Genomic DNA, 123,578 nt, shown 5'->3' with positions numbered 1-123,578 from the left:
CGGATTTCAGGGTGAGCTAATGCTTCTAGCTTGGACTGGATCTTCTTCCTCATGTCTTGATGCCTTGAAGTTCCGGCATGGACTAACTTTTGTTTATTTTAGCTTCTTAGAATACTCTTAGTTTAGTAATTTGATCATAGATGTTCTTGTGGTGATGACTTCCAGATTTTGGGGAATAATAGATGTTGAATTTTAGAAGTTATTGAATTGGTTTTTACTAATGAGTTTAAGTCTTCCGCATTACTTTCTGTTGATATTAAATTGAAATGTTAGGGTTTAGATTGGTTGGTTCGCTCACATAGGAGGGTAAGTGTGGGTGCCAGTCGCGGCTCGGTTTTGGGTCGTGACAGAATTTGACGACTTCAAAGTTTTCTTTTTTCCTTAGTAATTGAGAAATATCTCAGTTTTGTCGATATAGTATCTCAGTTTGTCTATATATTTATCATTATTTAACTGTTACAAACGCTCATTTCCCTTTCATTACAATGTTTTTCCTTTTTTTAATCATTTTAAAATTATTCTACTTTTAGCACGATAAAAGTGTTCGATTATAGGCGGCTATAGCATGATTTTTGATGTTTCAATGACTTAATTAATATGAATGACTCATAGAACTTTGGTTTTTCCAAGTCTTATTCAAATGTTATTGTTCAACTTCAAAAATAAAATTAGTACAGAAAACTCGAAGAAACCTTTTTGTTCCAATAAAAAGTAGAGTTTACAAATTATAGAACAAACTTGTATATATAACATCTGAAATGGGAGACAATTATAGGCAGACACAGATCCCTAGAACAACAAATCTTCTAAAAGTAATATATACCCAAAATTAAGGCTGTTTATGTGACAAGACAACTTAAAATATAGTATCCTCAATATTAACTAGAAAATGACCAACATTATAATTAGGATACGTAAAATAATATATCCAATGAAATTTCACTTAATGAAGTTTGAAGAGAATAGAGTGTACAAAGACTTTATCATTAACTCGTGGATATAGAGATATTATTTTCAAAAGACCATCAACTCAAGTCACAAGTACGTAGATCATCATCATCTCGTGAAGGTATAAGTCTATAGAAATAACAATAACATCTGATAATCGAAATACATAATGAACATATAGTTTGAACTATCAAGGATACAATTAGTACTACACACCAACTTTTGTAAGGTATAAGACAACATGTTTACCCTCCTAACTTTCTATCCTTATACGTGATTTTACTTTATATTTTTTGTATGAAATATACAATAGATTTTATTTTATTTTTGATAAAAGAGTCTTTGATTCAGTTGAAACCCCTTCGATAATTCCATTCCCTCTCTGCCAAAATATTTTCAGCAAATATTTACATTAATGTTGATAAGGGTCAAAGTAGCATGTGCACAAGGAAACAAGCAATCACATCAATATAATGCTTGTGATAGTAGCAAAGCAATTTGGGCATTCAAAAATATATAAAAATCACACCCTAACAAAGTGATTATATACCTAACAAAGATTATAGCTTTTTAATTAAGAATAAATGAACATTTGTACTTTATTATAATCTTGGTAAACTCGATTTTAATGTTAAGTTGAGGATAAATTCATGAACTTTAAATTCCGAGTCTGATTGTACCCAAGCTGCCTCATGATAGATAACTTGATCATTAATTGGGATTTCAATAATTGGACAAAGACAGTATATAGTTGGATTGGTCTTTCCATAGTCATAGTGGCTAAAATATAAAAATTGCATCAGTTGAATTAGACACTTCAAATCAATGAATGACCAAACAATATATAATTTCTCATCTTTGGTCCCTCTAACAGCCTAATATATGTAACTGACAAGTTTGTATCAGAAAGAAATGCTAAATAAGGAGGGGAATGAGCACTCAGCTAACCTTTCTTGCCACCCTTTCTAAACCTATTGAATTTGCATTTACTGACTTAAGGGTTTGGGGGTTAGGTAGAAAGAAAAATGTTTTTTTTATAAAAAAATAAATATTTTCTTTTGTGTTTGGTACGTAAGTAAAAATAAACAAATAGTAATACTTTTAAGATATTCATATGTAATCTGGATAAATATTATGGTAGTTGTGGTTATAGGGTGGTATGGATGAGTGCAATGGTTGTGTACCCAGAATTTTTACGCAAGATTTTTCGTCAGTGATGTCACCTTTTAACCGTCAAGAGTGATAGTAAAAATAGTGTGTTGGAGGGTGGTGAACAAGGACATGAACATGATCAATATAAAATGTCATTTGTGAAACTTATTTTCCTTGTTTTCACCCCAAAAAGTCATTTTCAAAAAATTTATTTTACTAAAATTTTCAAAATTTTTTGAACATGAAACAATGAGCAAGGACAAATATTTTCCTCCATACCAATCATACCCTTGATCATTTCATCAATTATATATATTAAAGGTTCGAATAAATTACATTGAGTTCATATAAAGTCTAAAAGTCATAAGCAACATTCTAAATTCACCCTTATAACCATATTTAATTGATTAAAATATTTTTAAAAACAAATTTCTTAAAAACGAAGAATATGACTTATCTGTTAAAAAAGGAAAAATAAATTTCTTAAATAAACTTCAGCTTATTTGTTGGACATCTTTCAGAAACGTCTACATCACGAATAAATGTTACTGATACAATATTTTTAAATGCATCCAAACTTATTTATCAATCTGGCGTTATGATAAAGAACAAGCAGATTGTATCCATTTAACTCTTGTATATAAAAATAATAAATGTATATTGAACTTCAAAATTGATTTCACAGGTTACCTTGACTATCAAAAGAATACATTACACAACATGCTTTCATCTCCACTTTCCCCAAGTGACAACAAAGAAAAACCTAACACTGCAGATGGACTTGAATCGCCCCGCTAAATTTCCCTAGTAAAATGAAACAAAAACCACCTGGCACGATACAAGTTATGTCCCGAAAATATGTCTGTGAACAGGTGTAGTATCAAAACTTTTAACAACTTGAATCCAAGGTTTGTCTATGATTAAGGTGGACGTTTTTGAAAGATGTCCAACAAATAAGACGGGGTCTCTGAAGGCATGAAACTCGAAATTCTTTCTACCATTGAGTTTCGTCTCCAGGTCACTTCCCTTTAACTTACGCTTCAAACTTTCATTCACAAGAGTGCTATATAGCTTCTTTGAAGCCAAATCTTGACCATTGGCTAATTCAGCCTCATCATCACCATCTACTGGCTTCCCAAAGTCAATCAAGCACATTGCCCTGTTGGTTAGATTATTAGCAGATATCATTATTGCAGTGATCGAACACGGAGACATAATAGAAGATTTAACACTTTATTTCCTTGTTATTTGACGTGACATAAAACATTACATCTCAACTGAGACCAAAGGGAACAGACTATTGATATGTTTTCATTTGTCAGAGCAAAATACCAAGTGTTGTTGCATGCAGTATAATACTGAGAAACACAGAACCACCAATAATCTTTTTATCATCATTAAATACGAAATAATCAGTAGAATAAAGCTAGAGACCAAGATGGTACTTGGCTGGAACAAAAGTGAGTCCCCTGCACAAAATAAAAGGGGATAATAACATAGAGCTACTAATAATTGCTGGTGAAACTTAGAGCCATATACAGTTGCTAAATACTATGTTTTCCGGGTCATTCAATAAGCTTCTAAGATAAACTTGAACATGTAATTAAAGGTCACATGGTCATGTCAATATACTCAAATAGAGCTAAAAAGGAAAGAAAATGTTCATCATTATAAATGCTTTTGGACTACTCAGAAACGAGGTAGCTGCCAAATGAACCATGTCATGCAAGGTAAAAGATTGCATCTCAACTCTGAGTATTTTTAGTTTTAGCCTAAAAGAAAAGAGTCTTATCCACCTTTGGGCTTACTTTTCTCTCAAAGAAGTGTAAACTCCATAATGAGACCTCTATAGGAATTACTAAGTGACTTTGATTTTCATTATGACCAAAGTGACTTTGATTTTTAAAAAGCAAGTAATAATAGTAACCACAATTATAAATACAAAAGACAAACGATCAGATCTGTCAAAAAAAAAGTAAAACCAACCTTGGACTATAGGCAATGACAGATGAAGAAGCGGAAGACGGTGGGAATGAAATCCCAATCACTTCTCCGGGAAATTCTTGATATCTTCTTGGCAGTGCAAATGTATTATGATTCGACCATTCCCCTAACTGCTTAGCTTCAACATCTAAGGCATATACCTGGTTCGAAGAAGTTGATACTATAAGCACATTGCTATTTTGAGGACTAAAACCACCAGCTGTGACCGAATGACCACCCAATCTTGATATAAACCAATGTTGCCTGCTCCATGAAAAAATTCATTCAGACCCAAAAGAAACGAGAATACAAAATGATCGTTCAAAGGATCGTAAATGATCTCTTAGATAGTTGAGGAGTCCCAAGGAAATGGAGAAGACGTCTTAAAAAAATAAAAAGCATGTTAGTACCTCTGTGTCTCTAAATTAAATATATACACATCTCCAAAGCAGTTTATAGTAGCTAGCCATTGCCCGTCGATGCTGATGAACATTCTAGTTATGGGAGGTTCAGCAGGTAATAGTTCTTCAACATGCTCTTCACGACGAGGTGTAAAAACATGAACTAGTTCTGAGCTTCCTGCCTCCACCACCTAGAGACAAAGCTAAAACTTCAGAAAATGGCTCAGATTAAATTCATAGTCTAAATAAAAATAGCGAGTTTAATGTTTTTCAGATTTATCCGTAGCTTAAATATCAAACAATTCTTGCAAGCTATGGTCATAAGATTCACTCCCAAAGATGTCGGTCTTCAGAACTGCTGACTATGACCCCTCTCCCTTATCCTCACAACTCACACCTGCTCCCCCTTCTTTTGTCTGTTTACCCACTCCCTCAGCCTCTTTCCACTGCCTATCAACAGGCTATCAATGTCATACCATCAACAGTCCCACTTCCTGCTTCTAGATCTCCTCCATCACATCCTATGATGCAGTTTGGTGGTAGGATTGCAACACCAGGGAGAACCATGACAAGTTAGGTGGTCAGAGTTCAGGAAGGCGGGATTCAACGGCCACAAAGGTGGTTAGTTCTATAGTCATGATCCTTAACCATGAGAACCTTACTTCCTACAGCTTTTGTTTATCGATCCCTACTGTCCTAAAACTTTTGTTTATCGATCCCTACTGTCCAAAAACTTTTGTTTATTGATCCCCACTGTCCTAAAACCTTTGTTTATCGATCCTTATGCTAAAACTTGCTACTATGAATTTCTTAGTAAAGCCAAAGAGAAGATGGCAAGCTAACTCCCTGCAACTTAGTGTGCAGTAAGACTCAAAATGTCCATTTACTTCTATTTAAAAGTACAGTAGAAAATAAAAGAGAAGAAGGTAAACTGGACAAAGTACTGACATAGACCCTTCTGTCACACCCTGCTATCATCAACCGTGAAGAATCAGCACTGAAAACCATTGAATGGGCAAATGGCAGATCCAAAGGAAGACGACTTTTGTTGACTGCCCATGGACTCTTACTGGAAGCAATTCTCTTAAGCTCAAAAAGGCAGCATTTTACATGATCAGAAAAAGCAAAAAGGGCGCCAGAAGGAGAAACTGCACTACATGTTATTTTCCTTGGAGCTTTACACTTAACTCGGGCCACCAGATCTGTCTTAGCAGCTCCACCAGACACAGCTCGAACTAACAAAACATCAATCCAGTAGGAAGCTTGGATTAAGAGTAACGCAGCCTGATTAAATATTGTATTTACTGCAAGTTGTATATGTGGTCTCTGGGGTACAGGACAAATATCATGTGGAGAAAACTTGGTAAACTCCCTCGCAGAGTATGCAAAAAGTTTAGTGTCATCACCACCCGAAATAAGCATCGGAACACCTAAATGTGCCCATTTATGGTAACTGGAATCAAGGAGCTTTGACCTAGATCGAGGTCTCTTTAAGTCCCGTTCAACTATGGTATCTGAAAGGAAAATGAAGACGATTAACAATAGAACAGAATAACAAAACCCAACAGACTGTACGAAGACAACTCTGCGAGAATTAAAAATTCAGTTAGAAAAAGGGGCAAAGGATCAATTTTACTATCAGAGGATACAAATGAACTGACCTTCGCGACTGATGGGTACAGCAATAGTCAAGGCCTTCACATCATGTGTGTGGGCCCTCACATGACTAATATAAACCCATTTCTTCATGACTCCGGAGGTTACATTTCCTTCGTTAGCCCCAGCAAAATCCAAAGAGAGCTTATAAAGTACAACCTAAAAATCAGCAGCGTACTGTCAGCAGCTATGGGAGAGGATGTTTGCCAGTCATCTCTGAACAGTTATAAACTGCTGCACTTTTACTTGTCCACTATCCAAATAGATTTTTACTTTTCCTCGTCACTTTTAACGTATCAAGAAAAAAAAAATTATTTTTCCATGTTTTACCTTGGCATTAATTACTTATTCCCCAAACCACTTGCCCACACCTAATACTAAACATTAATTTATAGGGGTAGTGTGGTAAATAACCAACGTCAATCATTATTTTCTTCATGCCTTGCCAATTCCAAATGTGACAAGTAAAAGTAAATGGAGGGAGAATACAATACTCCTCAGTAAAATATTTAGTTGAAAAGATCATATACTGGAGAAAAAAAGGTAACTACAGATTACTGCATAGTTATTGAAGCATGGTAACACCAGTGTTTCAAAAGGCATTCCTGGACATGCCTCAGGGTGGAGCGTAGCACAAAACGCACTAGGGAGATTTGTGCGGAGTTGGAAGTATAATGAGGCATAAGCTCCATCAATCTGAGCATACGCTTAGGCATTGGGTGAGTTTTTCTTTTGGGGCGTAAGCCCAAAAAATCTCTCCTAATTAAAATTGTTGAACAAGTTAAAAATTAATACCAAAACACGTGAAATTTCAACTTGTTATTAAATTTTTTGAAGTTACAAGAAAAAATAAATCTAAATATTTTTTATTGTTAGACCTAATTTGTATTCTCTCTTCATCTCTAAAGGGGTAAAGGGAAAATGCATAAATATAAACCAAAATCACATTATCCTTCGAAACTTTAAATAGGAAGTTATGGAGGACACGAGTTAGGGTGAAATGGTAGTAGGTAGAAGTGCGTCCACACAAGTAGGTAAGATGGTATTGTCTTGTTGTCAATACTAGTAGTTATAGTACTGCTCTTGTAGTTTCTTGTTCTTTGATTCCTGTTACCATCTGTTTCGTGTAGTTTGATTATATATAGCATTATTCTGTTGTAGTATTATTCTGCAAATATCTGTTGCTTTGGTAACTGTTGGTTGTTACTTGTACCTCCCTTCTTTTCATAGATTGTTTTAGTCTAGAGTCAAGCTTATATAGAAAAAAGCTTCTCTACCTCTGAGGTCAGAGGTATGGTCTGCGTACACCCTCCCCAAATCCCACCTTGTGAAACTACATTTGGTATGTTGTGTAGGGAGAAGAGATTAAACTTAAGCCTGAAAACATTCTTAGAAGCTCTTTACATATGTGAAATTAACAAGATAAAACCAACAAAATATCACCAAAGATACTCCAAATAAGAATATTTTGTTGAAGGTGAATCTTTTCGTCGAAAAAGTGCATGTTAACAAAAGCTGCAAATGTATGCTACGATGGAGGGTGGGATCACTTTTCCCATACAAAGCACACACCAGTAAACAGTACTGGCAGTGCTCGTTTCAAAAAAGAACCAGTCATTTTCCGGAACAAACACCAACCCAAGAAGCTCGGACTAGCCATTTAGACCATCCAATTGGCTAAAATAAAAGGATGCACTGCATCATTATCTTAGTTACAACTTCTAAAATAGCAGGTGGACAAGCCCCTACAACTCCAACCGAAAGTTTTCTTTTTCTAGGGGTTGACATTTATATACCTGACCATCAGAGCCAGCAGAAAACACCCTAGTATGGCTGGGAGATGCTGCTAAGGCATTTACGTCGCCTTTATGATTGGAAAGTGCATTCACAAGAGTCCCATGTTGGGTGTCCCAGAACTGAACACTCCCGGTACTATCGGCGCTGACGAGGGTACCACATCTGGAAACAATATGAAATTAAGGAAAAATTGGAACATCATATGGAACATTCTTAAAGAAGGGGAGAAATGAACTTCTTTTCTTCACATATATTTAATGCAAGCATTTCCAATTTAATTTTCACCTCAATGCAAGTAGCGACCATATGCATAATTCAGATCCACTACCCAGCCCTCCAAGACCAACTGATATCCTGTAGATTTCATGAGTTACTTCAGCATTCCAGCATCTTATAACCCTGCAAAGAAACAACTTCCATCAGAAAATTCACCGTGGACATAATATAAAAAAGTAATTTCATGCCTCAACCTTTATGTCTTTTTGAGTTTTCATTAGAAATCAACTGGTAGGTTATATCAAAAATGAAACATACCCGTCACTACTCCCAGAAAATATCCTATTTGCATCAGAACTCCAAGTGACACTCAATGTACGTCCTACAAAAAAAAAATACAACTCTATAATACCAAGTGACATTCACATATGTGCTGTGACTCTTAAGGGTAGCTGTCTCACCCTTGACACTTGGTGATGATCTTTTGAAAGTTAAATTTTTATCATCATCGACTACATAGATTCTTACACGGCCATCGTCACAAGCAAATGCTATTCGGCTATTATCACTAGCATGATCCTCGTGAAGCTCTACAGAGTCATCACCATCTTCGCTTTCACTGCTGTCACTATCGCTGCTCTCACTATTTCTATGATTATCGTGCCCATTCTCACAATGCTTGGGAAACTGCTTTTGATTAAGCTGTGAATTACTGCATGGCTCGACAGCCATCTGCCATATAGCAACATCAATAGAATCTAACGCAATCTGCAAACAACCATAGAAACAACAACATTACTTGATTTAGATCAAACAAACCATAAAGTGATTAAATAACAACAACAGCACAACAAAATGCAAAAAATGTCTCGTCTTTCGCGGGTAGTCAACTTTCACTAGGCCTACATTTCTATGTTAATTAGATAGGTTAAAAGGTACATTCTTTTCATCCGACCTCCTACACCAGAGCTAATAATCAATTCTGCCCCATTCCCTTATAATGGTCTCTTAAGATTTCTGGTAAGCATTGAAAATGCAACTCTATCCAAGCATAAGCTACTTACTGGTAATAAAAATAGATTAGAATAGTAGGAAATCTCCAAAGTACAGCAATAAACAGCTCAACATTTAAAATGCCAATCAACAAAAACAATAAAAGCAAAGATTATTTTTTTCACACACCTGTCTTAAATAAAAAAGGTCCCATTCAGAAACTGATCCATCAATACTGGAAGACAACAACCTTCCAGCAGGCGCACCACCGGAGCCCGACCGACACCAAACCAACGAAGAAACCCTAGAATTTGGATTCCCGTGTATTGTCTAACCACAAAAACAAATCCAAAACTTCAATTCCCATGATAACCCGAAGAAGTATACAAATATAAGCAAAATAGAAGTACGTACAAGCTGACAGTGCCAGCCGACTGATCCAGGAGAAACAAGCCAAATCTCAAGAGAACCGTCCTCACGTGCGGCGGCGACTTGAGAATCGTCGACGCTGGTAGCTAAGGCTACCACCGGTGATGGCTTCCACTCAACTGAGCTGCTCCGATGAACTTCGAGCATCTCCGGAGCTAAAGATTACAGCTTTTTGTGAAGAGTTTTTTCGACTGATTGGTGAAGGGGCAATGAAGAAGATGAGAAGTGAAAGAAGAAAAGAGAAGACAATAGGTCATTAGCGCCCACCGTACACACTAGGTTTTCTCCGAGGGTTTAAGCGCCAACGGGTCGGCCGGGTATCATAGGATCCGCTTGGAAGAAACGGGTCAGTCAAAGTACTAATTTGATTTGACACGAAGTTTCAAAAATTAACATTTAAAAAATAAAATAATTAAATAAATAAATATTAATTTATGATTTTAAATTTAAAATATTTATTATGTAAGCAATTTTCTCATCTTTGTCTAAGTACTTACTTTAGTTCATATTAAGTAAATTTTAGATTTTTTTTATAATTTAAAATAAATGAATTATTCAAAATGTATAAGAAAATTATTGAGATTTTTTTCCTCATTTGTTTTTCATTTGGTGAATGTTTTACTACTTTACATCTTCTAAGAGATTAATTTGAATATTAAAAAATTGTGAAAAATAGCCTTTAATTTAAAATTTATGTCCTTAATATTTTTCTTAAAGAGCCTCCAATAGTAATGAACTAGACGATGTATTGACTTGGTGCATTATTTAAGGAATGATTAATAAAATAAAAATTTTACTAAATCACGTTATTAATACAATTTAATCAATGCTTCTAAAATAACTAATAATAAGGAAAATTAATCTAACGGATTGAGATATCTTATGGATGAATTATGATTAAGTTGATGTTATCCAATGGAATAATGTTGGGTTTTTATTTATTATTAAATATAAAGGACTAACATTAATTTAATATTTGAATCATTTTATGAATCAGCATTATTTGACAATAGTTAGGCTCGCTGAAACTCTTTTTAAAAACCTATAGTGGGAGATTCAATATATTAATTTTAAAATTTTCAACAAAGTAATTTTTTTAATTTTTCATAATCAAACGTCCACTTAATTGTTTGTTAATGCAATGCACAATATTAGGAAAAGGAGAGGTAATAATTATGTCTCAATAATAGTAAAACAACGTGTAATTAAGAGTTGAAAAGAATAATGTTTTCGTAGACCTTATTCCTATCATACGAAAATTAAATAACTATTTCTAATAAAATCTCGACTCCATTTAAAAGCAGATACCGACGTCAATTATTGGCTCATAGCATCAATAATAATCTCTATAAAGGATTATGAGATATCCATCTTTTGAACATATTAAAGCACTCTTCCCTTTTGTACTCAGGAGCTACATGTCCAGCTCCCTGTTTAAAATAAATAAATAACAAAAAACATAAACTTAATTAAAGACGGAGAAAATAAAAATCAAATGTACAATAAAACAAACCAATGTGAAGGAAAATAATAATGTTAAACAAATAAAGTACTTGCCTTTACAGTTGCATATGTCATCTTATTGGCATATGATCTTGTGTATCTACAAAAATGAATAAATAAATAAACAAAAATCATATTTAGTATCTATAATGATAAAGAAAAAGTTAATCTAATAGTTCTTTTATTTGAATTTTTTAAAATCTACTCACGAAAAACATTTTTTATCAAAAGCTTTTCGTGGAAAAACACTTTTGATAAATAAAAAGTTATGAATTTGAAAAAAAATATAATACGAAAATAGCAATTTACGCTCGAAGAAAATACCCGGCAACTTGACCATTAACGATCCATTGACGCCAATTATCAACAATTGAATAATTTAATGATTTAATCCATGCTTCTGTAGATTGGAATGGTACACCCATGTCATGATCACCACTGTTTCAACAAATAAAAAAATATAAAATTATTTAATCACAATTTTTTTAATTTATTTGGAGTTCATTTCGAATTTAATAATATAAAAAAACAAAAATTTTAAAGAAGAAAAATAAATGAATTACCTGTATATAAGTGATCGATAACCTTTAGCGCTGTGATTTCTATGATATGAAATACTGTCCATAGAGGTAAATGTATAGTATTTTTTAATACCATTTTGCTTGCATCTTGCCCAGTGATCTATAGTTCCCTGGTAAGAAATTGGGAAAAAAAATTAAAGGAAAAATAATACCTCAATATCTATTATTTCCAAAAAAAAAATTAATCTATTATTTCCAAAAAAAAAAAATTAATCTATATATAGTACCAATGATTACTCTCATGATGATCAAAAAGTTAGAATCGAAACATACTATAACAAGTTAAATAACATTAATAATATTAGGATAGTTAGTTTCTTTTCAATTCATAAAGCTTAAATTTTGATTTATAAAGCTTAAATTCATGACATATATTCTATTTGATCAATCTTTTAAAGTACTTTTTTTAAGAAAATAATAATTCATTTAGAATTTTTTTATATAGAATAAAATTATTAATATGAAAATATCACAATTTGATACTTAAAAGTGTTTATTTAAAATAGTTATTCAAATTACTAATATAATATATACATAAAGAATAATTTAGTCAAACACAAATTGATGCATTCAAACCTTTCGAACATGGAGAGCTTTCTGGACTCGAGGGTCATTTGCCCAATAATTTGAAAGTTCGTGTCTATCAACCTGCAACCATGATATCAATATATTTATTCGATGTTTTTACCAAATCAACGATAACTTTTTATTTATTTGAAAACACTCTTCTATGATCTAGTTATGGTCCATTAGTGTATTTTAGAAAGCTCTAACTTCTAAGTGCATGTCTTATCTCATTTATTTGTTTTCGAAGTTTCACATCCAAAATATTAGATATTATCAGAGCCCCTTGAACTATCATAAACTCATATCAAAAATAACCTCACAAGAATATGACATGATCCAAAAAGTTTCAACTGGTAGTACACGTAAACTCCCCCACCCCCACCCCCACCCCACCACACCACACACACCTCCTCCACGAGAATACTAAACTACTTGATTAATTGATTTTGATATAAACACGGAATGAATTCGAATAAATTTTTACCCTAGATATACTTACAAGCTTTCCATAACAGCTGGGTGAGATGGCATTCTCTTGAATAGATCTTCTACTCCCTCTAAATTTAGATGGAAATGGGCTTTTCAATTCAGTTTCTGATCCACACAGGGGATCTAAAACATGTTGATCATTAATATTGTTCGACAGCTACAAAATTTGCAAATTCAACAAATTAATTAGTACCAACCAATTAATTAAGGAAATCTTAATAAATAATCGTATATATTTAAGAAATTATTAACCTCATCCACAATATTTAGATCTTGGGTGCATTGAGCATTAGTGGGAGCAAACTCCTTTCTGTATTCTCCTTTGCAATTTTGCATCATTGACTGTTGTGAAAAAATATTAGTATTGTAATATACGTGTATAACCAAACTTTCAAAATTATTGAAAATATAATTATATAACAAAAGTGTGTCCTCTCTAATAGTTTGAGTTTTTAGATGAGATGATCGCACACTTCATTATGATATCAAACAGGCAGAGATATTGAGATCGAATTTCACTGCCACCAAAATCAAAAAAGAATTTTCATATGCTTAGCCTATGAAAGAAGAAACCAGACCCGCATATAATCAAATTATTAGCAAGTGTTCGCATGAGAAACTATCTTTTTCACCTTCTCATAAAATGATATATTTAAATAAAAAATTGGGGGTATATAAAGAAAGAAAAATGTCTGAGAGGATTATAAGTTAGAAAATAAATGAAAGTTCATGTTGCCAATGAATTGAGGTACTAAGATTTCTCGTAGAAAAAATAATAATTAAAAACAATTTTATTAATTACTACTCAAAATAACTTATTTTTTTCGAAAAAACTTTGACTAACCGCCCTCTATATTACCTGATAAAGTTCAATAGGAATGATTGCCATGCCAACAAGAAATGGAATCACAAAATTTTCTTCTTCAGGAAATGTTAAAGGGTTTCCAAGTAAATAACCCTGAAATTAACCAAAACAACTGAGATTAGATTAAGTTGTTAATTACACTACTACTCATAATTTTTCTTTAAAAAAAGATTAAGAATAGGAAGAGCATAATTAGAAACCTTAAGGTTAACCAAAGGCTTGTTGCCTGCTTCAATTCCTACAATTAACATCATGCAACTCTTTAGTAATTAGACAAACAATGCTTACTAATAAACAGTAAAATAACTTCAAAACTCTTGTAATTAGATACATAAAATTATGATTAATTATATGAAGTTAATTAGTAATATATTATAATTACCATCTGATATTAGTTGCACAACACGTGGAACAACGATACCAGAATATGAATCTCCACCCAAATAAAAATTATTTGAACTAAATTCTGGATGATCAACGAGCCACTGCAATTAATGATTAGAAACAATTAGAATGAGCTCACTCACATACTAAATGAGTGGCTCGGAATTATAGTATTAGTTGATTCGTTCTCTTAAGATAACACGGATTAATAAATAACGAGCAAAAGCCGAGAGGAGAGAAAGTTGTATTTGATATACATACCTTAAGTAAAAATTGATAGACGTGGGTACATGCATCAACATCAATAACATGCATTGCTTCTGGTGTTGTTGCATATGAAAATCCAGTATTTACAGGTTGCTCTAAAAAAATTATATTTGCAACCTAACAATTTAGAAAATATTACAACGATTAAATATAATTCAAATTCACCTTAAACTAATAAAGATGTACAAGAATCATAGGCAATGTAATTAATTACCTTGGTCCATGAGTTTGGAGTCGCTCCAAGTGTTGGTAGACTTCCATTATACTTTTTTTGTTTGTAATATAATGGTCCTGAATTATTAGGATTTAGGCACAAAAGTTCATGCAACATTACTCAACAACCTTAAGTAAAATTACTACCAATAATTATAAAAGGTATAATACATAAATATAACTCTTAATTTGGTTTCAATGGATTACTACGCTCTACAACTTTGAGTGTGCACAAGTGGACATTCAAATTTATATAAAATTGAACAAGTAGACACACGTGTCTCACATGGCAAAACACATGTAGGATGCCACGTAGGACATAAAATTGCAATGTAGGACGAATGAGTCCATTTATTCAATTTTATACGAGTTTAAGTGTCTACTTGTGCACACTCAAAGTTAAGAGTCATAGTTGTCAGCTAACGCTAAATTAAGAGTCATGTTTATGTATTATTGTCATTACAAATATTGCATCAAAGGGAAATGCTTGTATCAAACATTAATAGATGTCAAAAGAATTTAGTCGAGTAGTTTTAAGCATTGGCAACGTAAATAATTTTTATGATAAAGAAAAGATTACGGATATAGAGTACCAATATCAGATTCATTTCAATCAATTATTTTAATGCAAAATAAAAATTCATATATAAATTCATGAAAATTGTAAAAAACAGTAAATATGAACTCATAATTGCTAAGAATCTTAAACAATTTTTTTTTGAACGGTAACATGCTAAAAATGTTAAAAATTGAACTCGTAAAATTTAAAATCTCCTTTACCAATTTCATAGACAACTCCATTGAAAGAAGAGCAACCAGGTCCTCCAGTGAGCCACAATATAAGAGGATCATTTCCAGGGTCTGATTCTGATTTAATAAAATAATAAAATAGCTGGTGTTTCTCTTCTTTACCCACACCTACATACCTGAATCAGATAAATATTTAGAACCTGCTTTGATTATTTTTAGAAAAATATTCCTTTTAAATTAAAAATAAAAAAAATTAAATCTAAATGATTATTAAATCAAGAATAAAGTCAAGAAGATTTACTTTTTATTTTTAATTTCGCTAAACACCTTCTAAGTCATTTTTTGATTTATTTTAAGTTATTTTATATTTGTCAAACACTTTGGAAAAAAAAAAAAGACTTCAAAAAGGTTTGATTAAAATTTATGCCGATCCAAATACCCTTTTAGTTCTAATTATTTCAACTTAACATTTTTAAAAGTTTTAATTAGTAAGACATTTTAATTTAAATTGGCAGAAAGTTTTAAAAAAATAGAAGATTTTTAAGATTTGGAATGGAATTTTAAATATAATTTGATATTTTTATAACTGGTAAAAATAATACTAACAATTATGAATATTGAAATCTAGTACACCAACTAAAGATAGCCTAAAGATATAACTATTATTTTATACCGACAATCTAGATTACTTGTACTGTTTTAGATATTATTGCAAATTAATAGTCAAAGTGCATTATTTAGCCTTACGATAAAATAAGTGTCCATAATATTATATCAATTTTAAAAAAATATATTTATATCTAATTTTACATAGACCACATATCCACGTGCTCTTAAGGTCCACAATTAATTATAATTAACTGTTTCTCTTGATTAGCTAAGCTAGATGCCATTATTTTGCAATCAGTAAACTGTGGAAGAAATTGTTAGATCTATCGTCTTTGCTAGTAATGTGAGAGCTAAAGTTAGGATTCAAACTACACGCTCTAGTAGACCGTTACCCGTTTTGATACGAGTAAATCAAAACTGGATTGAGTTTTGATCCGTCCAAATTTGAATTTGTTCTAAGCTATACAATTGTTAAATTAGTAAAAGAAAGAAAGAAAAAAAACTAACCCAGTTTCGAGATGAAAAGGAAGAGGACCGTCAAATCCAGGAAGAAATTTGACAGTTGCAGCAGCTTGTACTTGCAGGGGGCTAATTTGTATCACTAATGGTAGAGCAAGAAGAAGAAGATGAAGAAACATACTGGAGCTAATTAGGGAATAATTCGATTTCGGCATTGATGCTTTGATTTTTTAAGGAATTTAAAATAATGAATGGCATCTTATACTGTTATTTCTTGAATGACGTAAAATAGCTGAACATGGTGCCCACCATAATGTTGTCTCATTGTAAGATGATTGGTGAAAAATTGAAAATAAAATAACATCAAAATATATTTAAATCTATCTCGCCTACCTACCCCTTGCAACAAGATCTGTGCTCTGCAATGAGCATCAAATTCGACTGTTGGGTAAGAATCTCATTTTCTGATAGCACGAACAAAAATTGAATGGGCCAAAGACGCCGATGGGCATCAATGGCTGACTCGAGTGCCTCCCAGAATGCGACATGATCACCTATTATACGACTCACTAACTTTTGACCACTTCTGTAGTAGAGTTTACTTTACTTGCTATTCAGTTGTAGATTTCTAAATTTAGGTTGTTAGCATTGCCTCAAGTGAGAACTATTTTTGGCTTCTTATTAAATTTAGTATATATTTTTCTTGCAACTAAAATCATCCCAGTATTAGTAGATGCAACACAATAAGCAAAGCCAGCAGAAATGCAGGGGAATATCTCAAATTTAATAGGGACAACTTGAAAAAAAAAAAATTCTAACATACATCCAAATGAAATATACAATCAGAGGGTGCCAAATTTTTACATTTAAAATAGAACTGAAAACCAGCTATTTCCAGAGGTACAACTGTGGTTCCTTCAATGGAAGGCCTTTCTCTATTACCTTGTCTATACATGCTCGCGTTAACAACATACCCAATATATTCCCAAAACAAGTGAGATCTAGAAAGGGTACGGGGTAAGTGGAGTAAAGAGGTTGTTTCCTGTAGACTCCTGGATCAAGACTCTGTCAGCTTTAGAAAATATGTATACAAGTACGATTCTTAATCTAGATTCAACTTCCAATCAAATGTCAGTGCATGTTGATTTCACCAACATTTTCTTCATTCTTGCTCTCCGTTTCCTCAACTTTTAATTTCTGCCAAATTGGAACAAAGTTGGGACATAATTAGCCTGTATATAACATGTATATTTTCTCAATTGATTCTAGAATCTAGAATCCAATTTCCTCGAAGTAATGGATTAAAGAAACTTTATTTGCGAAGAAATGAACCAAAATCATACAAGAAGAGAACGAATAATTAAGCATTCTAAAACTTCTGCTCTTCTTCAGTTTCTTGCATATATCCTCCTCTCACATCTTGTTCTCAAATTACGAATAGTTAGAAATCATGAAACAAACCTTTGCTGCAGAAGAGTTCTCATTTGACAAGCGTGCAAACATTGTTGTATAGAGCTTTGCGTCTCTCTTGTTGCTCTCTGATTGGAGTTGTTTTAGTGTCTTCTGTATCAGTTTCACCTCCCTGAACCGCAGAAACTCTTTGATTCATAATGGTCAAAAGAATTCTCCACCAATATTAAAGTCATGAGTTGCATTACCTGTTTTGTGGCTCTATTGCTAGTGCCTTCTTGATATCCAATTCCGCCAAGTGCAGATCAGCTGTTTCCATAAATGCTTGTGCTCTCCTATATAATGCTTTCACATTGCAGGATTCAACTTCTAAGACCTATGACCGATGGGAAAGGATAAGGATGAAATTAGGCCGTGCTTGGTTTTGAAAGACAGTTAGCAATTCATTCACAAGAAAAGGAAGCATGCTTTTAATCAGCTGATACAGTATGTACTGATAATTCTTTTTTTTTTGTCACTATAAAACATGCCTATCCAACCAAATTACATTAAAATAGTACTTCCTCATACCCTAATTACTTGTCAACTTTTCCTTTTTCAGTTGTCCCTAATTACTTGACCATGTTAACAAATCAAGAAATGACAAAATATTTTTACCTATTATACCCACAATTAATTACTTTGAAAAAGGTAGAACTTTCTGAAAATCTAAAATTTTTAATTCACCCACTTCATAATTAATATGGATAAAATGGTCAATCATTGTTTTCTTAATAAGAGTGCCAATTAAAAAGTGGACAAGTAATTAGAGGCAGAGGGAGTATTGTTCAATTGATTATCTTGTTATGCATGTACTTTACCTTGCAACATTGCTTGATTGCTTCATGGAAATAATTCTGTTTGAGACAAGCAGCAGCACCATTCAACCAGCATGACACTCTCAATGATTTAACTATCTTTTGATCATCATCTTCAAAATGTTCATCTTCATTAATACAATCAGTAGCCTGAACCAAAAAAGAAAAAAAACGAGAAAAAACATAAAAATTATAGAGCATCTAACAAAAGTTGCACATTCTTAACAGTGATGACCAATTCACTGAGATACCTTCTCATATTTCTTCATTGCTCTTTGATACTTTCCGTTTTTGAAGAGCAAGTTGCCTTCTTCTTTCTTCCTCTGGGCCATTTGGATTCTCTCATGCTTATTCATTTCCCTAGGAACTTTTTCCTAGTTCCCAGAAGGAGAAAGTTAGAATTTTGAGAAATTTGTATGTACCAACCCAAAATAAATAAGAGAAAAATTCAGTAAATTGGTCTTGTGCAGCATCAAAAATTTTCCTATAAAGAGATTATCAACTTCACCATAATAAGCACTCCATCCAGCCCAACTAAGGTGTCTATTTCATTACAATAAGCAGTTAAGCACCCCCATCCATCCCAATTAAAGTGTCCTACTTTCACTTGATAATCCAAATCACTAAACACTAGAGTGAAGATTACCGTATTCAGAGTTTTAGTTAAGAAAGGCTACAAATTAAAATAACTTGTTAAATTTGACCTGAAATTCAAACTAGAGCAGTTAATAGGAGGATTAGTCGCTAGGGATTGAGACTTGAAAATCCGAACACCAGTTATTATGTAAATCAAAATACTGGAACTTTTTCTTTTGGTTCGGTGAAATCAAATTACTGAAACTTGAAGAGAAGGCATGGACACTACATCTAAAAACATAATTCCAAACTAGAAAATCTTTACTACAGAAAAACATAACCACTCAAATCAATTTGATTTACACAAGATATAACAAACAAGAGAGGACTTCTCTATGAAGAGAGGAGACTTTATAGATATTCCGGAGAAGTATTGTTAGTGTAGATTTAGTTTCATAGTACATGCCAGTAAATTCTCACAAGTCTCAAAAATCTTAGGGGCTACTAATAAGAAAGGTATAGTAACTAAATCTTGTCCAAAAAATAAGCACAGCAACATATTTACAAACTTAATCAGTCAGTCCAAGCAATTACATCCATTAACCTATTGGGTAGTGTTCAGGTTTCTTCGTATGTTCAATCCTAGAAAATCAACTACGTTTTCCAGTCAGAACTTTGGGCCACTTGTTTGGGTCATTTACACATCTCATATGAGTTCTAACCCTACATTCGCTGAACCATATGTAATAAGAGGCTAAACCAAATATGTCTTAGCAGATTACAGACTTCCACCAGAAATTACCTTTGTGAACTCCAACATCTCAACTTCAAAAATTATGGTTGAGCATGGAGGAACCATAGCAAGATCCCGCTTCACTTCAGTATTTCCAAGCCCATAGTCAGGTTTAACTGTCACTATTGCGTGTTCTCCCTTCTTCATTGTAGTAACAGCTTGGTCCAGTCCAGCAACTACTTGTTCTGGATGCAAAATAGTACAACAGAATCATAGCAAGACAAGGTTCGTAGGCATAAAGTTCAACAAGTACAGAAGCATCACTGAAGATTTCGCATATATGCAGGGTTTCTTTCATATTGTTAATTCACATTACACAAAATCTAAGGAGTTAAATCTTTCAGAAGAAAGCCATGCAAGAAATGCACCTGATGTAACTCTTAATTCAAGACAAAAGGTCAAGGACGTACCACAAAAACCTCAATTTAACATAACAAACCTTATTACCTTGTGATCTCAGGGAGGATAATGGGAATAAATATATCAGATGCTTATTTATCAGCCATAAGTAAATTTTAAATTTGTTCTAATGTACCGACCTTCATCAGTTATAAACTTCAGCGCGTTCTCTCCATCAAAGCCTCTTCTCTCAAGCAAAGTGCCGTCCACAAGCTTAGCTGTATACCTAACTGGAGATTTGAAACAAAAACCAAGTAGTTAGTAAATTCCCCATACTCAAGCTGAATGCTTCCCAAAATAGAGCACACATGTGTGCCTTTCACTGAGCAAGAGTACGGTAACATTTCCTTATTTGCAGTCCCCTTTCCTCAGATGATGAAAGATGCAATATGACGTTTGATGAAAAGCGAAAAGAGTAGTATTAGGAGTACCGCTAACATCCATCTATAATCTATTTAGTCTTCTTCATGACACATTAATCCACTTTCATTTCAACTAGGTTAAGCTATTTTGTCTTTGTCGCTATTTAGGAACTGTTGCTGGCTTGCTGCCGTTACATAATTACCAGTTAACTAGGATTCGGCCTCCAAACATTAACTAATTTTTAGAATATTGTCTTCACTTTATTAATTTTTTAGGTCAGACCATTGGATCCCTCAATTTTCAGCGTTTTTTCTAACTTCTATAGAAGTTTAACTAATTATTAATTTAGTAGGAGATCTTTCTATTTTTTTAACATCAATATGAGGTTTCCCTGCAACATATTTGTGTACAGTCTCTGTTTTACATTAAAGCAACGTCTAGTTCGCGGACGAGTTATGGAGATATTATAATTATTGGCTAGCAAGCCGATGAACATTAATACTTTGATTGTTAGGCAGGGATTATGATACCAAAGTGAAGGATTACCTTTACCGATTAGTATACATGCATAAGTTATAGTTTAAAAAACAATAAAGCAAAATTATTTATATTTCTTACTAATATGCTACTATCACAATTTTTATCAATATAAGGCTTTTAGTTGTGTTCACAAAAGTAATACAGCTTGTTTGAACATAAGGGTATTTTTGTTAATTTTGGTTCTCTTATATGCCTAATACATACATTGTTATTCATACTCCATCCCGCAAAAAAAATATATGATTAAGTAACATAATATCAACTATCTGTATTTAATTTCCTCAACGGCAAGAAGGTAACATGCACAAACTTCTCAATACTTACTAGTCACAGCAGCACCTTCATCTGCAGTAAGAGTGCCTTCTCCCTCTTTTAGAATCTTCTTTAAAACTCCCAAATCACCAGTCACATTTATTACCGGCTTGAAAGAAACTAGTTCAAGATCAATACTCAGAATAGAACTCGGAGGAATGGAAGGGACGCTACTTTCAGAGTCCTTATCCCTGTCAACAGAGGCATCTGCAAAGATGATGGGGTAAAGAAAATTTTAAGAGTGAAAAGAACTGTTGGAGTTTTTCAGGATGATAAGGTAGGATGGCAACCATTCCTGAAGCATATCTTTCTATCATAAAAGTGAGGAAGATGCAAACCAACTTAAAATGATTGCATGAGCTCTTCAGCATAATTTCCCTCGCTTTTTCTTGCAAACATGGCACTTGCAGAGGAACAACATGAAAATTCCATATGTTGAAGAAGCAAACTATGTTTATATTGGCTTTTCCAGATCCTCTATACCAGCATAAGTCTTTGTCACATGGGACAAGATACATACATACATAATACGTATATTTTAATTGTTTAAGGCATAATTAAACAAGTAAAAGTTTAAGCTTTTAGATAAAATTGTCACAAACTTCACCATGATATCAGAGCAGAAAAGATCATTCAAGTCTCTTGTACCCATTATACAAAATAATTTCCACCTGTTTCGCCCATAAAACGAATATCATGCCCGCACGTGAGAGGAGCTTGTTGAAGACATAAAAGTATGTTTTCCCACACAGTAGTACCCACAGAAAAGCTTAACGTTGTGCAAACTTTAAGCCACATAAGTCACTAAAAGATAATATGCCTTAGGAGTTAGGATGGCAACATCTAGTAAGAATAGATACAGAGCCACAGTGTAGTTTAATGTGCTTCTACTTTAGTTGAAGAGCATGACTGGTATAAAATCTTTATACAGTCTACTCCACCCATGTAATGTGGTCAGCAGACCTTTTGTCGACGTGAGCACACACATTATGAATGTTCGAACAAAGTCAACAAACAAAAGGTATGTCATATAGGACTAAAACATTAAATTTGTGAATGTGAACTAATTTTTCTCATGAATTAAATGTCTAAAATTCTCAGAGTTATTTCATACTGTACTATCTGAAACTCTGACCATCTGACAGATTTATGATAAGAAATATTGATAATAAAAGTCAGCACCTTTGAATACATTAAATAGAACATTTCCAAACCTACTAACTAAGACTCCATTAAAATGGAAAGAAGGAATTATCTTTTTTGCTCATCACCAACAAGGTGACTAGACAGTACTGTACTAGAAATCCACCTTTGACCTTAAAACAACTAAATTAGCAATTAGACAAAAACAAAACCGAAAGCCTAAGAGAGGTAAAATATGACCAAATCCCCAGTTTCTAGTTGCACTCCACTTCTAAGACCTCACAGCCAGCTCTTACCTAATAGAGGTAAAATTTAACCAGATCCCAGATTCTAGTTGCATTTCACAAAATTCGAAATGAATCAGAATGTACAACTATCTACTACCATTTTCTTCTGTAGGAACACATGTCATATGTCATTAGGGAAATAAGGAATTCCTCTCATTTGATGCACTCAATTCGCTTTTGTACAACATATTGTTGTGAAAAATAGCAATAAGTGGCAATAACTCCCAATTCATCTTCCTTACACAGATATCGTGATAATTTTTCATGCCATTCAAGAACTAACATTATGATAAAACTATCCAAACAGAGCTATCTTTCCATCTGAACAGCACAGTAGGCGACAGCTGTCAGGTCCACTATTCACAAATAATCTACTTTCTTTATCTAGACTACTATATTATCTACGAATTATACTCCTGATACCCACTCCTTCCCCCAAAAGGAACCCCAGCTATCAACCCATATAAATTATAATGCTAGCGAAGAATGAGTTGGGAAGACGTACACCGAGGCTGAATAAGTAAATTCACTTTCTCCCCCTTTCTCATCGTTTTGATCGCTTTTGGTAATGCTTGACAAAAATGGCCTAAAAGAAAACAGAGTTGGTTAGTCAAATACACGGAATATAGTATCAGTTGATACTTGATAGCACAAGTTTGTCGATCCTCAAGCACAAAAACAAAGATACCAAGGTACCATCTTTGACATAAAACTCCACTCCATGTTCAGGTGTTTTTGCAACAGTGATGCCGTCAAGCAGCCTCACCACATACCTCACTGCAAAATCAAATTGGAAAATCAAGGACAACTCATCTATAAACAACTGACAAATGCAATATCACGAGTAAGACCACATAAAATGCAGATACTGGCACTAGCAATATTTCTTTTTCTTTTGGTTTCCTGACAGTGAATTCTTTTTGGGTAAAAACTAAACACACAACATATTCAAGTACCTAGAACTTCATCCAAGTCACCAGGAGGTCCTATCATCTCCCCCTTCTCCAAAATTTTCTTGATAATACCACCATCCTTGCAGACATCCACCACTGTGATCCATGATACGAGTTCAACTTCAAACTGAAAGACACTATTCGAAGAAACTGCATCCGAGTCTGACGATCCAAAAGCAGTTTCCAAAGGCAAAGTGAACAATGCTCCTTCACCTTTCCTCATCGTGACAATGCCACGGTCTAAGCCAGCAGAAACTTTTTCTAACCATGAAAGCAAACTTATTAAGCTTAATAAATACAAACCAAATAATGGATGCAGAAACAACTTTTTCCTACAATCTCTTAAGCAAATTATAAGTTAAAATGGTAAGAGAAATGGCCATTATAGCAAATTAAACATTTTTTGCAACTTTAAACATTATAATTAATTACAAACTGCACACCAATATAGGAGTACTAAGTTAACTAGATCGAAGGGGAAGTTGTAGAAACAACTTTTTCCTACAATCTCTTAAGCAAATTATAAGGAAAAATGTTAAGAGAAATGACCAATTATAGCAAATTAAACATGTTTTGCAACTTTAAATATTATATTAATCACCAACTGCACACCAATAGAGGAGTAATAAGGTAACTAGATCGAAGGGGAAGTTGTATGGGGTAAATTATTGTGAACATGTGGTCAAACAGGATGAAGATGTAAGATATTAGGATAATGATAAAAGCAGAGCTGAGTAAGACTCCAACGGCAAGCGATCTTCAAAGAATCACAAGCAAGAGTAATCGGGGTCGTTATCGATAACGGTCACTTTTACCAAAACCATTGGAGTTGTGCCCGAAGACACGTTAGAAGATATAAAAGACTGTGTCCAGACGCACGTTAGAAGAAATAAAGAACTTATGGCCCGAAGTAATGAGAGGAGAAAGAAAGGACAGATGCATCAACTAATCCCGTAACAGGATCCCGCGAATCACGACAGATTTACAGTTATGCACATAATGATATCCCAGGTGAAGATTTTCTATTGGACGATATACAATAGGGTCCAAGCAGAGCAATTTCATATGTTGATGTATTCTACATTTCTATTTGTTGTCTATAAATAGCTGAGTTATTCATTTGCAAAAGGTTGGATTTTCAACAATACAAAGGATTACATTGATATTCTTGCATTCAGAGCTCTCTCTTATTACATTACCAACTAAGGTAATACTCATAAGATCATACATATAAAGACCTTTTATACCGGAACCAACACTGTCACCGGAATCAGGATTGAAGCGATGATATTTTGACTTCACTGTTCCATTTGCTAATTTATCCAAATTATTATTCTTAATACATTTATTCAATAATAATTTTTGCTTAATCTAAATCTTATAAGTCGAATCAATCCGCCTGTCCTTAACCTCGTAACAAATTCATTTTTCAAGTGTACATAAGTAAAAGAGTAACCAAGAACTCACCTTGGCCAAGCTTGAATGTAAAAGGTTCACCTTTGTCCCTGGTGGAAACAGATTTGGTTCCATCACGTAGGATACCAACATAATGAACTGCAAGTCAATAAATAAAGTAGAAACATTTCAATCTAAAACAAATAAACACAAAAACAATTATTCCTTCATGGTGTTTGAGTGGATATGGAATTCAATAACATAGAATTTCACCCAAATATTAAATTGCTGATATGTGTGGATAGAAAAGTTAATTTTGATTAAATAAACTAATCAATTTATCTAGAAACTGTTCAGTCGACTAAATTTCAGAATTACCGGTGACTTCATCACCAAATTCAGGGGTCTCCCAACCATGACCATGCTTCAGAAGCTTCTTCTTAAGTCCATTTGAGTTAATTTCCCTTTCTTCACCAACATTGAGCGGTGGTGCTGAGTCTATCTCTTCACCTGGCTCTTCATCCAGTTCATCATCTTCATCTATAAATGCTTGGGCATTGGCCCTGGAAAATTCCACCATTTTTTTCACTTCTAATTACTGGTTACTAAGAATTTACTACTTAACTGGAATTCTATGAAGTGATTTGTACGGTGGTCGGAGGTCGGAGATCGTACGCCGATGGAAACCAACGGAGGAGCAAGTATAGCAGACTGTTCGCGTGCAGTGACAGTAGCTTCCAGTAACTACGAAGTCATTCGAAGTGGGCTGGGCTTTGTATAGACTAAAATATTGGATCAGCCCAATACACTCTTCCTTACAAGTGAAAAGTTTTGTTGCTGTTCAACTATGTTCCGCTAGTTCGGATGTTTTGTTTTTTTAGATTTTGAATATTTTAGTGAAACTTTTAGAAATGATAAATCGAGTCAAACAGAAGAAAAAATTTGATTAGTGATTTGGTTTAAAGTTAAGTACTGAAAAGGTTGATTACTGGGCCTGGCCACGAATTGTATTGAATCGCCCTTCTATATTGGCTCTTATTTTTTTAGTTTGGCAAAATGTAATTTTTCCTTCAACCTCTAACCGAGTTTCTATAAAAAGATAATACCAAAATAATTAAAAAGTTGAGAGGCAAATTTAAACTTTTTTTATTATTTAAGAATCTGAAAACGTGAAATTTACTCATTTCACGCTAAAATTTTACTAACTACATTAAATATGAGATGATATATTAACAACAGGGTATGAATGAACTCAAGAGTAATTCCGGAGTTCCAATATAGGAGTAACATTAAAGAAAAATTATGATTGAAAAGTTTAAGAGGGAAATAAATAAAATCTGAACATATAGAGTTCACTCATTTCACACCTAAAATTATACGTATTAACGAGCAAAAATAAATATGAGATGATTTATTAACAATAGAGTGCGAATGTGTTTTACATCGTCAACATATAAATTACAAATAATGATATAATTTTTCAATTACAAGGGCTGATAAGACATCCACCTTGTGAGCATGGCCAGACATTCACGAGGCTTATATTCTGGTGCTGTATGCCCTGCTCCCTGTTTAAATTATTAAAATAAACAAAGCAATTTTAACCCCATTTTTTTTTAACTAGATAAGAAAAGAAAAAAAAATAGATTGAGAGAATAGTTTCTTTGCCTTCACTGTTGCAAATGTCATCTGATTTGAGTAACTTCTTGTGTAACTGAAATCGTACAATCGAAAAAACAAAAAGAGTTTAACATCTATATATACTAACAAATTTTCTAACTAATGTAGTCACGTGAATTTCAATGTACGTCTTTCATCAAGAACTAACCCGGCAACTTGATTGTCAACAGTCCAAGCTCGCCAATCATCGACAATTGAATAGTTAAGAGATTTTATCCATGCTTGAGTTGATCGAAAGGTAACAATCATGTCATGATCTCCACTATTCAATTCAATAAAACATTAGAGAAGTTGTTAGTTTCACATAGTTATTTCAATATGGTTGTAAACACAATTGATATTTCAATTCAACCTGTATATAAGAGATCTGTAACCTTTGCTACTGAGGTTTTCATGATATGGTATGCTATTAGTGACTATCTTTTGGAATTTCAAAGTTGCACATCTCTCCCATTTTCCGATAGTCCCCTTTTATCGAATGGATATGTTAGTCTGAGTTTAAGTTCTACGCATTGACATTAAGTAAATAACTAGTGAATTTATACCTTCCGGATGTTGAGGGCGTCTCTAACTTGATCATCATCAGCCCAATGATAAGAATGTTTGTACCAATTATTCTATAAAGCAATTGCACATTGCAAATTCTTGTTATCAATTTAGCAGATACAAAAATCAATAGCCTAAAGTATGCAATATTGTATAGATAATAACTGAAGATGGGAAGACAAATACTCACGCGACATTTTATAAGTCCAGGAAGATTGTTAAGTTGATGTAACTTCTCATCAAGAGATCTTCTTTCGCCAAACAATTGGTGTGGCCTTGGCGAAAAACGCTTACATTTGGGCTCCAAAATATGGGGTTTATTAATTCCTTTAAGAAGCTGCATATAATAAGATGAGTGTATTTTGATACCACATAAAACAAGTAGTAGATCATATTTGATTTTACTTCAAATAGAATCCAACCTCTTTAAAAGTTTGAACATCTTGTAAACACAGTTTATTGCTTGGATTTATATTCAGGTATTCTCCTTTACAATTGGTTTTCAGAGACTGTTTCAGAAAAAGTAAGTCAATAAGTGTAAGTAATGTTAATGAAAACACATAAATAAAGAAAAGCCAACCTCATAGAGTTCATCAGAAATAAGTCCCATTCCATAAGCAAATGGAATCTCATAACTGTTTTCACCTTCAAATGTCGATGGATTTCCGAGTAAATATCCCTGAAAGAAAATGTTCTTTTAATTGTGATATTGTTCTACATTGACCTGTAGGAAATCTTCCGCAAAAACTAATAGGATAGGAGGGCAAAGGATGTTCATTACAGAATAAACATTTGTAATAAAATTTCATTACGAGTTGCCATTTATAAATGACAAACCTTGAGATTGATAAATGGTTTGATTTCCATTTCATCATCTGCAATATCAAGGGCAAAATGTTATAGGACTAAACCAGCAAAGCATGATCCAAGGAAGTAAATATAGTCTTACTACTGGCAATAATTTGACTAATAATGGGAACAACCATCCCCGAGTACGAGTCTCCACCAATGTATAATGGATTCTTTAGAAATGTTGGATGATCTACAAACCACTGCGAAAACATTTTGAGGTTCAGCAAAAAGTTCAGACACCTAAAAAGCGGAGAAACTAAGTGAAATGTGATCCTCACTTTACACTGATCCAACATCGGTAATGAGTTGCAATGGATATACAAAAGTTGTTCAATACTAACAGAGGCCTTAGACCTCCTATATATCCTGACTGCGAAATCACAAGTAACGATAAATGTAATTACCTTGCGAAGGAACTGATATGCATGATCACTTGCTTGTAAATCAGATGTTTGTAGAGCTGCTGGAGTTGTCGCGTAGGAAAAACCAGTTCCCACCGGTAAGTCTAAGAAAATAATACTTGACACCTAAAAATTCCATCATACATTTTAACATTCTTGAATTGTGCACAAACTTTATGTACATTACAAAGTACAATTTCAGTATCAAATACTCTCACCTTTGTCCATGAGTAAGGATTCAGTATCATTGTAGGCAAACTTCCATTGTATTCCACTGCCTCAAATGTTATTGGTCCTTCATATTCATTGTTCCAAATGTTTAGAAAGTATAACTTAATAGCTTGTTAAAAGCCAGAAACTTTTAGGATTCAAATCAACTAATTATACTTTTATTTGTGGTATTTTAATCCAAGTTGTCAATGATCTGAACCAAAATATTTTTCTTATTTAGCTTGATGAAGCATGATCAACAACATACCTATCGTTTATTCCACAAGTGGGGTCTAAACATAATAAAATGTATGCAGACCTTACTCCTATATCGTGAAGGTAAAGAGATAATGTTGTACTATATATATACTAATTCTTCTACCTAATCCGCGACTTCTATAGCTTCCTCTCTCGGGTCATGTCGTCGGTAAGTTGAAGATGAGACATGGCATGTGTAATCAACTCTCCTTAGTACTTCTTCGGCCTACTTCTACCTCTCATCATATCCATTATTTCCAACCCCTCACAATTCCTCATTAAAGCATCTCCTCTTCGCATATCTAAACCATCTCAGCCTTGCTTCCTTTATCTTGTCTGCCATATTAAGAATTTTCACATCGGTAAAGGGATGAAAATTTGATCTCCTTCTATGGACTTGGACAACCTCATGAGCTAGCTTTTTAGATTGAGTTAGGCCCAGTATCAGCGGCGTGTTGAAGGAGAAGGAAACTGACGATTGGAACATGTAAAGGAACAGGTCCAACGCAGTTGACTGACTTATCTACAGCAAGTGTGATGAAGAAGGAAGTTGAGGATAGGAACATGTCGAAGGAACAAGTCCAACGAACCTGATTGGCGAGTTACAACACTGCTGGATAATTGGAGTCGCACTAGCATGAGACTACCTATGTTAAATAGGATTATATTTCGTCTATAATTATATTATTATTAGGATTACATTACGACTAGGATTACTATTAGAATTATAGTACAATTAGGATTTATATTATTTATAATTGCAATATTAGTATTATAGTAGTAATATGTATTGTAGTATGACTCTAAGTATAGTTAATTTAGGAATCTACTCTCCCATATAAGTAGTATGTACTTAACATTATTATTTATCGGTACTATCATGATTGATCAATAACATCATTATTGATCAATACGATCAATTCATCAATAACTGATCACATATCAATATATCAATACAATTCTTGATTTTTCTACATGAATTTCTTCAGGGCGGAGCTATGACATGGCAAGGTTGTTTAGATGAACAATCTTCGTCGGAAATTTTTTTTTGAATATATATACTAAATATCGATTTTTTAGATATATACTAACTGTTGAACAACCTTGACACAATAAAGGTTGAACAACCTTGACACAATAAAGGTTGAACAACCTTGACACAATAAAAGTTGACAGTCCAGTGGTTAAGGCTATGCAAAAATACCTTTGCATTTCAGGTTTAGGCCCAAGTGTGGCGATTCCTTTAATTTTTTAAATTATTCTGTTTTATCCTAAAGTATGAATATCCTTGGCAAAAATCCTGGCTCTGTCACCGCCCAATATCCATCTTTATACATCACAGAGATCACACCTATCTTGTCCCACATATTTTTATTCCTAATCTTATTTTATATACCTACACATCACACATCCATCTCACCGTCCTTATCTTTTTAAGTTTTGGTGATACGTTCTTATTAAACAACTTGAAGCATGATCAAGAGGTGTAAATCAAAGGTTAATTACATTTTTTTACACTATCAATTGAAATTTTTACTAGATTACCTATACATACCAATCTCATAGATAAGGCCAGATAGAGCAGAGCAACCAGGTCCTCCAGTGATCCAAAGCATTAGAGGGTCGGAGTCTGGATATCCAGACTCCGACTCTATAAAATAATAGAATAATTGCACATCTTCTGAATCACCAACTCCTACATACCTGGAAACACCATTCAATTATATGAGTTTTTAAGTTAATCACTTGAAAAAATATAACTCTAATAATATGTAAACTTATTTCCAAATTATATTCCTCACCCAGTTTCAAGTTGAAAAGGAAGGGGTCCTTTAAAACCTGGAAGAAACTTCACTGGTGAACCAGCTATTGCAGGCTCTGCAACAACAAGAACCAAAAATAAATAACATAGCTCTGTTTTTGTCATATTTCTTCTACAACAGAGTTGTCTTGAACCTTACTTTGTCATATATATAATAATTAATATAAATATATTACTTCTCCGTTTAAAAAAGAATAATCTCCTTTTATTTTTTAAAAAAATAATAATTTCTTTTTTGTATTTGCACGTGCATATTTAAGGCAACAAGATTAAAAGACTATTTTACACATTAATTTAGGATTACATAATTAATTTTTTTTTTATTTTATTAAATTAAGTTAAACTAGACAATTCTTTGTGAAAGTGAAAGAGTATATATATATATGAAAATAGATAAGTATTACTTCCTCTATCATAATTTATTAATAGTCTACCCTGTCGACTAAGAATTTAAAGAATTGATGAAATAATTTGTATACCCCCTTCCTCCCTTGATAAAAAGTCAATAAATAAATAAAATAAATAAATAAATTAAACCTAATTTGGGGAGTAGAGAAAACAAGATAGATCAATTCTTATATATCTTGATTTAGTTTTTGAAAAAAAAATGAAATAACAATCACAACATTTCGATTTTTAACAAAATATTATTTAAAAAATAATCTATATTTTCAGAGAATATATATGTTTTGGGATATAATTTTTTTGTAATGGAAACTTAAAAAATATTATCTAGATAAATAAGCAGGTAATCTACATATTTTCTTGTGTCCCATCAAGAAATTTATTTTCAAAAAAAAAAAGTAAAAACTTTTTTTTGATTAGAACACGAAATGATTAAAAAGATATGTTTCTTAATATCAAGCACATCTTAAGTATAAATTATAAAAACATAAAGTTAAATTACTACTCAATAATAAATTTTTTGACGTGTATTATATTTTTTAAAACGAATTAAAAAGAAAAAGCATTACCTAAATTTGAGAGAAAAAACACTTTTTGATTTAACGTTAATTGTTACTTTAATCTTTTAACTACTAACAATTTTAAAACACTCATTTTTTATGTCACATCTTATCCACCCAAACATATATGCGGTATTTTCTATTGATACGACATGCACATAAATATATATAATAAAATAAATATTTAAAAAACACTTAATAGTTAAATTCTATGAATTTAATAATTTAAGAAGACCTTTTTTTTCTTTTAAAAGAATAATTTCTAATTATTTTATCCCACCCTACTCAGTACCCAACCCCACACCTCACTACCCACTCATCCCCCCCAAAAAAATCATTGGTAAGAAGTAAGAACAAAATATTATTCTCCTTCAGTTTTATACAGAAATGGTGTAGTTTAACTTAATACGAAGTTTAAGAAAATAAATAAAAATTTTAATCATGTGGTTCTAAATTAAAATTATGTCAAATATACAAAATTATCCTTTAATCTTGTGGTCTTAAACATATCACATAAAAAGTTATTATAAAAAAAAAGTCATTCTTTTTTAAAAGATTAAAAAAAATATCATTTTTTTAACGGAAGAGATTATATTTTAAAAGTAATTTTAATTTTAGTACCATTAAAACATTTGGAAGGTGAGGGCTTGAAGGGTGGGTTGGGGGTACTGGTAGGGGAATGGGGATGTGGTAGGGTAGTTTTCTTTTACTTATTAAAGTTCTTCTCTTCTTTAATTTTTAAATTTTAGTGTATAATTGTTTAAATGTTTTTTCTATTTTATTTTACTATATATATATATATATATTATATTATATTATATTAGAGGGTGTTTTAAAATTATTTAATCAAATAAAAGAGTATTTTAAGATTATCAATAATCAAGAGATTAAAGTAAAACTTTACAATATAAGAATGCTTTATATATTTATCTTACTAGACGAAAGAGACATTACATGTTCAAGATGAATTGCAAGTACCAATTTGTAATCCTCTTGAATTTTCATCTTTGAGAATTTTGTTATAATCAGGAGATTAAAGTAAAATTTCACAGTTTAAGAGTGCTTTTTATATTTATCTTACGAGACAAAAGGAACATTACGTGTTCAAGATGAATTGCAAATACCAATTAGTAATCATCTTGAATTTTTGTCCTTAGAGATTTTTGTTTCCTCTCTTACAATGAAAATGTATCATTGCTTCTCTTCTTCTAGTGGATACACGATCCCGTGCTAGATATCTTAAATTTTAGCTATAGTGATTTATAATATTCTTTTTACATAATTTTAAAAATAATATTTATTATTCTCTTTGTTTTGATTTATGTGGCACATGTAGGATCTCAAAAGTTAACCATTTTTTATGTCTCTTAAATATATTAAGTTGTTAATTATTGTATTTTATAGTACATTTTTAACTTAATTTTTAAATAATATATATTACTTCCCATGTCCAATTTATGTGACATTAATTGATAGATTTTTTGGAGTCGAGCGAATATTTTTATAAATAATTATATTCTTCAATTTCAAACAATATATGTTTATCATATAATTCATTTTATGTAGCACCAGTAGAATTTAAAGAGACAATCAAACTTTTTATATAATGTTTAAACATTTAAGTTGTTAATCATCGTAATTTATAGTTATTTTTATAAATAATTATATTCGTCAACTTCAAGCAATATATGTTTATCATCTAATTCATTTTATGTAGTACCGGTAGAATTTAAAGAGACAATCAAACTTTTTATATAATGTTTAAGTATTTAAGTTATTAATTATCGTAATTTATAGTTTTATTTATATTATTTAAAATATATTTAAATATTATATGTTTCTCTTTTTATCCTAATTTATATGATACTGATAGAATTTGAAGAGTCAAATAATTGTTAATTATTGTGATATATATATTATTATTATTATTATTATTATTAAGTACACTAAATTGTTAATTATTTTAATATCAACTTATTTTTATTTTTTAAATATGTAATACATAAAAATGTGAGACATGATAATTAAAATAAAAAAAAATACACAAGTCAGCCACATGACAAAGTTGGTGGGGGCCACTTATATGTGTCATTGTGGAGATGTTGATTGATAGTAGTATTTTTTTTGTGAAGAAAAGGTACCATTAGAAAAGATAACAAATACAGTAATTCTAAACATTAATTGCGAGGGGCAATGACCAAATTGCAGATGAACTTTTCTAATATTACGAAAAAACAGCCATGTGAAAGATTGAATCTCTCCCTACCATATAATAGATAAAAAATAAAAGAACAGTAAAAATCAAATTGAGAAAATAATCTCTCTCCGTTTCAAAAAGAATGTTTCTATTTTTTTTTTAGTTTGTTTAAAAAAGAATGACTCCTTTTTTTTTGACAACGTTTTAACTTTAATTTTTCATGTGGCGTGTGTAACACCACAAGATTTAAAAGTCTTTTTTATTTTTAAACTCCGCTCCAAGTCAAACTAGATGATTCTTTTTAAAACGGAGAGAAGATGATAATATTCATACAATTGACTCATCAATCATTTCGAGGTGACTGGACATTGACGTGAATTAATAAAAAATAATTAATAAATATAAACGTAGAAAAAACAATAAATTCTGTTTAATTTCGCATTTGGAAGGATAAGATGTACTAAGCAGTCTTATCCCAACCTTTATAAGTTACAGAAAATTGTTTTCTATTAACTCTTAACAGTCTTCTTTTTATTTATTCGGACTTGAGACCAATAATGTGAGTGAGCGAGCTCACGATTAAACAATTGTAATAAATTTGTTGATTACAAAGGCTGATAAGACATCCATCTTGTGAGCATGGCTAGACATTCACGAGGCTTATACTCTGGTGCAGTATGCCCTGCTCCCTGTTAAATTATTAAAATTAACAAAGCAATTTTAACACAATTTTTTTTAACTAAGAAAGAAAATTGAAAAAAAAGAGTAGATTGAGAGAATAGTTTCCTTGCCTTCACTGTGGCAAATGTCATCTGATTTGAGTAACTTCTTGTGTAGCTGAAATCGTATAATCGAAAAAATAAAAAGAGTTTAACATCTATACACAGACTAATATAAACACGCGAATTTCAAGGTGTCCACAACATACGTCTTTCATAAAAAACTAACCCGGCAACTTCATTGTCAACAGTCCAAGCTCGCCAATCATCGACAACAGAGTAGTTAAGAGATTTGATCCATGCTTGAGTTGATTGGAAAGTAACAAGCTTGTCATGATCTCCACTGCTCAATTCAATAAAAACATCAGAGAAGTTGTTAGTTTCAAATAGTTATTCCAACATTATTGTAAATAATATTAGTATTTCAACTCAACCTGTATATAAGAGATCTGTAACCTTTGTTACTGAGGTTCTTATGATAAGGTAAGCTATTAGTGATCATCATTTGGTATTGCAAATTACTTGCACATCTCTCCCATTTTCCAATAGTCCCCTGTTATCGAACGGATATGTTAGTCTGACTTTAAGTTCTACGCATTGACATTAAGGAAATAACTAGTGAATCTATACTTTCCGGATGTTGAGGGCGTCTCTAACTTGATCATCATCAGCCCAATGATAAGAAAGTTTGTACCAATTTTCCTAAAGCAATTGCACATTGTAAATTCTTGTAATCAATTTAGCAGATACAAAAATCAATAGCCTAAAGAATGCAGCATTGTGTAGATGATAACTGAAGATGGAAAGACAAATACTCACGCGACATTTTATAAGTCCAGGAAGATTGTTAAGTTGATGTAACTTCTCATCAAGAGATCTTCTTTCGCCAAACAATTGGTATGGCCTTGGCGAAAAACGCTTACATTTGGGCTCCAAAATATGGGGATTATTAATTCCTTTAAGAAGCTGCATTCATATAAGATCAGTATATTTTAATACCAAATAAAACAAGTTGATCATATTTGATTTTACTTCAACATAGATCAATCCAACCTCGTTAAAAGTTTGAACATCTTGCAAACACGGCGCATTGCTTGCATTAATATTGAAATACTCTCCTTTACAATTCGATTTCAATGACTGTTTCAGAAAAGTAAGACAATGAATGTAAGTAAAGTTAATCAGAGTGTACAAATATAACACCTAAAGAAAAGCCAACCTCATAGAGTTCTTCAGATATAAGTCCCATTCCATAAGCAAATGGAATTCTATAATTGGTTTCACCTTCAAAAGTCGTTGGATTTCCAAGTAAATATCCCTGAAATTTATTTGAAGTTGTGTTATAATAGGCATTCATTCACCATGAGTTGGTAAGAAAAATGACGAACCTTAAGATTAATAAATAGTTCGACTTCCATTATTTCATTCTCTGCATAATCACAAGAGGCCAACAAAATGTGAAAGCATAGTACTAAACCAGCAAAGCATGATACAAAACAAGTAACTGTAATTGTTAGAGGGCAAATATGTATAGTCTTACTAATTGCTACGATTTGAGTAATGACGGGAACAATCATGCCAGAACATGAATCTCCACCAACATAAAATGGATTCTCTAAGAATTCTTGGTGATCAACAAACCACTGCAAAATTATATTAGCTGAATACTAGTTATTTCCTTTTGAAGTTCAAACACGTAACTAAAACTAAGTGATAATTACCTTGCGAAGGAACTGATATGCATGCTCGCTCGCTTGTAAATCAGATGATTGTAAAGCTGCTGGAGTTGTCGCGTAGGAAAATCCAGTTCCCACCGGTAAGTCTAAGAAAATAATACTTGACACCTAAAATTCCATGATACATTTTCACATTTTTGAATGGTCACATTACATAGTACAATCAGAGGCAAACCAGGATTAAGAGTTGGAGGTTCTAGATTTTAGAACAAATAGTGTGGTTCAAACCCCACTACTCTAGTGTGGAAAGCGTTCACTGTCCATTTCATACCACTGAACTGACTATCAATTTTGTTAGGAGTTCACAAGTTAATATACATATATATTTATTTAACTTTCTAATACAAATACAAGATTTACGGAGAAGTTTCTTGGTTTGTCCGAACAATTTCATAATCAAATACTCTCACCTTTGTCCATGAGTAGGGATTTAGTATCATTGTAGGCAAACTCCCATTGTATTCAACTGCCTCAAATGTTATTGGTCCTTCATATTCATAGTTCAAAAAGTTGAAAAAGCAACTTATAAGTTACACAATTTTTACAAGCTAAGTTAATACTTAATAAACATTTGTTCATAATTATCTTGTAAGTGATCTGAGCGCATTAAAAATTAAACTTATATAACGTACCCATCTCATAGACAAGGCCAGATAAGGCAGAGCAACCAGGGCCTCCAGTGATCCAAAGCATAAGAGGGTCGGAGTCTGGCTCAGACTCCGACTCTATGAAATAATAGAATAATTGCACATTTTCTGAATCACCAACTCCAACATACCTGGAAACATCAGTCGATTAATTTCCGAAAAATTATAACAATTCAAAGTCCTTACAATACAAATTTTCGAGAAAAATATCGGTGTTCATTTCTCACCCAGTTTCGAGTTCAAAAGGAAGTTGTCTCTGAAAACCAGGAAGAAACTTCACTGTTGAACCAGTTGCTGCTGCGTGCTCTGCTACAACAAGAAATAAAAATAAGCAGTAGCACAGCTCTGTTTTTGCCATATTTATCATTTAACAGGGTTTTCTAAAAGTTAATCCTCATGTTGTAGAGAATAGCAGAGGAAAAATATAATCGGATAATTTTCTGCTAATCCAAAATCGTTATATCAAAAGATTCAACTTAACATAAATAAGAATTTGGATAGAAGAACTTTGTTACAAAGGAAGACTCTATAATTGTCTTTCTTTTTTTTATTTTATGTTGTTTATAAATATTTAATGTCACTCCTGTTTATATTTGAAATGCTAGTAGAAATGATTCTAGATACATCTATAAGAAATATCTAGTTATTTATATACTTTATCATAAATATCTAATTATCTAGAATATTCCAATTTTTATAAGTATAAATTCCAAAAGATATATACTTTACAAAATTCAAAAAATCAACTTTAATTTTTCACACATATCATATATAATTAAAATTGATGTAAACTAGTGAAGGACCCGACAAATTTTACAATTTTAGAGGCACAATCGATAATAGTTGTGTGACCCTCCATTGATTAGTTGACACTTGAATAATCAGTTCACTTTTTTAGTTGTTTTACCATCTCTCCCCTACTCAACTCTCTTTACTTTCATTTTCGTATTCTTTTACTCCTAATAAATATTTAATTCTCAAAACATAATTAAATAATTAATACATTTGATTTTTTAAAAAAATGTAGATTTAAATTAAGTTCCCCATTTCCTTTTTGAATAGTTGTTTACTTAAAGGGATAACAAATATATTTCAAATACATATATAGTTGAAAGGAGAGGAGAGAGAGGAGAAAAGTGAGAGAGCGAATACATGTATCGGTCTATCCTATATCCATGTATCTAGAGATCGAAATCTGATACAAATATTAATTTTGAAAACTCATGAAAATGCACATAATTAGACGCTAAATTGGTAAGACTTGTGTTGTTTACCCTTTTTTATATTAATTATTACCATATTAAGTAGACTTACAAAAATAAATAAATTTTCATTACAAGATTGATATGATAATATAAAAAATATAGTATTAATCTATCATTAAATTGATTAAATTACATTGATAACATATAAACCGATAAAAAATTAAAAAATAAAAACTTAAATTCATTTGGTAAAATAGTATTGCGTACACATAACACAGAAATTATCAATTTGAATTCAATACAATTGACTCTATCAAACATTTGGAGGTGATTGGGGAGAACAAGATCTACGCAGCCTATTCCTCATTTTTATGAGGTAGAGAAATTATTTCGAATTGATTCTTGACAACCCTCTTTATTTATCCGACTTGAGACGAACAACGTGATCGAGCCCACACATCAAACAACAATACGTTTGTTGATTACAAAGGCTGGTAAGACATCCACCTTGTGAGCATGGCTAGACATTCACGAGGCTTATATTCTGGTGCAGTATGCCCTGCTCCCTGTTAAATTATTAAAATAAACAAAGCAATTTTAACCCAATTTTTTTTAACTAGATAAGAAAAGAAAAAAAAAATAGATTGAGAGAATAGTTTCTTTGCCTTCACTGTTGCAAATGTCATCTGATTTGAGTAACTTCTTGTGTAACTGAAATCGTACAATCAAAAAAATAAAAAGAGTTTAACATCTATATACTGACAAATTTTCTAGCTTATCTAGGCACGCGAATTTCAATGTACGTCTTTCATCAAAAACTAACCCAGCAACTTGATTGTCAACAGTCCAAGCTCGCCAAATCATCGACAATTGAATAGTTAAGAGATTTTATCCATGCTTGAGTTGATGGGAAAGTGACAATCATGTCATGATCTCCACTGCTCAATTCAATTGAACATTAGAGAACTTGATAGTTTCACACATAAAAACTTTTAACTACTTGTATTTGTAGTTGTAGTTATTCTAATGTTGTATTTTAACACAATTAATATTTATCGCGAACCTGTATATAAGAGATCTGTAACCTTTACTACTGAGGTTTTATGATATGGTATGCTACTCATGACCATCCTATTGTATTGCAAATTACTTGCACATCTCTCCCATTTTCCAATACTCCCCTGTTACCGAATGAATATTTAGTCTGAGTTTAAGTTCTACACATTGACATTAAAAAAATAACTAGTGAATCTATACCTTCCGGATGTTGAGGGCATCTCTAACTTGATCATCATCAGCCCAAAGATAAGAAAGTTTGTACCAATTTTCCTAAAGCAATTGCACATTGTAAATTCTTGTAATCAATGTAGCAGATACAAAAATCAATAGCCTAAAGAATGCAGCATTGTGTAGATGATAACTGAAGATGGAAAGACAAATACTCACGCGACATTTTATAAGTCCAGGAAGATTGTTAAGTTGATGTAACTTCTCATCAAGAGATCTTCTTTCGCCAAACATTTGGTGTGGCCTAGGCGAAAAACGCTTACATTTGGGCTCCAAAATATGGGGTTTATAAATTCCTTTAAGAAGCTGCATATAATAAGATGAGTGTATTTTGATACCAAATAAAACAAGTAGTCGATCATATTTTATTTTACTTCAAATAGATCAATCCAACCTCGTTAAAAGTTTGAACATCTTGCAAACACGGTGCATTGCTTGGATTTATATTGAAATACTCTCCTTTACAACTAGATTTCAACTACTGTTTCAGAAAAGTAAGACAATAAGTGTAAGTAAAGTTAATGAAAACATATGATTAAAGAAAAGCCAACCTATAGAGTTCTTCAGATATAAGTCCCATTCCATAAGCAAATGGAATTTTATAATCGTCTTCATGATCTTTAAAAGTCACTGGATTTCCGAGTAAATATCCCTGAAGATATATAATAGCGTCATCCATTTTGTGTTTCCTTAACAACTTCGTTATGAGTTGGTAAGAAAAAGGACAAACCTTAAGATTAATAAATAGTTCGACTTCCATTTCATTCTCTGCATTATCACAAGGCCAACAAACTATGAGAGCATAGTACTAAAACATCAAAGCATAATTTGCAATTGTTGAAGTCTTACTAATTGCTATAATTTGAGTAATGATGGGAACAACAATGCCTGAATATGAATCTCCACCAACATAAAATGGATTCTTTAAGAATTCTGGATGATCGACAAACCACTGTAAAAATCATATTAGCAGGGTAGGTACGTAGTTATTTCCTTCTGAAGTACAAACACCAAATAATTACCTTGCGAAGGAACTGATATGCATGATCACTCGCTTGTAAATCAGATGATTGTCGAGCTGCTAGAGTCGTTGCATAGGAAAATCCAGTTCCCACCGGTAAGTCTAAGAAAATAATACTTGACACCTAAAAATTCCATCATACTTTTTACTACTAACATTTTTAAATTTTGTGCTTCATTACAAAGTACAATTTCATAATCAAATGCTTTCACCTTTGTCCATGAGTAGGGATTTAGTATCATTTTAGGAAAACTCCCATTGTATTCTACTGGTTCAAATGTTATTGGTCCTTCGTATTCATAGTTCAAAAGGTTAACAAAGTGTTACAATTTGTAATTACCTTATAAGTGACCTGAGCGCGTTAATATGACATACCTATCTCATAGATAAGGCCAGATAAAGCAGAGCAACCAGGGCCTCCAGTGATACTCCGACTCTATAAAATAATAGAATAATTGCACAATTTCTGAATCACCAACTCCAACATACCCAAAAACACCAGTCTATTACATTTTAAAAAAAATTGTAACAATTCAACGTCTAAACAGTTTATAATATTTATCCACAGCCAATTTCTCACCCAGTTTTGAGTTGAAAAGGAAGTGGTCCTTCAAAACCTGGAAGAAACTTCACTTGTGTACTAGCTGCTGCATGGTCTGCTACAACAACAAGTAAAAACAAATAATAGTATAGTTGTATCTTTGCCATGTTTTTCATCCAACATACTATACTATAGTTTTTTTTATCTCTTAAAGTTATATTAAATCATCATCTCATATCATTATCATATATAATAAAATTGATAAACTAGTAGGGGGAAAACTGTTCCAATACTATATATAGGTGCACGTGATGATTTGTCCAATAAATTGGTTTCCCAAAACCTTAATATTGATAAAATACGTAAACAAGGAGAATAGTTTTTGGTTAATTTTCTTTGTATTGCTTTTGTGAAATAACTATTACATTTATACAGGTAAGATGGAAAGAGATACGGAACCAGATAAGGAAAAAGATTATACAGAATATATTACTAACATAATTAGTCTATTCTGTTCCTATAATTATTTTGCTAAGTATGGGTATTTTCTACACTCCCCCTCAAGTTGTGCACTCGGATTTCCAATGCTCAACTTGCGCAAGACATTGCTGAAAGCTTCAGTACTAACAGCCTTGGTTAGGATGTCTGCCAGTTGATCTTTTGATCGAACAAATGGAAGTTTGATAACCTTGTCTTCTAACTTGTCTTTGATGAAGTGTCGATCAACCTCAACATGTTTTGTTCTGTCATGTTGGACAGGATTTCCAGAAATACTTATTGCTGCTTTGTTGTCGCAAAATAACTTGCAGGCTGTTTTCTGAGGAAAACCGAGTTCATTTAGCAGTTTCCTAATCCATAGGATTTCAGTTATTCCTTTCACAATTCCTCTGAATTCAGCTTCCGCACTTGACAGGGCTACAACCTTTTGCTTCTTGCTTCTCCAAGTGACCAGATTCCCTCCTACCAAGGTGAAGTATCCAGAAGTGGATTTCCTTTCATCTCGGTCTCCGGCCCAATCTGCATCGGTGTAGGCAGTTATATCGAGGCTATCATTTTTCCCGAAGTAGATCCCGGTGCTGCTTGTACCCTTTAGATATCTCAGAATCCTCATTACTGCTGTCATGTGATGTATTTGGGGTAGATGCATGAATCTACTCACTATCCCCACTGCATATGCAATATCTGGTCTTGTGTGGGCTAGATAAATGAGTTTCCCAACAATCTTCTGATATTGTTCTTTGTCAGTTGCCTTTGCCCCTTCTATGACCTGAAGACCATGATTTGCTATAATTGGAGTGTCAGCCGGTTTACTCCCTAACATTCCTGTTTCAGTTAAAAGATCAAGAATATACTTTCGTTGGTGAATAAAGATCCCTTGCGTGGATCTTAAGACTTCTATACCAAGAAAGTACTTTAAGTTTCCTAGATCTTTCATCTCAAATTCCTGAAACAACTTCCCCTTTAAGGTAACAATTTCTTCTTCATCATTTCCGGTGATGATCATATCATCTACATATATAATTAGACAGGTGATTTTCTGATTTGCCCCTTTTATGAATAAAGTATGATCAGAATTACTCTGTCTGTACCCAAATTTCTTCATAGCCTTAGTGAACCTTCCAAACCAAGCTCTTGGAGACTGCTTTAAGCCATACAGGGCTTTCTTCAATTTACATCCTTCTCCATCTTTAAAGTCATGAGAATATCCTGGAGGGGGTTCCATATAGACTTCTTCTTCAATGCTTCCATGGAGGAAGGCATTTTTAACATCGAACTGATACAAGGGCCAATCTTTGTTTGCTGCTACAGAGAACAATACCCGTATTGTGTCTATCTTGGCTACTGGGGAAAAAGTCTCTGAATAGTCGATCCCAAAGGTCTGAGTGTAACCCTTGGCCACCAATCTTGCCTTGTACCTTTCAATGGTTCCATCTGCCCGGTGCTTAATGGAGAATACCCATCTACACCCTACCTTCTTCTTCCCTTTGGGTAGAATACATTTTTCCCATGTGTGATTCTTTTCCAAGGCAACATATTCATTTTCCATGGCTTGTCTCCACTTCTCATCTTCAAAAGCTTCTTCCACGGTTCTGGGAATGTTTGTTGAGTACAGGGAGGTAGTGAAGGCAACAGCTGTGTTGGACAAGTTTTCATTGCTGATTCTTTCTATGGGGTATCTGGACCGTTGATCTTCATATTCCGGGTCATACCTTTTGGGAGGAACACCTCTCGTGCTTCTGTGAGGAAGCTCATATCTGTTTTGACAATTATCACTAGACACAGAGTCAGTAGGAACAGTACACAATTCAGAATTTACCTCAACTGATGTTGACTCAGGGTGCTCAGTGGTTGTCATTGGAGTGGTTTGAGGAGAGGGAGCTGATACAGATGTTTCAGAGTTGACGTCGGTGGTATTGCTTACTTGCGTTGGAGGATCAAGGTCCATCATTTCTGGATATATTAACCAGCTAAGGTCATCATTCGTAGTCTCCCCCTGAGGACCAGGCTGGGTATAGTAATAGGAGTGTTCAAAAAACTCGCAGTCAAGGCTGGTGTAGATTTTGTTTTGAATGGGATCATAGCATCGGTACCCTTTTTGAGTAACCCCATACCCAATAAAAACACATTTGATGGCTCGTGGTTCAAGTTTATTTCTGATTCTTTTTGGGAGATGAACATAGACAACACATCCGAACACCCGTGGAGGTAGAGAATGATAGGAAGGGATGGACACATGGGAAGAAAGAGTGTCAAGAGGAGTTTGGTATGCAAGAGGTTTGGTAGGTAGTCGGTTGGTTAGATATGTGGCTGTGGCAATGGCCTCTGGCCAAAAATGGACAGGGACATGGGATTCTAACATAATGGCTCTAGTAATCTCAAGAAGGGTTCGGTTTTTCCGTTCAGCTATCCCGTTTTGTTGAGGAGTGTCCGGACAGGTAGTCTGGTGAATGAGGCCATGATCAGAAATGAACTGTTTCATATCTAAGTTTATGTATTCTCCTCCGTTATCAGATCGAAGAATTTGAGGTTGGGCAGCAAATTGGGTACAGATCATGTTGTAGAAATTTATAAACACATCATATACTTCAGATTTATTTTTTAGAAAATAAACCCAACTCATACGGGTGCAATCATCCACAAACAAAACAAAATAGGAATATTTATAAAAGGCAAATTCAGGTGCAGGACCCCAGACATCAGAATGAATTAGGGTAAATGGCTTAGAAACATGAGTTGAACTGGGAGAATAAGAATGTTTATGACTTTTTGCAAGTACACATGCTTCACAGTCCAAAACAAAATCAATGTCCTTAAAAGAGGGAAATAATCGTTTAAGATAACTTAAAGACGGATGACCTAGCCGTCGGTGCCACATCCAGATCTGATATTCCGGCGACCCTTGAGCAAGCAAAGCGTTACCCTGTTGAGTCACCTCGTTCACATAGTATAGACCTCCTCTTTCAATACCACGACCAATGATCCGCCCCGTCTGAGCATCCTGTACAATACAATCAGAGGAAGTCATTAGAATTGTACAGTTTAGTTCCTTGGTTAATTGACTGACAGATAAAAGTTTGTGGGTAAGACTTGGAATTAAAAGACAATTTTTTAAATGGATTTCTGATGTAATATCCACATCTCCGGCTTGAGTAATTGGAATAAACTCCCCATTTGCAGTTTGAATCTTAGTACGGGTAGTTGATGTGGAGGAGAGAAAATCGGTTGGATCGTATGACATAGTGTCCGTGGCCCCACAGTCAAAAATCCAATTGGACTTATTGCACATGAGACCCACACTTTGTTTTTCCTTGGGTTTTTTATATAATTGGGCTTCTGATTTTTTGGGCTCAAGGGCTAAAGGGTCAGATTTTTTTAGGGCCTCTTGTTTTCCCTCACTTTCATTTCTAGAGGACGGCTCCTCTAGAATTTTCTCTCTTCTCCTTCCCGTCGCTTCCTCTGTCTCCATCCATGGTTCACCGGAAATTTTGGTGAACCCATCTTTGCCACTCATACCTGTTCTCCTGTCGGTAACGCTGGTCGACGAAGCCTCGCCGGTACCCGCTCGCCTGTTGGTGACAGTGGTTGACGAAGCCTCGCTGGTCGGTTCTCCTTCTCCGATGGCGGCGTTAGCCTTGCCGCCGGTCTTTGTTACCTTGGTGGCGGCTTTACGCTGTCTCAGATCTTCCCACCATTCTGGGTAGCCGATGAGCTTAAAGCATCCTTCCTTGGTGTGTTTGGTTCCTCCGCAGTGGCTGCATTTGAGGTGAGTTTTGTCCTCTCGCCGGAATGATGAATCTGACCGGCTAAATGAAGAATCTGACCGGCGTTGAGTGACAAGACCACTTCCGATCTCTGAGGGACCTCGTTCCAGTGATGAGTTGCCGGTCATTATGCCACGACGAGCAATTTCTCGTCTGATGGTGGCATATGCGGCATCAATGGTTGGAAGGGGATCTAGATTTAGGATGTCTCGCTTTTCTTTGTCAAGTGAATCATTTACACCGGCCAAAAACTGGTACAGCCTTTGTCGTTGTATAAATGAGTTGAACAGTGTGATGTCTTCTGCGCATTTCATTGGGTTCGGCATTCGTCTATCGATTTCTTTCCATAGGGTATTCAATTTACTGAAATAGACCTCTATCGTGTCTATCCCTTGTTTCATAGATGTTGCCTTTGTGTTCAGATCATAGATCTGCAGTTCATCTCTGCCGCTACTGAGTAGAGTTTCGATGCCTTTCCATAAATCTCGGGCAGTTTTGTAGTCCAAGAATTGATTCACGAGGTCTCCGTCAATATTCTCGATGATCCATGAAATGACCATCGAATCTTTTTGAGCCCATTGCTGGTATTCTGGATCGTCTGGTGAAATGGGATTGACGATGATGTGATTGAGTCTTCCCCGACCACCAATTGCTATCTGCATCAGTTTACACCATTTGGTGTAGTTGGTGAAGTTCAATTTTTCCGCGACTCGCACTGTTTGTGAAGTCACTGGTTCGATGTTGGTTGAGCTTTTGTTGAGTGTTTGGAACATTTGAAACAGTTGTTGCATATGTTCCATAGAAATAAGCTGGTTTGGATTTTCTGGTGGGTTTTCCGATGGGTCTTCCATTTCGGTAGATCCCGGTAGATGATGAGTACGAACAACCGTCGAAGATCGACCTTATGGCTCTGATACCATGATAAAATACGTAAACAAGGAGAATAGTTTTTGGTTAATTTTCTTTGTATTGCTTTTGTGAAATAACTATTACATTTATACAGGTAAGATGGAAAGAGATACGGAACCAGATAAGGAAAAAGATTATACAGAATATATTACTAACATAATTAGTCTATTCTGTTCCTATAATTATTTTGCTAAGTATGGGTATTTTCTACAAATATTGCCATAGTTTTGCCCATGTCTATTCAACCTAGTTCGAAAAGTTAATTCATATGGAGAAAATTGGTCTAGACCATATAAAGATATCAAATTACACCTCCAGCTGCAATGTGTTTCGAATTATGTTAAATTCATAAATATATAAATGAAAATAAATACTATGAATTAATATAATTAGTCAATTATTTAAGTCCAATAAATATAGATTTGATTAAATTTCAAATTTCTTAATTAATTTCGGCTGCAAATTGATGAGCCCAATTTTCTAAGTCCAGTGTCATCTTATACTAGAGCCCATTTTGGTGCAGCATAACAAATGACGTAGCATGTCCAGAGAAATTAAGAAGTCAATAGGGTCATGACATGTGTCGCCCCGTAAATTTGATTGGCCAAAGGGAATTCAGGTTTAATCACTACTCATTTACTATTCAAAAACTATAAATAAGAGTTTTCATAATTGAGAAAAGGGATGAAAATCCTAAACAAGAAGCTAGAGAAAGTTTGTCCTTCAAACGCCATAAAATTTTCTATAAGCTACAAATTTAAGAATTCAAGCGATCATGAATGATCAAGATCAAGACTAACGGATTTAAGAATAAGCTCGAAATCCTTGAAATCAAGTAAAAGTCAAAATAAAGTTAAAATTCATCAAAGATGTAAGAATCAACTAACTTTAAAGCCCTTGAATCCAACATCAAATTGAAGACAAATTCAAGATCAAACTAAAGATAAAATATATTTTCATACCTATCTTGGAAAAAAGATACTTTGCATAATTACTATTTCGAGATGTAATTTTTCATTGTAAATTCAGATATCAAAACTCTAAGTTTTTCCAGATAAAATAATCTAACAACTTGAAATATTCAAAATATAAATTTGAATCAATTGAAAGATTCACTGTCGAAATTCCAATTATGCTACATAAATTACGATCAAAAGACATGAACATTACTAGTCTTTGAAACAGCATGACTTCTACTCCTAGGATACCTCAAATCATTTTTCATTAACATAATCGAAACATCATCTTCTTGACCTCCTAAAACAAATGGCTTATCTTCATCGATTCTTCCCATACCAACACTAACACTCCTCGGTACTGTTCTCCTTGATGGCATTTGTTGCTGTAATTGCTGTCGAATTTGTTGCTGTATTAATAAATTCAGCTCAAAATTCTCTCCCATGCTCCTCGCGGACGCTGCTCTAACAAGTTCTCTAAAATCTTCGCTGTTATCAGACCTCGTAGATGATGTTACACTGTAACTCTTAGGTAAACTCCGAGGATTTACAACTGCGTAATTCGTCATTGTACCTACGTAACAATCTCGCGCTTTGATTAATGCCTTCCATGGTAATGCGAGAATTCGAATAAATCTGTTTTGGCCATGACTCCCTTTGTTCTTCATTCTTGCTCTGTTTTACTCTGTTTTGCTCTGTTTTGAGATATAAATGGTGAGTTAGTTATATTTAAAAAAGTTTTTGTAGGAAAAGTATTTAAATATGACAAATTAAGTCTTGGTTTAGACTTTGGACTTATTCTATAGCCCACCGAATAAGAATTATATAATAATGTACGTTACACGTATAAATAATTATAAAGGTGTATTAGTGAAATATATTTATTTATATTATAATAATTAATAAAGGATAAGAATTGACGCGTCCAGAATAAATTTGGTTGCACTTTGTTGACAGGACTGTAGCATTGAATTGTTCTCTTTTTTGTTTCTTCGTATTCGGCGTTCGATATTTATATTACGGATAAAATATTTGTTAATAAAGTTGGTTTCATACGCATGAAATTGTAAACCTAAGACCTCTTAGTTGATGATAAGGAGTACGTATCACTCTATCATAACTCTTGTTGGTTGAATTGTTCTTTGTTTTTTTTAATTCATATCTAATTTTCGATATTTATATTAGAGTTTGATTAAATCCGGATATACGTTGGAAAGTTTCATAGTAGAGCTATACTCTCCGTAACAAAGGCTATTTCGTACACATGAAAACTCAAATTTGAAATCACTAGTTAAGAATGGAGGTGTACTTAACCGTTCGTGAGAAGTTTCATATTGAAGGTAAAACATTCTATAACAAAGAAAATTTAAGACACATGAAAACTGAAACTCGAATTTTATAATTATAAATGAAGGAATAGTTACTGCTCTGCCGTTTGTTGGTTGAATTGTTCTCGTTGTGTCCAATTAAGTCTACCTAATGATTCAGCGTTCTCATCAATTTTAGCTCAATTTTCAGCTGTTCCTATTGAGTAGTTTGAAATTATGGAATACGTAGTTCACATGATTGAATTGGTTGGTGTCTTAAATTGTTGAATTAGGTAAGGGAAAATGGTATCTTAAGTCAAAATTACATATTTTGTGAAATGAAATAAAAATAAATATGCTAAAGTTTGTTGGGAAATTTTTGTTGACTACATTTGCAACTTGTATCTTTTTATCCTTTCTTTTATTTAACGATTTATTATTGTTTGACTATTTTTCATATTGTTAAAGTATTATGATATTTTTGCAATAAAAATATAAATGGAAACGAAAATAATGAAAAGAAAAATATTGTTTAAAGTCCACAAAAGAATGTATTTTCTTTTAAAAAAAACTTGCTCAAAATTTGGATAAATTCCTATTTCCTTCTAGAATAAAACAAAATAATATTCATCAATAGTGACAATTAAAATTGCAGAACTTTAACGAACTCAATAAACATAACAAATTACACGACACTTGTTGTTTTGCTTGAAAAACGTATGCAAAAGAAAAGAAGAAGAAAAATAACATATTTTTTCTATTGTTAGTAAAAATAAGATTTCGTTTTCAGTATCTTAAATGATACGAAGCCTTAGAAAAATACGAAGGGAGGTGTTTTTTAGGTGAAAAAGAAGTGACTTTATTTGAAAATTAAATTTTAAGAATTTAATTAATTAATTTCAGAAAAGGAAATGAAATAATGAAAATTAAAAAGAAAAAATTTTCTAAACACAAATACTGTGGTCCGTAGTTGTGAATTTCCTCAGCGCCAAACAGTTCCAAAGTGACAAACGATGGGCGCCCACCAACTACGCTATAAGTTTTAATTAATGGGACCAACCTACCAACGTCAACGTTTAGGTAAATTATGCTTTCGTCGTATAATTTTAATTTGATATAAAAAATTTTTAAAAAAATATTTAAATATTTTGAGCTAAATTAAAAATATATAAAATATATTAAATATTATATATATCTAATTATTTAATTATTTTATTCGATATGAGTAAAACTTTTGATATTATTTAACTAAATACTTTATTCGGTCATTTGTGATTTCAATTTCAACACTTTGGATTAAAAACCTGTGAATACAAGTTTTCCCATGTTTTTAATACAAACTATATAACATGCCTAAAAATAGACCTCGAAAAATTTATTAATGTTAATGGTAGTAATAAACAATAATTTCAAACAGGACTTAAATGTTTGAATAATTTATTTTTGATTTACCGTCCAAGTGTGCGGCTGTATGGCGTTTTAGATAATTCGATTAGTCAAAATTAAATAATTACACCCGCCTAATTAATTACTCCATTAAGTCACAAAAATTCATAAAATAAAGTTTCCAATATTCAATGAAAAAGTCAATTGTTCCTTTAACTATTGCGAATAATATAAATTCAAAGATGATTGGGTTCTATGAATGGTATTTTGAGATAATGTGAAGAATAGATAAAGCAGAAAAATAATAAAAAACATACCATCCTGAAAGGAGTTGGCCTACAATTTACAAATTTTATAGAATTCAGTAACTTTAGTTCAAACATTGTAACTTAAATTAAAAATTTATTTTATATATTTTAGTAATAATCTATTCAAAATCTAATTAGCAAAAGAAAATTTTTAAATTTTAAAATTAAAATCATAATTCTACTTCTAAATACAACAATATACGAATGAAAATGGAGAGAGAGATAAAAAGGGGTAAAATTTCACGTGATAAATTAGTTATGACTATCATAATAGTTATATTTAGTAATGGGCTTAAGTCATAGACGACATCTTGAAGTTGTCCACATATTTCACTTAAACACTTTAACTAGGGCTTATACATATTGAACACCTGAACTGTTCTGAATTTGAACCATTTAAACACGTTGTGCACATGCGGCAAAAAAGTGAGATTCACGCCTTAATGAGCGCGTGAATCATTTAATCAACAATTTTCAAACTTTTTTTCTCATTATTTTATTTAAAAAAATAACAATCTTTTCAAATCCTCCTTTTCAAAGTTGCACCACCCCTGCTGCTCCTATTTCTTCATAACAATCCACCATTAACATTTTTTACAAATTTATTTCTTCTAGATTTATACTTAAATTTGCTAAGAATTCCAAGGCAATAATAAATCCAAACATCACTTTATTCCTTACATTCCAAGCCTTAATATGTTGTTTTATCATATTTTTATTTTGTTAATAGTAATTTTCAATTGGAGCAGATAAAACCCAGCATTATCATACACAAGGACACCTCTTCATTTGTTTTCTTCTTGTCATTGTTCTAATTTTTCAGATTTAAAATTATATCTTGACATCTTTTTTGCCGAAAAAAATGGATACCACCATCCATATTTTTTTGCTGGAAAAAACGAAGGCTATCATCCACATCACCTTACCAAAAAAATGGAGACGCATACACAACCCCTTCTTCTTCCACAACAAAGTAGAAACAAAATTCGAAATCAAAATTAATAAGGAAGAACGTATTTTTTGTAAAAAAATAACAACATCAATTTCAAATAGGAACAAAAAGACGGGATAAAGAGAAACAAAAATGAAAAATTCTTAGTTAGTATATGTTAAAATCTCCACTTTTTTTAGATGAACAACAACAATGGTGGAAAGGGTTATCTTTAAGGGAAAGAAAGAAGGGGAGGTTTCGGGTGGGTGGGGTGAGGTGGATTTTTCATCTTTTTTTTTTCTGGTAGAAACTCTTTTATTTTTTAGATTTAGATTTTTTGGTATTTTAATTTCATTAATTTAAGATAATTAAACTAAATGCCACATGTCCTAGTTTAATTTGTTATTTTGCCACATCAACTGCGTGTGTGTTGCACGCACTTTATTTTTTAACTAGGTGTCAGAAAAATGTTTGATAGATATTTTGTTTTTTAAGGTTGAAGTGTCTAATAGAAAAATGAACATGTTAAGGTGTTTAAGTGAAATATGTGAACATCTTTAAGTGGCCGTAGATGACTTAAGCCTTTAATAACGTGTAATGTTCCAAAATGTAAGCCGCCATGTAGAAGATTTGAAAATTCTTATAAATGAGACTGATGGAAGCTTTGACTAGTCAAGTGACAATTTTTGCACTAATAATATTTGGAATAAAGAAGAAAAATATTAAATTTAAAAGCATAGACAAAAGACAAATATTTTGTTGTAAACTTCTAGAGAGAAAATGAAGAACTAGTTTCCCTTAAATATACATATTACTTAGCAATTTTGGTTTTTGAGTAGCAACGAATATGAGGTGTGTTGGAATATGAAGATGACACAATCGGTACGGACCGAAGGATGTGGTCTAGTTATCGATGAAATTATTTGAACACTCTGAGGTCTTATTTTTTAATTTTAGTAGAGATAAAAACACTAGACGATTTTTTATCATTTATTTATAACCTTGGCGAAAGGTAATAGATATCCGGCGGAAAAAATTGAAAAACATTTTCCAGATCCTTTACTTTGTGACTTGTGTTAATGTCCTCCTCCACATAGCTGGGTTTGGGCCTAAAAGTATATTTGAGCAACTGGACTCAAGTTGGGTTGATGACTCCATTACTAGCCTCATTTTACTTGGACCAAGGCCCAATAGATGAACAAACATTTGAAAAACTATTTTTTAAATTTTTCTTTTTTTAAAAAGAAATAACATTTTTGTTAGAACAAAATCCACCTTCGTTCTTTATTTTTAATAAGATATAATTATGTTTTTTTGAGTTTTTATATAAACATTGTTTGCTTTTGTATTCTAAATGGACTAATCACTCTATGGTAAACTAGACCTAGTAAATAATGCATTCTTAATAATTATTGTTTAGTGGCTTTAGATGTAATTTTGGCTTGAAGGCTTTGCAAACAACAAAAAATATACTTCTGTCTAAATTGTAAATGATCCATATTAATAGTCAACGTAGAATCATATTTTACAGTATTTTTTGTCACTGACATGAGAAATCATTCGATACGCTAAAAGATTAAGTAAAAATTATCGAATTAATTGATTCAATGGACAATAAATCTCAATTTCTCTAGTAAAACTAAGCAATATTTAATTTTCGCCTTGTTGAATTTTTTTGACACTTGAAATGCTTATTATTACCTCAAATATCACATATTCTACTAGCTCGAAACTCATAAAATTTTAATTGCGTATCTCATTGAGTTTACTCAGGATCTGTTGTTGCCTCGTAAATCGTGCATTTTACCCTTGGGTGAAAATTGAACTGCTAGAGTTAGTATCATTGGCAGGGGCATCTGGATTTGGTTAAGTGCCCAAAGTCAGAATGACAATTGACACATGTAGAAGTGAACTACCACATAGTAATAATAATAATAAAATTCAGTATGTTAATTAATATGAGACGATACACTTCACTTGAACTTTGAGTCTAATGTCAAATTTAAATGAAGTGCATCGTCTCATAATTTGATTTTACGTGTATATGGGATGCTATAACTCAATTTTGTTCCTCTTTATCTCTTTGTTTTAAATTCTGAACACAAAAGTCAATAAATTTGTGCATATGTTGCCGTAACGACAACTTCAGAGAGCATGTCGTTACTGTTTATTTCATTAAATGTATTATATTTTAATTCTTCTCTTTCCCTTACTAGACGTATTCTTAGTCAAATTTGGACTACGAAAAATAGGATATAGAGAATAAAATTACGTAGCTTTTGACATACCATAATTACGTTATATTGACAACTTAAATGTTCACTACTTGACTATATTTTTGTAAATGAATAGACATATTTTATTTAAGGGTATTTTATATTCTAATATATTTACATCATAATTAATGTATCTATGTAAGAAAATTGTGCCATTCTTCTTCCTTCTTCATTTTCTTTTTTTATTTGGTGAATGTAGGAGGGTGAATAGACTTCATTATTATGTGACAATTAATTAGTGAATTATGAAGAATTTGTAATGTAATCTAAGGGTCGTTGGTAACCGAGATAAGCTGGGATGTTTGAGATTTAAATTATATTTTGTCTGTTTGAAAGTATAAATTTAATCGGAGATAAATTATATAATTAACCGTACATAGTATATATTTAATATCAAATATCCACCATATCGATTTATCTCATCCACCTTGGATTATATTATCCTACGTGCCTTCTTCGACGTAGAATAAATTAGTTCAGAACTACAATTCGACGACTTCAATTCCACAATAACTAACTTTCTTTGAATCAAACAAATCGTATAATTTTAATCTTGAGATAAACTATACCATCAATTAAACAGAGTATAAATGAACTGATGTCAACCTTCATCAATCTACCATATCGACTTATCTCATTCAACTTGATATTATTTTATCTGATAAATTAGTCTAACATTATAATTCAAACAACTACCACTCCGCAATAATTAACTTTGTCCGAAACCAAACAAATCATATAAATTTCTACTAATCTAACTAATTATGAAAATAAATTGGTGTTGAATTAATTTATAAGACCTTTTGTTGTGTTCCAATAATTAAAGAAATGAAGGTGTAAGAGGGAATTGGGGCCTTTGGTGGACACAAAAACTTATGTGAAAAAAACAGTCAATTGTGGGACAATGTAGTCTTAAAAATGGTGGGACTTAAGAAAGGGAGCATGCATGTGTGTTGATGAGAAGTTGAAAAGGCAAAAAAGGCTTACTTCCAAAATTAATGTTTCTTTGTCTAATAATACTACTAACTATTTTTGTGATTGTTTCTCATTAATTAATTTGGACATGTTATCATGTTGGATTATGAAGAAAAAAATAGTAAACAAGTCTTAGAATAAAGTCTATGGGAATTGAATTGTTTAGAGACTTTTAGTTGGCGTAGTTGTAACAACCTATCATCATCAACGGCCAATCAATTAACTTCCTTTTAGAAAGAAAGAAAGAGATAAAACACTTGGTCCTACACTAGGATGAATGAGATTTATTCGTTATTAATCAGAAGTTTCAAATTTTAATAATATGATAATGTAGAGAAATTCCTAATAAAGAGTAATAGACAAATAAGCTCACGCACATGAGAAATGAACACGAAAGTAGGTTACAAATACATGAGAAATGAACACGAAAGTAGGTTACAAATTTAATTATAATAAAAAAGCTTGTTAATATATGAATGTAGCTAAGATGGACCAAATATATATATATCCTCAAAGAAGCTTTCACGAATGCCCTAGTGAAATAAAATTAGTTGATTCATTTGGTTTTGGATACTAATGGTTAGAAAAAATGAATTGAATTAAATATTCGTATGACGAAACAAATTTATCGATCATTACCAGTCAGGAATTCAGAGGTTGAATTCGATATGTTAACTTGAAGTTATCTAGAAATTCATAACTCTATTAAGTCTAAACTATAACTCATGTGAACTAAGCAACCAAATTACAACTCACTCTTATACTGTACTTTTAGTTGGCAAATAATTAAATAAACACTTCCACATGAGCTAATAGCAAGAAAAGAAAACCGTATTAACCAAAATGACAAGAACATATGTCATTATAGTGATAATTTAGTTTGACATGTCAACTTTTCCTAATTAATTATGCATGAAATTATTTCAAGTATTATTTGGTTTTAATTAAATCACACAAGCCACAATTTTAAAATTTAGGTGTTTAGTATCATAGCTTCAAAATGAGTGTATTACTAATTTAATATTCAAAAGCATTTTCTATTAATATTTTTCAAATAAAATTTATTTATCAAATATCAAGGAAAAATTTTCCCAAATAAATTAGTCAAATATAAATTATTTTTTTTCTATTAATATTTTTCAAATAAAATTTATTTATCATATATCAAGGGAAAAATTTCCCAAATAAATTAGTCAAATTTAAATTATTTTTTCCTCAAACGGAACAGGACTAAGACAATGTAAATGACAAAAAGAGTTTGAGCAGAACGGGGTTACACTGCGACAAGAGGAGATTTCACTTGTCTGTCATTTTTATTATAACTGAGAATCATTTATTTGATATTAATTTTATCTGAATTTAATATTTTTAAAATAAAAAATAAATTTATGTATAATTTTCAAAATTATGATAAATAATAAAATTCAAACACATAAGTTTAAAAATATAATAAGTAAATAGTATAAATTTTAAAAGTTAAATTTACAAAATTTAAATTCTAAATCGGTTCTGTTTGCTGCTTCTACTCCTAACATAACTGCTCAGAGAAAGATGAAGAGAATATAAACATTTGTAGGTGAAATTAAACTATATAATATATCCTCCTTGAGTTTCATAAAATAGTATTATTTGGAGTTGAGCAACTTTCTCTTAGGCTATTCATTTAATATAATTCATTTAATATAAGATCATGCCCATTTTTAGAAAAATGTCTTTTATGTTTACTTTAAACGCCTAATGGAGCGTCAATCTAAGAATATAATTCTAAATCATATAATATAGTCCAAATTAAAATCATTATATTCCCATTATAAATAAATAAATAACGAAAGCTTCACTTTTTCATAATTATAATTTGTATTTTATATTTTCAACCAATGGAGAAAAATAATTTTTTTAATTTTTTCATTCGTTGTCTGATATGTATTAAGGTCAAATTAAATTTGAATTCATACCTTACATGATCCTTTTCACGCGCTTCTCTCCTAACATAATTTATTTCTTATTAAAAAATTTAAACTCGAAATTATAATTAAAAAGGCTGATACTATTAATTTTTTTTTAAAAAAATTAAATCTGAAATCTCTTATTAGAGATTTGAACTATCCTTGATTGTATCGAGATGCTATCGGATTAGAAAATACTGAAGTGGTGTATGGTAGAGTGAGTAGAGTCCAATCCCCTCTAAATTATATATTTCAATTTTCAATATAAATATAATCCTTTTATCTTTTTGGTATCTGATAGAAGTATATTCCTTGAGGTTGTACTATTACTATGCTATATTAATATTATATTTTTGTTTAGGCATTTTCATATTAAAAGATTGACTATCAAATCTCATGTTAGTGGTTGTTATAGTGAGATTAGAAACTTTAAAAAGTTGTTTAATTAACCAACTAACTCATAATTCTTAGAAAATAATTTTTGTGGAATACTCTCTATGCCTGTAAATAAGAGTTATTATTGTCATAAAAATAAATTCGTAGTCACAATATGAAAAAATAATCATATGATGTGAAGGATAAAAAAGAAAATTTGAAGTACTCTTTGACATTAAACTGATATGAAAAATTATGATAGAAATATATATATATATATATATATATATATATATATATATATATATTATTTCGATCAATTGGTCAATATATAACTTGTCCTTTTGAATGGGGTATCTCTTAGGTGACTGAGCTAGTAGGGATAATTAATTAATTAATGTAACAAAATTTAGTATATTTATTAACTAATTAAGGATAATGCACAAGTACTTCCTCCTATGCCCGAAATTCCAGAGACACACTTATACTATACTAAGGTCCTATTACCCCCTGAACTTATTTTATAAGTAATTTTCTATCCCTTTTTAGCCTACGTGGCACTAGTTTGAAAAAAAAAGTCAACAATCGTTGGGCCCACAAGATAGTGCCACGTAGATCGAAAAAGAATAAAAATTATTAATAAAATAAGTTCAGGAGGATAATAGAACCTTAGTATAGTATAAGTGTGTCTCTGAGATTTCGGACATAGGCTGAAGGGGTACTTGAACATTATCCCATTAATTAATTAAGTAAGTAAAGATATAGTCCATCTGTGACAAAAGAATATTAGTCAAATCTTAGCTTCCCAGTTCCCCACTTAATTAATTTTTCAAAAAATAAAAAAAGTTGTTGAATGATGCAACAAACAGAACTAAATAATTTAAAACAAAAAGCTTCTACCATTAGACTGTTTGTTTTTTTATAGTGTTAATTAATTTACTCATATAATATATACTACTGCTACTAAGTACTAAAAAAAAAAAAAGCTACTAAGTACTTGACTAAAGTTACAATCTAATACCAATTTGACCCCTTAACTTTCAAGATAATCCAGTTTGGCCCCTGAACTTTCCTGACTACTATTTATCCCCCTGTCGCATGCATTCTTGCTGATGTTTATTCCACCATCATATTAAATCATCATATTAAATAGGGGTGGAGGCAGCATATACTTAGAGATTCATTCGAAATTCAAATTTTTTTGGCGAAAAATATTATTCTCACATGGTTAAAATTTCTTTTAGGTATGTATAATAGATGTTAAATTCCCTTTTAATAGTTCGCGTGTTACTTTTTAAATTTTTAATCTCCTTATTAAAAGTCCTGATTTCGCCATTCATATTAAAAGATAACTCGACTTCGAATCAGCTTCTTTGGATGACGTAAAGGCTTTGAACATCATAATTTTGTCTCGAATTTTAAGTGTTTGAATTCTGTACTCAAATTTATATGATCTCTTATTTTCAATATGAAATTTACGTAAGAGAAACTTTACAATAAAACCCTTGCGAATTAATAATTTATAATTGATGGGTTATTGCATTTCATTTAAATTTTTAAAAGGAGTATGACAATTTCTTATAAAAATAAATCAAATTAGAAAAAAAAAATTAAAGGAAAAAGTGGATTTCATGAAATATAATTAGATAAAAATTGATTAGTGCTCCTATATAATTGAACCTAATAACAAAAGATTCATCATAAAGTAAAATCCATTCATGTCATATTTTGTCCCAATTGGTACTTTTTTGGCTGATAGAATAATCAAAAGTTATTTACTTCATCAATTCATATGTTGATAAGCTTTGAGGATTCATCTTTTTTACTTTTCAAAATTGCATAGAATTTTTGTCACCATCATGAACGAATTATTAATTAAAAAACGTTCTAAAAAGTGCAATGTTTCAAATTTCTTTTGCTATTTTACTTCTCATTCTTCTCCTAATATTTAATGTTCTTGAAATGCTATTAATTTAATCTTATTAATCAATAAAGTTTAATTTATCAAAAAGTGATAAAACATACAACAGTAAAAAAAAATTTTATTTAGCTTTTTAATTTTCAATTCAATGTTTGATATTCATATTAAAACTCGATTAGATTCAACTTTGTGTCAAAAAATCTTACCTTAAGAGGTAAAATACTTTCTAACGAAGACGACTTTATATACAAAGAGACATGAATCCAAGACCTCTAGTTAAGAATGAACGAATACTTATCATTTCACCATAATTCTTACTAATAATTTTATTTATGACTTTTAAGAAATATGCAAAAAAAAAAATAATTGATAACTAATACTCCCTATATTCCATAAAAACTGAATTGGTGAGATAATTACGCCAATGAAAAAAATCATTCAAGGACATAATTTTTAAACTGTACTTTCTATTATTTTTTTAAAAATCATAAATATAACTTTGTAAATAGTATAATTCATCTTTTAAAAAAATATCAAATTCCATCAAAAAAATAAACAAATATGAAAATAAATTCAAAATATCCGTCTTAAACTTTAAACGATAAAAAGTATCAAAAAATTCAATAACAACTAATATAGACGTAGAAAATACTAACGCAAACATTGGAGAAAGTTTAGAGATATCATAGTGTGCAGCCATAAAAGTTTAAGGGGGAAAAAGAGTTCAAAATAAAATCTAAGTTAATTTTGAAGTAACTAATCAAGTTAATTAAGCAGTGTTTTAAACCCCCCCCCCCCAAAAAAGCACATTTCCCAGTGACACGTGTCAATGTCTCCATCAATGGGTGCAGCAAAGTAATTTGCATGAGGGGACGCACTCACTTAAAAGCGATCCAGTCAAACTCCAAGACTGTCATTTTATTATTAAAATTTAAATAAATAAATTACAAAAATATTATTATTTTTTTCAGAAAATAAGAATTAAGGGATAAGATTAAAAAAATAAATAAAAAAGGAATAGAGTACACAAAAACATATACAGCACACTCTGTCCTAGTTATTGACCAGTCAATTTGCTTAGCTGCCACTTTTTCAAAAAAGGCAAAGGTCCCATTTCCAACTCTAATTTTTTTTTGGTACTTTATTATCTCTTGTAATTTTATTTACAAAACTATAAAGTTTAATGTAATATTTGATAAAATATACCTTATTTGTTTTTTAACTTAGAAAACTCTCAATTTGCAATATAAAATTTAGTATAAAGAAAAAACATTGAGTGATTAGCGATCAATTTAAACATTAATAATCTGAGTTACTTAATATTTGATGTTAGTACAATATAACAGATATTCCGTAGAACTGATTAAAATATATATAAAAATCAATCAATATACAAAGGTCATAAAAAAGTAGGCCAAGATTTTCGAACCAAGCCTTTGCAAAAAATAGTGTATAGTTTAAAACAAGATTAGACGTTTTATATAATAAATCATTTCATTTATTACGGTATTAATAGGTTATATATTATATATTTATATTATTGTAATATCTATTGTCTCCAAAAATAAAGAGAAAATCATATATTTTTATCCACACGAATGAAATGTTAGATGCTTTTACTTTATATCTTCTTTAATAAAAGTATGGTAAACACTCTTATCTTCTTTAGAATTAACGGCATCATTTTTAAGTCAATGTTTTTATTCTTTTGGTCTAAACCTTTTTTTTTTCTTTTTTACTTTAAGACTAAAATGAGACATAAAAGAGGGAGTTTAAATTATATCAGGATAGTGAAATTATTTTTATCTGTTATAATAAATAATTTATAAAATCATATTTAATACTGTTCGATTGATCATATAAAAATACTAACACTAATGATCGCTATAAAAATTAGATAATATAAAATATGAAAGATTGTTTTTTTAAAAAATTAATTATTATAGTAAAAATGTTACTGTTTTTAAAATAACATGGATATATGTAAACTCGAACTTTGATATTATTTTAATGAAGTATGAAAATTAGAAAAGAATCATAAGTAATTTATGTCCCCAAGACTACGCCGCACGTTACAATTTGACCATCTGACCCGTTTTTACGTCTCTTTTATAATTACCTAATAGTTATCCGTGACCCTCCAATCTAATTTTTTTTTTTAAAAAATATTTAATAATCTTATTAGTATTTGATTATTTGAAATTCGCATTATATAGGATTTTATGAATAAGGAAATTCTTTTAACAAGAATTTTTTATATCAAGAATTTAATTTGAAGTTTTTAATTAAAAAAATAATTTTATTGACTGCATCATATTCATGAGTGTTATCCAAAGTTCCTTCCTATTCTCCAAAAGCAAAGAACTCTCACTTTTTTATACTTATTACTACGTCAAATTTTATGAGTGCTATTGTTTCAATTATCCATTATAATTTATAAAAATAATTATTTTACTAGTGATACTAATTGTCGTATATAAATACTTCAATTGTGAAGTTAATACATATATAAAAAGATACGAATAAGGATAACACAGCTAACTAGATACACGATAGATAATTTAAAAGCGAAATTTGTATTAGTTTTAATAATATTTCAATTTTGCTTTAAATAATAGAATTTTACAGAAATCGGATATCTCGGTGGCATTGGACTTTGGACCACAATACACGTGTGGTCCACGAGCTTCTCTGGTCAAATTAACCGCCTATCCCCGGTAATTTTCAAAAATTACCTCAAATATTTTCTATATTTCACAAATTGTAGAAGAAAATATTGATTGTAAAGACAACAATAAATCACAGTTGTATTGTTGAAAGTTTAGTAGTTCTATAATGAATAGTAATAATAACATGACGTCAAATATGCTGGAAACTTTTGAAAATAAATTTTAAAAACCTAAAATATATGCTTAATACAAAAACAAACATATTCAGTACCCATAAAATTTCACAAATGGTCAGAATAAAGTATACACAAATCTTAATGATTTGATAAAACATACTAAAACTTAACATTATTTTAATATAATTGATAAAGATAGAGATATTATTTTCGAAAGACCCTCGAGCTCGAGTATAATTAAATTTTTTAAAATTTATTTTTGTAGGGTTTCCAGGTATAACTTGCCCCATATCCATCGGGCCGTGGGAGGGGTAGGGGGCTCACACTCAAAGAGGTAGCTGTTCTTCCCTTTTTCCCTTTTTATTCTCTCTCATTTCTGGGTAAGGTTTTTCTTGAACTTATTTTTCTCTGTTCTTGATCTAAAACTTGTTTTGGGTTTCAAAGTTTAAATCTTGGAGTTTCTTTATTATGTGGGGTTCTTTTTCTTTCTTGAATTTGATTACTTTTTTGTTGATTTGAGGATTGGAATGATTTCAATCTTTTGGAGGTTGAAGGGGGAAGTGAGAAAAGTGGAGAGAGTATAGTATAGCTTTGGTATTAGAGAAGAGGATATTGGTAAAAAGATCCTGTAACTATAGTCTTTGATGATGATAATGATGGTGAAAATGAGCACTATGGCTCTTTTGACCAGAGAAAAAGAGTTCAGATAAAAGAAAAAGATGTCCCCTCCTGTCAAATCTTGGTTGTAATTGTCAATGAGCAAAAGAGAGAAGACAAAAGAGTGCAAAGACTGTTCTTTTTCTTTTCTCTTTTTTCATCCACACGCTTCATTTTTGCCCTCTAAATGTGATGTTCTTGTTGCTTTGAAGCATACCCCTTCTTGTTCTAAAGGGGAAGATATTCTTTCTTAGTTTTTTAACATTTGACTAAAAGGGTCAGTGAAAATGCCTATGTATGTGCCTTCTAGGGGGAGAGTGGAGGAATTTGATGTTGGGGGTGGTGGGCAGGTGTTGGATCTGGAAACTGCTGTTAAAGATGGGATTTTGGGTGGTGGTGGTGGGGTGGTGGTTCATGGTGGTGCTATAGAGAAGAAGTTGAGTCTGAGGAAAATGATGGAGGAGCTTGATTCAATTGATGTTCCTTCAGTTTTTATTTGTCCAATTTCTTTGGAACCCATGCAAGATCCAGTAACCCTTTGTACAGGGCAAACATATGAGAGGTCTAATATTCTCAAATGGTTCTCTTTGGGGCATTTTACTTGTCCCACAACAATGCAAGAGTTGTGGGATGATTCTATCACTCCTAATAGTACTCTTCACCAGCTGATTTACAGTTGGTTTTCTCAAAAGTATTTGGCTATGAAAAAGAGGTCAGAGGATGTGCAAGGAAGGGTTTTGGAGATTTTAGAGACCTTGAAGAAGGTTAAAGGTGAGGCTAGAGTTCAAGCTTTGAAGGAGCTAAGACAAGTTGTCACTTCCCATGACTCAGCCAAGAAAACAGTGACAGATAACAGTGGTGTTAGTTTGATTACTTCACTGTTAGGTCCTTTCACCAAACATGTTGTTGCTTCTGAGGCAATTGGTATTTTGGTACACTTGGATCTGAATTCAGATGGGAAGGCTAATTTGATGCAACCTAATAAGATTTCCCTGATGGTGGATACCTTGAATGAGGGATCCAATGATACCAAGATAAATTGTATGAAATTGCTCGAATTGTTGATGGAAGGGAAGGATTCAGAGTGTGAAGTTTTGTCAAGCTTGAGTCTTTTTGTAGGATTACTGAGAATAATCAAAGATAAGAGACACCCTAATGGAGTGTTGTCTAGTTTGAGATTGCTCAAGCTGATTTCATCTCACGATTCATTGAGGAACTCAATTGTTGGTATTGGGGCAATCCCCCAATTGGTGGAAGTATTACCCAACTTGAATGCTGAATGCTTAGAATTAGCCCTGGTTATCCTTGAAGCCTTGTCTACCCTTCCAGAGGGAGCATTAGCATTGATGGATTGTCGTAGCACCATTCCGAACGTGGTTAAATTGCTCATGAAGGTATCAGAGAGCTGCACTCAATTCGCGTTATCAATTTTATGGGCAGTGTGCAAACTTGCCCCCGAAAAATGCTCATCTGTGGCTGTTGAGGCAGGTCTAGCAGCCAAATTGTTGCTTGTTATTCAAAGTGGATGCAACCCTGTGTTGAAGCAACGGTCTGCTGAGCTCTTGAAACTATGCAGTCTAAATTACTCAGAGACCATCTTCATTTCCAAGTGTAAGCTTACCAAGACAATGCAATGAGGTGACATGGTGTTGTTCATACGGTTCAACTAAGTCCGTTCTATACCCGCAAGGGCAAGGTGCGCTCAACAGCTCGCGGAATCTGTATAATTGGACAAGGAGGTACCTACTTGTACATATTAAAGAGCTTTAGCTCTCATGAAAAAGGCTTCATAATGTGGATTATAGATAAAATGCTTATATCAGACTATGGTTCGGTGCCTTCCATTTGATCTTTCCGCTGAGGTTTTCCAATAACTATGGCACACCGTGGTTTCAAATTTATTCTTCAAATCTTTGTAGTCACTTAGACCGGTGATTTGATTGCCTTATTGCTACAATTGAATGCTATAGCTCATATTCACTATGTAAAATGGGGAAGAATGTCCAGCCAAGCTAGTGTTTGAAATTGTAATTGTACACATTTCTTTTGGGATTCTCCGAGTTTATCCCAATTCCCAAATTTTCCCCTATCATTTTTAGAAAGTCCTTGGTGACTTTCACTTCTTTGCTCTTTCGGAAGGTTTCACTCGGGAGTTCTATTTTTCATTGCGGAGATTGTCATTTGTAAAAAAACAACAACATTTCCAATATGAAATCAGCATTCACAATGGATTCAATTTTCCCTTCTCAATTGTTGTCTTAGCTTTACTTCTTATGTTTAATATACTTTTGCTTCTTTTCAATACCTTACTGTCTCAAAGTGATGATTCACCCTTATACTTTTGTGAACTTTCAAGTTTTTTTTGGTGTTCTGTTCTATTCAGAATTTGGATATAATGAGCTATGTTGTTTGGACTCGGTGTGTGTCGAATCCGACATAAGTACACGGGTATGTCATCATTTTTGTAGAGTCCGAGCAACATAGGTGATCGATGAGCAGTTGTGTATGTTAAAGATTGTTCTTTGAGGATAGTGGCACTTCTGTTTACAATAGATCTTTGTTGGAAAAGAGCTGTTGTTTTGCTGATTGGAAATTCTGTCAGTATACGTCTCTCTTTTTTTCTAGCTTGTTTGTGTGGTAGAATGGAAAGAGAAGGAAAAAGTAGAAAGATGACTTCAACTGAAGTGAAACTTTTATGTTCCATTAAAGTCCTGGTAATAATAATAGCACTAAACAAGAAAAATAGCACTTCCATTGAGTCACTATCATGGTTCTCATAATGCATATATGAAACTAAGTGAAGTAACTCCAAAGAAGATGAGGGAGGAACAGTAGAAAACACTACTGATTCCAAAAATGTAATCAAAACCCCAAGTTTCAAAGCTTTCCCCTTTAGCTCTTGGTCCCTTGCTTAAGTATGTAGTCACAATTGGTAAGAAAAGGGGTAGGTGAAATGTCTCACACAAAACAACTCAAATAAACACCATTGTGGACTAGTAGTCAACAACATCTGGTGAGAGATATCAAAAATTCAATCAAGGTGAGTGTCAAGATCACACTGAGTGAGTTCATACCCTGTGAAATTAGTCGAGGTGAGTACACAGATTACTAGAAGTGTCATTCTTGTAGTTAACAAAACTTGTTCAAATGGTCAAAATAATGAGTTTCAAGATTTGGAAACATGTGCTGATGAGGTATTTTATACTCATTGTCCTTGGAGAAGTGTATTCTAGGATATTGAGGGGGGGGGTAGGGGGTATAAAGACACCACCCCACGTACTCATATCTTGGACCAAGAAAAAGAAAGTAGATTAAAAAAAGTAAGTTGAAAGGGGAAGAGGGAAGTTGAAAAGTGCATGGACAAATAACTTACCTTAAAAGAAGTGGAGACAACTTAGTAGTCTTTGTTGGCATTGCAAAATAGCAACTTTGACTGAGATCTAAGGGGGGTAACTTAAAAGTAAGCAAATTTTGCTGAGAAAAAGCATATTACTTGCTGCCTGTGACCTTGGAGGTGAACCCCCATTTTAAGCCCTTTTTCTTTTTGGCATTGCAAGTTTTATACAACATCTTCAAAGCTGGAAAGAGCTCTCAATTGGGGACTTTTTCTAAAGGCCAAAAAACATTGTTTTCTTGGTGGAGCTACTTTTAAATTAGTTTACGTGTTTCTCGATTAATTTATCTTAATACTTACTAACTCGCAACAATATATGTATTAGATAACTCTAACTATCAAGATATTTCATTCTTGTTAAGATTTGAACCCTAATTTCTCGTGATTTTTCCTCGATCCATTGATAGCTTTGTCATATCGTAACCACGTTGTTTCTCTTGCTTTTGGCGTAGTGCCCCCCCCCCCCGGCCCCGCCACCTAGTAGGAGGTTCGCGTATTTATACTGTTGAGGGTTTTAGTCACATGAATAATTTACTATGCTCGTAAAAAAATTTCATTGAGAGAAATCAACAAAGGAAAGGAAAGCATGTGAATATCATCACATGTATAATAGAAAGATTGTCCTCCGGCTGAACATGATATGAATGATTAGAGATAGAGATTCATCGCCTTGACTTGTGTCTCCATCACATCTATCTCTTGTCTGTTTACAGACTCAGATTTTGATTCGCTGTCTAGGAAGAGAAAGGAAAGACAGAAAGCCTGTTTTTACGCGCTTATCATTTGTGTTGTGTTTTCAGTTCGAATTAACATAAAGAATGAGGAAACTAATTATTTTTCACTTCCCCAAGAACAAATATACGAAAATAGATCTCCTGTGTTCATTTATGATTTAGAATAAAAGAAAATGACGCAATAAATAGTCTTGTATTTCACTTACATATCCTATAATTATTACTTTTACTGTTTTCCTGTGTGAAAATTACTACTATATAACTAAGATAACATTTGAAGTAAATTACAAAATCAAACCTCATATAAATTCACATTTCATAATCTATAAGGACCGCCATTTTTTTTCATCTAACAATGCCAATGGGGTTACCGGTTACATGTATATACATTAAATGTAAATATTTTCATCTAATAAAATAATATTTCAAGCCTAAATGCATATAGTAAAGTCACAATCAAGATTACTCATTTTTTGCTCTCTATAAATTTGAACAATAAATATACCATAAAGTTTTTCAAAGAGAACCATTGTTTTGGTCATAGCCTAACAAATCTAACAATTTGAATTCAATATACATTTCTTTAATTTCTTTTACAAGTTGAAAGTTGAATTATTGCAAGTGGAGCCAAAAAATTTCATACTGCAATAAAGGAGTTTGGAATCTAGATGCTCTTTTAATGCACACTATATTTAAATTTTGGCATTCTTTTTTTAAATTTGGTTTCCTATCATTCGGTGTTCAGAATCTACATTAAAGTCTCGATTAAATTCGAATTAGACATTACATAACTCTTTCGAAAGTAATATTCCCAACATGATTTTTTCCATAATCAAGACTTAAAAACTTTAGCTAAAAATAAAATAGTCCCGCCACTACACCAACCACTTTTTTTTACTTAGCTTTCATTTCGATTAATTAATTTAAACAGGCACACGATCCAATGAGGATTCAAAATATCTCTGGTGTCACGTGTGCTTAGGGACTAAATTTTATTTTCATTTATTTTAATAAAATCAAATTTATTACTACATTTTATAATAATGTTACACAGAAATCCAGGTTTTCTTAATAAAATGTAAAAAATGTTTACACTTTGTGGGATAGCAATTAGGATAAATTAATCTTGTGATTATTACAGATCTAACTTCGATTACGGTACTTGTCTGGATGTGTTTTTTAACGTATAAGGCAAACTAATGTTATATCAGACAGTGAATTATTTATCGAGTATTAGTATTTGTTATTCGTCTGTTTGTTTTTATTTGTTAATTATTTTAATAGTATTTATTTTATGATACAGTTTGAGTAAAAATGAATATTTATTTTTAACTGCTAAAATAATGGTAAAAATATTTAGATTAAATGTTAAAATTATCACTATGTAAATTAATTCATTCCAACGGTAACAATTGCTATCTTCTTCTCCATGATTTTAGACGTGTATCCTTTCTGTAGGAACGCTATATCCTCGACTTGTAAGGAAGAGTTTAAGATTTTTTAAAAAGTCAACTAAAAATATATTTTAAGAAATAATATGTTTCCATCATATTACAAATTTTCTTTATTTTGGAACTTCTCGTTGGGACATATTTATTATCGATGTTGGTTAATTAATTGTTTTTTGTTATTAATTGTTTGATTTTTAATTTGATATATTTCATTGGTGATGAAATGCTCATGTAATTATACATACATCGTTCATATAATAGAAACAGTTGCAAAAAATAAAAATATATCACAAATATTTATGTTGATCACTTTGATTCAAGACAAAATAATTCAATTTTTTTTTAAAGCTCATGCTATAAATTACGAAATAACATTAATTATAATTTTTTTTCAAATCTAAAATTTGAGAAGAGAGAAGAGAACTATTTTGATCTGGAAGAGATAAAGCGTTGCTATAGAGAAACATAAGGCTACTAATGAACGTAATACTAAACTTAGGAAATAAGATTGAAAAAGCGTTAAAGTTATTGTTATAACCAAAGTACAACAATAATTTTAAAATAATCTTATTAAATTATTAATTTAACCATTAATCAAAATTATAGAATTACATATTGAACCAATATTCTAATAAAATAAATTACACAATTTTTGCACATTCCTAAATAAGTTAGCCTCTCTCTCGCATATGTATTTGAATTAATTAGCTTTTTTGTTTTTCTAATATGTGTCAGTATTCGTCGAACTTCAATTAATTTAGATTGACTTATGAATATAGTTAAATCTTATTACTATTTGTGTTCGGTATTATTTTTTATAATTTTTATTTTTAAAATTAAATTATAAAAGTTTTAATTAATATTTTATGCTATATTTTTCATCCTATTAATATGCAAAAAATTGTAATTTATAATATTTTTTATATAATTTTAGAATATTTAATTTTTTCATTTAAAATATTAAATTAATATAAGCTAATTTAATTTTAAAAAACAATCAAATTAACTTTTAAAAAGCGTAATATGATAGATAATACGTACGTAAGTAATAAGATTACATGCGGCCCCAAATCCACGTCATAACAATACCAAACTTAAAAGAAAAAGAAAAAAAATCAAAACCATCAATCATCATCACCACCTACTGCATTTTTTTTTTCAAAATTCAAACAACTGTTCTTCCTTGTTGTTCCTCGATCCAATCATATACGGTAGCTTAAAGCTTAGCCATGTCATGGCTTGCTCGTTCCATAGCCAACACTCTCCGTCTCGACGACGATGACGGCGAAAACGAAGTAGAATTCAATCGCAACTCTCAAAACGACGTCGTAATGCGTGGTGCCAACTCATCAACTGCTTCTCACGCCGTTGACGAAGATACATCAACTTACGAAGAAATCGATTTAGAAGAACGATCTAATAACGATAACGATTACCGTTCCGGTTCCGATGTTGATGATGATGATAATCAGAATCGCGGCGTGAAGGAGGATTTGTCTGAACTGAAGGAAACCCTAACGCGTCAATTATGGGGAGTGGCTTCATTTCTAGCTCCACCACCTCCGCCATTACCGCCGGGGAAATCGGATCTGTTTGGTTTGGAAGGGGACCGGATTGAGGATTCCGGGTTGAGTGATGGATCCGAGGAGGAAGAGGGGGAATATGTTGGGGATGGAGATGGTTATATGGAGAATTTGGATGAAGTGGAGGAGAGTGAAAGTGATGCTGTTGGAGTGACAGATGAAGTGTTAGCTTTTGCTAGCAATATAGCTCATCATCCGGAGACTTGGTTGGATTTTCCGTTAGCTGATGAAGAAGAATTTGATGGTTTGTATATCTTCCTTGAGTTCTGCTAGTCATTTATGATGATTTTTGGGTTTTGGCTGAAATGTTAGTTAATTGTTTAGTTCTTAGAAAACGAATGGTTCCTACACTGTGTGAAATTTGATTAGGATGTGAGTTGTGTCTACTTCAGTAGTGGTATTATAGGAAACTCTGGATGTTGCTAGGTTAGTTAGAGTCCTTATTGGAGAAGTTCCAATGAGGTCATGTTACACTTTATTGATTAGGGAGGGTTATCCTTTGGCTCATTTTAAGTCGTGAGAATTTAGGGCTAAACATAGTCTATTAGTGTTACTGATTGAGAATGTAGGCTAGTTGTATCGAGTATAGAGGACTTTCTCTTTTGTTTTATGGAAATTATGTGAAGTTGTAAACTTGATCTTCTAGACATGCTTGATAAGTATATCATCTGGTTTATTGCTGTTAGTGAAAGTTATTGCTTTTGTCTAATTGGGACTTATCCAAAATCTCATTACGACATCCAATAATGTGCCTGGTCAGTTGTGAGATGTGGGAATAGGAGTCAACCGATATTTAGTTGTGTGAGAGAAGTGTGTTATTTGAGAATTGTCGGAGTTTAAGTGAAACCTGATTTTTTTTTTGTCTGGGTAAATTTACAGGAGTCAGTTTTAACTAGAACCGAAAACTGTTAGCTATTAAAGTTATTGAATTTATAACTAACCGTACAACTCACGTTATGCCAAACTTGTATCTATGTGCATAGTTCTTGTTTTGTTGCGATTATTCTGCTTTGGCCCTTACAGAAGCTTAGCTTAAAGGTTTTATCGTCTTCTTTACGTGTAAGGACCTGAACTATACATGTGGCTGTGAGCTGATCAAGTTCTATCGCGGATGTTAAACACTTTATGCTTGATAGTATATGGTAATTAAATGAAATCATTCAAGTCTCTTTCTCTAATAAACTGGAGGAAACTACCATGGCAGTCCTTGCACCCTGTCACCCACTCAAAACACACAAAAAATAGTTATAAAAATTAAAAACTTGAAGTTATATCTCTGCTACTCCTACAAATAAGCAAAGAATGTCTGTGCTTCACCTACAAGTAAGAAAAGAAAGTAAGGACTAGAGAGACAGATAAATCAAAAGCTCCTAGCATAGAGGAGTAACAGGGTTCCTCGGGATGGTCTTCTCTAGGAAAGCATGAAAAGTGTGTAGTTTGAATATAATGCAAAATTCACCAGCAGAGATACCTCGCATAGCATAACAGGAAGTGATCATATCTTATCAATATCTGATAGTAGTGTCGACCAATATATTTGCATTTATAGAATTGACTTTCTTGATCCGTATTCCTGTGGCGACATACATAAACAAATTTGTATGTAGAAGAGCAATCACTACAATCAATGCTAGTGCACTCTTAATTTACAAGGAGCAACTTGTGTAGTAGAAATCCAGTTCTTGCCGCAAACCTCCAGTAGCAATTTTCTAGAAAGGGAGTTAAAAAGAATAGAATACTTACAGTGAACAAGGTGTGCAAAACGAAAATCTGAGTGTTTGCTCTGACTTTTACTTTGAAGAGAGGAATGTTGTTATAGTTTTCTCACGGAGAGAGAGAGGGGGGGGGGTTGCATCTGTTCGTATAAGACTCTCTTGTTCTTTTTTGGGTAGCACTGTCCATTAAAGAGCTTCGTTGGGCACACATGGGACATGGGTGTGGGCTAGTGGTCAATGAAGAGGATGCAAATCTTGGAGTTTAGAGTTCAAATCCCAACAGAGACAAACAAACACTAGTTGATTTTTTCTCATATGTCTAGCTTTCTTGGGAAGTCTTACTCGATAAGTGTGCTGGTGCGAGTTAGCCGGTAGTTGGTGGAATTGTCAAGGTGCAAATAAGTTGGACCGGACATCAAACAGAAAATAACAGTGAACTGTTATAAACAAATAATGATTTATCTTGTGGTGTCAAAATGAGGAAAAGAATAAAAGAAGATATGATAACTTAGAAATGAAAGTGGAAAGAAAAGCCTATAAACAATGTAATAAAAACGAATGCTGACCCAAGTAAAGGCAGTATTCAGTGCAGATTGGGTACTTTTAGTGAAAAGTGTTGGCCCTCAATAACGTACTCCCTTGTTTTCTCCAATTGGTTGACAACCTTTTCTCGAAGATAAATAAATTATTGAAGAAGACTTGGATATATTTTTTTATTTGAATGTCAGTAGAAATATGGCACTTTTAGAATTTGAAATGTGAAATTGGTCTCATATGAGATTCACATTATATAACACTGTAATGCATGTTTAATGATGTATTGAATATGTTGAGACTTTGCCATTTAAGGGATGAGGTCATTCTTCTTAGGCAAACTAAAATAGAATTAGGTCAACTAAAATTGGGAAGGAGCTCAAAGCACTCCTTAAGTTGATCATGCAGTTGTTTAAAATAATTAATACATCAGTGGAGTTACATATCATGCCCATTTGTTGGATGGAGATTTTGATTACTTCCAAAGATCAAGTAGTCAAGATAAACCGCCTTTAGCAGATGATTTTATACCGTCTTTTGTTCGTAGGAATTCGCATCTGGTACTTTTTATCACATAATATGTGATAGAGTTGAGAGCTCAAGAACCACAAAGTTTGACTTCATTTTTGGCATGTGTATTTTTGTAAGTTCTGTTGAAAGAAAATGTTTGAAAAATCATAGTTACAAACTTGATCTGACAGAAAATATCACATAAAAGTTTAAATTTGTTTGGTTAAATGAATTTGTACTTTCAGTTTTGTGAACATTGTGTAAAATGTTACTCCCTCCACAATTTTTATGGCATTCTTCCTATTTTGGATGTGTTTGACACCGTTTCATGATTAATATTAGTGTATACAACTTGCACAGGTTCAAATTCAGCTAATGTTCAACTTTTAGACTTTTGATATGAGGTTTTCTCTATCAAACTCACTCAGTAACTCTTTGTAACTTGATACCTTCTTCCTTCACAAAACAAATTAACATGTTAAGCTGCATATCAATACAATATTGTCAAAAAAATTGTGACGAGGGAGGGAGTTTCTGATATTATGTCTGTATTTACATTTTGAAATGTCAGTATTAGTTGTGCCATGTCAATTTGAACAGAGTTAATACTTGGTAATCATGTAGCAAAGGAAGATAACTTTTTAAGGCATCTATTGTAGAATACTATTTCCGTATTTCATCACTTAATGGTGATGATGATGGGATCTTAAGGAGAAGATTTACATTAACTGAGTTTCTCTCTCCATTTTTTAGATTTTGAGCTCTCTGAGGCCCAACTGAGGCATGCATATGCTGTTGAACGTCTAACGCCGAGACTAGCTGCTCTCAGATTCGAACTTTCTCCTGCTCATTTGAGTGAAGGCTTCTTTTGGATGGTCTATTTTGTTCTACTTTACTCAAGACTGAAAAAGCAGGACGCTGAGCTTTTGTCTACATCTCAGGTTTGTTAATATTGCGCTGCCTGATTACAGAATCATCATTGCATTCTGTTACACAGTCATGATGAGAATATTTTTCCGTTTTTCGTGGGCAGAGGGAACTAATAATGGATTATCTGAAAGCAATTTCAGTGATACAACTTCTATATATATGACCTTTGATTACAAGAGCTGTCTAAGAACTAATTTTATTTTGTCGTTTCTTTAGCTTGTAGAGGCAAGGGCTATGTGGATGCAAGAGCTGCAAAAGAAAACAAAACCAGAGTCAGATTGGTTTGGTATAGGCACATTTCAAGCAAAAGAGAGCGCATATTCACCACGTGGAGACTTTGAATCCAACTCATCTGAAGATGCTCACTCTAGATATTTTGTGCTCCCAAGAGCATTTGCTCTTAAACCTCCAAGTTGCCACACCACTTCTGACACTGACACTGAGAAACACTCGATTGAAAATACAGAGATCCAATTTATTGACAAGGCAGTTATTGAAGAAGATGCTCCAAGCAAAATCATTGAAAAGGAGGTGGTAGCTGGTCCATCTTTTAAACCACCAGTGTTTGATTATGATGAGCATGAGGATGACTGGCTGAAAGACAACTCAGAGTTAGAGGGTTACACGGGTTCTACTATTGTGAATGAGGAGGACGTTTCATTTAGTGATCTTGAAGACGATACTGATTATACAATGCCTATAAAACCCAAATCAGTGTCAATAAATCATAGCACAACACTTGATGTCTCGTGAATTTATCTTCAGCTGCCAGGAGATACTTATTTACCTTAGGAGTGAACCCACCCGCCTGTCAACTTCTGAGTGATCTGGAGCTCCTAGCAAAAAATGCTCACTCTCAATTTCTCCATGGTTCATGCATGTTAGGCTGCATCTTAACCTGTTCTGGCTTGCAGAAGTTAGTAGTTCATGATTGTGCAATGACCACTTCTCGTGGTTGTCACTAGTTGGCGTTGTCAATGTTTAAGGTTGATCATCTCAGATTCTCATCATCGACCACAAGATGCTTGCTTACTTGCACAGTATGGTGCAAGTCAATAAGCAACATTCATTTTATCCATCTCCTCCATTTTTTGTGTGTTTTGAGGTCATAGCTTAATCATGACCTAGGGAGGGCATGATAGCTAATTCTCGAAACAGTGTTTGTATTTGTACATATACATCAATGACCGTGCCCTGTAAGCTGTACAAGGCAACGGATATAGTGGGGTGTCATATAAGGAAACGTGACATCTCTCCCTCTGTGCAAGGAATATTTTTTGTAAGTGCATATAGAAGAATATCCCAATTTGGCATGTTCATCTTTCCTCAATCTTCTTGAAATGCATCTATTCTGTTATCATGCATATGTAGGCTTGCTCTTCTTACTATCAAGGGTGTAACTGTGAGTGAGAAGAGAATGAAACTTTTTTCGCAGTCTCTTTTGCTTTTATCTATTATTCCTTCAAATTGGTGAAAACTTAAGAATCACAGTTTGTTGTGAACAACTCCTATACCTTCACAAGGTAGGGAGGAGTAAGGTTTGCGTAGCCTCTCTCCAGACCCCACCTGTGGGGTATGTTGTTTGTTAGTTTGCATTTTATTATACTGAATGTACTCATTGTTCAAAATTCCTTCTGTGATTTTTACTTGTGATACAAAGAATCGTCAACCAGAGCAAGTTTAAACTGAATCATTGCATGATATAATATAGGTTACACTGATTCTGCATTGAAAAAACAGCATGGATAAAGGGTAGTAGTATTTTTCATACATTTTTTTCAAAATTTCAAGTTTATATGCTTCGTAACGAGGATCAGTACGCAAAATTAGTGAAAATATATGCCATTTTCACTTCGGGTTTGAGAGTCATGTAATAGGTGACCATTCAACACTCTCCGGAGACATTTTTAGTAGGCATAATATATAAACATGACTCTTAATTTGGCATCAGTTGGCAATTAAGACCCTTAACTTTAGATGTGCACAAGTAGGTATTTAAACTTGTACGAAAATTGAACAAATTGACACATTCGTCCTACATGGAACCCTACATGAAAAATTTGTGTCCTACATGGCGTCCTATATGCATCATGTATGTTTACTTGCTCAATTTTATACAAATTTAAGTATTTACTTGTGCACATTCAAAATTAAGAGTCATAATTACCAAGACACTAATTTAAGAGTCATACTTATGTATTATGCATTTTTAGTAGGTAGTTCGTACTAATAAATAAAAGTTCCCTCCTAAATAGCAAGAAGGTTGTGATTCTTTCCACAGTCAAGTCAAACTCTATTTATTATGATAAAACAGTAATAGAAAATTGTAAACATTAAAGGAAATACAGTAAACATCAAAATACTTTGACAATTCAATTTATTGAATTAAAAGTAAAATAAATTGAAGTTTCTAGGAAATTGTACTCATTTGTCTATTTGGTACAAGGAAATTGCATCCTATAGGAGTTGTATTTTTTGTATGATCTAGTTCGAATTTGTTCAAGAAAGTAACCTACGTATACTTGGACACGTCAAACGAGTTTTTCGAAATTTACGGCAACCAAACGTTGTACTTTTTTTTCGATCGCGATGATGTTAAAACTAATTTTCACTTTGCTGATTCTACAAAATATTTGTCACCTTCCTTCAATGACATTATACACTAGTTAGCATAGATATAAAGAATTACTTGTATTCCTTTAAATGATACAATACGATAAATTTTAAAATAATATGTAATGATCATTCAAACAAAATTTAAGAAGTGTGTCAAAAGGGTAAAACTTATACCAAGCCAATACATGCATGACATGTATTTAAATTAGTAGTTCATTTTACTTAACCATAATTAATTTACATGTATTTTACTTTATTAAATCACTTATTGTACTGACTTACTAATATAAATATCCGATGCGAATATTTATTTTTCGCGTCAAAGTAAAAGATACTCCAAGTCTACATGGAGGGTGGGTGTAAAAATGTCCAACTAACGTATTAATGACTCGAAACCTTCGATCCTATAAAAAAAAGTAGGTACGTCTCTTCAATGCACTTTCATTTTTATGTAAAATATTTGTTTTACTTTTTTTTCCTAGTACAAAAATAGCTAATTTCTCCATTACTTTTGGTTGTTTGAGTTCATTTAATTCTTGTAACTTTTTGTGAGGTTGTCAATTGACTAAAATGAATTCTCGTAATTAATTGTTTGGCAGAAGCCTATTATTTTTTATTCAAATCTTATATTTATATTAAAAAATTAATCGATAATACATACAAATAATATTTAATTTCAAAATCTTAAAAATTAATTGTATTTGTCTACACGTTTTCAAGTATAACCTTTTCTGGACTTCGATTCCAAGTCCTTTTAAATCATCTAACAACCAAAAAATATTTTTTTTTATCGCATGTGAATTTATTTTAATATTTTTTCCTTTTAGTGTGTATTTTAAAAAAAAAGTAACAGAGAGATCCAAAATATATTAAGTCATCTAACTAAAAATTTGCTGATATAAGCCATGAACAAAAAAACCAATCAGAATTCAAGTAATAAAAAATATGAATGATTTACACATTTGAAAAACTATCTAGAAAGTACGGTACTAGTTTGTAATTCAAGGTTTTAAAAAGATATAAAAAGAATTACCATTAAAAGAATGATTTCTTTAAATAATTTTTTAAAAACATATAAATTTAGATTGACGAAAAGACTATTATTGAATTGTGTATTTATATTATATTATTATATTCTTATTCTTATACTAAGTAGACTTGTATATAAGATTTTTATTTCTGTCTCCATTTTGTTTTTGGTTTACCAGTTGATATCTATATTGGAGTCAGACTAAATTGAGAATCACGTTGAAAAGTTATATATTAGCATAAAACGCTCCTAACAAAAAGACAATTTCATACCTAAATTAACTCAAACTTACACAAATTTCTGATAAAGGATGAACTATCGCTTACACCCATATCGATTACTATTCTTATTATTTCTTTTCGAACATTAAAATCACGTGGATGTCACGTGCAAATATGGCCGGCTTGGTAGTTAAAAAGCCGCTGCTGCTGCGGATATTCCACAACCCAAAAAAACAGATAAAATTTCCCATAATGTTCCTCGAAAAAATTCCCAAAAATCTCTTTCATTTTCCTACCAAAAATTATAATTTCCACACAATTCCCTTCATATTTTATTTTCCCCATTATTTCTGGACTGAATTAAATTAAAATTTATTTACTAACAAACAAACAAAATAGCCCTCTCAGCATTTTGCTTGGTCAATCTAAGTAGCCACTCAACTTCTCCCATTTTTCATTATCGTCACAGGTTAGTTTCCTTAACGACCATTTCAATATTTTTTTCTGCAAATCAATTGAAAAATCATTGCTATATTCAATTGGCCATTGATTTTTCAATTGAGCCAGAAAAAAAAACGAAACCCTAGGTTCTTCGATCTTCGAAATTCATGTTTATATCAATATTCTCAGTTCTGGGTATCTTTAAAGATTCAATTTTTCATTATGGGGTTTCCTTAATTTGAATTCTAGGGAGGTTTCTTGGGTTTTTATTTGTGGGGTTTGCTTAGTATTTATAAAGATTCAACCTTTAGATGGATCTTGATGTGTTGAAGAAAAGTTTGAACTTTGCTCAAAAGAAGAGGAAGTGGATAATTCTTCTTGGATTAGTTGGATTATCTAGTTATGGTGCATATAGGGTGTGTCATATGCCTTCTGTGGTGCAGAGAAGGAAGAGGGTTATGAGGTTGTTGGGAGCTTTTGTGTCGATGGCTGAAATGGTTTCTGATTCTTCTGAAGCTGTTAGTGTTGTGTCTAAGGATTTAAAGGAGTTTTTGCAGTCTGATTCTGATGAACTTCCTAGGAGTTTGAGGCAGTTATCTAAAATTGCAAGATCTGAGGAATTTACCAATTCTGTGGTTAAGGTTTCCCAGGCTCTTACAGTTGGGATTTTAAGGGGACGTGGGGGTGAAAGTAAGGGGGAGATTGAGGAGGTGGGTAGTCCAAGTATCGTTGATAAGGTTATGGATAGAATGATGAGTACTGTTGGGACTGGGTTTGTTTCTGTTGTTGTTGGTAGTTTTGCTAGGAACTTGGTTTTGGGTTTCAATCTGAACAGTGGGTCGGATGAGGGGTTGAATGCGAATTATCAATCTGAGGTCTCGTTAATGAAGTCGAATTCATCAGAAGTGCCAAGATGGGTAGATGTGGTTTGTGCTGATAGATGTAAACTAATGATTGCTGATTGTATCCAGACATTTGTGAGCACTGCTGTTGCTGTTTACCTTGATAAAACAATGCATATAAACGTATATGATGATTTGTTTTCTGGGTTGACCAATCCGAAGAATGAAGCTAATGTGAAGGACTTCCTAGTTTCCGTTTGTAATGGGGCTGTTGAAACACTAGTGAGGACATCTCATCAAGTGATGACAGCTTCTGGATCGGATTCTGATTTGTGTTTGAACTCTGCTTGTTCCATAGTTGATCAAAGTGAATATTTGACTCAAGCAAGTGAGAAGACACTTGAGCAAGTGCCTCCAAGAAAGATTAAAGATACGAATCAACCGATTGATCTACAAAGTAATGGATGGCTGACTAGTGTGTCATCAACATTGGCAGTTCCAAGCAATAGGAGGTTTGTACTTGATGTGACTGGCAGGGTGACATTTGAAACCGTTAGATCCATCGTGGAGTTTTTCACTTGGAAGCTATCAGAGAACTTGAAAAGAAGTGTTAATGTCGTCCATGAAGAAGTTGTGGAGAGAGGGCTGGATGTCATTACTCATATCAATGCTAAATCTTATGTAATTCTTACAGTATGCCTTGCATTATTTTTACATATCCTTGGCAGTACTCAAGCTTTATTGCCTGCCTAAAATTTGTGATCTTCTTTGATCTATTGTCTTAGAAGCTTATATGTTCTGTAGTCTGGGAAATATGTACATCCATTTGTCATACCTACTATTGAAGGACTGTTAATCTACATTTTGCCCTTTATGCTGTTGAAACCTCTAGAGAAGATGCTATTATCTTCCAGATGCGTATGTTCACTTGATATCGGAAGTATTTGATCTTCATTATCTGATCAAATAATGTAAAATTGGAGATAAATGCTCATGTTACTCTCAGACTTTCTACTTTTATCAGTATTGTTATTATTACTCTCCTATTATTTTATTGTCGATTTTAGTATTCTTGTCGTTTCCTTGGCTTCAGTTATCGTACTATTTGTTGTTGCTACTGATCTCCAATTTAGATTCTTTGTTACTGTATTTGCTTTACGTACTTGATTTTCTTATGTTTTACTTTAGTCGAGAGTCTATCGGGAAAGTCTTTCCGAAACAGCCTCTGTACCTCCATGGAGTAGTGGGGTTCCACTGGGTATGTTGTTGTTGTTGACGGTCTATTTGGAACAACCCCCTATCTCTACAAGGTAGGACACTTGTGAGATTACACTGCATATGTTAATGTTTATTCGTGTTGTATCTTGGAGAGTACAATCTGGTCAATATATTTCTCTGTTGCTCCAGTTAAATTATTTTGTGAAAAGCCGAACTTGTTGCTGATTATTGTTGGCACCTATTACTACACATTTGCCATCCTTTTTAAATTCAATGAAGGAGAATGATGCATGGACATCGGGTAGTTTGCCCTCACGTCATATTAGTGATGAAGAATGTCATTGCTTTTAGAGTTTTCTGTATGGTTGGTGTTCTTGTGCTTGGTCTCAGGATACTCTTTAGTCTTCTAGTTTAAACTTTAGAGCAGCCTAATCTATGGTCTTTGAGATGTTTACTACAATATTTTTTCCATAGATGGATTTGGTAAAAATCGTAAACCTTGTTCATGGTGATTTTGTACTTGACATTATTGTTTTCATGCATCTTATGGCTGCAGTTACCTCTCTCTCTCTCTTGTTGTCTGCCAGGAAGCTAAACGGAGTTGATACGTTGAACACTCTGTCATTATATATGAACTCATAGATTCTGCTCTCTTAAAGGATAAACAGAAGATGATTCTGAAGTGTTTCTTGCTTTACCAAAAGATTTGGAACACAGCAGAATGAACAAACGTGAACGAGTGTAAGTTTCATTGCTCCAATATGATCTGTGCTCCTTTTCTTCTGGTCACATTTCTACTACAAGATCAGTTACAGCATCTGCTGCTCCTTATCAAGCATGAAATTGCACATATAGCAAGGTTCGCCTTCATTACCATGTTTCTTGCTCTGTTAATAGTGCTAACCGCTAACATAGAGTTTCATGTTGTTCTTTCACTGTGGCTAATATATCGATATCCCATGTATTTCGAATATGTTACATTCATGTAAAGCTTCTTTGGTGAAATTGAACATGTAGATGCAAGCAGGACATAGCAATCCCATTGCTGTTCTCTTCATGTATTCTTAATGTTGTGTTGTCGTCACGAAACAGGTATACTAAAATTTTGTGCCTTATGTTCATTAGTTTCAATTGACTCTAGTTATATGAGACTATTAAATAGATTTTGCGTCTAACTCAGTTTCAAAAAAAGCTAGTTCGTGGGATAAGAATTGTCCAACCTATACAAGGGGTCTCGGGATCTTGTCTCGGTCTGACGTGGGACATTCTCATCAGGGACTTACTAGCTGTCATTTTCTAGTCTTGAAACTAACCAGTTTAAAGTATGAAAAGAATGTGGACAACAAAATGTTAATATTTATTTAACTACCTACCTTTTTTACTGGAGAAAATAGTCTCCTCAAAGTCTTAGATTAGGAATTTTGGATGTTTCCAACAAAGGTATGTGAGTTCACACTCATGAACATTAGTAACATAGTAATATCTTTTTCAGTAGGAAATTAAGTGCATGGTCTAAGATTCTAGTTCATGCAAACTGCTAAGTTTTTTTGGATTTAGGGTGTATTATATAGATTAGGAAAATGTTTTTCAAAAAAAAAGATTGAATTTCTTGCTTATTTTCTCGTGTTTGATATGTTACTCGAATTGGGTCATGAGAAATCCTGTCAAAATATTTTTAAAAAACTTTTTCTTCGATTTGGTATGTTATATTATATATAGTCATAAGAAAGAAAATAATAATTTTATAGATACTAACATAGTTTAAAAGAAAAAATATTTTGACCCAAAATTTTTTTAGATTGGATTGAATCTTTACCCGATTGTTATTTTAATCCATTATGATCCTTCCCAATTTAACTCAATCCGCCTGATTTGCCACGCAAATATCATTAATATAGAATATTAATATCATTAATATAGAATATTAATGGTTGAACTTGTCATTTTGAATTATTTGAAATAGTAGACAACTCATTCTCTTCAAGGTGACAAAATATAATCAGCCAATTTGTAATAAGCCCGTTTGAAGAACATGTGTTAGATTTCTGCTAATTATAGGGCCATAAGTCTTACTCCCTCTGTTTAAAAAAGATTTATCTAGTTTGACTTAGAACGGAGTTTAAGAAAATAAAGAAGACTTTTTAATTTTGTGGTTCTAATTTGAAGTTATGTCAAATGTACAAAAATACACTTTAATCTTGTGGTCTTAAACATGTCACGTGGAAAGTTAAAGTTAAAGTGTTGCCAAAAAAGAAAAGCGGTTATTCTTTTTGAAACAGATTAAAAAGGAAATATGGTCATTTTTTTTGAAACGGAGGAAGTATGATTTTTTACTTTTTTTTAAAAAAATTTAATTCTTAAAGAATGTAGCCTTTGACCAAATTCCTGATCAAAATTTTTGAAATCTTAGTCAAACACAATTAATCTTAAGAGAATTATCAGAATTCAAACTTATGGTACTGTAATTAATACGATATCTTGATTATATTTTGTCACCTTGAAGACAATGAGTTGTCTACTATTTCAATAATTCAAAATGACAAGTCCAACCATTAATATTCTATATTAATGATATTAACATTCTATATTAAACGGGCTTATTACAAATTGGCTGATTTTTTATATTTGTCCTTAGCAATCGAACTAGTAAAGCGGGCATAAATTCTTTTAAAGCGTGAAATATAACGTGATATATTATTATATGAATAAATAAATAAATATCTCATCAAAAAAATAAAATAAGGACACCAAATAACAGAGAAACTAAGCAGAAGTATTTTTATTATTACTACCAACTCCCATTACAACCCCTTTCATAGTTAATTAATACTAATTAAAAGGAGATTAAGAATTTAAAGTACATAAAAAGTTTTTTATTTTTTTATGGATGATTGTTATTAATACTTTGAGTATAAATATAATCAAGATGAGCAGCCAGTGTCCTCCTCTTCAAACATTCTTCTTCCTCCACTCCTTCACATTTTGCTTCTTTAATTTCAACTTTTCCTTCACTTGCAACCTGCACATACAAACAATTAATCAAACTTGGTGTGACTTGCAGAATCCCGTGAACTATCAAATTTTAAAATACAAGTTACACTTAAAGTCATTAGATCGAGGGCACGTCTGTTTAAATGTTACACGTGAAATAAAAAGAATCAACCATACCTTTAATTTCAACTTGGTTGGAAACAGTTATACAAAATCGATGTAACCACTAACATGATTTGGTTCACTCTAGAAAATAAAGTAAATTACATACTATAACAAATAAAAATATATTGGTGGTGTGAAAAAATATATATAGGTTTAATATACATAAATGAAATTTCATTATTTTATGTATATATAGAGAGATAAAATCATCATTTTTAGACTAATTTTACAAAAGTTGTCAACACACGATATCATTACAACAACAACTTCGTATGAATAAAGTGCACGCAAATTTTACCTGAATTTTGGGATCGAGAGCAGAAAAAGAATTAGGACGAACAGCAAATGTGAGAGTATTGAAGCAAAGAAGAAATGCCACAACAAAAATAGTGCACAATTTAGACATGTTTTCCTATTTTCCCAACAACAAAGAAATTGAATTATTCTTATTTTTTTGAATTATTATTAAGATGGTACAAGAGAATTTATAGGGGGAAAAGGGGGATCATGTACTATAAATATGGTCAAGATTTTATTGGATTTTGATAATTAAATTGTTGACGTGTTGATAAGGACAAATTGATAACTAATTGCCATAAATTGGTTAGAAAGTAGAGGAAGTAACAAAATTTGTACATGCCACAAATGTGTAGCTAATTAATGAACTTTAAATTAAGAAAATATTTCGTGATCACAATGAGTATTCATTTTAATTCTTAATTAAGAATAATCTTGTCTTCTTTTTTTGGTCAAACTTTAATTACTAAGTACTCCCTCCGTCTGTAATTGTTTGTCATGTTAACGTCATGCATATTCCTTAAGAAAAATTTAATACAATGTGTAATTTGACTAATATAACCCTATCAAGAATATCAAAAGTCTATCTAACTTTCCAATTGAACTAAGGGCAAATTTGGAAAAAAGTTATTAATTGTTTCTTGATTATTTAAATTGACAATTAATCTTGAACATCTATTTTTAGTATACATGTCAAACAATTGTGGACGGAGGGACAACTGTTTAACCACAATTTTAGTAAATCAAGAATCTTGGTTTATTAATCGATGTAGATTTTTTTACTAAATGAAAATGTAAGTTCTGTTTGTTATTTATTTGGTTTTATTTTCACCTAATTAAAAAAATTGAGAATTTTTATTTTCTTTTTTAACCAAAAAAAGAAGTTGAACTTCTGATATGCAATTTGAATTGCATCTCATAGTCCATGTCTATTTGAAGAAAAATATGATAAATTGGACTATTGTATCATGCGAAGAATTATGATTATTAGTTTAAATATATGTTATGAGATAATTTTGTAGTTGCTTAAATTTTAATGGGAATGATTTGAAATATTCAATTTATTGTGTTACGATGGGTTTAAGACTAAAAAGGGAGAGAAGTCGGAACAATTGTGATTCTTGCTAAATTAGAAGCATTGTCTAGAAGTTAAAGTGGTATATTCAATATCTTTTCACGTAAAATTAAAATATCGTAAAAAAAAATGAAAATCAGAACTTGTTATGATATGAAGACGCAACTAGTATAAATGTACACCATGAGATGACTTAGTTGTTGCTGAAATTTTAGCACGATTGATTAAAATCGTTCAATCTATTGTATTACAACACGTTTGAGTTTATAAAAGGACAAACATCGGCACAGTTGCATATCATTCAATATCTTTTCACGTTAAATTTAAACAACATATGATAATCGACTTTTTATGCCATGAAGATACAATTAGTTTAAATGTATATATGTTTAGTCTACTTGCACGTCATGAGACTTAGCCGTTGCATAAATTTTAGCATGAATGATTTAAAACATTCAACCTGCGTTATGACACGTTTGAGATTGTAAAAGGAGAGAAGACGTCAAAATTACATTTTTGTTATAGCATAGTAAAAGCGTCACAGAGTGATATCATTTAATATTTTTTGACGTAAATTTTAAACATCATACAAAAAAAAAATATGATAATTAGACTTTCCATGACATGAAGATACAATATAGTTTAAATGTGTGTCATGAGATAATTTAGTTGTTGCATAAATATTAGTGGGAATGACTTCAAACATTCTAACCTATTGTGTTACAACAACGCTTAAGCCTATAAAATAATGAAAAGAAGTCCACACAATTGCACTGGTTCTCGTTGTGGCAAATTATAAGTGTCATCTAAAAAATAGATATTATTCGATATCGTTTTACATAAAATGTTTAAACATCATTAAAAAAATATAATAATCAAGCTTTTTTGGTAACATGAAAAGTTACAATTATCTTAAACATCATAAGACAACTTAGTCATCACTTAAATTTTTGTGGAAATAATTTAAAACATTCAATCTATTGTATGATAGCACAGTTGTGCCTATAAAAGAAGAGAAATCATCACAATTGCATTGATTTTTACTATAACAAATCAAAAGCATCACCTAATAAGTAGTGTAATTTAATATCATTTGTAGGTAAATATTGAACATATAGATACAAATTTTATGAACATTGAAAATTTATTTTTGTGTAAATTTGTACATGTATCAATAATAATATGTGAATAATATCCAAATTTGATGCAAGTTACCACATCTAAACATTCATTCTTATAAGTTATGGTTCAATGTTCAATTTCCATCTTTTCCTTATTATGAATTTTAAGTCTCATTCTAATTTATAAATGTTTCTAGATGATCTTTTTATAGAATCAAAATAGGGTTATTGAACACTTCACTTACTTTACGTGACATATACATTACGAAAGAATAAGTAAATAAGAGGTTTATAGTAGTACCAATCATCCCCCAACCTCTTCCCCTACATTTATCATTACTAGTTTTTGCAACACGCACATTGTGTTCTTGGTTTTTTTGGTGTTATTCAGTTTGTTTGTTTTAAATTTGACTTAGCACAAAATTTAATTTTTTTAAAAGAAATAAATCATACGAGATGTTGGTTGTAAAGAGTTTGATTAAATACAAAAAAGTGATATTGTTTCTAAAATAGATTAAAAAGAAAAAAGTAAAATAAATAGATTAAAATGAAAAGGATTTTTATTTTGCTCTCTATCTCTCTCTTCTATAATATCATGACCATGGGATACAAATACATTGAATTATTTTGCATATTCCGAAACCAATTGTTAAGTGCATAAATTATTATTTTTTTATAACTTTTTATACGGACAAAATATAAACGAATAATTATCTAAATATATATCTTATTTTATCATAATCTCAAATTCTCTATTATTTAAATTTAAAAAAAAAAATTCCTCTCAGATACATCACTCCGCTCTCATTGATACATCTTTATCTCTCTCGGATACATCCCTCCCCTTTTTAATATATTCCTTCCCTCATAGATATATCCTTCTCCTCTATATACATCCCTCCCCTATGCATCCGGATGTCCTATTCCCTCTCTGATACATCTCTCTTCTATGTATCTGGATGCCTGTTGATGTATCCAGAAGTTCAGTAATATATTCGAAATCCATAAATTTTAAAGAAATTCATATAATTTTAAATATAATTGAAAAATAGGGTAATTGGTTCTTAACACTGTAAAATTTATGTGAATTATATACTAATATAAATAGTAACCTCAAAAGGGGCTATTTGAGAAAATCAGCCCAGACCATTTAATAAGGCCCGATAAAAGTATATATGGAGTACTATTGTCTATTCATATTCTCTTTTGGAATTTGCAAAAATATCCTTGAAGGTGAGTGAACTTAATTGTTGACTCCACTCTCGGTCAAAATTTTAAATGTAACAAGTTTTCACTTTTGATCGTGAAAGTTTATTTACGTGACCTTAAATTGTTGACCCTATTTGTCTTATGGATAAAATTTTAAGTGTAACAAGTTTTCACTTTAGATTGTGAAGATTTATTTATGAGATAACTCGAGATTAAAAATAAAAAATTATCTATTTTCAAGTTGTTAGGATCCTATTCTCTTTACACATTGGTTTAAAATTGATAATTGGTCCATTGCTTAAAAGCATACCAAGAATGGATCAACAATAAATTTAGACTTTGAATTCACATAATTGGCTGAATTGCACAAATAGCCGCTTTAACGTTGTTATTTTAACTCAGTTACTTTTTAATAAGTAACTAAATTAACCCACTACTTTTGTTATTTTTGTCTTGAATTCTATGAATCGATTTTTTTTGAAGTAAATTTAGGAAACTCATTGTCCTTTTTGTAGGTCGGGGATAAATATTAGTACTACACTTACTTATTTTTTTTTTAAAAAAAAGTGTAAACTAGTTTGTAAAGTTTTAAGGAGCGCGTAAAAAAAGAAAAAATGAACAATTAATATAGAACGGAGGATATATAATTTGAATTTACTGTTGGTAAAGAGAGGAAAACGTAAGAGATTCTATTGTTTGTTCTTTGAAGGAAGGGACTTATCAACTCAAAAAAAATATTCGATGTAGGCCAGGTTAATGTCTAATTATTTAAAGGCCAATGAGAGGGCTATTACTAATTACTATTATGAATTATAATTAATGATGGTTGCATCTTTATACATTTGGGTTTCATAATTGCATTTGAACATGCCAAGGCCTAGCTCTACTCTACTGTCCATATTCTCACAATTATTATTATTTTCATGTCTTTATTATTTTATATTGTGAAAGGGATGTGCCATATTTTACTAAATAGACTGTGATATTTGACTAAGCACAATAATAGAAAAAGATTTAACCCATTGAATCATGCTTGATTTGACCGAGTACAAAAACAAAGATCAAGCGGTAGCGACTCAAGCGTATTAGTGGCCTAAAGTTAAATGGGGCTTTAAATTTAAATTGTTAATAATTTTTATATAATTTATTTCTTTCAATTTTCACCTCATAATATAACCATTCTTATTTTAAATTATTTTTCATAAGATATAGTATTCAAAATATGTCAAATTTCTTCTAATAATCCCTTCATTTTTCATGAAATATTTACTTTTTCGACAAATGGTATTCAATATTTGTTAAAAAAATAATAACTTATAACCTATTATTTATAAAAAAAAAATCAAGCCTAAGACAGATATCTTTTTTTTTAACACTGTCCAGCCACCTCCGAAGATAAGCATGTTTAATTCTTAATTAGTTACAATTTACATTTTTCTATCTTATTTTTTTGAAAAAAAAAGTAGATTTAACCTGTTCAGTCATGACTATATATATATTAATTTGATGTTCAAAATTGATAGAGATTGAATTTGAGCATAAACGGTTCAATGTTCACAAATTTCCAAGATATCTTTTCACCATTTAATTAGTCATATGTTATCTGATATTTGTATTGGTACTTCATAATCAAGAGGATAATATACTTTTAAATATAGATCAATTCCGACATACTTCTTATATAAATGGATGAACAACTCATATTTAAGTAATGAAGGTACCATCCAAAAAAAGAAGTAATGAAGGTCAAAACTCAAATGTACGTTGAGTTCATATATCACAAGTTTATCATGTGGTATTTTTTAAATATAAATTATAGAGAGCCTCCTTATTCCTTTTTTATGACGTGGCCGAATTACAATTGGTCACGACTTAAAAATGGTTTTGCAAAATCACTGTTAAAATATAATGACATTAATGAGTCTTTTTTTGAACGATAACGATATAGATGATCCAAACTTTTAACGAATGACATAAATGAGTCTTTTCTGAAAATCCGATGACATATTTGAGCCTTTTCCTTTTATACAAATTTTAAAAATAGAGATGAGATCTAAATAGTAACCTAAAAAGGGAATATTTTTGTAAATCGACCCTTAATTTGGATGTTGAACTACGTATATGACTATATGTGCTAAAGTTAGTAAATATTTATCCTAAATGTGTCTCACACCAAATACCAATATTCCCTTCTTTGTTTTTTCACCAAAAATTAAAAATAAAATCAAAAGAGTATTCCTTCCGTTTAAAAAAAATATATAACCTAGTTAATTTGATTCATGGTTTAAGAAAATAAAGAAATTTTTCAATCGATCATAAATAAAAGTTATGTCAAATATATTAAAATATTATTTAATTTTGCGACTTTAGATATATTATTTAAGTATTTTGAAAAAAATCATTTTTTAAATAAATAGAAAAAAGAAAGAAATTCATTCTTTTTTAAACGAAAAAAAAAGAGAATAAGTAAGTAAAAATGATAAAGGGCATGCGTAAATATAAAATTGTAATGATGATTGATGAACATGTTACAACTAAAATGTTCTTTTTTATTTTTTTTAAGAAAAAATCTTCAAATGCAAAAACAAATTATAAAAAACTACCTTTGTTACCCACTCTTTTCCTAATTCCTCTCTCACTCTCTCTACAACATTTTCTCTCTCTAAAATCATGGCAGCTACTACCACCACCACTAGTTGTGCCAGTTTTTTCAATTTCCGGCCAAGTTCCGTCGAACCGAGAATTCGGTCTTCCGCAGCCAGTACTACTACGTCTGGCTGCGGAAAATTCGATGGAATGGCTATGTGGTTGATCAACGGTGTATCCGCCGCGTTTTTCGCGTCGTTACAACGTTGTTCATGTATCCGCATTGCTACTCATGAAGATGAAGGTGAAGATGCTAATGATTTGCCTTTGATGTATAATGATGGCAATTATGGAATTTCCAGCACTAATTCTTCATGTAGCAGCAGAAGGCCAATATTGATGACTAAAGGAAAGAAAAATAAGGAAGCATTTTATTAATTACCATGCATTATTAAATTTGTCCTGTTTGGTAATTAATTAAGAAAAAATAGAGCAATTTGGAAAAAGTATGTTGCTTGATTTATATTATTACTTCTACTAGATATATATGCTTGAATATGGAATATCAATTTCATGTTATGTGAATATACATGGTAATTACTTTCTATTATAATAATTAATTATGGTCCTTTTTTGTTTTATGTTCTTTATAATTCTATTTTAAAAAGATTTGTTTTACAGATCAGTTTAAATTTAAAAACTCTGATTAAGAATTTAAGAAATCTGATTAAGGATAGAGGAATTTTATCGTAGCCTTTGTTAGAAGAGATAGTAATTGATCCTTGACATTCTTACACTTTGCTCATACAAGAGATTTTGTTAAGAATTTAGATTTGGTTATCCACTCTTTTGTTATTTGTTTACTTTATTCTTTTTCCATTTTGTTGAAAATGGAGGAAAAAATTAATCTTATTACATTAAAGAACGAATCAGTCTTTTTTTTACTTGAGAAAAAAAAGGGAAGCAAAGCACATGATAAAGAAACTGTCAATGAACCATATGATTTATTGCTCTCATAATTTTTTTGAAGGATAAGGATAAATTATGAGAATATAAATATCAAACACGTTATCGATATGATTTTTTAAAAAATATCATTGAAATAAGATTAGAAAATGTATCTAGTCAAAAAAATAAATATTTCAATTTTTATCTTTTTTAGTATAGCTAGCCGTGATATAAATATAAGATAGATATATCAATAAAAAGATTAATAAAATAGTTAAATTCACGAACTAGAAATAAGCGGAATGACAGAAGTAACATATGCTAATTTTAAAAGCTGAATCTTAAATTACAAAGTCAAGAGTTAAGTAACAATTACACTATACATTTGTCAAGCAATAATTTTTTAAAATTGTTTTTATCTATTGATGCATTGATTAATTAAATTAATATCTATTATCAAATCCATCTAATTTATAGTTTAATAATTCAAATTTCTTTGTCACGAGTCTGGTCTCAAAAATTGGGTCCAAGATTTGGAATCATTTGAATCATTGCTAGATCTATTAGACCACCACCACTAATCTATGTTCTTCGAATTTGGCTGGGTCTTTTTATTTTTTAGATTCTTTTTTTTTAATTGATATTTTAAAATTCATATCCAATGAAATATAATTATCATATTAAATAAAGTTTTAAAAGTATTTTATATGAGGAAGAGGTCAACAACACAAAAGGACAACAATAACAGATCATGCTTGTCGATATTTTTATTAACAATTTGTAACGAAAGTAAACACTTGTAAAATAAAGCAAATCTAAAGCTACTTTAATTATTCACTACAGTTACTTTTCTAATCATTACAGATCATGTTGTCTTTTAGACTGGTAAATCTTACTAGTTTATTTTTTAATAAGAGAGATTTTGTTATTAAGTAAAAATTTAATTTTTTTTTATAAATAATGTATTATTTTTTATATAATTTTTTTTATATGAATTTGAATTAGAAATAAATTTAAAAGAAAAAATGTTGGCTTTTAGACTATTACTAACGGCTAGCCCACTGGCCATTTCTCCCTAGCCGCTAAGGGTATACATTTATTTTTTAAATTTAATTTTGTATTATATGATTTAGATTTTTTTTGTATTTGGTTTTGAATATAATTTTGTACATCTATTTATTAAATTAACTTACATAACGTGAACTATAAACAAAACAAAATTTATTTTCATTGTTGATTAATTTGTTTACTGACCATATATAACTAGAATATGCTAGATTTGATTTTTTCTCTTTCATATTTTATCATTGGAAATCAAACTAAACGAATTTTTCTTTTTTAAATCTTTCAATCATGAATGAGTTTGATTTTGCTCCTACCCTTCGTTCAGGGGTGGAGCCACCTTGGTGCAAGGGCGAATTTCTTTTGATAAAAAATATGATATTTATATATAGTTAAAATAATATTTTATGTATATATAATAGATGTTAAATTTTTTTTGGTTATTCTACGTATTTATTTCTATGAATTGTGATTTCCCTTATTAAAAATCTTGACTTAGCCAGTGCTTTCATTAGTTACAAATAACCATTGATTGAAAGTACTTCCTAGTCACCACTGCTAATGCAGTACCTGTTTTTCCTTTAAGATTGAATACATATTATTCTTTATATCTCAATTATAAAATCACACTGAATATATTATTCACGTTGTTGTTGTTGGTATATTGACAATGCTTCAACAATCAAAAGTTTGGATCTACAATTATTTTTATTGTACATATCCAATCTGGTTTTTATTTAGTGTGAGACCCACCTATTTTCTAGAAAAGTCTTAAGATGTTCCTTCATCTCAATAGCTCAAAAATGTTAAAAAAGCCCACTGCTACTCATACCCAATACCTACTCCCACTTTAGCTTGTTAAATCCAGTGGGCTTCCTCAGTTAGGCCTACCCCCATAAATGTCGATTAAATGTGACTTTTACGTAAAATAGAGGATAATTGACCATATTTGTACCATTCGGTCATCTAGTTTATCAAATGGTCGAACTTCATAGACGAATCCATAACTTAAATATTTTGGGTACACCAATATAATCATAGCTCAAATATAAAATTTAAGGTAAATTTAAAATAAAAATAAGCTTAAGCGAAATTCGAACCCTGGTCTAGAGGATGATATCTCTATCTTTTAGAGATTGCCCAAAAGCTGCACTGTTGACATATTTTACTTTCTACCAGTTTTTTCAAAATAGATATGCATATATACGTATGATTTTTTTGGAAGTTACCGGATGCACGTGCACCCCCACGGTATAGGGTGGGTCTGCCCCTGCCGAACTCATGAATAAATTCTTAAATTTGCTGGATTTTTTTCAGGTATCTCAACCGTGCCATTTTTTAATCGAATCATTCAATCACCCGTAATTTGTTCCTTTTAAACTGTTAGCTGATATGATTGACTTTTCTATTGTAAATGCTTTTAATTGTGTTTGTATTATAATGATTTTGATTGAAGGAATGAAGACAAATTGTGTGTTAGTCTCATTTGTTTTCTAATGTGTTCAAATGACTTGAAGTAAAACACAATTATTTTCGAACATTTTCACTATCAATTGAACTAATGAATTCTAGAACAACATATGTATCTTCCATCAATATCCCTCACAAAATCTGGTTGCACATCAACTAACGGTATTTAAAAGAAACAAAGTATGAGTGTTTCAGTGATTCAATAAGAAAATAACATAGTTGAAGTTCCTGAGGGGAAAAACCCAATAAATTTAGGTATCTGTTTATGTATTCGGTCTTATAAAATAGAACTGAACTACATATACACTCAATTATATACGCTGGGTATATATTATGTAACTAAAAGTATCAAAATTAAATATTTGAAAAAATCATATTTTTCCATATTTGGGGCTTTACACAACATAAATTTGAATTAATCAGACTCCAACACAAGTATCGAATACCAGATGGAAAAGGTAATTTTTTTTTCTCTAAATTTTAATAGATAAAGGTATCAATTGAATGAAGTCACAAAACGGGGGGCTTAATTTGACATATGAAATGTTTTTGGGAAGAAAGTCGAATTTAACGAGAAAATAGGGTTAAAAAGCACCTACATAAAAAAAAAAAAAAAGTAGCCAATTTTTACCATCCAGCACGAGGAGTTTCACTCTCCTTTGTAAATTTCAGAGAAATTTTTGGAAGCTTTTCTGAGATCAACAAACCAGGTGTCTTTCTCTTACTCGGCTACTGTGGCTACTTCCTTCGTCTTCTTCTATTGCTTCGTTCTCTCCGAAACGCATCGTAGTCTGAGAAATTTCATCAATTTTTGAGCGGCGGAGTCAGCGGTATTAAATCTGCGTTGTTGAAAGGAGAGTTTTCATTCATAGAGAAGAAGAAGAAAATGCTAGGGGAGGGAGCCCAAACCCCTAGTCGGTGAGTTTAATTTGAGAATTATTAGCTATACTTTTACTTTCCGTTTCTCTAATTAGGTTTCGAAGGATTGATAGTAATGGATATTGAGTTGACAAGACATATAAGTAGCTAGAGATTGAGAATATGTTCGCGTTCATGTTATAGATTGAAGAACATTTTTGTATTTAGGTTATTTAATTAACAAATAATATATTTGCTAGTTGCTAAATTGATTTGACTTGCATTGTGATCCTGAAGATGCTGTGTTAGGAGTTGAAATTTAAGTTAATAGACGTTTGGATGATAAAGGCATGCAAATTACAAGTAGCTGCAGATTTTTAGTGTGTGTGATTACGGTGTTTATTGAAGAGATATTGAACTTGCTAAATTTATTTGACTAGCATTACTATTCCGAGGACACTGAGTTAGGAGTTGAAATTTGTGATCTTGATATCTGTATTTGGATTAAACAGCGTGCAAGTAGCTAAGAGATTGATTATTTTTTGTATTTATATTATGTATTCAAGAAATAATGAACTTTCTGATTGTTCCGACTAACATTACAATTCAGAAGACTCTAATATAGGAGTTGAAAAACATACAAGTAGCTTATACATTGAGATTTTCTTGTGTTAATGTTACATATTGAAGAATAAGGAACTAGCCAACTTAATTTGACTGGCATTATGATCCCGAAGATGCTGAGTTGGGAGTTGAAATTTGTGCTTTTAAAATCTCTATTTGGATGTAAACATACTAGTAGTTAGAGAGTGAGAAATGAGAACTTTTTGTGTTATGTTATTATTGGAGAAATAATGAACTTGCTAAATTTATTTGACTAGCATTATGATTGAGACTGAGTAAGAGTTGAACTGTGTGCTTTTTGAACTCCCTATTTGGATTAGACAACATACAAGTTTTTTGTGATTATGTTTAGTTATTGAAGACATTATGAACCTGCTAAATTGATTTGATTCTTTGACTAGCATTACCAGTGGGAATCTGCTGTGTCAGGAATTAACTGTTAGGAGGTGAAGTTTGTCCTTATGTTTTTCCTCTCTTTTTTCTTTTTGTCTCGTGGTGTTATCAAATGAGATCTTTGTTGGATGTACAAGTAGCTAGAAGTGATAGGTTTTGAAGTTTATGTTGTCAATTGAATGAAATTATAAATCTGCCTAGTGAATTTTGCAAGTGTAGCGATTCCTAAGATACTGATAGTTGCTTATCAAATTTGCATGTGAAGTGTTCATTTTGGGCTTTTGGCACTTCCCTCTGAAATTGGGTAATGACATGATGAATTTCTGATAAGCATTTCATGTTTTCAAGTCAATATGGTTTGAACTTCCTTTGGAAAGGAACTGATGGTTATGCTTTTACTTTGGTTGAGCGGCGTTGAATGATTAATAAGAATATTCAAAATGGCTTTGTTTTGCTCCTCATCATTGGTTTCTTTCTTTATTTTCTAGGTTTATGCGATACTTTATTATGAATCTCTTAAGAGTATGGTAGGGGAAGTGAAGAGTGTTATACTGTCGCTTCTATTTGTGTTTGTTTGCCTACTCAAATTCAAACTCCATGCAGATCAGAGTTGCTATGTATGGTGAAGAAGAATTCAAAGATGTTAGGGCAAACCATAGTGGAAGATGAAACATCAGATGTTGAAACGGATCCACGTTTCTGGCATGGCGTTATGGATGTGTATTTCATTCGTGGAAGGGAGTCTAGGGGGCGTCAGGAAGATGATCTTGTATTCTTTGTAAAAAAATTGGTACACATCTTCTCATTTTCCCCTTATTTTAGGGTTATAAGTTGCAACCTGCTGAATCTGAATAACAGTTTACTGAAAGTGAATTACTACGATTATATATATATTTGGTGCAGCATTTGCAGAAACATGGGTCAAATGAAAACGAATCTGCAAACTCTCCATACTTTGTACGCAGGTGGGCACCTAAGGTAAAAACAGCACAAGTTTTTCATTCAGATGTCTCTGACACGCGTAAAGAAGTATTTTCTTTCATTTAAGGTGTTAATCATTTGAATGTATGATGTATGTTTACTCGACTGTTATGATCCATATGGGCCAATAAACTTGGAAATTTGTATGAATCATCAAGCTGAGTCTTTTTCTTCTTTATATATGTAGACTGTCTTGTTTAGTTTAATTTGGATTTTAAGCAAATCTCTTGTTTTTGTTTCACTGTACTTACTTTAGGTCTATTTTAACGCCACATGTGTCAAAGAAAAAACTCGAGGTGATTCAAGGTTTCTAGATTACGCCTGAAATAAGAGCTGAATACAAGTAAATGGGACTGGAAAATTATATCTAGGTTATGAAAAAGGGTAGATGTTGGACATGCTACATCTTAAATTAACTGTTGCCAAATGCTACGTTGGGGAATAATGGTGAGACGTTCTTATTTATCCGTCATGCATGATAAAGATGAATTGTCATTTCTCGAAAGAGGCAATACAGGAGTGGTCCTTCTAAATAAAGGCTGGTGGTTCATCACTCTACTTGGACCATAAGATAGTTGGGGATATGGATTTTCAAGATCGTATACTAGTTATGTTTTTGATGAGTGCCAGTGACCATTGATGTTGCAGTATGCTATGAGGAATTTTTACCTTTTTGTGTTATAAGATCACGCAACACTAAAAGAACTTGACATTCTTCATCCTGCAGAGTGTTGTACTGTTTCTTTTTGCATTCATTGTGAGGTACTGTCTCACTCTCGTTTTTAAGTCTATTCCTACAAACACTGCAAAATATGCTTTAGGAATGTTATGGGCTCTCAAGTTCTGTAAATTTATGGCATAACAGTTTCTAAATACAATTACATGATATAAGTATCTCATTAACTGGTTAAGTACCCAAAGAGCCAAATTCATACTGAAAAGTTAAGATACTGTGATCGGAAAACATTTATCCAGATTCCATGGTCACTTGTCTTCTTTGGAATCTTCAATTATAATGTATTCATGGGCATCCTGAGTCTAGATTGATATCATCTTAGAGGACATATACTTCACTCCAACATTGATGATACATTTTGATGTTAACAAATTTATTTGACAATTGATATAGAGATTATGCAATTGATATAGATGATTGTTTCACTAGCTTTTGCTTCGATAACCTAGTAGTTTAGTTTGAAGAGAATGAATTCAGATTTGGTTTCTACATTTGATTGTGGTCACATTAAAGGTAAGATTGATCAATAACAATTGGAGTTGCTGGGTTGGTGGTTAGAGTTATGCAGGTAAACATATGTTAGCAATGTAGGGATTAGTTATGAGAGGAAATTTATGTATTATTTTATGCAGGGATTAGTTATGCATGATTTAGTTATTTATGTATTAGTTATCTCACCGTCTATCCTGCATAAACTAATACATAGATTCCTTCATAGCTTATACATTTATTAGTTATGTGGGTTTCTAATTGCAAACCAAATACCGTATTAATTTTATACTTGAATAGCTCACTTCCTAACCAACTACCAGAACATGGTATTTATTTATGCTGGATTTCATACTTGCCTTCAACTTCAAGCTAGCTACCAAACGACCCTTAGTTATTTATCTTCATCAGAATATACTAGATAGTATTAGATGTTTTCAAAGGTGACAAATTTCTATTGTTTATTGTCTTCATGTCAGTTGGATGACTTAATTGGTGCAAGTGCATCAGATGTTGATTGGAGGCGCTCCTTTTACTTGAACTTAATTGCTCAAACTTCTTTTAGTGTGACGGTTGCAATTTGCAGGTACTATTCCATACTTCTCTTTGTTCCATGATGTAGTGTCTTAATGTTCTACTTCACATGGTTGTATGACTTTTGAGTTTTTTACTTTGATTAATAAGGGAATACTCAGGAAAACACCTATAAAAATTTTGAGTATCTTCTCAAGATATTTCTGTTTAATTGTTTTTGGTTCAAAAAGAGGAACTTCAGCTGTAAAATTTGCCTGGATATTCATTGTCCTTGTATCATATGTTTATGCATCAGCTAAAGCATAACAACTTTTAGTATTCTCTTTAGTGATATTCCTTTTTTTTTTTTTGGTTTTGTGCTAGTCAACAGGTCCTTCAGAATTACCAGACTGGAAAAGACCGGCCACTATCTCCTATATACAAGGCAAGTAGGCAGATCAGAAACTTCCTATTAGTGTTCATACTAATCTGATTCACTTTACTATTCAAGTAGTTATTACATAAAACCTGCTACCCTTTTTTATTACTGTAGAAAGCCAAGTAGATTTTTGTGACATGTTTGGCTCCTCGCGTATCTCTAGTTTAGTTTCATCCCTTGAAGGTTTTCATAAGTGAAAGCAAATGGTTGTTCTTCTTTTATTTCTATACTTTTTCAGGTTGTCAAAACAGTCTATGCATCTCCAAGTCGTATCAATTTTCATTTGGACTCAAGAAAGGTAAGTGTGTCTAATATCTGGAGATCCATATGACTGCTTTTATGCTTGGTATAAATGTCTTCTAATGGCATTATAAATATATATTCAGGAAGTAGAAACAACCTCTGCCTACCCAGAGATATGTTTTGCAGTTGATGATTTCGATTCCACTTTTGATGCAGTGGTAATATATCAACTCCCAGACCACTTTTGTTAAGTTGCTATGTGGCTTAATATATGAAAGGCATAATGTACTGGAAACCTTTCCATACTTGACTTTTATATGCTTTACTTGAGTCGAGGGTCTATCGGAAACAACCTCTCTAGTCTTTACCTTCACAAGGTACGGATAAGGCTGCGTACACACCACCCTCACTAGACTCCACTTGTTGGATTACAATGGGTATGTTGTTGTAATAGATTATCTTATCAGTTAATCACCCCGGGGTTTTCATGTTTGCTGAATGGAAACTTATTCTTGCCCCCTTCCCTTATGTTGTTGAGAGGCATTCTATTCTGCACGTCAAATACTAACCTTTTATTTGCATTAGACCTGTAAAATAGTAACACCTTGAAGGATCACGGGTGGTCTACCATTTTGCATGTAATCTAGATGTTAATCACTCTTTGGTTTTCATTCACATTTGATCTGTAAGAAAACAATTATATCTTGATGGATTGCAGTAGTCTATCATTTTGCATGCAAAATCCGTGTAAGATAGGCATTTTGTACATCTTTTGTAGTTTCGGACTGTAAATACCTTCCTTTGCTTGTACAAGCATTCTGTATCTCTAGTTTGCTTTCATGTATGACATTGCAAAATTCTAGAAGCTTTTGTTGCATATCTCAATTTTGGCCTCATGCTCATAGAGTCCTGCAAATCATTTTTGGCTACTTTATCATTTCTACCTTGAATTTAAAACCGTTTGTGAAAATCTCTGATTTGTATTTATTAATTAAAAAAACAAGGAGTATGAACCCCTATTCTCTAAGGCTTGAATTATCAATAGGTTGGATAATCCTTCAGTTAGTGACTTAGTTTACCTTGATGTGGAATAGATTTGATGGCCTATACCAGTTTAATCGAATGTGAAGTTGCCATAAATGACACCCTGAAGGAGCAGTAGAATAGATGACATTGGGCTATTAATTCTTTTGTTTCCCAACTGATCTCTGGGAAAGAACAAATGTTGCTTAAAGTTTTTCTGAGGTTGATTCCCCCCATTAAATTGGGAGAAAACATGAAATCCGAGGCAGCATTCCACGAAAGGGCACAAGTGTGATAATCAGCATTGATCGCTAAATTAACACTCACGTGAAAATAAGTTAGAGCATACTTCTTCATTCACTTTTGATATAACTAGTCACTACTGTAGTAGCACTGCAAATTATGTTTCTTCAGGTCTTGACAGATGTTGATCACTGCTATTGTGTACTTTTAAATGCACATGATGGAGCTGCATTTCCAAGGGAGAGAATACGACAAGACTGCAGTCCTGCTGATACATCAAGTAGTGATACAAGTTCTGGAAAAGCACCAACATCAAAGGTTTGAGAAACTGTTTTGCTCTATTAGTGAATAGTATTTATAATTCTTGCTTTACTTTGGTGCTTTTAGTTTGTAATGACATGACGTAAAAGTAAACAATAGCACTGAATAGTGAATTCTACTTTATTATTTGTTGAAGAAATGGAAGGTTATGGAATATTGGATTTAGTATAATTGACACACATTTCTATTTATCATGCAAAAAGTGTTCATCTATTTACCTGCCTCCTAACGGGAAATTTAAGGAAAGAAAGCAGCCCAGGAATATGTTTTCTCTAGTCGAGACACAAGAAAACACCATCTCTGGGTTTCTTTCTCATTGGTTCTTTTAAAACTACTTTGCATTTTCTTGACTCCATTAACAAAGCCAATCATTTCATCAGGAAACAAACATCATCGGTGAACTGCTTGGTTCACTAAAACTTTCTTTTAGGGATGACATATTTGGTCATCTGACCTAATTTGACGTCTTAACAGCCACACTCTCTACAGTAGTTTTTTATTTCACTTGCACAGCTAAAATTAAGCACTTATATTTTACCTTATCAAATGTTTGATAGAATTTTCTGATGATTTTTTCTCTTGCTTACAAGCTTCTGACAATGTATTTTGAGGTCCTCATATGTTGGATATTGTGTTTATTATGTATTTAGCGTAGACTTGCAGTTCTCATGAAAATTTAGTTGTGAAGTTGTTGGTGTACTAACAGCTTTTAATATGATTCCAGATTACTCTTTTCTCAGGCTTCGTCAGCTATCAAATGGTCCGAGATGCATATGACGGTAAATCTGCTGTTTCGACATGTGGTCTTCAGTATCATACAATAATTGTTTGTCGTTTCTTTTTGTGACGCTACCAAATCAATTTTAAATGGAAACTGGTGAACCATCTGGATTGTTCCACTTTGCATGTCCCATTGCACTTGTTTGTAGTCCAAACTGTCCTGTTTAGCAACTAAGATGAGGTGTTAGTACTGTAAAACTTATTGGGAACTATTGAAGTGTGAGGATTGTATATCATGATATGACTGTACGAACTTAGATCCTCTCTTTGCCATAAAAAAGGGTACTAGTTGAAAAGTTATTTAATGGATGAAATGACACATCGATAATTTGATCTCATTTATAAATGTTTTTCAACCTCTTGAAACTTTTAAAAGTTGGATAGAATAATATAATTGGTGGAAATGGATACCCTTTCTGTAATATATCGCATTATCTTAGTTGTTGTCTTCTTCTAATAAAGTTGTTTGCTTATTTATCCAAATAAAATAAATATTGTAAACGGTAGCAAAATAGTGAGTCTCACATGAATTAGGAATGAGGGAGGAGTATCATTTAAGGAATTGATGTCACAACTACACCTCTGCATTGCTGGAGTTAAAGTCAAAACAGTTGATATAGTAAATCATCGAATTTCAATTGCAGGGAGATTTCCTAGTCCTTTTTTTCTGGCAGTTTCAAGAGGAAAATGTATTCTGGCAATCTAATGTCAACTCCTTTTATGTTCACAGCTGGAAGGTCTGGATTTGGGAGCCTTCTTTCACTTCATTCTGTCGGGAAAACTGACAGGATTTACATGAAAGGCCCTGGAGGACGTGGGGAAGTTGAAGTAGCTGTGTCTGGTGTTGTAGGTAAACTGAAAAATAGTTACTGCTTCATCATGTTGTATCACAAAATTTGATCTCCCTTTGTGAGGTTGTGTTATTTGATTTCTTGTCATAAAGATGGTGATTGCTCAATTTTTTACAGAGTAACTTATTATATCTTCTCAATTTTGCTCAGTTGATTTAGAAACTCAAACGCTCCAATAACACTAGCAGGGAATTCATCTACATTTATTGGGACAAATATTTCTGAAAATCTTAAAGAAACCTGAATCTTGTGATAGCTACTTTTGTGCATTGGTGTGGGTCATTCCATTTATGCTGTCTTCTGTGTGAGCTAGAAGATTTCATTTGATACGAGTATGCATGGTAACTAATCACTTCGGCTGCAACCAAATGCATTAACAATAACAACATACCCGGCGTGGTCCCACAAGTAGGGTCTGGGGAGGGTGGGGTTGTATGCAGACCTTGACCTATCTTTCTGGGCTAGAGAGGCTGTTAACGATAGATCCTCGGCTAAAAGAAATATCAATTTTCATATGCAATCAAATGCTTTATTTAGTTTAATCTGTTTTCTTCCAGCCCTTTGAAATGGTACTGCATGATGGTCTTCCTTGTATAGATTGATCTATTTAGACCTTCTGCAAATTAAATATTCGATGCTTTTACTTCTGTGTATCAGATCAAAGCAAGCAGGACTTGAGCCAAAATTCTGTAGACCACGACTCGAAAAAAGGATTAAGCTTCAGTGCAGTTGTGAGACGAGCTGCATCAGTTGCATCAGAGGCAGCAAAGCATGCATATGCTGCTGCCTCTGCTACCCGAGATGAAGGACTGATCCCCCTAAAATGCTGCTTGATGTCTATATCATTACCTTGGGAACATATTGCTCATGATCTTTTGTTCAAGGTGAGAGCTATTTCGATTAGCACAATGTTCCTTCATTCAGATCAATCTGTTTGGTTATTTTTTTAACTGGAGCTCCTTTCATGAGTAGACCTCTGAATGAAGTTTCTTGTTTCCATTTCAGGGAAGTCCTCCCGTTAATCTGTAAGAATTTCGTGGGTTTCAGAATAGGACTTTTTTTTTTTAACTCCAGAGATGGAGAAGACTAAAGAGCATCACTGAAAGGTGAGATAGCTGCTCCATTATGAAACAGAAAAAATGGTGATAGTATGTATATAAGTTTCCACCAATCCCGATCCCCGCTCAAGATTTAATTTGCTTCCCATGCACATCAACTTAGTACCAGGGGCGGAGGTAGATGTCCTGATATGAGTTTGGATGAACCCAGTATCTTTTGCTCAAACTGTGTATTTGTGTTAAGGAATTCATTAAATATGTAAACATTTAATATTAGAACTCAGTTATATTAGCACTTGAAAGAGTTGTTCTATAATTCAAAAACCCATAAAGTTGAAATCCTGGTTCTGCCTATGAGTTAGTAAATATCCGTCTAGCTCGTGTTGAATTGGCATGTTAGTTCTAAAACTGAAACCTGAATCTATATTTGGGAGGCACAAAAATCCGAAACAATGGAAGATTGGATTGGCTATTAAAGTACAAAGATCACTTATCGACAGTTGAGAGCATGTATGTTTGGGTTGATATAAGATTGGAAAAGTTTGTGATTTCTTTAGATAATAAGTGAAGATTCCTTTGCCATTGTAAACAAACATTTTTAACGCGTATTTTTTAATCTTTTATCTTTTTGCTTATTCAAATATAGTAGTTTGTGTCATTTTGCTTTCTTTCTTCGTCTAGAAATTCCTTTTTCTGGTACACCAAATTGTCAATCTACACCATCAAATTCTACATAGCTTAGTTACAAAGTAGATGATTCAGACTCGAGTTGTAAAACATTTGTTCCACCAAGATTTCGCACTATTTATAGATGTGCACACCTCGATTATTTCACCAGGTACTTGCTAACTTACTGCACTTGGCCACAAACTCGGCCTGGTTCAATTTTCTTTTAACACTATCATTATGCCTCATATTTTAGACGTTCATCATGACTTTTTATGATTATTTCTTGCTAGAGAAGAAATGATAAATGAATAGAAATTTTAACTTTAAACTAGGCATTTTATTATGTAGGTACTGTCGAGTTGTCTCCCTTGATAAGAGTCCCCAAGTTGGGCCAAGATAATGCACAAGTAGTAAACGGTAGCTCTTTCTTTATGACTTTACCGTACTTAATCACATGGAACCTACTAGCTACCTAGCTAGCTTTGAAACCATTGGGAAGAAATAAAGAAAGTATAATTTGGGTACCAACATGAGTTGTGATACAATGATGAGATTATTTCATCTTTAATCAAGATTTTCGAGTTTGAGTTCGAGTTTAAGTTCTGACATGCAAAAAATTTATTGGGAGCGTCACTAGTATTCGATTCGAATTAAGTCGGGACTTCAATATGGATTTGGACATGGACATTCAAATATAGACATAGGAAACAAAAAAAAAAGGTATAATGGGGGCAAGTGCCAGTGTTAACTTTATTTACAAAATGAAGGACGATAACAAAGCCAGAGACTGCATGTTAGTCTCCACTATACACATCATGGGCTGGTGTTATTTTTATTTTATTTTTCTAACATGGACAAAACAGGAAATAACTGCTAACAAAGAAAACTACCTCAACTTCCACAACTAGAAAAACTGACTTTGGGAATGGGAATAATCTTTAATATATTAGTAATTTAAATATAAACTTAATTAATCATTTGTTAACTTAGTGCTAATGCAATCTAACATACAAAGACAAACTTTGCTTTTGTCGACAACATTATAAAACTCATTTTTTGATTAAGGAAACAACATGATCATACATTTTTATGTTTAGTGCAGCTTTATTATTTTGCAATTACATAGCCACAAACAGAACATGTTCTCCACAAGATGGATAATCAACAATTAGTATATGTTAAAAAGTAATGACGAAAGAATATAGACAAATCCTATTTGAGGCATCCATCAATGGGGAGAATCTTTTGTTAAAAAATAAATAAATTAGGGTGATGTCCCGATCAGTTTACACACGTCTTGACTAGTTCATATGAGACTCACCCGGTGTATACACCCTTGGAAGAAATTAACCTTGTAATTTTTATTTTTTTTTTGCCTCTATTAATATTTAAATTTGAGATTTCATGCTTCTCTACTCTTCACACTTCATTGACCACTAAGCCACGTCCTTGGATGTCATCAATTGAAAAAAATCTATATGTATTAGATAGTAAGAGTAGACATTGTACGATATTACAATTACAACAAATTCAGTATAACCTCACAGGTGATATCAGGAGAGTGAAAATTTGTTCTTTTTAGTAAAAACCGTCTATTTTGAGTATAGAGATTCATAGCATGTCACCTTGACATTGTAGCCTCCAATTCCTTAACTCTAACTAAGACAATAACCAATTAGACCACATATTTCTTTTATTTACCATTGGTAAACTAATTTTAAAGAATATATTAACCCAATAGAGAGTTCAAGTTTTATATGTTATTAGTATCAAAAAAAAATGTCACTCCATATTATCAAGTTACCCAAATAATATCAACTTTTTAATTTAAATGAGATTTATAATGTTAAAAGTTAAGACAGATTATTTAATGCAATAATGAAAGAGCACATATCAATGACTTTTTCTTTCATTAATGCTTTTTAAACCTAAGTATGAATTGAACCATGCTACAAGATTAAATAGGAAAGTAACTTGTACCAAAAATAGTAGTCTTTCAAAGCACCAAAGGACAAAAAGATAAGAATTTATAAAAATAAATAAAACCTTAAAAAGAACAAGGCACATGGGTGTCCAAAATTAACCAGTAATAACTTTATTATTTTCTTCTGAATTAGCACATGAGCAAGGTATTTAATTGACTGACTCTACTTTGTTAATTCTCTAATCTCATTTGTTGTTTCACTTTTTTAGTCTCATCCTTCGTCATTAAGCTAATCTTTTCTTTTTCTTCCTTTTCATTTTTTCTAATTTTTTAAAAAATTTTAACAAACCACCCCACTACAGTGTTAAAAAAAAAGGGGGTACTTTATATTGCTAAGGATCCATCACCATCAACTGCCTACCTAGCCCCAAGGGGCCACCTGTCCTCCCAAAAAATTCTATGTATATATGATTATACTCTTGCTTTTACGATGATATTTTTTTAATTACGAGCGGCTCATTAATGTTCGGAATTTAAAGTCAAGCTTTACTGAGAAGTAATATTATTTTTGTACGGGAAAAAGAGAGAAGAAAAAACAATCATATACAATTTTCATTTGAATGCACTTTCTAAAGATTCGAAAGCTCTTTATTGAGATCGTATCAAAAATTTATTTATTCTTTTTTTATATATATATAATAACTGAATTCGTATTTTTTAGTTGACATATATTTTTTAACAAACAAGTTTTAGATGAAAACAATACGAAAATTTTTGTCAAAGACTCTCTTAAAGAAACAAAGAAGAAATATAAATGCTAGAAGTATACTAAAGATTTAGAGACAAATGTTAAAAGTAGATTGAGTATTATATGGTAGAGAAATCAATCAAGTGCTTCTTTATTTTCGACTTATTAGTAATCTATTTCTTTTATATGATAAAAAGTTCTTTTAAATAATACTTCATAATTTTCATTAAAAAAAAGTGGAAAATATAACTTATAGTTTCATTGGTATTGTAGGTATGAACTCTATTACGTCTATCGCTCCCTTTTCTTCAAATGATATAATTAAGGAAGTCGAAGTATGATTACCGTCTTATATATTTTAAGTAGATATTTATATTTGCATAAAGTTGAACGAGTAGATATATGAGGACACCAAGTAGGATATAAATTATTGTGTAGGATGTCATGCAGGATATATTTGTCTATTTATCTGACTTTATACAAATTTAAATGTACTTGTGCACACTAAAAGTCGGAAAACATATATATGAATGTAAGCCTTAAATAACGTATTTAAGTATTATGCTTTTCTAACTTTTCGCTCTAAATTAACGAATATTTGTTGATCACTAAAACAATAAAATAATTTGTGTTAATAATATAATTGCGCTATATTATTTTCAGCAACAATAATAAATGTAGATATTTATAACCATCACTTTGTATAAATGCTGCTAAAGATTTTAACAACTCTAAATATAATAATGTTAACTTAATTACCACTAATGAAAAAATTTATTACTAATAAATATATCTTTTATTGTAATGACTTATAAATAAAAGACTTGGGGAAGGGTGGATGACAAAGTACCAGCATTGTGGGATGGCTATAATTACCTTTTGATTTGTAAGTCCAAAAAGAAGGGAGAAAAATAAAAGCAAAAAAAAACAGAATATTCTATACGTATATATAAAACCCCAGGCAGACCCCTCTAGTAGTATATATGTTCCTCCAAAACTTTATTCACTAATTAGTATTTATAATTTAACATAAAAATTTTTAAAAAAATCAGAATATGATATAAAGGAATAATTAAAAGGAGATATTGGAAAAATTTAAGATTCCACCATAAAAAGGTCTCAAAAATTCACTTAGTACCGTTTAAGATTTTCCTTACGCCACTATCTCTAAGTTGCTAATAGTTTCCTTGTTGCCAACCTGTGTTATGAAAATCAAAAATTACTGGTTGTAATAAATCATTCAGAAACACGAAGTAACTGAGATTTTTAGAACCAGTAAGTAAGATGAACAGAAATTTATTTGTAAAAAAATAATTTGGAATACTCTTTTTAATAATTTAGGAAGAAAATCAAGTCCACTGAATTCACAGTGTCCCCTTAAGGAAATTATTCCCCTCTACTATCCGAAGTTTGATTTGAAATATAACCTCCCAGGATAAAATGATCTTAATCAGTAGAGTATAGATACCAAAAACTCTACTGTCAGCGAATCAATCCACAGCAGGAAAGTACACGAAGAAATATGTGTTTTTAAGAAGAAGGAAGAATCAGAAAATTCGTTGGGAAATATTCTGAAGACTGAATGGTATTTATAGGCAAGAAGAATATATTCTGAAAGGTTGCAACCCTTTCAGAATTGACACGACCATTAATGAAAGGTTGCAAACTTTCAAATGGTATTGACTGTTCCTGAAAGTTGAAAACATTTCGGTTAACTTCTGTTATCAACTAATTAATTGAAAATATTTTTTGGCCATTTAATTAATTAAATAAATAATTAAAATAAATTTGTCCAAAAAATTATCTCTCGGTCATTTGCCGAAGCCGAAGCGAGCGACGACGGCGACGGCGCGAGGGGGTCCCTCTTTCTAACCCTTTTTACAATTAATAGGAGTGTTTATTTATTTAAACTCTCCTATTTTCATTTCTATTACCGACGAGGGACAATTGCCTTTTTCACTAAAGCATTAGAGGACTTTTCAAGTTCCCAACCTTTCAAGTTCTAAACTTTTCAAATTCCTCTCCTTCCCTCTATTTTCCATCAATTCTTGCTACATACCCAACATTCCTTTCATGCTATTAAATAATAGATTATTGATTAAGAGTTTATTTGACATTGTTACTAAAATTATTTTAGTTTTAGACACGTTTATAAAATAAATTTTCTAAAAAAAACAATAATTTGTGTATGTCTAATATATTTGAAGAGTGTTTTTCATACGTAAAATTAATTTTATTTAAAAGGTATTTTTGAGAGTCAAGTTAAAAAAATTAGAAAGATAACTATTAATTTACTTCTAATATTAAAGTTATTTTATAGATAGAGACTATTTTTCAATATTTATTATTAAAAAATAATTAAATTCTTATTTTTATTAAATTAAAATGTAAAGTTTAAACTTTCAATTAACAATACATCTTTTTTGGAAGCTCAAATTTTTAATTGTTTTTTTATTCTTATAAAAATATTGTCACCTTTTTTCTAATTTTACAAAATAATAGGTAAAATAATCTGTATAATGTATAAAATATAATATATAAATGTAAAGTAAATTATAGAATTTATTTTTCAAAAATAAAAAATAAAATTATTAAATGAAATTTAATCAAACTTATGAAATATGTCAATCAATTAATAAATATGTATATATGAAAAAAAAATATTTTAATCTTAAAAATAATAATTCTTTTTTTTGTTTATGCTTTTTGCTTTTTTAAAAATAGTAACTATTAACTTCTTTTCAATAATAGAAAAAAATATTTTTTCAATTTTCAAAAAAAGTGTTTCTCCCAACAATAATATCAAATTGGCTCTGAGTTAAAATTATTGAGTTTTACTAATCAGTAGTTATATACGTAGGCTCCACTATGCATGCGACATCACCTAACCACAAATCATGACCCTTAGAAAATATGAAAAAGTTAAAGTATAAGCCTATCTTAAGAAAAGCTACAAGAAAATAAATATATATAAATAACTAACCAAATACGTAAAAGGTAAAGAATACATACCTTCTCTCTTAATTAAAATATTGAATAATGTCATTTACACTTTTATAAAAGTGTAACTTTATTGTAATTCTTCTTCCCTTCAATAAATATAAATACCCCTTCTCTTGGACCTTATTTCTTCCCTTTTCCCCTTCATTTCTCACTCCGGTTCGCTTCCCAAAAAAAAAAAATCTATTATCATAATGTTTGACGATCCGGTTCACTACCATTTCCCGGTTCTGGAAGATTTTTTTCATTCATCTAATGATTTTAATGATTTATTCTCTTTATTAGAAACGGAAATCCCGGTTCAGTCTACGTCCGGTTCAGAAACAAACCGGTTGGTTTTTTTGTTAGAAGAGCGGAAGCGACGACGAAAGATATCGAACCGTGAATCCGCACGGCGGTCTAGATTACGAAAGAAAAATCACATAGAAAAAATCACGGAACAAGTGAACCGGCTCAAAGCCGAGAACCGGGATTTAAAGAACCAGTTGTGGGTAGCGGCTCATCATTGTCAAGCGGCTCAAAGTGAAACGGACCGGCTTAGACTTGAATCATTTGTACTTCAACAATACCTAGTCGAGTTACACGAAAGCTTGAATTCCATGCAACTTCATTAATTATCTTCATTACTATTTACGTTAAAAAAATGGGTTAAATTATCGATCATCGCTCAACTCTCAGGAATCGATCCTATATTGCCCCTTCGTCTTCTTCCTCTCTATCTGTCCATCTATCTGTGGATGATTCGCGCTAATATGCATGCATGAAGGTTCGAAAATGGAAAATGAAGGGGAATAGTGAAAAAAAAGTGGTTTATTTTGCATGGGATATTATGGATTATGGATGAGGGTACTCTTTACAATTATGTAGTTTGGTTAAGGCTATGTTTGACAAGGCGTATAATAGTCTTATAGTTTTATGTGTCAATATTCTTGGAAACATTTTCGTGTTTACGTCTATCCAAACAAGTCTCATGTCTAGCATGTATGCTATCTGTTTTTAATTTCTTTTATGTTTTTATTAGTTTGGGTTTATAATTAAACTTTTTAGGGTTAAGTGGAAATTAAAGCCATTGTAAATTAAAGTTAAGGTTGTAATCTTATCATTAATGTAAATATTAATATATAATTTCTTCTTTTATCTGGTTTTCTCGGTATTAATATAACATCGTCTCATGACTTATTTTCCTTTTTAGTCATTTTTAAAAAAAATGACACATAAACAATTTAACTTTAGAGTACTCATTGTATCCTTAATGAAACTATTTTTAGTCAGTAGTCACACAAATATCTATGGCTTATTTTAAATCACAAATTTCAAAACTCTTTCTTTAAACTCTGTATCTAACCAAACTAACTTGTGTAAATTAGGACGGAGGAAGTATATATATTTGTTCCCTCTTGGATTTGAAAGGATGGTTAGTTATATACCAGATTTTGCATCCATGCATAAAGCTTTAAGGTAAAGTTCCTTTTATCTTGTGATAAAGTTGCAATATTATTATGCTTTTTCTCTTGGACAAGTTACACGCCTGTGTGTGTTAATGTTAACTAATCAAAAATATTATTATGCTTAGTTAATGTTTACATTAAACCAAGGATGAAATATGCCATAAAATTTGACTTTAACATTATCATTTTTTTTTATGAATACTTTGAATTAATTAATACAGAATCGAGAATCGAACACTTAATTCGAGGATAAGAGACTACCCACAAAAGTTGTCTTTATCTACAGGCTTAACACTTGTGCCTTCCACTTAAACAAACTACTAATTTTTAATTCTGTTATTTAATTATGTTATTTTTTAAATCTCTCTATAAGCATGAATTAAATTTAAATACATGATGACTAGTGCATGCACATGCTCAAACTCCAAATCTTAACAAAGACAAAAACACATAAGATGCATGTAATGAAGCTCATTAATCTTTTATTTTGTCAAATTAGGTAATGTGCCTTTTTGTTTGGGTTGAACCAAATTTAAAATTTAATGTGTATGTATTTTTCAATTAATTTTATGTACTTATACAATAAATTTCTGTTAAATCAAATTAAAATTATCGAATTATGTTAAACTCGTACTTCTCATGATAGCTATATCTTTTTTTAAATAACTAAATTAAACAATATGCTACGTACTATTTTCCATTTCACATTTTCTCATTGTTGTTACTACCTTCATATTCATCTTAAGGTCAATCGATCTCCAAATCACAATTATGAAATTATATCGAATATAATTGCATATGATTCAGGTTAATTTAGGACATATATTCTCCCCTGCTTTTTAATAACACATGGACCATTGGATCATTAGCTTTACTTTCTTTTATCCCTATAGATTTGATTCAAATGTGAAAAAGAAAGATGGCAGCTTTCACCATTATATTATAAGTTTAACTGTGTTATTTTTTATTTTATTTTTATGTTTTACCAAAAATTATGTCACAAAATCTTTTAACAAATTAGGTAACAAAATCGTCGTACATTGAGATGGAAGATTTGTTATATGTACTATAACAAACACACAGCATCAAGTCGTCACCATTGTCCTTTGCTTTTTTTTTTATCAGTATTTATATTTTCTGAATCCTTTGGCGATAAGAAAATAAAGTGATGCATAAAGAATTGAGTCAACTAATTTTAAAAATTTGTTTCTATTTTGTACAATTTTTAATTAAAAAACATTCACCAGGCTTATTAATTGGATTTCGTCAGCCTCACGATATAATTAGAGTGGGGCCTTGATTACTGATAAATGTAGTATATAAATTAAATTTATTCTAATGAAATAATATAGCAACTCAACTTAATTACATGAAGTTATAACCAATTAATATTGTTAAAATTGGTTATTGGCAAATATTATAAATTGATCATTCTCAACTTATGATTTTTAACTATTTTTAATTAGATAATCGAAATGGACTCTATATTTATCTTGATTTTTTAAGTGAATACATCATTAGAGTAATAATTTGTTTACACTATCAAATCACTTTTATCTGTTGTGACAAATGTAATAATATATCTTAGTATCAAAATTAATTACAAATATTACATTTTAGCAAAAACTTATTTATAAATTTTCTTTAGATAACCTTGAATATGCAAAATTCTTTTCATGTGTATATTATTAAATAAACTTAAAGTAAAAAAAGACAAAAGTTCACAATATTTTTCACTTGAACATAGTAAAGTTCTTCGCATTGAAAATTGACTAGGGCAAAAACAAAATAGAATACTCAACTTAAGACAGTGAAAGATGTAAAGAAAAATTAGTTAGTCTTTGGGTGTTGTTCCATAAGGAGAAAAATGCTCCTTTTTTTTTTACTAAAATAAGTGATTTTTTAATGTTTGGCATAAAATAAAAACTATAATGCTAAAACATCTATATATAATCTAATATAAATATTATGAGAAGGTGGGTGGGGATAGGGGTGTGGGTTTAGTGGGGATGAGGGCAACGGGGTTTGGTGAAGATGGTGTGTATTGTTGGGCGGAGATAGATGATTCAATCAATATGAAATAGCAAATTCAATCAATATGAAATAGCATCCATGCAATTTATTTTCGCGGCTTAATTAACTTTCACTATCAAAGTTATCTTCCTCATTTCAAAGAATTTATTTCTCAATGTTTTAAAATTTTAAGTAATATCAATATGAGAAAATTGTGGACCTAAGATCTAATTTAACACGGTATCACGATCAAACTCATAAGTTTGATATGAACCCCTGGATCATGTCGGTGCGTGTGAATATACCCCTGGTCCATGATAATGCACTCACCCATCCAGATGATAGTTAGGGGTAAAACTTACCCGCATCGGGTGTTTACACCAATTCAATACATGCATGCCATGTGCTTTAATTTATGGCACATGACATATTGATCCATCTCAGAATCTCACCTTTTAATAAATCAAAACGATAATTAATATATACAGATCATAATAGTTATATCAGGATTAAGAATATAAGTAAATTTAATAGTTTAGAGAATATGTTTTTGTTAGTCAGTATAAAACAACTATCTCTACGCGGTCCCGTTCAATACATACAAAATGTACTAGCACAAGAAGTTGAAACTATACCGTTCCCACAATCAAGATAAATTACATATAATCTTGTGCTATAATCGTACCCGATGGCATGCCCAATTTCCATCCTAAATTGTGAACCAAAAACTTTATACTTATAAGAATCGATGATTTAATCCTCTATGTATAAGCTAAAACTTTTCACACTAAATCATCTACTATATAAATAAATAGACATCATAAATGAATATATAATCTATTGAATTTTAGCAAATATTTATTCTCTAATAAATATTATTTTTTAACACATGATTAATCGTATATCTCCCAATACTAACATGTATTTTACTTTATCAATCTACATAATACTGATACTTTGGAGTAAATGTTCGGTATGGATAAGTTTTTTCTGATAGTTTGGATGCGGAATTGGGAGAAAAATGACTGAAATGTCTCACATTGTGTTAACTTTCCCATTTTCAGTTAATACAGTTAGTTAGTTAGCATGTTCACGTGGTTAGTTAGGATTAGATTCTATTAGTTAGTGTGTGTGTGCGTATGAGTGGAATGTGTGAGTGGAAGGTTTAAAGTTTGTTACTGCACATTTGTATATATATGTAGCATCTGTAAAGTGTGAGCATAATAAGAACACTACTTCTTCTTCTTCAATTCTGCTTGTTCCCAGAATCATCAATGGAGCTTTTTCATGCTTCTAGATAGAGTTTTTACATGGTATCAGAGCCACAGTAGATCATAATCGTGTAGGCTACAAAGAAAACAACAATGGCTATAGAAAGAATTGATCCAAATGATCCTCTTTACATAGGACCATCAGATGCTTCAAGTGCAGTTTTGATTCCTATCAAACTCACAAGGCCTGAAAACTATGGAGTATGGAGTAGATCAATGAGAATTGCTTTGACAGGTAAGAGGAAAATTGGATTTGTTACAGGAGCTTGCAGCAGGGCTTTGTATAGAGATGAGTTACATGAGCAGTGGGAGACATGTAATGCAATCGTATTGTCTTGGTTGATGAATTCAGTTAGTGAAGATCTATTAAATGGAATAGTGTATGCTACTAGTGCTTATACAGTTTGGCAAGACTTGAAGGAGAGGTTTGACAAAGGCAATCGAATGAGAATTTATCAATTACACAGAGAGATCAACACACTCTCACAAGGCACTGATTCTGTTTCATCATATTACACCAGATTGAAAAACTTGTGGGGGGAATATGATGCACTTGTACCCTCTCCTAGTTGTGCTTGTCCAAAATCCAAAGAGTATGCTGATCATCTGTATCAGCTCAGATTGATTCAGTTTCTTAGTGGTTTGAATGAATCGTATGGACAAGCTAAGAGACAAATTCTGCTAAAAGGTGTTACTCCTACCATTAATCAAGCATATGCTATGATTATAGAGGATGAACTACAACAACAAACTGCTTGTGTGTCCATTGCTAATAAGGTTTCTGATGTAGTAGCTATGAATGTTAACAGAGGGAACAATTATAATCAAGGAAATCAGAACAATAAAGGAAAAAGATGTGAACATTGTCAGTACACTGGACATACTAAAGAGAATTGTTACAGGTTAATTGGCTATCCAGCTGATTGGAAACACAGAAAGAAGTCTGGATTCAATAACTCAAGGTCAGGCCAAATGAATTCTTCATATGGAGGAAATAGTCATAACTATGCTGGAGAAGCTAACAATGTAAGCAAAGAGAACTCTGGAGAAGCTTCTTCTAGTCATCATGAAGTAAACAATGCTTTTATGGCTAGAGGACATGCATTCACTGATGGAGAATACAAGCAAATAATGGATATGTTGGGGAAGGATAAAAAGGAAGTGAAACATGTCAACATGACAGGGATGGCATATTGTTTTTCAACTAATATTGCCTCTCATTGTTGGATAGTAGACTCTGGTGCTTCTCATCATATTACAGCAAATGAGCATTTACTAAAAAATGGTAAGTGTACAGCTGGTTCTCATCAAGACAAGGTGAACTTACCCACAGGTGATAAGGCCTCTATAACACACATAGGAGACACACATTTGTTTAACAATGAAGTGATCAAAGATGTGTTGTGTGTACCTGATTTCAAGTTCAATTTATTGTCTGTATCACAGTTAATTAGAGAGCTGTCTTGTTTTGTTACCTTTTACCCTGAGTTCTGTATATTTCAGGATCTTTACAGTGGCAGGGTGAAGGGGATTGGTAGGGAAGAAGGGAGCCTGTACATATTCAGAAATAATTCTAGCATGAAGGGCAAATGTGAAGCTCAAAATCCTCAGAGAATTGTTGCAGAGGTATCATTACAAGACTGTGAGTTGTGGCATAGAAGGCTTGGACATCCATCAAACCAAGTACTACATGGTTTAAATCTGTTACATGATAAAAACACTGATTCACTTACTAGTTGCTCAGTCTGTCCATTAGCTAAGCAAACTAGATTTTCATTTCCTATCAGTGCTTCAAAAACCTCTAAATGCTTTGAACTTGTACACATGGATCTTTGGGGACCATACAAGGTTCCCACATTTGATAAGAAATACTACTTTCTTACAGTTGTTGATGATTACAACAGATATACTTGGATACATTTGTTACAGCTCAAATCTGAAACTATAGTAGCTATAAAGAATTTCTTTACTTTGATAAAGAATCAGTTTGGATGTATCATCAAGATAGTAAGGTCAGATAATGGAACAGAGTTTTTTTAACTCTCAGTGCAAAGAATTGTTTACAAGCCTGGGCATTATACATCAAAGTAGCTGTCCTCACACACCACAGCAAAATGGTGTAGTGGAAAGGAAGCATAGACACATATTGAATGTAGCAAGAGCCATCAGATTTCAGTCTTGTATGCCACTTAGATTCTGGGGAATTTGTGTTCAAGCAGCTGTATATTTGATTAACAGATTACCAGCATTCAATCTACATAACAAAAGTCCTTATGAAATGTTGTTTTCTAAGCCTCCTAATGTCAGTCATTTAAGAGTTATAGGCTGTCTTGGTTATGCTTCTGCTGTTCCTAAAAATGACAAGTTTTCAGAAAGGGCAAAACCTGTGATCATGATGGGATATTCAGAAACTCAGAAAGGTTATTTGTTAATGGATTTACAGACTAAAAGGTTCCTAGTCAATAGAGATGTAGTGTTTCAAGAACACATTTTTCCTTTTGCCACTTCAAAATTCTCACAAGAACCTGTCAAAGACTTGTTACCTGATAGCTTTGAAGAAGAAAATGATTTAGAAGATACAACACCTGATGATTGTATACAAGCAGGCACACAGATTTCCACTAACTTGAATGATGCTCCTAGTGAAGTGTTGCACATTCAGAATGAAGAGATGTCAGTTTCAGACTCAACTATTGATTCAGCTTCTACTAGAAAGTCATCTAGACATACCAAGCCTCCTATTTGGATGAAGGATTATATGGCCACTGCTGTTGGACAGAATAGTAAGTATTCTTTGGCAAACCATCTTAGTTATGATCATATGTCACCAAAGTATCATAGCTATCTAGCCAATTTCTCAGATTCAGTAGAGCCTCATACATTTGGTCAAGCTACTAAAGATCCAAGATGGATTGAGGCCATGAAACTAGAAATTAAAGCCCTTGAAGATAACAAGACATGGTTAGTGGTTGATTTACCTTTAGGTAAACATACTGTTGGTTCTAAATGGATTTACAAAATCAAATACAAGGCTGATGGAAACATAGAAAGATTTAAAGCTAGACTTGTAGCTAAGGGCTATAGTCAACAAGAAGGATTGGATTATCATGATACATTTTCACCAGTAGCAAAAATGGTTACTGTTAGAAGTGTCATTGCAGTGGCTGTTTCAAAAGGATGGTCTCTTTATCAAATGGATGTGTACAATGCCTTTCTACAAGGAGATTTGGATGAGGAGGTGTATATGGAAATGCCTGATGGTTTCAGATCTCAAGGATCAACCAAAGTTTGTAAATTGCTCAAATCTTTGTATGGACTTAAGCAAGCATCTAGACAGTGGAACATCAAATTAACTAACACCTTGTTATCTGCAGGCATCATCCAAAGCTCTTATGATTACTCATTGTTCACTTTGAAGAAGCCAGAGGGGATGGTTATTGTTCTGATCTATGTTGATGATTTACTCATTACTGGTGACAATGAGTTGTTAATCAGAGAAGCAAAGGAAGCATTACATCAGAAGTTTAAACTCAAAGATTTAGGAGAACTCAAATATTTCTTGGGGATTGAGGTGCTAAGGTCCAGAACAGGTGTCATCTTGAATCAAAGGAAATACATATTGGAGCTGATTTCTGACACAGGATTGAGTGGTGCAAAACCTGTAAACACACCTTTAGAAACTAATTTGAGGTTGACATCAGTAGAGTTTGATCAAACTGCTGGATTACAAGGAGATGATGTGCTAACAGATAATTCAGCTTATCAAAGATTAGTGGGAAAATTGATGTATGCTACTATCACAAGACCTGACATTAGTTATGCAGTGCAAACACTAAGTCAGTTTATGCAACATCCAAAAAGATCTCATTGGGAAGCAGCTATCAGGGTGGTGAGATATATGAAAGGAACAGTTGGTCAGGGCATATGGCTAAAGGCTCAACCAGCTACAACATTAACATGTTGGTGTGATTCAGACTGGGCTGCATGTCCTAACACTAGGAGGTCAGTAACAGGCTACATAGTAAAGTTTGGAGATTCTTTAGTATCCTGGAAGTCCAAGAAACAGCAAACAGTGTCTAGAAGTTCAGCTGAAGCTGAGTACAGAAGCATGGCTTCAGCAGTGGCAGAAGTAACATGGTTGATAGGCTTATTCAATGAGCTCAATGTATCAATACAAATGCCAATCACAGTGTGGAGTGATAGCAAATCTGCTATTCAATTAGCTGCGAATCCTGTGTTTCATGAGAGAACCAAGCACATTGAGATAGATTGCCATTTTATTAGAGATAAAGTTAAGGCTGGATTGATTCAAACAGAGTATGTACACACACATCAACAAGTTGCTGATCTGTTAACCAAAGGATTGAGTCAAGCTCAACATTTTCATCTGTTAGGCAAGCTAGGTGTGCTTAACATACTGCACCCTTCAGCTTGAGGGGGAGTGTTAACTTTCCCATTTTCAGTTAATACAGTTAGTTAGTTAGCATGTTCACGTGGTTAGTTAGGATTAGATTCTATTAGTTAGTGTGTGTGTGCGTATGAGTGGAATGTGTGAGTGGAAGGTTTAAAGTTTGTTACTGCACATTTGTATATATATGTAGCATCTGTAAAGTGTGAGCATAATAAGAACACTACTTCTTCTTCTTCAATTCTGCTTGTTCCCAGAATCATCAATGGAGCTTTTTCATGCTTCTAGATAGAGTTTTTACACATTGGATTATATGAGTTAAGCCGAAAGCCTATTTTATTATATTCTCTTTTATCCTTTTAACACAATTCTACCGAAGTGATCAAGATTCAACATCGGGTGCTAATTGCAGCGAGAACTTTAATTTTATGATATATTTAATTAATTTTGACTCTTTAATTGCATGGTCCTCACAAAGAATATATCATGTACGTAAGTTGACGATTGAAGAAAATTTAAGGTATTTAGTTATCAATTAAATATTTAAATATGTTTTGTCACAATTCACAAGTAAAAAGTAATTGGGCACATACCCAAAAATTGACAAGGACTTGTAAAATAGACTAGATAAGGAATATAAGGACTTGTTGCATGTTAAATACTTGTCAATAACTTATCTAAACTTTGTGATGGTGACACCTTTAATTTTCCTCAGTATAATTCTTATCATGATTTTAATTTACACTGTTGAAAAAAAAACACAAATTAGGAAACAAAAGGTAGAAAATGCATTTAATTATTCCCTAAAATAGAATATTAATTATTCTGCCTGCTTGTTCTTACTCATCACAACGTGTAAAGAATTAATGGTTGAAAATTCTTCAATATAAGATATACCATAGTTCAAATGTGACACCACACGTTATTTTGAAGAGTTTAATTTAATACGTAATTTGAATTGTATTCTTAATTATGCTAGCTAAAGTATGGAGTAAAAAGATCCAGAAAAAGTGTTTTCCCGATTGTAATTATATAATAATTATATATTAGTATTCGAGCTTGAAAATTTAATAAGTTATTTATTTATTTTTTACTTTTAGCATATGTCAAAAGTACATTTAGAACATATGTGTTAAACATGTCCTTACATCGTTTAGTGAAATAAAGCAAGTCTTTAAGCTTTATATTGTCCCAAATCGGCTGAGATTTCGATATATGGTCTCATTATGTAATTTGAATAATTTTCACCTAAAGCGTTAGAGTTGAGTTAGATATAGATATAAAGTTTGTTTTTAAAAAAAAATCATAATAGTAGAGGCAAGTTTGTCTAAATTCTTGTTTTTTATATAAATTTTAGATATTTATCACCGACATTAGTCTTCGAGTCATAAAAAAAATGAAAAAGTTAAGCCTCAAGAGTTTTCAAATTTAATAAGTATCGATAATTCCTTTTGAAACAAAATAAATAAATAAAAAAATGAAGTTATTAAAGGGAATAGTAATTGATGTCCTTAGAACAAATTAAATCAGAATTCTTCTAATACCATAAGTAGTAATTTATTGTTTTGTGTTTTTTTCCCTTTTGGGGTTCTGACACTCAATTTTCTTAGTGATCAAACTTTATATTGGCACATAAAGTATTTTGTTTTGTTATAAAAGTTACGATAAATTTTAAATTTAAACTAAAATGTTTAAAAAGTTACCGTATTGTTATAAATTGTTATAAACAAAAGAACTTCAACTTTAATATAAAGTTAGAAATAAAACTATATCGTGCCACTAATTATAATCAACTGTGTAAAATCAAACTATTTTAAGTGCTTGAGTGGAAGAGTCATCTTTCTAAATTAGGTTTATACATTGTATTTCCTCTTAATAATGTTACATTAGAAAATAAATGAATATATGCATGCAATGCACAAGGAGATTTCCCATGATTTTCTTAATTATAATGAATCACTAACATTTTCCATAAGGCCAAAGAGAAAAAGAGAGAAAAAGTTGGTATAATAATTAAAGGGGAAGACAAAGACCACTTAGCACCTAGGTATCAATAAATTATAATACATGGATCATAGATGTACACGAAGGAGTCGTGTTTTTTTTTGTTATTTCAAGATTATGATTTCGAGTAAAATATAATTATATATTTTTATATAGAATAAATAATTAATACCAAAATTTTAGTATAATTGTATCAATATTAGCTAATTCAATAACTAAATTGTGGAAAATAACGCTATTACAATTTTAATATATATTGAGATACGTATTTTAATCATGATAATCAAATGATTCATAAGTATTTTTAATAAATTATTATAGAAAAAATGCACGAATACCCTCTCAACCTATGCCCGAAATCCCAGAGACAAACTTATACTATACTAAGGTCCCATTACCCCCCTGAACTTATTTTATAAGTAATTTTCTACCCCTTTTCGGCATACATGACACTAGCTTGAAAAAAAGTCAACCATCGTTGGGCCCACAAGATAGTGCCACGTAGGCTGACAAAGGAATAGAAAATTATTAATAAAATAAGTTCAGGGGGGTAATAGGACCTTAGTATAGTATAAGTGTGTCTCTGAAATTTCGGACACAGGTTGATGGGGTACTTATGCATTATCCCATTATTATACAAAGGGTGGAGAAAGAAGTATCCATTAAATATAAAGATCATAAAGGTTTAAATCTAATAGAATTTAATCTCTAAAATCCACTCTTGGAATTATGGGCTCATATATATTGTTTCTTGAAATTAGTAGTAGCAATTAACATTTTTTGGTGTTTGATATTCACATTGGTGGAGTCTGATTATTTTATATTCGTACAAATGCTCTCTATAAAAGGATTTTTTATACTTAATACTCTAATTTGAGACCTCTGATTAAGAGAGAAATAACTTTATCAACAGAACCACACTCTTTAGTCGGCAAAGGTTCAAATATACACTTATATTATTACCAATAGTTTATATATACCCTTCGTTATATCAAAACTTTTACCGTTATACTTTGGATCAAATATACCCTCAACCATTCAATATTTGAATCTCAATCTTAAAATCCACAAGTGGAAGGTTAAGATTAATTTAAAGTGCTGATATCCTTTTGTCCAAATCAACACCCAAAATAATCCACTTAAACACTTTTTTGCCCAAACCCATTTATAAGCAAACAAAAGCACAACCAATTGTTTGTCAAAAATATTACTTATTGATTAGCTTCACGCAGTACACGAATTTGGTTTTTATAATTACTGTTTTCATTTGTTTTGCCAATTAAAAATACAAAACGTTGAAAAAAAATTCCAAAACTTTTTAAAAATAGTTCACTGTATGTTGTTCTTATTAAGTTCATTGTCTAGGTTTAATTTTGAATTTTTTTTAAAAGTTCAACTGGCATGGTGCTTGAAATTCAATTGGTTACGATTTACCCACTAAAACTATAAGGCACATTCGGTTATTATTGAAGCGATCAAAATTGAATCGCAGATTGTTATTTTCGTGGCATTACTCCATTGTTGTATGTTGATATTAGAAACTTTATTTGGGTTGGGTTTAAGATCGGGCAACGGATCAGAACGGAATCATTGGATCGAAACAGGACGAGTAGATCGATACCAGGATGAATCGGATTAGAATATCGGGACACATATTCGATTCCATCCCGTTCCACTATATATTGGCTGGAATCAAAATGGATTGGAATGGGATAAACGGGACGACACATCTAGTCATTTTCAAAAAATGACTTTTTGAATTACAAAATATGAATAAGTTGTTTTATTTTTCTAAATTTAAATTAATAGTTTTTAAATTTATAATGTAATTTTTTACTTAAGTTTATTTTAAAGATATATATTTTTTAAAATTTTTATTTCTTAAATTTGCAAGTTAAGTCTAATTAAGTTTTCAAGATTTAAATCTTTTGAAGTTTATAAGTTATTACTTATTAATATGTTATAATTTATAAGTCATATTTATAACTTGAATTTAAATAACTTAAATTTTGTAATTTAAAAAAATTAAATATAATTTATAAATATATAATATAAATTAACAAATAAATAATAATTAATCGATATCGGACCAGACTGAAATCGGAATAAACCGATATTGATACCAAATCTCAATTCTGTTCCATTTTGTGTACCTCGTAGACAATTGAATCTGAACAAGCCGAATCGGTACCGGTACAACCCGGTCCGGTGTCCAGCTTAGTTGGATTATGAGTTATTTTGGGTGGTTGTTTGGACAAAAAGGTTATGGGTACTTCAAATTAATCACAATCCTCCACTTGTTTATTTTAAGATTGAGATTTCAATATTTAACTAATAAGGGTATATTTGACCCAAAGTATAACGATAAGGATATATTTAATTTGATAAGAGATATATATAAACTATTTGCAATAGTACGGAGATATATTTGACCTTTTGCCATTCTTTAGTGGTACCTTTGGTGGTAGCAATTAACATTATTATCTAAAATGATGAAAGTTTTGGCCTTTAATTTTTGGCTGCAATTTGCTTCCAATTTCTAGGGGAGCTACGTGTTCAATGGGCCATGCCTTAATAATTTTGTGGTCAGTCCAAGTTCTTTGGTAGCAAAAAAGAAAAGTTCAAAGTGTCAATTTTTTTCCTCTCCTTTTTGACTAAGTTTGAGAAGAGTTGAGTGATATTGTTGAATTTATCAACTAAAATAAAGATTGCAATATGATATTACTATGATAGATACCAACAAAGATGTGTGTATGTTTCTTTGTTTATTTATTATAATAAATTAAAAACTTTATTTTGTACCTTAGTGATTTGTATGATTTTCTTTTCTTTTGCTTTGCCTTTTTTCCATTTAATTTGGGGTGATAATATTGCACTTTCCCTAGTGATAAAACCACTTTTCGTAGGGTTTGAAGATGCTTCTAAATAGGTTCTTTGTTGGTGATAATATCTCTCCTCAGTGGTTTAAAATAAAATTCAGCGAGATATAAATATTAAAATACTGATTATGCTTATTTATCTAGTTTTGATGGATAAAGTAATTATCTGAACAGTATTTCTGAAATTAGTGAGCGCAACCTGATATAAACTACACAATTATATGAAAAAAAGATTAGAGAAAATTGAAGTATATGAGAATTAGTTCAGTCCACAGATTAAGAAGTATTTAAGGAATTAACTTTACTTTTTTTTTCCCTTTAGCTTGTTAAAAGGTGTCGGGTGATATAAGAATGCTTAACATAACCAATAATTTGTTGTGTTTTTCATCAAATTAGTGCCAAGTCATGTCAATTATAACAATAATAATTAATTATTATTATTGAAATTATTATTATTATTATTAATGTCCAATTTTATTTAAATAGCAGCATTTAGGGTTTATCAAGATTATAAATGAACTATTTGACATTCTATCGTGTATAAAATAATAATAACATATTATCACTCAACTTATAAATGGAAAAATTCAAAATGATGAATCAAATGTTAAGAGCAAGAGCAACCCCACATTGTATTAATTATACATAACTTTATGCTAAGATTAATTTTTTTTTGGAAAAGCAAGAGAGCCCTACTCTAGTATTAAGGTTCTAATACTTTATGAACCCTCACATGGACCCAAAAAGGAAAAAAAAAAAGATTTTGGGAAATAAAGGAGATTCTAATACAATTTGTTACTTGCTAGACTTCAAAAATTTTATATGTGAAACTCCAATACTGCAAACACAATGTTTAGGAGTTCAATGACGAGCTCATTTGATGAGCAAAACGTGTAATTATTCTTGGAAAAATTGTATATAATGGCAAATTAATAATTTAATTAAATGTTATAGCTACAATTTGATTTAATTGTGCCCTATAGCAAACCGTTTGTCAGTCGTCTCTCTCCCTCAAATCTTGCTCGCCGCTCTCCCTCTCTCGCTCATTATCTCGCTTGCTCCCTCTTGTTTTTATACAAACACGAATG

The 123,578-nt window shown here is 31.8% G+C and overlaps 10 protein-coding genes and 1 pseudogene across 12 annotated transcripts; 4 read left to right on the top strand and 7 right to left on the bottom strand.

The window, feature by feature from the left end:
• Positions 1–2,702: 2,702 nt before the first annotated feature.
• Positions 2,703–9,856, bottom strand: LOC107018225 (WD repeat-containing protein PCN). Its single transcript, XM_015218648.2, has 11 exons — positions 9,561–9,856; positions 9,336–9,476; positions 8,615–8,921; positions 8,472–8,535; positions 8,223–8,336; positions 7,937–8,099; positions 6,146–6,299; positions 5,433–5,998; positions 4,494–4,675; positions 4,087–4,347; positions 2,703–3,259 (listed from the first exon to the last, which is right to left on the bottom strand). The coding sequence occupies exons 1-11, from the start codon at positions 9,720–9,722 to the stop codon at positions 2,944–2,946; spliced, it is 2,430 nt and encodes an 809-aa protein (XP_015074134.1). The 5' UTR covers positions 9,723–9,856; the 3' UTR covers positions 2,703–2,943.
• Positions 9,857–10,726: 870 nt separating this feature from the next.
• On the bottom strand, positions 10,727–16,661 carry LOC107017038 (serine carboxypeptidase-like 11). Its single transcript, XM_027916645.1, has 14 exons — positions 16,311–16,661; positions 15,225–15,370; positions 14,446–14,522; positions 14,226–14,348; positions 13,963–14,065; positions 13,781–13,818; positions 13,575–13,673; positions 12,968–13,057; positions 12,726–12,872; positions 12,236–12,307; positions 11,642–11,769; positions 11,403–11,516; positions 11,133–11,178; positions 10,727–11,005 (listed from the first exon to the last, which is right to left on the bottom strand). Exons 1-14 carry the CDS (start codon positions 16,475–16,477, stop codon positions 10,922–10,924), a joined length of 1,434 nt encoding a protein of 477 aa, XP_027772446.1. The 5' UTR covers positions 16,478–16,661; the 3' UTR covers positions 10,727–10,921.
• A 398-nt stretch (positions 16,662–17,059) lies between these two features.
• Positions 17,060–26,036, bottom strand: LOC107017713 (peptidyl-prolyl cis-trans isomerase FKBP62-like). 2 transcript variants are annotated; one of them, XM_015217945.2, is made up of 13 exons: positions 25,669–26,036; positions 25,363–25,449; positions 23,899–24,156; positions 23,639–23,719; positions 23,448–23,528; positions 21,525–21,719; positions 20,438–20,527; positions 19,908–20,083; positions 18,781–18,903; positions 18,533–18,679; positions 17,921–18,048; positions 17,724–17,844; positions 17,060–17,459 (listed from the first exon to the last, which is right to left on the bottom strand). In XM_015217945.2, the coding sequence occupies exons 1-13, from the start codon at positions 25,868–25,870 to the stop codon at positions 17,394–17,396; spliced, it is 1,755 nt and encodes a 584-aa protein (XP_015073431.1). In that variant the 5' UTR covers positions 25,871–26,036; the 3' UTR covers positions 17,060–17,393. The 2 variants fall into 2 exon arrangements, with proteins under 2 accessions (XP_015073431.1, XP_015073433.1); XM_015217947.2 differs by lacking the exons at positions 25,363–25,449; positions 25,669–26,036 and having other exon boundaries at positions 23,631–23,719; positions 23,899–23,916.
• Positions 26,037–26,672: 636 nt separating this feature from the next.
• LOC114076930 (serine carboxypeptidase-like 17) lies at positions 26,673–31,190 on the bottom strand. The gene is made up of 14 exons (XM_027916646.1): positions 31,040–31,190; positions 30,793–30,941; positions 28,988–29,064; positions 28,773–28,895; positions 28,466–28,568; positions 28,354–28,391; positions 28,097–28,195; positions 27,939–28,025; positions 27,707–27,853; positions 27,516–27,587; positions 27,323–27,438; positions 27,119–27,232; positions 26,959–27,004; positions 26,673–26,858 (listed from the first exon to the last, which is right to left on the bottom strand). Exons 1-14 carry the CDS (start codon positions 31,162–31,164, stop codon positions 26,775–26,777), a joined length of 1,380 nt encoding a protein of 459 aa, XP_027772447.1. The 5' UTR covers positions 31,165–31,190; the 3' UTR covers positions 26,673–26,774.
• Positions 31,191–34,623: 3,433 nt separating this feature from the next.
• Positions 34,624–41,544, bottom strand: LOC107017037 (annotated as a pseudogene).
• Positions 41,545–47,698: 6,154 nt separating this feature from the next.
• LOC107017036 lies at positions 47,699–48,073 on the bottom strand. Its single transcript, XM_015217319.1, has one exon. The coding sequence runs from the start codon at positions 48,071–48,073 to the stop codon at positions 47,699–47,701; it is 375 nt and encodes a 124-aa protein (XP_015072805.1).
• A 13,999-nt stretch (positions 48,074–62,072) lies between these two features.
• Positions 62,073–64,681, top strand: LOC107018243 (U-box domain-containing protein 30-like). Its single transcript, XM_015218670.2, has one exon. The coding sequence runs from the start codon at positions 62,719–62,721 to the stop codon at positions 64,066–64,068; it is 1,350 nt and encodes a 449-aa protein (XP_015074156.1). The 5' UTR covers positions 62,073–62,718; the 3' UTR covers positions 64,069–64,681.
• A 4,429-nt stretch (positions 64,682–69,110) lies between these two features.
• Positions 69,111–74,736, top strand: LOC107015583. The gene is made up of 3 exons (XM_015215897.2): positions 69,111–69,837; positions 73,106–73,293; positions 73,499–74,736. The coding sequence occupies exons 1-3, from the start codon at positions 69,240–69,242 to the stop codon at positions 74,033–74,035; spliced, it is 1,323 nt and encodes a 440-aa protein (XP_015071383.1). The 5' UTR covers positions 69,111–69,239; the 3' UTR covers positions 74,036–74,736.
• A 2,639-nt stretch (positions 74,737–77,375) lies between these two features.
• Positions 77,376–79,452, top strand: LOC107018242 (protein PHLOEM PROTEIN 2-LIKE A10). Its single transcript, XM_015218669.2, has one exon. The coding sequence runs from the start codon at positions 77,902–77,904 to the stop codon at positions 79,183–79,185; it is 1,284 nt and encodes a 427-aa protein (XP_015074155.1). The 5' UTR covers positions 77,376–77,901; the 3' UTR covers positions 79,186–79,452.
• A 2,950-nt stretch (positions 79,453–82,402) lies between these two features.
• On the bottom strand, positions 82,403–83,281 carry LOC107017382 (phytosulfokines 3-like). The gene is made up of 2 exons (XM_015217624.2): positions 83,105–83,281; positions 82,403–82,669 (listed from the first exon to the last, which is right to left on the bottom strand). Exons 1-2 carry the CDS (start codon positions 83,210–83,212, stop codon positions 82,532–82,534), a joined length of 246 nt encoding a protein of 81 aa, XP_015073110.1. The 5' UTR covers positions 83,213–83,281; the 3' UTR covers positions 82,403–82,531.
• A 9,918-nt stretch (positions 83,282–93,199) lies between these two features.
• LOC107015561 (uncharacterized protein KIAA0930 homolog) lies at positions 93,200–102,465 on the top strand. 2 transcript variants are annotated; one of them, XM_027916680.1, is made up of 13 exons: positions 93,200–93,492; positions 94,938–94,976; positions 95,053–95,239; positions 95,353–95,427; positions 97,135–97,241; positions 97,553–97,613; positions 97,846–97,905; positions 97,994–98,068; positions 99,288–99,434; positions 100,162–100,216; positions 100,948–101,067; positions 101,726–101,952; positions 102,074–102,465. In XM_027916680.1, the coding sequence occupies exons 3-13, from the start codon at positions 95,069–95,071 to the stop codon at positions 102,095–102,097; spliced, it is 1,122 nt and encodes a 373-aa protein (XP_027772481.1). In that variant the 5' UTR covers positions 93,200–93,492; positions 94,938–94,976; positions 95,053–95,068; the 3' UTR covers positions 102,098–102,465. The 2 variants fall into 2 exon arrangements, with proteins under 2 accessions (XP_027772481.1, XP_015071358.1); XM_015215872.2 differs by lacking the exon at positions 94,938–94,976.
• Positions 102,466–123,578: the final 21,113 nt, after the last annotated feature.

The sequence above is a fragment of the Solanum pennellii genome, chromosome 4 (genome assembly GCF_001406875.1).
Source record: "Solanum pennellii chromosome 4, SPENNV200".
NCBI classification, from domain to species: Eukaryota; Viridiplantae; Streptophyta; class Magnoliopsida; order Solanales; family Solanaceae; genus Solanum; species Solanum pennellii.
The sequence above is the reverse complement of the archived record's forward strand: the minus strand, read 5'-3'. Positions and strand labels throughout refer to the sequence as shown.

Coding starts and splice junctions, on each gene's coding strand:
- LOC107018225 (XM_015218648.2), bottom strand. CDS start 9,722: ATGCTCGAAGTTCATCGGAGCAGCTCAGTTGAGTGGAAGCCATCACCG. Junction 9,477..9,560: donor TCGGCTGGCACTGTCAGCTT/GTACGTACTTCT, acceptor TTTTGTGGTTAG/ACAATACACGGGAATCCAAA. Junction 8,536..8,614: donor ATCATCACCAAGTGTCAAGG/GTGAGACAGCTA, acceptor TTTTTTTTGTAG/GACGTACATTGAGTGTCACT.
- LOC107017038 (XM_027916645.1), bottom strand. CDS start 16,477: ATGCCGAAATCGAATTATTCCCTAATTAGCTCCAGTATGTTTCTTCAT. Junction 14,066..14,225: donor TCTATCAATTTTTACTTAAG/GTATGTATATCA, acceptor CATTAATTGCAG/TGGCTCGTTGATCATCCAGA. Junction 11,179..11,402: donor GTTAATGGTCAAGTTGCCGG/GTATTTTCTTCG, acceptor TCATTTTTGTAG/ATACACAAGATCATATGCCA.
- LOC114076930 (XM_027916646.1), bottom strand. CDS start 31,164: ATGACAAAAACAGAGCTATGTTATTTATTTTTGGTTCTTGTTGTTGCA. Junction 30,942..31,039: donor CCTTTTCAACTTGAAACTGG/GTGAGGAATATA, acceptor TGGTGTTTCCAG/GTATGTAGGAGTTGGTGATT. Junction 29,065..30,792: donor TGGCCTTATCTATGAGATTG/GTATGTATAGGT, acceptor ATGAATATGAAG/GACCAATAACATTTGAGGCA.
- LOC107015583 (XM_015215897.2), top strand. CDS start 69,240: ATGTCATGGCTTGCTCGTTCCATAGCCAACACTCTCCGTCTCGACGAC. Junction 69,838..73,105: donor TGATGAAGAAGAATTTGATG/GTTTGTATATCT, acceptor TCCATTTTTTAG/ATTTTGAGCTCTCTGAGGCC. Junction 73,294..73,498: donor AGCTTTTGTCTACATCTCAG/GTTTGTTAATAT, acceptor TCGTTTCTTTAG/CTTGTAGAGGCAAGGGCTAT.
- LOC107018243 (XM_015218670.2), top strand. CDS start 62,719: ATGCCTATGTATGTGCCTTCTAGGGGGAGAGTGGAGGAATTTGATGTT.
- LOC107017036 (XM_015217319.1), bottom strand. CDS start 48,073: ATGACGAATTACGCAGTTGTAAATCCTCGGAGTTTACCTAAGAGTTAC.
- LOC107015561 (XM_015215872.2), top strand. CDS start 93,461: ATGCTAGGGGAGGGAGCCCAAACCCCTAGTCG. Junction 100,217..100,947: donor GGTCCGAGATGCATATGACG/GTAAATCTGCTG, acceptor TTATGTTCACAG/CTGGAAGGTCTGGATTTGGG. Junction 101,953..102,073: donor CTCATGATCTTTTGTTCAAG/GTGAGAGCTATT, acceptor TTTCCATTTCAG/GGAAGTCCTCCCGTTAATCT.
- LOC107018242 (XM_015218669.2), top strand. CDS start 77,902: ATGGATCTTGATGTGTTGAAGAAAAGTTTGAACTTTGCTCAAAAGAAG.
- LOC107017382 (XM_015217624.2), bottom strand. CDS start 83,212: ATGTCTAAATTGTGCACTATTTTTGTTGTGGCATTTCTTCTTTGCTTC. Junction 82,670..83,104: donor CTCTCGATCCCAAAATTCAG/GTAAAATTTGCG, acceptor TTGTATGTGCAG/GTTGCAAGTGAAGGAAAAGT.
- LOC107017713 (XM_015217945.2), bottom strand. CDS start 25,870: ATGGTGGAATTTTCCAGGGCCAATGCCCAAGCATTTATAGATGAAGAT. Junction 24,157..25,362: donor TACATTCAAGCTTGGCCAAG/GTGAGTTCTTGG, acceptor TTTCATGGTTAG/AAAAAGTTTCTGCTGGCTTA. Junction 23,529..23,638: donor GGAGTTTTATGTCAAAGATG/GTACCTTGGTAT, acceptor GTTTTCTTTTAG/GCCATTTTTGTCAAGCATTA.